This window comes from Aythya marila (genome assembly GCF_965140915.1).
Source record: "Aythya marila genome assembly, chromosome: 9".
In the NCBI taxonomy this organism is placed as follows: domain Eukaryota; kingdom Metazoa; phylum Chordata; class Aves; order Anseriformes; family Anatidae; genus Aythya; species Aythya marila.
In genome coordinates this window covers 5,624,563-5,768,741 of record NC_139050.1, presented here as the reverse complement: position 1 = coordinate 5,768,741, position 144,179 = coordinate 5,624,563, and the positions used below count along the sequence as shown (strand labels likewise).

At 44.0% G+C, this 144,179-nt stretch overlaps 1 protein-coding gene across 1 annotated transcript; it reads right to left on the bottom strand.

The window, feature by feature from the left end:
* Nucleotides 1–34,274: 34,274 nt before the first annotated feature.
* Nucleotides 34,275–129,577, bottom strand: EPHA4 (EPH receptor A4). Its single transcript, XM_082767457.1, has 18 exons — nucleotides 129,463–129,577; nucleotides 129,242–129,309; nucleotides 125,151–125,814; nucleotides 94,258–94,413; nucleotides 80,416–80,754; nucleotides 61,226–61,350; nucleotides 59,863–60,022; nucleotides 58,693–58,804; nucleotides 53,524–53,582; nucleotides 52,607–52,720; nucleotides 52,241–52,426; nucleotides 48,380–48,441; nucleotides 47,628–47,837; nucleotides 44,925–45,074; nucleotides 42,345–42,538; nucleotides 39,749–39,904; nucleotides 38,567–39,461; nucleotides 34,275–36,568 (listed from the first exon to the last, which is right to left on the bottom strand). The coding sequence occupies exons 1-17, from the start codon at nucleotides 129,551–129,553 to the stop codon at nucleotides 39,347–39,349; spliced, it is 2,961 nt and encodes a 986-aa protein (XP_082623583.1). The 5' UTR covers nucleotides 129,554–129,577; the 3' UTR covers nucleotides 34,275–36,568; nucleotides 38,567–39,346.
* Between the last annotated feature and the right edge of the window lie 14,602 nt (nucleotides 129,578–144,179).

Here is a 144,179-nt window from a genome sequence, read left to right as displayed (position 1 = left end):
TTTAATGAGGCTGCTGGATACACGAGGGGTGGGAGTAGATGGAGGTCCCAGGTGAGGCCAGTCGGGACAAGTAAGGTCTATTGGTGCACCTGTGGCCCTGGCATATAAAAAAAAAAAAAAAAGAGAAAGATTGAAAAAATAGTATAAACAACAACAACAATAATAAAAAATTACTTTGAGAGTCTTTCTGAAGAGAGTATTTCAAAATGAGAACCTCTAGTCCAGGGAAGATTTAAAAAAAGACAATGCACAGCAGACGGACACTGGAATTTAGTTTCCTCTTTGAAAAAAAGTGTTCATTTTAAAACAACAGTTGGGTGAGCTGTGCTATAGAAATACAGCCAGCAGAACAACAGGCAGACAAACTGATACAGACAAAAGGATGCACCATTATGCATTTCTGTGCAAAGCTGGGGTTATCATATTTGTAGGTCATGGCAGAACAAAAACTACTTCTAATTCTTCCTGAAGTAGGAGGTGTGTAAAGGCCATACTATCGTGGCCAGTATGTCCAAGAGATCTGTCATATGGAAAAGCTATGTGAAATTCAGTTTGATAACTATGCTTTGAAGGATGGAAGTCATTCTGAAGGACAAGAATTAGTCGTATGAAGAACTGGCATTTGGGATTAGTAAATGAAGAGAGATCATTTGAATAAAATACCAGATGGGAAACACACTTGCTATGAAGGTCCCCTTAATTGGCTCCAGCTTGAGGCTAATCTGAAAAAATGGGTTTGGACACAGCAACAAACTAACCAAAAAGAATCAATAGTGGTGGCTCAAATAAGGGCCCAGGAAACAGCCAAACAAATCTGATGCAAGGATTATGAGGGTGCTTGGTGTCATAAATTTATAATGGAGAAATTATTGACCTTGTATAATTTCTGCCCAAAGTCATGATAAGCTACTAATCATTTACCACAGTCACAGGAGAAAAATTAAAACAGTATGAGAACACAAGCTGCCTGAGAAGCTTGGTAACAGCTATGAAAAGGTGCAGCCTTGATATTAAAGACAGCTTCCATCAGTCACTGTAAAGACTACACAGAATCACGTCCTCCTTTATTGGGGCACTGACTAGGAAGTGACAATGGAAACATTTCTAATTTACTGCTTGTAGAGAAGAAAATAAGAAAATCAGGGGCAATAACCATTAAATATATATATATATATATAAATAAATAACATGGGCAAACAAGAGAAATTGTTTTCAACTGACGTACGCAAATAAACAAACATATTTTTCTTCAAGCTGCCACAACTTACTCTCAAAGGATATGAGACTGATGGACAAACTTCTTACCTACTAGCTGAAATCCTCTTGGGATAACCACTTCTTCAATCCTGGCCTCACAACACTGTGTTTCAAAGAGTATTTTGTTCATAAAGCATGTTATTCCTGCAGCAAAAAGCTCAAGACTCCTAAGCTCTGGCTTGTACCTGAAATTCTCCCAAATACTTGTAGTCCCTCCAATATAATAGGTTTTCTATGTGAGCCACATTATACACAAAAAGCCTGCACTAATTGGTTTTTATTATCTTAATAATCTTAACATTTCCTCATCTAATAATGGTTAATTTAATGTGCTCCCGTAATGTGTTCCTAAATTACTAGTTTATAAAAAAAAAAAACACACAGTGCTGATTTCAGGTTTCCACACATTGCATTAATTATCTGGAAACGTCTCTGAGACTTCCTAGAGCAGATTTTCACAATCTCCTTATTATCCCTGTACAGACGTTCTAAACATACTGTAGCTACTCCAAGTTCATCATCCCTATAATTTACACAAACCTTGTAATTGATACTTGTAAGCACAGAAAATCTGGAAGTGAAGAGAAATATTAGATGTCTGCCTGCTTTTAGCTCACAGATCTTCCACTTGAGCTGATGTACTGAGAAGTGGTGCTATACAGGGACCCAGACCTGCTCTCTACCGAACCCATAGGAGAAGGGAGGGAAGACATGTTATATTCAGGTGCTCGTTTGCTATTTAGAGAGGTTTACTTGTGAGCTCCACATTAAGTAGAAAGAAAAAAAAAATATGGAATAACAAAACAAGGAGAATAAATGCTTTCCTATCAGAATAGAAAAATGATTGTAGTCACCAATAAGAGAATGTGTAAACACCAAGTAAGCTACAAACGGCAAAGTAGACCTAGAGCATTTGAATATTAAACAAGTTTTTTCCTCTCTCTCCCACCTCCACAGTGAGGTGGGAGCCTAAATCTTAAATTTAGTAAATAAAACCACATGTACACACAGAATCTACTCTGCTCATGGAAGTACAGAGAACAGCTTCTGGCCCCACCACCACACGCAAGATAATTAGTGCATGCACCCACCATCACGGTGTAGCCTAGAGCCTGATGGTCTGTTCCACATCCCATGCCCCTGGTGGTAGCAGAGACCAGGCTCACAACTGCTGCTCCTCGAGGCATGCTGTACCACTTCCTTCTGAGCAGGTCACGATAGGTGGGAGGCTCGGCACCCTCTCTCTCTCTTAAGGGAAGAACGAAATTATCCTGATTGAAAGGCTACTTGTATCACACTTCACCAAAGGGGACAAAGCGGATCCAAAACTTACAATGATTCAGAGAGCTAATCATGTGTTACACTGAATGGGTCACACAACCAAAACTTGGTGTGCGCCAGCTGCAGCCCCAAAAAGATGTTGCTGGACATCAGGCACCATTCAGCCACATCCTGACTTAAGTCAGAAATATTATTACACAACCACATAGAACCATTCTTGGTAGAATAAGATTCTTAGGGCCATGATCTTCAAATTTCTTAGGCCTATGCCTAATATTTTTGACACTTGATCCAGCTGCATTAAGAACAAAGAACATGGATCTGAGGACAAAAGTAATAGTTCCTGAAGGAACAAGTTACATACCAGAAGATATGGCCATGCAAAAGCAAAAGTTTTTGTACACATCTCTCTGGCTCTTACAGATACACTTTCCATCACAAAGCATTCTTGTGCCCCAGCAGAAGAAAGCTGTAGGAGTTTTCATCATCACTACTTTTGCAGTCTTTTCTCTGCCTCCAGCTGCCCCATGAGGCTGCTGACAGCCTCTCACTCTGTCTCTAGATGAAAGTACACAGAAGAGGGCAAACAAGACTGCCAGGTACCTCTGGCATTCCTACGGACAAACATAATTCACAGAGCACAGCCATGAGAGAATTAGAGCAGATGCTTTTGTGAATAGTTCCACTGCAGACATGTCTACTCACAAGAGTATAGTTATTTACTCAGCGGCAAGATTTGACAAACACCTCTTAACACTTGGCAGTCAGTAACAGGGCAGCTAGGAGAAAGCTCTGCAATCAATTCATTTTGTATCAGTCCAGAACTTAAGCTAAAGCACTCAGCAGCTGGGGCGTACCAGTGTCAGAAGAAGGGTCTGCCCTGTGGCACCTCTGAGTCAGGTGGGAATGCTCTGACTGTGCTCACACGGGCGCTGAGCAGTGGCAGGCATGGCTAAGGAAAGCTTCTCTTTGTCAGGAGTGGTCCCTTGGACAATGACACCAGAAAAAATCCTGACAAAGCTTAAATTGTACCACTTACAAGGCATAATGCAAGATGCAGCTCCTGGTTTCCCCTGATTTCATTAGCTGGGACAATGGCATATTCTCTTTGTTGATGACCTCCCAGGAGTAGCCTGCTTCAGGGAGCTCTACTGGCCAGTTTGAAAGAAGGAAGATTATATGTCTTCTTTCCTGGAACCCTTGCATGGATCACAGGGAAAAAAAAAAAAAAAGAAAAAGAAAAAAAAAAAAAAAAAAAAAACAATAATTGGAGGCAAACAAGATTCATTTTGAGCAGAACAGATTATGTATATACATAGACTAATGCTATCTGAACAGAAACATTATTGATCGGTAGCATATAAACATTTGGGCAAGATGCTATGTTGATAACAATAAATACTGAAATATATTCTTGGCTCATACCTATGTGGAGTATACTCCAGCTTGCCCTTGTAATCAGCCAAGGTGCTGTTATTGACATTTGAGGCTTTTTCCCTCAAAATCAAGGAAAAGCAAATAAGTTACTGAATCACAGGAGTCTTAGAAACCTTCAACTGCACAGCAGAGTGTTTGTGCTAGCCAAAGCACATAAATCTTAACAATTGTTCCTTCCCCACCCACTGAATGTTTTCCACGTTCTGGGTTTCCGTCTCATTTCCACCCTCCTTAGTATTTCTTTAGCCTATTGGTATTAGTTTCTTAACTGCTGAGGACTTTGTCCAACTTCTTTGAAAAAGCCACCTTCTATATCCCCTCCCTTTGCTTTTGATCTTACTTTAATTGTCAACTCTTCCTACCCTTGTGACTTTCACACACTTGCTTTTTTTTTCTTCCTCTTTTTCAGAAAACTAAACTCTGATTTTTGGTTTGATTTCTTAAGGGTACGGTTCTGTTATTTTGTTTTAAATTGTAGTCTTATATTGACACAATAGCCTATTAAATACTACAGAATGACCTGGAAAGCAAATTAAACATTAGTCGTCTACTAAATTGTAGAAAACAGCTTATATCACCTTCTTCCAAACAGTATCTCTGCAACTTCTAGTCAATAATGAGGATGTATTTCTAGCATGCAGCACGGCACGTATCAAGCAAATACCCCTGTTTTAGAGGTAGATCTATATGCAGAAAAGAGGATGCAGCAGCTGCAAGAAAGGCAGGCTATTTGTCACCCTGGGGTTTGTGGCAATGGACCAGTGACCCTCCTTGCCAGGTCTCCTTTCCTGACAGGACTCTTAAGATACCTGCATTCCTCCTCAGACCATGGGATGGACCACTGGAGAACACGGCACGAGTAATGCCACCATGTAAAGTTGGCTCAATGACCAACCTTTGTCTGGTTCGCTCTGGGAGAAAAGGGCTACAGGAACGTGCTCTCTTCCCTGCTGGCGCTTTCATGAGTTGAAATGTTGAAAGACTGTCATTTTGTTATAGCAGAAAGGTATCTCAAAAAATAAATAAAATAAAAAAGCATTTCCTGCAGATTTCAGTCAGGTTAAGAAGAGGGATGTCACGAGTCCTCCTGAGAAGGGCCACATCGTGATATTTCCTTATTAGACACCAGGGAATGCACAGAAACTTTAAAAATGCCCAGACATGGGGAGAATTCATGCCTCTCAAATATCAAACACTGACATGAAATACCTGTGTGGGAAACCGTAGGATCATACACCATAACGAATGAATGAGACTTTACTAGTGTCAGTGTGCAAAGAAAGGCACGCTTGGTTCCTGAACAAGCAAAGTTTAAAAAAATAGTAATTCAGAATGACTCAAAAGTAAATTTGCAGCTTTAAGGTTTCTCACTGACAAAACAAGAAAATCCATTTAAGACCAAAGCAAAATATTTTCTGTCAAACTGAGAATAAACTTTTTGATTTTGAGATATTTGAGAGGGCAAGCACATTCTGTAACTCACATCTAAGTTCACAACAAACGTGGCATTTTGAAATTGTACTTTTCTTTGTCTGAAACTATTTACCTAACTTGACCCTTACTCAGTAACTATTTCTGTTTTCTTTGAATTCCCTTTTTCATCAAAATCCCACTGGTGTTTATTGTTTTGTACATCTCTATTTCAGTGTTTGAAAAACCTCAATTTAGAAAAAGCACTGTTCTCAGTACTGTCACCAGTGCCCTACAGGCCATTTTATCCAAGAGACTGAGACAAAAATATCCATGGAAAAACTTCTGTGGGTGAAAAAATTGCCAAGCTCAACCTTCACAATTAGCAATCCTTCACAATTAGCAATCAACAGAATGAGATCTCAGGATGAGATTTTCGGTGTGCATTCTTCACCCAGCGCTACCAGTTTTCCTTTAGATCACACAGGGGCAAACAATAAAGCCAGTAAAAATCTTTGGTCTTTATCTCCTGTCTTGTTTTTCTTTCCTCTGTTCACAATAGCAGCCTCCCTGGTGTGGGATAGTTCCCTATAAAGATCTGTCTTGCTCTCTGTGTCCTGTGTTGTTTTTCTCTCTTTTCACACCACAAGCCTCCCTTGAGTGGAATAATGCCCTGTAAAAGCTTAATAGGACATGTGTTACACATTGTCTATGTGTGTTTTAAATGCCTTCCCTAGTGTGGTGTAATACCTAGTAAAAATCTGTCCTGTCTTTATGTTCTGCATTGTTGTTTTCTCTTACCACTGAATTCTGTATCTGAGCAGGGTCTGATCTTTACAAACAGCATTGTCATAGAAACAGGTACTAATGCCATGAAAACAAAGGATACTCTGAAATGTTTGTCCTTAATTTGTAGGGGGGAAAAAAAAGAAAAAAAAAAAAAAAAAAAAAAAGTACCAATAAGAAAATAAGAATAGGTGGTATCCTGCAGAAACCACCACTAGTTGTAAGTACTTGACCTGTAGGAGACCAAGAGATTTCAGCATGCTCTGAATTTTGGGGCAGATATTTAAATAGTGTAGGTATACAAAACTCACACCTATCCTCATCCCAGTTTCTGCAAGTAATAATAAGCAAAAATTAAACACACAGGTGTGCTCACTCCACCCAGAGGGCAAAGAAGAAAAGAAGAGCCTTTGATCTGGGATGGCTTCTCCTATTTGCTATCTTCTGCAGCCTGCTGTTCAGGGAACAGACCAATTTAGTGGCAGGACTGTACACAAAATGCTCTCTGTAATTCAGAGGAGCAAGAAGCCTGGACACGGTAGATAATGGAAAAGCATGAACAATAAAGGTGCTATACTCTGCAGAACACAGTACCGAGACCCCGGACAAGCTCAGGTCCACCAAAGCTGCTCAACTCTTGCTCAGTTAGTCCCCATATCAGGTTCATCCCACCTTACTTTTCCCCCATTCTCAGTATCAGCGCTATTGATGCTAAAAAAACTTCATCAGCCAGAAGTCTTAAAAAAAAAAAAAAAAAAAAAAAAAAAAAGTTCCAGCAATGCTGGAGCTCGATGATCATTTTTAGTTGCATGTTACTGCTTTATATATTTTCTTTGGCATATCAGCATTTATTCTGAAGTAATTTTCCAGTCTAAGCTAATGAGCAATGAGTGTGACAAATACTGCTGTTAGTGATTGTGCATTTTAAGGCAATATTAGAGTGCACGATCTCTGTAGGAACAGCCAAGCACATTTTGCTTCACATATATATAACTTCAAGTTTCAGTGATAAAGTCCCATTAAAGATATCCTACCCTCTTGACTGGGGTTTTTATCTTTGCTAATGTAATGCTAGTGGCTCTGATGTAACATGGATGTCCTCAGACTGATTTAATTGGGCAGAAACCTTTGAAATATGCCACAGGCTAATTCACTTTGAGGGTTCAAACAATGAATCCCTGTAGAAAATAATATATTAGTGGGTAAAAAGATGAATTAATGGCAGTACTCGAATATCATCTCTACAGCAACCAGAACAGCTGAATTAATAACGTAACAGGGTTTTATTATGGCTTGAAAATTACGACTATGATGACACTATGGGTAGCCCAGCCTTCCCCTTTATTAGACCTTTGTAGACACAGTAATCCTTTGGCCCTGGGAGAATTTGTTCTCCTGTGAGGATCAGGCAAGGTTACTCCATTTACAGGATCATCTCCTCCCTTAACCATCGCCGTCTCTCTCTCGCATCTCTCCCCCTCCTCTCTCTTTCTCTCCTTCAAGTTCACACATAGGTCACACACCGAAGTGCCCGTGTTATACCTGGGCTCACACGTATCAGTAGCCTGGAATTTGATTGTCCTAGCTTCAAACTATAGTTTTGAAGGAAATAAACAAACTTTCATTCCTACTATCAAAAAAAAAAAAAAAAAAAAAAAAAAGTTTCATGCAATAAACATATAGGCATAAAATAGCCTAAATAATACCAAGAAAACAGAAGGCAAACTGCTGCCATGTGCCTTGGCAAAAAGCTGGAACAGTTCTCTGTAAAGTCAGACAAAGGATACCAGATTACAGCAGAGTAACAGTGGGCAGGCTGCACTGTCTTATTTTTTTTAATCTAATGACATTGGTCAACAAAGTCAGAGGCCTCCTTGCATACACCTGGCATTGGAATATTTATCTTAACATACCTTTTTTCTGCACCAAGAATTTTAGGGTAAAAATGCTTCAGCTACAGTTAAGTGCTTCCTTGATTGCTAAAAGTGCTGTCTTGTATCACAGAACCTGGGAGAAGTTGTTACCGGTACGTCTACTTTATGCAAGTGCAGGATGAAGCTGCTGACCACCAGAGACATCTGCTAGTGTTAGCCATGATGCTCTGCCACTGTGGTCAAGAGCTTTAGATTGCATTTGCTCTATGAAAAATGGTTCAACTGAAGGGAAAAAAAAATACAGCACAATTATCTTATTAATCTGATCAACTCAAGGGACCAATGAAGAAAAAAAAAAATCAAAATCACCTACCATACTTCTTAAATCTCGCCTGTTCAGCCTGTTTGAGAAAATAAGGCCTCTGAGTGTGACTAAGGGGACTTTCGATTCTTGGCTGGTTTTTGTTTAATTAGAAGAGAAAATTGTTTAATGTATTCAGGAATTTGTGTAAATATCTTTTTTACCAACTCTAATAATGGACAGAGTTGTAGGCAAAATCAACATTCAGCTTCCAAGTCTCTGGAAAAACTTGACAAGGACAGAAGGAAAAAGATCTGTAAAAAGCAGCAAGGGCAATGGTGGAAGGCAATGAAAAGAGGCAAATTATTCAGTGCAGTAGCTTTATCTTTAAAGCTAAAACTACTTTCCACCATGCTCAACCTCTTTTTACTTCACGCACGATGATCACTTCGCTGCATTCTTTGGATATTTCTGTTCTATTTCATACACATTTCCTGTAAATGGGGATTAGGCCATTTCAATCACGACCTGCTCACACAACAATTACTCAGCAAAAGAGCTATTAAAATCAGTGGGAGAGTTTGGCCCGTTTAGACAATGTGGAATAAAATCTATTTACCCCCGGCATTTTCCTAAACCTATGTTGTTACAGGTACTGAAAGGAATCTTTTACTGTGCAAGGTTTCATAGATGCCAATCTCATCTGTAAGAGACTGCTACATTGGGAACAGATCAAAATGATTTGGGGCAAGAGCAATGCCCAGAGCTCTCAAGGTGAGAATGTGGTGTCACACCTGCAGCGTCACTAACCTCCCTGCACCTGGATCCCCACCTGCCCTGGGTCTGCTTACTGAGGCTGGTACTTCTTCAGAGAGGAAACAGTGTTTGTCTACACTACAAACAGGTAAGAGTTTGAAGCATGCATGGGCATAACCAAGTAAAAATTAATTAATTAATTAATTAAAAAAGCAGTGGTAATTTGAGCAGGGGAAAAAAAAAAAAAAAGTGAAATGCAATAGCTAGAAACTAGTAATTCACTTAATTCAGACTACAACTACAATGTGTATTTTAAAATAGAGAAGCTAATTAAGTCATTAGAAGACATTACCAAAGGAATGGTTTAGTCTCAGTCACTTAAGTCTTTGAACTCTTTACATTTGAATACACTTCTAATACATTTCCCTGTGTACAAATCTTTCCAGTTGCAGTATCACTCAAGCAGAGGCGGCAGTCAATGCCAAAACTGCCAGTTCAGGTGCTCTGACTTACATCAGCTTGATGCCAGATGTATGTTCATGAAGGCCTCCTCTTACTTCAGAAATAGGAATTTCCTATTTGACTCCCGAGTGAAGTTCCAGAGATCAAGCAGGAAAATGTTACCTAAAACTTTCTGGTCAACTTTATAGATTGAACACTGCCTCACATTTTGTGTGACTAGCTGATTTCAGGGTGATATATAAGTGATGTATACTCAACATCACTTTAGCAAAACCTCTCCTCAGTAGTCTCCACGCATACGAGGAAATAGCTAGTTTAACTTTAAAAATACATGTACGTGAGGCTGAAAATTCATATTAGAGTTGATAGGAAAAGACCCAACAAAGAGAGAGAGAAAACAAGAGTTGTCACTCATTTGAGACAGAGCAAAAACATCATTCTTTGCTATTGAAAAAACTGCTTGTGTCAAAGCAATGAAATTATATACCTTAAGCAGAGATGTGAATTTTTATGCATCTCCCCCAGGCCAGCATGCTATGAACAGTGCATTGTCAGTTCTGTGAGTGTGGTAGGAGCCGGTAATCTTCAGAGATTACAGGTGAGGGGGCAGGCCTGCCATTTTAAACTAACAAAACGCTCGCTGTCTTTAGTTTACAGTCCCTCACAAACACTACCCTACATTCATTTGGAAGCCACTAGAAATTGAACCCTCAGAATCAGGTTTTCTTTGAGGTTTAAAGGTTGAATTATTGGCACCCCTTGGGGGAACAGGTTACTAAACCTTTGCATCAGAGTAATCTGGAGTGTTTTGCATGCTTTTTTCAGATCAGCTAGTTTGTCTAATGAATGAGATGTGAAATGAGTTCCTAGGGCTCAGGAGAAAGCTGAATGAGGATTTCTCAGTCTCTCTGAAACTTATGGCATTAACCCTGCATACACTATCATATGTCAGAGTATAACAAACACCTAGACAAGCGAATCCATCACCAAACCTTCTGCAAAGCATTAGCAGCCAAAAGCAAGGGAGAAGGCAAGATGGCTGGTTTTTGAATTCCAAGAATTTTTAAAGAAAATATAGGCTGACACATGAACCTTTTGCCAGCATAGCAGTATCTGCTGGGGTTCTCATTTTCTGTGCTGAGACAAGCCCCGTACAAACCCATGGTAAGATATCCCTAGGGCTATAGGTTGTTTCAATCCAAGAACCATACACGAGATAAACTGGCAAATGCGCTTTTCTGCAAGTGTAAAGAAAGTCCAGTCTAAGTCTGTATGCCTGTACAGGCATGTCAGTGTTGCTAAAAACATTGAAGGTGCTTGAAACCATTTTCAAATACCACAGCCTGAACCTTTGCCATGGGTAGATCATTGCAGGAACTGAACATGGGCTCAGATTAAAGGGAAAGAAAAATATTTCCCAGTTGCAAACTGCAAATGCTTTGTCACTTATTTACATACATAAATGTAGAGCAGAGTATGTGGGTGCCACCCTAGTATAAATGTTTTTATAAGCTATAATAATATTATGATTTCCATATATAATGCCCCATATATAAGCACTGAAGAGTTTCCCCACAAATTCCCAGGCCTGCCACTACCAGCCAAGCTGGGCTCTTTCCTTCTCATGCAAATGCTACACGGGAAGGGTGTGAGCAGAGCAGGGAGCCACAGGAGACAGCTTCCGCAGGCCAAACTGGAACTTCACTAACGTGTGTGACAACCCCTGGCTGCAAGCCTGCACCACTCCCCTCATCGCTATTTAGCTGAAGATGCACACTGCGGATGAAAACGCAGGCCTGCTTTTGGTTATCTTTTTCCAGAGCTAATACAGCGGACAAGGCTGAAGAGTTCAGAGAATTCACGGACAATGTAAATGAGGGAAGTCACCCGACGTGGGCAAAGGCTCATTTTTCTAATAGAACAGAAGAACGTTGGCTTTCAAAAACCAGAACAGCATAAGCTTTGGGAGAAAAGGGAGGGAGCCAAAGCTGGCCTTACTGCTGCCTCAGATATAGTGCTCCTCTTTCATTATCAGAGAAAATCTTCCCATTAAATGCCAGCAGTCATACATGTATTTATGCATTGATATTTCTAGATGAGTGAGATGCCCTCCTTTCTGGCAGTGTAAAAATCAGATTGTGTCTTTACAGTAACATAAATGTTTAAGAAGATATTTCCCAAACAGCCCAAAGCAGATGGATGACTAAAACTTGCCCAAACCATTTATTGAAACAAAACTCCATCAGAAGCAGAACACTCAGAGCTCACAGTGGCCAGCACTTTAAAAAAGCATAAGCATTCATAACTGCAGCTGCTCCAAAGTTTCCCAGTATCTCAGATTCACTCAAGGTTTGCATAAGAGACTCTCTCGTGGCTTACAGTTTGAGTATTTAGTGAGCTGCATTCTGATATGGAGCTCAAGAAGAAACAAATCACATCACTCTGTAAGCAGCTCTGAAACCAAATCCTTTGAGCATTGCCCATCATTTGAACTCTCTCACCACATAGTTCTTCTGCAAATAGCCTTTGTTACTAAAGTCACAGTTAAATAGTGATCCTATTTGTCATTTACACTTCATAGATATCAACGGGTATAGCTGAAAATCTGTTAGTACTGTATGGCACCCAACCACTATTCACTGGCAGTAATTAAATCCTGATGTAAATATTTCTCAAAAACAGGAACAGATGTTTTTGGTTTTGCAACCAAGCAATGACGAAAATCTGACAAGTTCCATAAACCATAGAAGTGGGCACTTCAGAGAAAATTTCCTCTATGATTTTGCTACCATGCAGTCTCAATTTACCAGCAATATTACACAGATAAAACACAACCACTTTCTGTTATTACTATTCTTGTCTTCAGTAACACAGTAAGTGTCATGGGAACTGACAAAAGAAAAAGAAAAAAAAAAACAATAATCATAATAATGAGGCATGAGGCTTACAAATCTACATTTCTGTTTTCAAACCATAATAAATTAGCACAATCACTCAGACTTAGTTACAATTCACAAATCATATCCTCGTGTGGCTTTTATAAACTATGATTCTCTAATTAATATTGGTACTTAGAAGCATCTCCTGGTTATTCAGTACAACCATTTATAATTTTTTTAAATTTTTTAGTAGGTATGGAAATTCAGTTACAGCATGGATTGTTTTAAGCAGTTCCCAAGCCGTGATGTAGTTAAATGTACTTGGAGGGGGGGTTACATTTTGCATTTTCCTAGTTTGGGTCTCCTGCAAAGAGAACCTTATTTTTTTTCTTCAAAATATTACTAACTACACTGAAAAATTGCTTTACAATGAAGCAAACCTCCCCATCGGTTCCAGAGTATGTATATTCGCCACAGAGCTGGTCATGATAGCTTGTCAGTAGGATGAGAGCTATTTGGCCCACAGGGGCAAATTGATAGCAGAGATACCATGTTCAATCAAGAGTCACAGTGGCTACTGGAAAGCAAAATTCTCAATCAAGACGGCAGTGAATGCAGTTTTAACACAGAGATTTAACCCGATTTGCAAGAATGGTCAGCACCCCCACCTGAGGTAATATTTTTAAAGAAACAGCCTGGATCTCAGATAGGCACCTGTAAAAACAAAGGTTTCTGCTTGGCATCAAGAATTTATGAAAACTAGGCCACTTGGACTAAATGTCTTAACAGCAGCTGAGCTTCCTAGAAAATCTGACACACAAATTACCCAGGAAATATAGTGCCTACATAGGTTCCTTACTGAAAAGCATGATGACACCAGCTACCACTTATTTAAAACTAGTGCATTTCATTATGTCAGGGCAATTGCTACCCTGGTACATATCTTATTAGTGCTTATTTATTATCAGTGTTAAGGAGGTTAACTGCACTGTTATTTCCTCTGCTACTGGGCTTTATTGCATGTCTGAGACACAGAGTTCTGAGTAAGCTAAAGCAGCAAAGGAAATAACAGAGGCCATGGCTTAATAATAAATATCTTCTAAAGGAATATAGCAATCAGGTAGGCAAAAACAAAGCAAATTTCTTCTGGGGAATATCAAGAGAGGAGAACTACAGCATCCACTCTGATGAGGGCTAGATGAATAACTCAAAGGTCATTTATCTGAGAAATTTAATCTTTTTTTTTTTCTTTTTTTTTTTTTTTCTTTTTTTTTTTCTGTTGCAAAGGATCTGTAGAGTGCATGATCTTCACTTCATTGGCAAATTCCCAGAATTCTTTCATTTAACATTATGGGTTGATTGCTATCAGTCACTATGGAAAGTCATTTCTCATTGTACAAGTAGCACTAATTAGTTGCTGCCTGGTCAGAAAAGTTACTGTGTAGTACTGCTGATCTATCATTGCATGACCTCAAAAGCACTTTCACTACAGATACTCATAGCCAACTGGAGAATTCACATGTTTAAAAGCTTTCCCATCCCACCATCAAACACTTGCCAATGTGATTACAAAGGAAAGTGATATCAGTAAGAGAAAAAAATCTCAGGAAATAGTTGTGAAGGAAAAAATATTGCATTAGTAGTAGCATTTCTATATTGTCCACATATTTATATTATCCACTTACCCAAAGCTCTGGTACAAGAGGACAGTACAATGCTCAAGTTGCCTTCACACTAGGAAAGATGCAATAAATAAAACAGAGAAGATTAAAGATAACTATAATGCTAATCAAAGAATAAACCAACAGTTGCAATTTTCTGTGCATTAAAAAAAAAAAAAAAAAAAAAAAAAAAAAAAAAAAAGCCTTGAACAGATAGGAAAACAGTGTTATCATTTCACAAAATATACCTTTTGTTGTTGTTGTGCAAAATGATGTTTATCTTCTTGTAGTTCCAAGAAATTTCCATGAGCAGGCTCATCTGCATACACAAACAGCAAACCTTTTCCTCAGTAACTGAAGGTTCTGTAATATGCAACACAGGAGCTGGAAGTGGTGTTTCTTAAGGGAAGAATAATCCCATTTCTAAACAGGAAGAAGATTTGCTGCAGGTTATGAGACATACACCTTGCAGCTTTCTGTGTTTGCTGAGACAGAAACTTACATGTGATGCACAACCCTGGGATCAGCTGCAGCGTGTGGCTTCCAGCTACACAGACATTTTCCTTCACAATGACATTGGGAACACTGACTCCTGATGAGCCTATCAACCAGCAGCTGATACAATGACTGCTTCAGCTGTTGATTTTACTTAACATAACATTTGGGAATACATTTGTCGGATTTACTGTTATATACACAGAAAACACCTTTTATCCTCATGCCTCTCAGCATGACTCCCTCAAACACATGCTCACACACACCCATGGATACATTTTGTATATATATCTGCAAACACCTCTTCACTTTCAACACTTCTCTCACCTGACCCTGTCAGGAATTCGTTCCTGTCAGGAATTAGCAGGAGTTAGTCCCTGCAGCCAGGGTAGAGGCACCTACTGCCAGGCAAGGCCTGGCCCTGGAGGGGCAGCAGACCCAGAGGGATGCGGGGGGCCAGTACTCCTCCACAGCAGCCTGTGCACTCACTCAGCAAAAATACCTGAAATCAGGGAAGGGAAGCACCCCGTTTAGCTTGAGATAGTGTCCAACCACTTTGCCAAATGCCACTTGCTCCCATGCAGAAGTTTGTTTTGCTGTAGGGCTATGAGCTTCCCATGAGTCAAGACAGTATTGTGGCATTAACAATGCCATTAACCTCTCAAATAGACATTACTGACTAAAATTAAATGGTTTCCAAATAAATAAGTAAACAATTATGCCAGGGGAGGCAGATGGATGGATGTTTTGTGCAGGTGAAACCACCATTCACCTTTCCTTTCCATCTCATATCTTCTTAGCAACTTGGACCAGGCCTTCTGAATTCATTTTTGAAGAGTGCACCCTCCTGCCTCCAACAGCTTTTTACTGTATGTGCTTACTGTACACATTGACACCAAACCAAAAGGCTTCAGCCACTGGCCATTAAAATACAATTCACAGGGTGCTGTGGGACGCACCGGGCCCTCTCAACGGCCAGGCTGGATGCTGCGCCTCAGGCATGGCCCAGCAGATCTGCCCTGCTCAGGGTCTCCACCATTGCTTTTCTGACTGGAAACTTGCTCCCCACAGCTTTGTTTCATCAGGTTAAAACAAAATTCTCTCAGTTTCGCCAAAGGCTGTGTTCAGTTCTCCTGCTTTTTGCTGTCAAGTTGGTCTGTCTGTCACTGTCCTGTCCTGACTGGAGGAAGCTGCCATGAGGCTGCTGCCTCAGGGCCTGGGGACAAGACAACCTGAAGCCCACCATCTCTGCTCCACTGCACTCTCTTTCCTTGATACAATTCTTAGAAGAGCATTACATTTGTATGTTTTACTCTTCACCCTTCCAGGTGCCTCTTTTCTTTACCCGTTCCCTTCAGCCTTTACAGAGCTGCCTGGCGTGGCGTTTTATCGATGGCCAGGTCATCCTACAGACATTGCTAGGGCTTTTTCTCATCAGTCTCCATAAATCACAGGTGTTATGGCCCAAAACTACTGCATAGATCATTAGGGCAATCCCTCCAGAAGAAACAACATTTCAGCCTATTGCATGTTTATTGGTTCTCTAATTAATACCTATAGGATCAATTTTCAAGAATCCATCACAACCTCAGGATGTTATTTGAAAGCCTAACACCAGTGCCAAGGTTTTTTGCTAATGTTGAAATTAGTTTTTATTTTTTATGTTCATCCTACTGCTCCAAATTATATCACATATTCTATAGAGTAGCTGAATCCTTGTTTACTTTCTATATCCATCAATTACAAATTTTTGCTTTCACACCCTTCTTAGCAGGTACCTCACTAAGCACACAATATTTACCAGAACACTGTATGTTTACCTCTATACCGCAGTCCTTCTAGTCCAATTTATTTTTCTGCTATTATTATTTGTCAGGTCTCTGAGATCTTTACAGTAAATTCTCTATCCCAAACACAAGTACATGAGGATACACGCAGAGATATCAAGAACCCAACATGCTGTTATGATAGACTAAGGGTAGCTGATCTAGCAGAAAACAGGTGGCAGTACTCATCCATAGGCAGGGCTGGAGTGGGGTGGATAATGTAAAAAGGATTCAAGAAATCCCATGGGAAAAATAATCCAAACTTAAACACAAAGATGCTCCAGTCATATTAGCATCTGTGATACCTTTGCTTTCTATAAATACTGTTGAAACTGAGTTTTATATTTTCTCTGAATAATTGGGAAAGAACATCTGAACTTTCTTGTGATCATTCATACAGGTATCTGATTATGTTCATCCAGTTAAGAATTAAATATAATACCATACTCATTGTGGTAATCTGTGCCATAGATCCATGCAGAGCTGTGTGGAAGTCAATTCCCTTGACTACAGGACTGAATACAAAGTGAACAAGCAGTCTGATAGGGACTGCTAAATATGGAAATAGTTAACTTAAGTGCAAGCAAAATTCATGAAACATTTAGTCAAATCATTTTTAAATACGAATGAGCTTTAAAAAAAATCAGACAAAATAAGAAAAAAAGACACTGGAAAGATATTATTACTGGAAATTTGCTTACAATTTACATTTGAGATTAAGTTGGGCTACAGAGTATTACACAACAATCAGGTGAGAAGTCTTATGAGAAGATAAGGTTGAGGGCAAGTATCTTAATTGACTTGATTTGGATGAAGACAGTGAGGAGAAACAGAAGGAGGGAAAATCCTACTAGAAGTCTGGGCAAGCAATCCTGCAAGGTTGTATATCTCCTATATAACCATAGGAGATGCCCAGCCAAGTGCTGTCACGCCTAAAGCACAGCAAGCCTCACTGGCATTGGAGGGATCGTGCAACTCCTTTCCATTGACCTTGCTTCCTGTCCCAGACATAGGAATGAGCATAGTTCCTGCTCTGGATGAAAGCATCTTGAAGTTCTTTGTAGATGGCAGGCCCAGATTTCCCAACGTCTTCTCTTCCGGGTGCCTGTGCTCTGCATACCTCATCAAGCCAGGGGAGTTCATAGCTTACTCACTGCAGACAGCTGCTTCACAGCAGTTGAAATCCTGTTTTAAAGCAACAATTATTTCCTGAAATAACGCAATAGAAAAACAAATTTGGAAGCAAAGTGTTTGTCAGATTCAAGGGTTTTCTTTCAACAGAAGCAGCCCAGCTGTATCCTGAGATGCAGCGTATGGATAGATTGATCGTGTTACCATTGTTCTCCTTCCCTTTTTAAAGTGGACACTGGATATGGCAAATGTATCTGTCAAGCCATTATGGATACTATATACTGTAATGGAATACTATTCCTGTAGCATCTCAAAGGGGTCATGAGATATGACTTTCTTGCCATACCTACATGACCATTGTTAAATAATGTATAGGCAAATAGATGGATTGTGATACAAGAACGGTATTTTTTCTATAACTTCTAGTGTTGCCTCAGAGAAACACTTGAAGAACTTAGCTGTTTTTAGGAAGTGCCTGAACCCCAACTGAGAAAAGAACGAACCAGTGTGCTCTGGAAAAGAAGTTCCTGAGTTAGGGTAATACCAGCTTTAATGGACTTGTGCCTACATTCAAGATGTGTCCTGTGATTTTATGTCTTGCCAGTCAAGTGGGAGTGCTTTGCATTGCCATACAGGTGATTCCAGGTTTGATTTTCATTTCTACTTCCCCACGTCAGATGAAGGTGCCAAATCTGCTTAAAGATAGTAAACGAAACCACATTCTCACCCTCAAACCAAATTCTCAGCTCATTCAGCCTTAAAAGACCAGTATACCCCACTATGAGGTCAAATTGTCATGGGCTTTAGGAAAGGGCCTGGCAGAATGAAATACACTCTCTTCACAACAATCCAGAGCCTGCTGGTTCTAGAAGCAAGAAGAAAAGCCCAGAAAATTGAAGCAGCTCTCAACTCTTCTCAAGACCTACCTTGCTCTTTGCAACGCAATGCTGAGGAAATACTTGCTCGGAAGCCCGGCTGATAGCATATAGATTAATCACAAGGGTGTGCAAGAAAATAAGTAAGTGCATAAATTCTTTAGCTATGCTATGCATTTTCCAGTGCAGACTTCCTTCACTTTCATGCTGACAAGCTGTTGATTTTTTCATTTTTAATTATGAACTGAAATCCCTTTTCCTATCAGTTATAAATATAACAAACAGTCTGCTGTTTAACTTCAGATTTCATATCACTCATGCAAGTTGTAAGTTTAGTCAGCTTAGTATTTCTGAAATAAAATATTTGCCGGCAGGAAAATGAAAGGTTATCTTGTATTAAATAAATACATAGTAATATGACTTCCTAGTGAAAATTCCGGCCAGATGACTACTGTTAATCTTGTAATGCCATTAAACAAACCCACATTCAGAAGGGTTTCTCAGCCTATTTCAAACAGTAAAAATGAAGGAGGAAAGATATCTTTGTGGTTAAGGAACAGGTTTATGATCCTAAAGATGATCTGACTTTTGTTCCTGGCTTTGTGACATAACGTCAGTGTGACCTTTAATAAAAACTACCTCTCAGCGTGCCTCAGCTCCTACTTTGTAAACTGGGGATAATGAAACATTCCCTTTTTATAAATAGGCAAGTATATATTTGGTACAGGAACTGTCACTTATGTGTTTAACACCATAAAGGCAGATCTCCTGACATTATCCTAATATGACTAACCTATAAAAATAGGAAGAAAAGTGTTGTTTTTACCTGAGGGGCAAGGGGTTGCTAACTGTGGAGGCGAGTGAACTGCTAAATGACTTTTTTTGTTTGGTGCATTCCTGAATGTCATCTTCTCAGGCACACTCATCCATTCTGCTGCCGGGGTGTTTGCTTCAGCCCTGTGCCTGGGAGCTGCTCTGAGAAGCAGCCCTCTCCCTTCTTCCTTCCCTGCCCTCCCCTCAGGTCCTTTACCTCTGTCTCCTTCCTACCCTGTCATTCGCTCTATTTTCAAGGCTGTCAAGGCTACAAGAGGTTCACTTTGGCAAACTCCTGATGTTCTCAGAAGTCATAAAAAGAGAACGTCTCCCTTCTGCAGAGAGGCAGATAATCTATCGTTTTTCTTAGGACAGTGGTTTTATAAGAACTTGCTTTAACCTACCTTGTCAGCTACAGGGATCAACAAATCTGTGAAAAGGAAGGGCTGTTACCAAAAATGTCTTTGAAAATCTGACTGGACTCCTATTTTTCTTTTTTTTTTTTTTTTTTTTTTTTCAGAGACACCAAACCCTTTGCTTACTTACTATTTATTGTAGGAAGGAAAAAAAATCTCCAAAAATTGAACCCTGTTGAAAGATCATACAACACCACAACTACAACAAATGGCAATAGTCAGTGTGCAGGAAAACAAGTTTGTCTTGAATTCATGAATTGACAAACTGGTTTCTTACAATAATTATGAATCATCATAAACTTCAAACTTCTAACTCATTATATATTATTAACTGCTAATTCAGCTCTTCTCTTTCTTGTCTTTTGGGAGAAATGGGAAGGCATTTCAGTGCTTCCTTGGAACCCATGCCTTGTGGTTGATTACTTCACTGCTATTCCCAGGAGCATCTAGTTACCATCTCAAACAGTGTTATTACTCCAACTTATAGTAGTATTAACAATTCTGCTAATCTGTCTGTCCTGAACAAAATAAAGTAAAATAAAAAAGTATCCAGATAGTAACTACACGTACTGATAAGGAAGAGTTTATAGCAGAAATATGCTTACACATCTATTATCCCATTCTGAATTTTCAAGGTCAGAGTAAAACTGTGGCTTTGTTACAGCCTTGAAATAGGAAATGAAATATTTACTAAGCAAAGGTAAGTCTTCCAGAGAATATATGTTGTTTATTATCAAACCTTGCCCTGACTCTGGGAAATCAATGTCACAAAGCAGTTGAAGTTCTGTTTCCGTGAAATCAAAGCGTTGTCAGGTCCATGAGTCCTTCTATAACCTCTGCAACATCTACAGTCTGCAGCATTGTCTAAGTAAGTAAAATATACAAACACAAGTAAACAAAAACTATTATTTTACTTAAAGTGAATGCATTTTCTTTTCAGAATTGCCACTTTTAAGCTGAAGGTAGAGTCTGCAGCTTTTGCATTTCAAAATTGCCGTCATGAACGTTACACTCACAAAAGACAATTTTCTGCCACTGAAGAAAAGGAAATAAAGAATATTTTCCAGTAACCTCTGTGAATGGAAAGCAAGACCTAAGACCCAGATCTTACTGCAAATTTAAACATCTAACCCACAAAAAGTTTGAAATTCAGGTCATGTCCCTAAAAAACATGGAGGAACCTTGCCTCAAGTGCTCATAGATATAAAAATACACGTTTCTGATGAGAGAAACCCTCTAGGTTCTTTCACTACCCACATTGCTTTGTAATGCTTTGGTAGCATCAGCTGTTCTTGGTGCAGACCTGGCCAGAGATCCCTCGAAGGAGCATCATGGACTTGATTTCTTTGGGTCACATAAAGCACAAGAATACATCTCTTGCAAACAGCCTATAAAGAAAAAGTTATTAAGCTTTATTACAAGTGCTTGTCCTGTCCTTTAAAAATGGGCTGCAGCATAAAGTACTCAGGCCCCCAATATCAAGCAAAAACAAAACAACAAAAACAAACAAACAAACAAACAAACAAACCTTCGATTACAAAAGGCCCTTTTGCAAAGTAACACATGAAAACACAAACACCTATTTGGAGTAGTGAATATAAGCAGATAAATTTCAACTTGAGCAATGTTCTTTGGGCCAATGGCATGATCGTGGCTATACACCTACAGATTAAGGAATGGAAAACTGTTTTATTTGCTCCTGGACAGGTAATTTCTGCTACATCAAGTCTAAGATAAGTCTTTATCCATCACATGGTATTCATTAGTCTGTTCAGATAATCCGTAATACAGGCCAAACTGCAAAAAGATTAGCTACAAGAAAGCACCACTCATTTTAAAGTGTTAACACAATTAGTTGAACTTCTTCATTTTCAGCCCTGTATGTATTTATCCAAACCCAAATACATCCCTGAAATGAAGAGGCTTGAGAGGCAACAAAGTGCTATGCTTATATTAAAGCTGGGTGAAAACAGAGCAGAAATGAACCTACTTTATCTCATTATGAGCATGTGCTTCAACTGTATCAGGTCGCAGCCTTGCCCACCTGTACCAACAGTTCTGTAATTGATTCCTACAAGCCCTCATACCCTATGGCTTCCAGTTCCATTTAAATGCAGATGTGAACTAATGGAAGGGCTGTGCATTTCTGAGCAGAGACTTGGGGAACATATTGCCTATTCAGTGATCTGAATGCTTTTATTCTTTTCCTTAACAGCCTTTATTTTGTTGTGTCTATTTTTATTTTTTTTGTTTTTAATTTAAACAACATGGGGCTTTTTCCACGCTCTGTTAAAAGAGGAAGGGGGAAAAGAGCTAATTATATCTGAACTGAAGTGTAACCATGGCCCTATTAAATAGGTAGCAGTTATGGGCTATTGATCGCAGTTCACAGGAAAAGCTTGTCATGTAGTGTCAAGAGGTTAATGTAATTACAAGAGCGGGCAGCAGGATCAGCTGTGTCCTCGAATAGGCGAATAACTAAAAGCTGCTTTAGAGACACATAATGTTGTCAAAGCATAAATAATTCATCCCAGCATTCGAGAAGAAATTACTGCTCTGTTCCAGCGTATTATTCAGCCATTAAAATCCTGCCCTTGTAGAGTCTTTTGATGTAGTCATATTTTCAGTTCTAAGAGCAGTTTTGGAGCATTCAGCTTTTATTAAGCCTTATATTGTGCAGTTTTCAAAGTATTAAAAAGGATATGAAATAGACTTGCAATTTGTTTAATAACTGCATTGCAATTCAGATAAGGAGACGACCATGTGGATTTATGGAGTGCCTGTGCAAAGCCATGGTGCGATGTGATGGAATTCTCCAGCTACCCTAAGCAAGCCTGAATTAAGTGGGCTTCAGCTATTTACTAGCACTGATAGCTGCAGCAGCCTTCGCAGCATTTGGTGAGCCATTTCTCAAGATGCAGCTGATAGGAGAGCCATGAGAAGTATCAGCATGCCCAGCTACTCTCCTGTTACAGCCTCCTGACTCTTTGCTAGTCCTTCTGAAAGTCTTTGGCAATTTGATACTGGATGCTTTCCACTCTTCGCATCTGTTGCCTGAACTGTGTCTTGCAAGTTCATCTGATGCACAGATTATCTGTTACACAGCCAAAGCCCCAAAACTGTCCTTAAAGTGGAGTCGGAACATGTCATTTTGGTATCTCTAAAACTTTTTTCTTTTTAAACATCCAAGCAAAAAAATGAACAAACAAACAAAGAAAAACAATTCCTCATTTTAGAGCATATTTAGCCACTTAGAGCTTTAAGGAGAAGGGATGTGGCTTGACAGAGAAAGCAGGCTTTCATTTCAAGTTGACCAAAAGGAAAGCCTACCCCGAACACACAACCCCAACCGAGCACTCCCCACTGTCATTATTCACCCTAATTCCCTGCTAGAGGCTAGCCCCAACCCTTCTCCTGCCCACCAAATGTGGCTGGAGCTGGAAGGCTACAGCTGGAGATGTGAACCTGTGCTAACGCTACTGCAAAAGCACTGTCAATATTATGAAGTCTATAGTGAGCTTGCTCTCAGATCATTGCTGCCAGTGATTGGTGGCAATCTGATAAAGAAAGGAATAAGAATTTAGTTATAAAGCCATTGCATGGAAAAATAAATAAAACAGAAATAAGCATGAAGCTGAGAAGACCATAGTTGCAAAAAGTAGCTTAGGAATGATTTCAGGTGAAAGGTTCACCAGCACAGGACAGAGAAAACACAGAGAAAGAAAATAAATAAATAAATAGCTTTATCAAAGTCTTTAAAACACCACCATTCTGACACAGCAGCTACTCTTCTGGCTTACTGACAAAAACCAAACAGGTGAGATCCTCCCCAAAACTGCTATTCAATTTTTGAACAAGCCATCTCCCAAAGGTAGGCATTTTGACAACAGTGCCTAAAGAGACCCTATTTCTATGGCAAAAGAGCTACTTTTTCCCATATCATCTCTTTTCAATAACAAAAATTGAACAACTGTTTGGGGAGAAAAAAAAATCTGAACAAGCAAACTGGTCCCCGCTGCGGATATCCTTACCTTTGAACCTCACGCGCTGCTCTTCCTTTTCTACTTCCCATGCACCAGTGCACGGATATTTGCTGTGTTGTAAGGGGAGTTTATCTTGGCTTTGTGTGCATCTCTGCAGTGTTGACAGAGGGATTTTTATGTTTCTTACACTATTTCATTCACAGCCCAAAGAAGAAAGTCCAGCTTACTTCTAAGGGAAGTTGAATTTAGTATCTTAAATTCACCACACAAATAAGATCATTAGGAAGGTGCCAATATTCTGTATACACCACTCACAGGTCCATACCGTTAAGTAAAAAAGAAGGCAATGGTTGAAACAACAGAAACAAACCTAAATGCAGCTTTTTGATGGCTCAGCAGTTACAAGCTGTGAAAACAACATAAAGGATGCAAAAATAGGAGCTTTCTCACAGTGTTTTCCTGTTTCTCAGAATTCATACAGCCTGCTCTGTGGTAGCTCTCAGTCAGCTCTGAACTCACACCAGCATTCATAAAGACAGTTGAAGGCCAATTCCACGTTGACTCCATCAGGTGGAGATTTAGTCCAGCTGGGGACTGTACATTTTGTCATTCCTATCAGTAAATCTTATCAGGCCCAAAAGAGGCAGGGGTCTTGGTTGACATCGTGTAGTGTTTGGCTTCCCTGAATCTATCCTGTGATAAGCAAGGATCAACACTTGCATCCTGCACGTGGCATGGAGTAAAAATGAGATCCATGCATGTGTCCCCTTGTTTGCTTAGCAGTAGCTCAGTTGTCTGCCATGATTACTTGAAACCAAATTGTACATTGCCACAAAGTTTTGTTATGAAACAAGCCAAAAACTAAAGTTCTCGCCAGGCCTGGATTTGAAAATTTGAAATTTCAGCAGTTTTGAGTTATATCTGTGAAAAATAAACAAACAAACAAAAAACATAGATTACTAAAATGAGACAAAGGCCTATTCAAAAGGGTTTTGTCCATTTTTTCCTGAAAGCCAGTTCCACACTCCTAGTTGATAAAGCAGTCTGAGCCCATGCCTCCCACAGGGGAGCGGGACTGAGCTGAGCTGCTTTACTGCTAGGAGCTTCACTAGGTGATTGAATAAAATAACACGCAGGTTGAAATCTTTCCTCCTTTGAAGGCAATGATAAAACTCCCAGTGGGGCTGGGATTTAACTCGAGGATTACAGCTGCTGTGGATCAATCCTTTACCAGGTTTAGTGGAGTTAGGCCAATTAACACCAGCCAAGGGCACAGCCCCTTCATTCTACCCAGAAAGCAATAATATCCATTATTGTGTTTCCCAGCCAGCGCTCTGCCATTCTTCTTTGACACAATCTCCCTCTATCTCCCACCTTTTCTAGTTTCCCATTTGTGACCCTTGGCTCACAGAGCCATCTGAAGCCTTAAAAATATTTGTTCTCTAAAATGTAACAGAAAGAAAAATGTTTGGATTTTTGCTTTGTCAGGAATCTGCTTCACTTATGTCCAATTAAAACAAAGATAAAAAGTAATCTCCTCATCTTCAGTGAGGAAAGAGCTGGGGCTTTTCAAATATACAAATCAAATGAAATAACATCGCAGACTGCCAGCTCCAAATCAGATGTGCATGGGGGGACGTATGCAATGCATTACAAACATCTGCCCTGCATCTCAGGCCACATCCAGAGACTTCTTTGGGCCATTGTCCACATTCTGAACTCTTTAACATGCAACAGATTTTGCATTCTTAGATTATTTTTTGCTTCAATAATTAGTAAATAGCAATGTGTGACTTTAATTCATCAGAACAGACTGAACATTGTTAATTTGCGACTTCACTTTTCTTTATGAAAACTATAAAAATGAGCAAATTCTCCTCTCTGAAAGGCACTTTGTGGTATGCTCTTTTCCACAGCTTTGTGTTAAAAATTGTCCCTCTCCTCCTCTTCCCCTCCTCTTTCTCATCTCCCCTTTTGTTTCTCTGCCTGCTGCCTTTTGCTTTCAGGCAAACCCATCACAGCCTGGAGCCCAGAGCAGAGCAAGGACAAGAGCTCAGCTCACTGGATTCACACCTGCTTGCCATGCTGGGTCTGAACCGAAGTGCTGTAAGACAAACCATGCTCACTCTGTGGTATTCAATACCAGGAAAACCCCAGCAGATGTCTTCAGCCATTTAAAGGCTGCTTTGTGCTTACAGAAATCTGGCCTTCAGAATATGAACATTTTGTTTTGTTTTCTTTTCTTTTATATAAGTGGTGGTTTCTTGCTGAGAAAGTTTGATTGACTAAGGCAACCTAAAAAAATCCCATGCAACTCGGTTGCCCAGTCACACACTGGCTGTCAAATAGCGATGAATCAGAGAGGACAGTTCATGAGCTGAATGCTTCACTGCACTCTTCAGCAAATTCATTAAAACAATCCAGTTTGGTTTACAAAATGATACATAAACAAAAAGAGCAGCACCGTATATATCAAATACTGTCTACAAATGAGCACAGCTAAAACTAGGCTGCCTCAACTGGGTTCACCTGAACTGAAGCCCCAGCATGCAACACCGAGGCCAAAGAGAAAAGAAAAAGCCACAAAATGAAACAAATGAAGCAACGCAGCCCAGATCACACCAGCCCAATACTGCCCTAGGTAAATAAGCAACTGCAGCTCATCTACATCTACAGGGCTCACCTCATCTAGAGGGCTAAATGCTCATGCATGAAGTTACATATGGGAGAGGCAGGCTTTTTTGCACAGACTCAGCCTTCAGCATGGACACAATTTGTTCACAAATAGGACCTCCAGTTGCTCAGTTTAAGATTCCATATGCTGTTCCTGCTGATAATGAGATTTTAAAGATTATGAGATAAACTAACTTGTCATTCTGATTCAAAAAGGTAAGCTTATAAGTCCATGGAAATCCCTCCTTAATACAAGCAGGAAAGGCTTAGCGTTAGCATAAGTTTGTTTGGCAGTAAATAAAAATTAGAACAAAAATCTGAACAAAAGATTTATATATTCCAGCAAGGAAATAAGACTGAGTGCTATAAAATCATCTGGTGGCTAGTCCTGTGCTGGGAAGCTGTTTGGGTTACCTGGATGCTTTGCACTGCCTGGGCAGTCCCGTGCCTACGGACACCACCACGTACAGCTCCCCACACACACCTGAGGGGCGGGCTCGTCCTCACAACAAGAAGATAGGAACATGCGTGATGGTCAACAACTGCTCTCATTGTGAACAATGGGAGGAAGCTTTCCAGTACCCAATAGCATGTTGTCTATTTCCTCAATCATTTAAATGGAACTGCTTTTCATTTATTCCTGAAGCATGCTTGTATCTGCAGTCGATAGTGTTGTTAAGCTGTCTGGATGCGTGTCATCATGGCAAGTGTGAGTCTCTCCAGTCCCGTAACGAGCGCACAGCTGCCAGGGAAGTGCAGCACAGGCAGGACTTGGGAAAACAGGAAAATCTCACCAGTGGCAATTCAAGAGTTGGGGATGAGGGAGGTTTAATGATGGAAAAGGATGAAACTGACATAACCAAGAGCTGGAGAATAGGAACTATGAATAATATGGGATGAGCACAGGAAGGAAGCAGTCAAAAATCAACAATAAACCAGGGCATTGTAATACAAACCTTGACCTGAGACTGTCTGCTTCAAGAGCGAGCATGCCGAGGGACCGAAGAGCCAAGCATAGGTGTAGAAACCCAGCACAGGCACTGCTGGTAACTGCATGTGGAGTAGTTACTAGATAATGTACTTTTCCACTTGAAAATATACAGGCTTCTTGGGAAAGAAAGCAAACTCCAGTAAAACCTGCAGAGCGATTCTTCTAACAACCCAAACGAGGTCCTTGCTTTATTTATCGCTTTATCTGGTTGCTTTGGTCAATGCCCTACAAATCTGAGCACAGGGCCCAGAATTGACCATATGTGCTTCTGGAAGACAAAACCATTTTGTTGAGCTTTTCTTCTTCCACTGCAAGGAACAAAAGCTTGTTTCACTTGGCTCAATTCTCGGTAACAATTGACTTTGGGAGGAGGGCACGGAGACTGTGTCATTTTTCAACCCACTGCAGAACTACAAGCTGAAGAAACAATTTGTCCCTGCAGTCAGTTAAAATATATACACAAACTTAGCCTGATTTCACAGGTGTTTCTGCTTTAAACCACAGTTGTTTGTTGTTTGCTGCTCTCACCCAGCCCCAACCCCTTTGGTAAATAAGCAGCAATCCGACGGCTTGCTGCGATACAAAACACACCCGCTGCAGAAGCACCAGATCTGCTCCTCCTTGGCTCTAAGCCCCGAAACACCACCCCTCTGGGTCCCTGAGGTGCTTCCCCAGCTGAGCCTGCCGGGGCTCCCACAGCACAGAAACAGTCAACCCCCAGCCTGAGGAGAAAAGGATCTGAGAGTCCACCAGGAACTCCATCCTCACGGCTTCCTTCTGCCCTCCCAGGCAGCTGCTGGCTAGCCAGGAGCACTGCCGCCATGGCTGGTATCCCAAGCTGGGATACACCTTGGGTAATTTCTGCAGCCAGAATGCAGGTTGGATGCACAGATGCTAGATTTCTGCAGGCTAGATGCACAGGGACCATTGGTGGTCTTATTCAAAGGCAATGCTGAAGGCAACCAGTTGTGTTTACCTAAGATGGAGGCAAAAATAAGGTGGCTGAAGTCAGGGTAGCAGAAAGATGCAATGTCAACAGTGTGTTTGTCTTGTCTCCTTAATCACACTGGCCCAATGAACAAGTAAAAGTGGCCCTGGCTAAATCATGTTACCAAACATATCTGTAATTGTTACGTGTAGCGATTTCATCCATGGCCCAAAATACGTCTATGCTTTAGAAAGGGACTGCAGGCTCACAAGAAGGTTCACTTAAAGATACCCTGAGGGTAGATGACATGAAGGTGCAGCGGCTGAGAAACTGTTTAAAAATAATGATAAAAGTTACAACTAAAAGAACCGTTACCCACCAGTAGGCAAAGCTCATAGCACTGCATGAGACATCCAGCTCCACAGCTGCACAAAGGAGCTTTCATGTCAGGGGATGAATTCCCCCAACAAGCTCATAGATGGGTCTTCAACTTTCTCTTTTTTTTTCCAGGAATGTTAGCTGATAATAGTAGGAATGTAATGTAGGAATGTAGGAGCGTGTAATTTTCTACCCAGCAAAGTATCGAATATCCATGTAGCACCACCAAGCTCTTCTGTGACTGAAGTCACACTCTCACAAGTTGCCCTGGACAAAACAAAGCAGCCAAAGGATTCCTGATGGGCAACTACAGGAAAAGCAATCACACAATACTTTATCAAAAAGATATCCCCTGTGCTTCTGAAGTCAAGCCCTGAACTTTTTGTCTCTGTAGTTCATTACATATATTAGCAGTAGAGCTACATATGTTTGTTTCTCTGGGGCACAGGGAACACAAGTGACTTTTTTCCCCCTTATCATCCTGACACCACAGCTCACAGCTCACACGTGTGATCCTGCAGGCGTCCCCAGGGCCCCCATCTCCATCTCTTCCTTCTCAGCTACCTGGGCACCCTGTTCCTCTCACTCAGTTGTCAGCCCAACCCAAACTGTTCAGTCCAGCTTGTAACTCGGGGACAGATTGGTGTGACTCACATATGTTCTTTTGAAGAGCTAAGGAGTTATCTTAATTAAAAATTTTCCAAGATATTTCTTATTGTTATCAGAGAAGCGAGGCTGAACCAGGAAGAGTGCTTCGCAGGGTAGGCTCCCAGGAGCTCTGACTGCTCATGGCACAACCCTCCACAGGTACAGAACTGTGTCTGAAGATGTTCTCCATTGATCCCCTGAGAGCCCTGGTCCCAGTCCTTCACCAGAGACTTCCAAAAGCTGAGGGTGATGACTGCAGAAGTGGACCTACACCTTCACCTGGATCTGAGCCGCCTTCCAGCAGTTGCTCTGTATCGTACCCCAAATATCCCTGTGCACCATGCACATCCATCCCCAGCTGGAGTCATCTATTGCGTTGAAAACAAACAATGTTGGCATTAATGATTTGCCCTAAAATAATGATTTGCCCATGAAAATGGTACTTCAGCACCTGGCAGGTTCATTTTCAGTTGTGCAGCGTCACACACGGCAGCAGCGGCTGTGGGCAGGGGGAGGCTGAGAGCAGCGGCGCGGGGCGGCCAGCATCAGGCTTGTGCTGTGCACGTGTGTGTGTGCGTGCAGACAGTTCTTACACACGTGGATGGATGCAGATACATTGTGTAGTACCATGCTGGGAGGTATCACAGGAGCTTTGTACTGGGGAAGACTCCTCAAGCTCTTCTGGAGGGTTCCACAGACTTACTCCTCTCATCACCCAACTTGTTACTAACAAGAGAAAACCACCCACTCTAATCCAGCACAGCTCTGGCACACCCACCTGTGTACTTTGCTCAAACACTCAGCACCATTGAAGTCAAACACAGTTTAGTACACAACTTGCAAGTTATTCCCAGGATTGAAACAGTTGTGTGGACTTCCTGAGTGCCAGAATAACTCCTTCACAGAAATCCCACAGTCAGTCAATTAGGAAAGCTTAAAGTAATCAGTCACCCACAGACGATTGGATTTAGCAGTTGGTGAATGTGTTTTGTTCTTGGATCAACTACACCCACTTCCAAAGCTGATTAAAAAATGTTGATGATCTCTTCCACCTGGCTGGGACAATAAAACGGCTGCAAAAAAACAGCTCTGAAACCCTGGGTGAGTGGAAAGCTGCTCTTAGCAGGCTGCAGCCCGGTGCGAACGCAAAAGCAGGTGAAAAGTGAAGCAACATCTGCATAAGGAAAACTTCTGGATGGTTTTTGAAGCCAGTAACACTTGTCTTAGGAATGCCTTAATGTCATGTCTTAATTGTCTTAATGGCATGTGGGGACTGGTTAGTTGCCCATTTCTTTCCTCCATCTGTGCATACCAGAGAGCAGAAGTTGGTGAAGGAGGCGTGGGTGTCCTGAGATGGCCTGTCTCTTCAGAAGCCAGAATTCTGCAAAAATGATGGGAAAGGTCTCTGAGGTTCAATGTTGCATTGCAGTCCTAAGCATTTGGTCAAACCAAACCTATCTGCAGTCATAATATAAACCTGGAAACCAAGCTGACAGAGAGGAGCTGTGGAACTCCACAGAAGCCTTTCTGTCTGTTGTTGGGTACTGTTACCTCGTGTTGTTAAACATATCCTTCAAATATTCGCATGAGTAACAGCCACATAAAAAATAAAGGACAACCTGAATATGCTATCACGACTTAACTCTTTGCCAGAACATGAATATAGTATCTTTTTAGAGGAAAAATAATAATAATAATAATAAAATTACTTTGAAGTTTCACATATACCATATGGCTAAGGGTTAGATCTTTAAGCTGATGCAAATCCAGACAGTTCCAGTGAAATCAGTTCATACCACGTGAGGGACCAGATCGACTCCTTTATCCTCACTTTCTTACTGTTGTTGGTGCCACCTTTTCTAGGCCGTTCACACTACGCTGCTGCAGTCGACTCAACAGCCTCTTTAAGCATGGAGAAATTTTAACCTCCCATCTTTTTTTCCAAAGTTTTTTTTTTTTTTTTTTTTTTTTTTTTTTCCCATAGGAGAATTTTAACCATTTTTTCAAAAAGGTAGAAGTCAATGCTCTATAATGTTTGTCATGTAATACAAATCTTCAGGCTGGAAAGTCATGGGTAAGCTCTCAGACAGATTAACCAGGTGAGCTGCACAATCCCCTGCCTCCCTGGGGATTCTGGTACTGAAATATTGAGTGTTGAGTTTCCAGGTAATCCCAGTGGCACATGGCCATGCTATGACACCCAGAACCAAAGCACTGCTGAAAGTCCCAGTTGAGGACTGAGCTTTTAGGGGACTTGGGGATTTAAAGCCTAGCTCCGATGCTCCCTCACCTCCCAGATGGCTGCATTTTCAAATCATCTATGACTTGGCCAGCCACAGCTGCTGACCACCCTAAATGCTCATGCAGCCCCAGGCCTTTATTGGAGCAAAGCTCAGAGAACATCCCCCAAGACAGGAACTGCCCGTGCCCTCATCTATCCAACAACACCCATCTCTCACTTTATACAGCTTCTCGCTGTGTTGGCCTGCTGCTGAACCAACCCTCCCCAGGTGATTATAATGGAGACATCTGGGGAGCCTCGTCAGCAAGGTGCTGAATGCAAGGCCAAAAATCCAGCTGGGATGTGGGAGCCCGTTCTGTGAGCAGCTCCACGCCGTTGTTTCAAGCTGGGCAGGGGGCGCAGACCCGCGCTTGTAATTGCCGAACAGCCCCCGAGCACCTGGCCCTGGGGCTTCAGTTACTGAGCCCAGGGGAGGCAAGGCACTGTGGCAGAGAGGGGAGGAGAACGGGGCTCCTAATGGTGGCTTTGTTCTTCTGACCATTTAAAACAAAACAAAAACAAACAAAAAAAAAGAAAGAAAAAAAAAGTCTTCCAAAAATGAACACCGAAATGCCTCAGCCCACTTAATTGGTTACAAGGTTTTATAGAGCAGAGTCTGGAGTAAGTTCAAGAGCACCAAAAAACAAGGATTTCATTATCTTTTGTTGGTCTGGATACAGGCTAGTAATCCGCAGCAGATTGCTGGAATTTAACTAGAACATATAAAAAGTAAGTTATGATAGCATGGTCCTGTGGCTACTCTCTCCGTCCGCCCAGGGAGAAAACATTTACTAAGCTGATTGGAAAAGAATACTTCAGGTTTTAATTTTTGTTTTTCAAAGAAAACTTCTATGTATTCATATAACTTCCTCAGAGGCTGCTGTAAACAAAGAATTATGTTCAGGGCCGCTGCCAGAAACGAGGTATGTCCGAGGTCTGTAACCCATTCAGTGGAGAATCATTCTGTGGCCCAAGGGGACTCCTGAACACAGAGAGGGCGAAATAACTGAGGTCAAGGCCTCAAACGCAGCTCTAATTTTAATCGTGTTGATTTAGAGCTTTTTGTAACATGTTTTTTTTTTTTTTTTTTTTCAATTGTCAAAACCCATTTAATTTTTCTTGACATGCTTAGAACAGCCCCAGCGTGGCTGGAGGAGCGGTGCCTGTGTGCTTTGTACCCAATCAGAGTCCCTTGCCTCATGCTAGAGTGCAAGTGCGTGGACAAAATGAGGAGCAGAGAGAGAACAAGTGTGTTGTTGGTAAGGAAATATCTTAATAAAATCCATATATTTCAAGAAAACAAAACCATTGTGGTAAAAACTTTCAGTAGGATGGTTCCTTAGATTTGGGAACTGGAAGGGAAACTGAGCGGGGAATCGGAGAGAGAAAAATGACGGTGCCCAATTCTCGCTGGACATTTGACAGTTGTTTCTTAAAAAGATGTACAGGTTTTGCTTTCATTTCACAATAAGGCTGAACTATTTGTACAAGTTTTTCTTTGTGTGTGCGCAATGGAATCTGTTTTTCCAGCCAAGACACATTCCCTCTTAACACACCGCCTGGCCAAATAAAGACACCAGAGAAACACCCAGTTTGTTGCCTTTGTGTTCTCAAGCACTGAAGGAAACAATGAACCAGCTTTTGAAATATGCTAAGCCAGTGCCATCAGCAGGACTTCCTGGGGACTAAGGCTGCATGTTGCAGCTCCATTGGCTTCACTGGAACCCTTCCCAAGAAGAGCTGGGTTCAAAGTATTTGTCAGGCAGACAAGTCAAAAGCTTAAGCACCATTTCTGGAAGAGCCAGCATCCTTTTTGCCCTACCTTTGAACTGTGTACACCCATAACGAGGTGGGTGCAATGGGAGGAGCTCTGGGCACCCCAGTTAAGCAGGGCCACACAGGAGGGGTGGTTAAGGACATCGCACCCTTGGCACACACCTGCCCAGGCGCTGCCATCACCCAGCAGCACCCTTTACACACAGCACCCACTCCCCCGTTCCCTGCTCCGAGCCCTCGCCATCGCAGCTCCGTTTCCTGCTCCCCCTGACACTCACACCTCTGGTTCCCGTTTCACCCCCCAGCTTCTCCTCCCTCCCAGGCCACGTCTCCTACAGCAGCCCCAGGACACCCAGCATGGCTGGCAGTGCCACGAGTCAGCAGCCAGGCTGCAAAAGGGAGCTGTGAAACCTCCAAGACTGCCTCGGCCAGAAGAGACCATGCCAAGGCCCAGGCAACGGGAGAGATGGGTGCAGAATAACTCAGACTACCCCAGAGGACAAATGAAACAATCTCATGGTCCTGCAATTGGTTTGTCAGGGATAGCACCCAGAGAGGGGACCTAGTCCCCGAGGAAAAATCACTGCGATTGTTCACAAGGCCAGCCTGCCTGCAGCATCCTTCCCACATCACAGCTATGTCTGATGGTTGGACTTGGTGATCTTGCAGGTCTTTTCCACCCCAGATGATTCTCTGATTCTCTAATATTCAGCACACCACACAACCTGGGGCAGTACCAGGAGCATGAGACGTGCTTGAAGATACAGCTGGGAGCTGCGCAGTGTAAGCGAGCTTTGGGAGTGCATTCCTCTGAAATCTCCCAAAGAAAACTGATCCCCTCAAGGCAAACAGCAGGGTTATTACCTCGAGCTTTGTATTCATATTTGTTGTGGATAAGCACTAAGTAATAAAAGAGTAATAAAAAGATGCAATAATTAGAAAGAGTCCATTTCAGGTTTGTACAGCAACTACTTTATTATTTTCAAATGCAAATGTTTGCATTGCTATTTTACAATTTTACAAACTAGGTATAAAAGACCATAAATAAATGACATAAGTTATGTGTACCTAAAATTCATGGAAGGGAAAAACATTACAAATTAAAACAAAATAGAAAATCTATATATCTAACCCAGAGATCGTTCAAATGCACGAACCAAGAAATGCTGTTAGATTTTTTCAGTATGAACTAAATTATAATATGCCTCATACATTCTAATTTTAACCACAGTCCTTGCATATTCCAACATACTTGCAGTGATACAAAAAAATAAATGCACTCTCTTTTTATTTGTCTGATTAGTATTTCAGTTCTTTTTTTTTTTTTTTTCTGGTTATGAAAATGTCACAAAAGAAAAATACTGCTTTTTAAGTCCCCTTTACTGGTTACTTACCAGCCTTTTGTATTTTATACATATATTTTTTAACACATAGATCCATCACAAAATTAGTACAGCAAGAAACCTGGACAAACATCAACCAGTGGGGTGCGAGCAGGACAACTCCTTAACGAGCAGAGGCCTGTGGTGCCGGCCAGACTTCTCGATGACATCCTGGGCAGTGGGGAAGCTGCCCCGGGTCCCCTTCACCCCAGCTGCCTCCGGAGCCATGGCCCCCGGTGCCAGAAGCCTGCAGCCCCTCACTGCCTGCCCCGGCTGCCCCCAGCCCAGCTCCTTCTCCTTCTCCTCCTCCTCCAGCACGGCCACTGGTGGGGACGGTCTTCCAGTGCAGCACACCCGGATCCCCCCGAGGGGAGCGCTCCCCATCCCGTGACATTTGTTGCGCTGCTCTGGGCACGCAGTGGCACCTCGCGCCCTGCTCCCAATGCCCAGCGCCCGCACACTCCCTGGGCTCTAGGTGCACGGCTCCACTCAGAAACTCTGTAAGTTTACTGTAAGTTAGCAGTGAATTCTCTGAAGGCAGAAAGCTGCTGTAGGTAGCACCAGCAGGCCGTAGCACTGCTCCCTGGGCCACGGGAGGCGCCTCCTCCAGCACCTCACCACATGCTGGGAACAGGACACGTTGCAACTCTCCGGCTCTCTACTGTAACCTTAACAGTCTCGTGACTGTGATCCTTAACTGTGCCAGGAGCAAATGAAGTGTTTTGATTATTAAAGTTTTCACAGCTTGCACACAGAGCAAGGTGCTCCTGTGAATGGAAGAATTGCATATATTTGTTTGCATTCAACAAGTCTTTAAAACCCTCCTTTGCAGATAAAAAAGGCTACTTAAGAATGCAGTTTGGGGTTACCAGTGGATGGATGTGCAGGTGCTGCCTCCATCAACTTGCCATTGAGAAACTGGTTGCTTTTTATCATAAACAGGGCATTAGTAAGAATAAACAACACTTAGGAAAACCTTTAGCACCCTTACGGATCCTGTAATCTACAGCTTGAAAACTAACTTGAAATGGTCCCTCTTTTAGGCCGCAAAACTACTCATTACAGGTAGTGTGGCAGTTAAAAATACATCTACAGACACAGAAATTTCAACGTTTTCAAATGTGTGTGTTCTTGCTACCACTGCAGACAGGAGCTGTTGGCCTGTGCTCACGTGGCAGCGGGGCTCCTGCGCTTCCAGGGGTGCTTTCGGCACATTCACAGGCAGCTCTACACGAGGCGACTTGCACGCACACGCACACAAACACACATACGCACCTGTCAGAGGAGATAATAATCCATTATCCATTCAAGGAAAAAAAATATATTTATATCACTGCAATGGCACGTTTCGTGTAAAATGTCACTTCAGCAATGTATATAGGCAGCTCACAGGAACTGGGTTCTTTGCTGCGGCACCTGGCCTGGCGTCCATGGTAAGATGTGTAGTGTTCTGCCACCTGCATCTGTCTGCGATGCAGCAGTGACAGCCAGGGGATAAGAAGAGAAAACAACAAAATATATAAATAAAGTCCAAGGTAGGAAGAGAAAGCAGAAGGGGAGGAAAAAAAATCAAGAAGTCTGCAGGGCTTTGACACAGTACATTCCTCCAGTGACAACTGGGCGCTGAATCTCATCGAGTTAGTCATCTTTCAATGAATCAAAAATGGAGTGGCAAGGAAAAAAATAGAGAAAGTAAAAGTCACGCTCTCTTCAGGTCCCAATGACTGTTCAGTGCGTGGTTTCCAGGATCAGTGCTAGGGAAGACACAACCGTGGATCCAGAAGGCTTCGTGTCTGGTCTGTGTTCCTCCGCGGTCAATATGATCATCAGGACGGGCTATGAGGCCATGAAAGCAAAATCTGATTTCCCTGCACAAAAAGAAAACACAAATATTTCACCAACGTGCAACACAACAGACACCTACCCCTGCCCTAGTATCTCCTCTGAGGTTTCCCTCTAGAAGCTGCTGCAATCCTTCACTCACATCCTCAGAAAAGAGCTGAACTCATTCCTGCCTGGCGAAGCGCTGACATGGGAGCAGGTCAAGCTTCCACGACACACCTTATAACTGGCTATGTAAGGGACTGGAGCTGCCTTCAGAGTTTTCACTTCACATGGACACAATTTTTCATTTTGGGTAGAAAATATTGGAGTGTTCTGAATGACTGTCACTAGGCTGCAAGAAAACATTTTTTCAAATAGGCCAGAAAATTGGGTGTATTTTGTTTTAATGTAAAAGATGATCTCAACAGACTGCAACAGATCTACAGCAAGGGGAAACTTAAATGTATCTCTGCACTTCAGCAAAAGAATTTTTGCTGCTGGAAGTACAAGTGTCAGGTCTTTAAAATGAGTAACCGCTTCTTATGTCGCCTGGCAACGTGACATTAAAACATGCTGGTTTAAATAGTTTCTTAAAAGAAATATTAAAGTTCTTCAAATGGAAAAGCTTTTATAAGTAATGCTGCAGAACAGTTTTTACTAAGCTGTCATGACATGACAGGATCTGAATTTAGCATCCCATAATCTGAACAAGTTGTTTTCTGAGAAAGTTGGGGGTGAGGGAGAGTTAGTGGTTAAAATCAGCAAGTTATTGTTAAAAGTGACAAAAATGATGTGAGCAGCGCTGTGGATGCAGTAAGTGTGACTTGTCCAACTGACTGAGCTGTTTTGGATTTAGAATAAATGCAATCGTTAAAAAGAATCTGACATCTAAAGCTGCTAAATTATTTCTGAATTTGCTGTCAGGTGCAAAGTGGGACCAAAATATTGCAGACCAAAGAACCAGTTTTAGCACCATCAAAATATAAATCTCACCTTCTTGACACTGTGCCTGGCACAGCTGAAATGCAGTGTCTCTTCAGGAGCATGTATCCTAAAAGTCCCCCTCCTCCCCATCACAGCATAAGATCCTGTCACTTTTCTAAGGTCATCTCACCCCTACAGTCCACAAAAGGAGTTTAAAAGGCATCTGATCTGTACAAATCTCTGGTCCCCTTTCACTGATCAAAAAGAGTTACAGAAGCCTCAACATAAATAAAATCCAGGTCTGTTCAGAGCTTTGCTGGATAACGCTTTGTCCGACGTGATCTAATGAGGACAAGCACAATCCTACAGCAGCCACCTCCACCCAGCGAGCTAGGGGATGCTTTCACTCGGCTTCCCATCTGCTCCGAGCAGAGGGAGGCAGCTTTTCCAGTAGTTATGGGCCACCTTCTTGGCCATACTCACAGAAGGGTGCTTAGACCTCGGCCATGCAGCCTACAGCCACTGGTAGAAGAAACTGAGGCTGCACTTGGTGAGAAATATTCCTCTGTTCAAACTTGGCATGTGCCAGGCATTCGGACCCACAGATGCTTTGATAACCCAGGCTATGGGGCTGGCCCTAAAGGGGGCTGTGCATGGAGCCCTTCGCATTTCCTTCTACTCCCACTCAGATAAAACCAGTGACAGCAACTGAGGCTGATCTTCCTGCAGCACACATACTGGTTCTGCCATTATAGGCAGGAAAAGCCCTTGGTCCTCCTTCTGTGAACAGTTATCTGTACATGTACTTTGAAACACTGCTCTTCCTTTTTATGGGATCCACATGTGGGTTTTTCCACCCCCAAAAATAAAGGCATCCCTACTGCTTACACCGAGAAGCGGGATCAGGCTCTGAGCACTGCACGGCCTGAGGCCCACGACACTTTTACTGCACCTGGTCTGCACATCCCAGCCTGCAACAGCTTGTGAGCCAGACTGGGTTCTGGATCCCCAAATAATACACAGAGGTTGGTTGATTTGTGTTTTTACAGTGATGAAATACTAGCACAGGTTAAGAAATAAAGCACCACAAACATGTTGGATGCTGTACTTCCACTGACCTTCTCCACGTGGCAATGGGAATCACTTCTTGAAAGAGCAAAGATGTCCGAAAGCTCCACAGCCACGATTGTCACAGCTGACTACTGGCAAGATGTTCATGAAAAGTCTCTACATGGTAGGATTCAGCACAGCACAACAGCCAGCAATCTCCCCAGAAGTCCAGTTTTGCCCAGTAATCCACAAGGTGGGTCATTTCATGTCTCAAGCCCGTGAGTGGGCAGGTCACGAATCGACAGGCACTGATTAGCCAGATGATATTCTCACTGAGGTTTCTGCAAGGTATTAGTGATGCATCAAGTCTGCAAAAAATATCCTAGGGCAGATTCTTCATTCCAGTGAAAGATGCACAACTGTGGTTTCACCCACAAATAAAACACTATGGTTGTAATCCTACAGGTCACAGGGAGAAGGAAAGTAATTTTTTTTTGTTTTGTTTTGTTTTTTTTTAAAGGACAATATCTGGCAGCAAACATAGCATCAAAACTCGAATGTGACTTTATATTTATATAGATACATGTATTTTACATATCGTTGATCAACAGAGAAGTATGTTCCAAGAAACAATTTGTTCCAGGTCTGGTTTAAAATGACAGCTTGTCATTTCTGGAGGCCCCCCTCCCAACACACACGCTCGGTTTCCACAATCTGTACATCAAGCAATGCTGCAGATCTCTATTTCAACGGGCGAGGAGACGAAGTAAAAAAAGTGCAGTTCTTCAATTAAAGTGCATGGATGAGGTAAACTAATTTCAAGAGTTTTGAGTTTATTCAGTACTGGCTCAGACTGGCACCATCCTGCCGTGCATCTGTTGCATTTGGGTGCGCATGGCTTGAACGCTGCTCAAGATCTTGTTCTGGTGCGCGAGGGCAGTGATCCCGATCCTGGCCAGGTCGCTGCGGGAAGCAAGAGAAGAAGCAGGGGGCTGAGAACTGTGGGTCAGATGCTGATCCAGAGACAAATATTAAGAGTCAGCCACAAGTAACACAGCAAAAGCAAGGCAGATGTACAGAAATGTTTAATTAAATAAGTGAAGGCATTGTGGAGGCATTTTAAAGTTATACTCCGTCCAAATGAAAGGCATTCCATTCCTTTAATGAGTGTAATGATATGCAGCACAAAGCAAAGGAGGCTGATTAAATCCAGATTTACCAGTTTTTTTGTTATAGCGCTGAGTACTTACTCCTGGTTCATATGCACCACAGCCTCTAGGGTGGTATAGCCAGCAGCTGTGAAGTTATCCTTGTATCGCTCCATTTTAATGGCTTGGAGCCAGTCACCGACAGAAACAACCGCCGAGAACTCCGGGGAGCTGGGATCCAGCAGGGCTGTGCTGGGCCTGCATGCCAAACAGCGAAAGGACAGACAGACTGCGTCAGCCGCATCGTGACTTTCAAACCCAGCTTTGGTCTCTGCAATGCTTATTCTAAGTTATTAGGAAAAGCAAGGGCAACAAGTCGTGCCTAGCGAAACCTGTAGCTCTCTGGACAGCCAAGTAGATCACCTGCAAGGAACTTAACCAAGTGCAAGGTAATGGGCCAACTTTTGCCAAGAATGAACTCGACCTTAGGTTTTTATTTCTGCTTTCATACGTAACTTGAACCACCACGCTGCTTAGTTTCCACCTCAGATGCAACAAAGGTCCTAGAAAACGCTTTTGCTGCGGGCACCAGAAAGATGGCATTGCCGTGGCGTGCTCGGCCGACCGGCTCCGCGTCTCAGTGGCAGCAGTGGAAGGCAGAGCCAGCCCCGCGTGTGTCAGCCCCCAGCTCAGCAGCTATGGAAACCCCACCCGAGTGTGCGCAGGGGCAGGGTGAGCTCGCAACACCACAGACGGGTTTGGAGAGCAGAACTCAGGGCGGGTTCTGATAAGCCCTGTTCCTAGCCAGGTTCACAGGCAAGCTGGGTGCATTCAATCAAACTCAGGCCAGCAGGGAGCTAATCCCCTCTTTAATCAGCCCATTCCTGACCAGCACGTGTGCCAGCACTGGCGGACTGACGCGGGCTTTGATCTTTGTTTGCACCATGGAATGTGCTTCTCATTTGGCCTTGCACAGATTTGCAAATAACTATTTTCACAAAATTCGCTCCACTTATTAGTATCTCATTTAATTTTTCATGTATATTGTAAATCACACCGTCTCATTAAGCCATTATTAATTACTCCTGTCTATCTAACCCCAACAATTATCATCTCGCAGTTTATTTGGGAACGCGCATCATCAAAGATGAGGTGTGCAACAGCAGAGCTAAGTGCTGCCTACGGCACTGCGTGCGTGGCGGCAGGGCTTGGTACGGCTCGCTTACACTATCTCACACAAGACCGGTGATGGCAACCTAATTATATACAATTATGCTTCACTTATAAAGTCATATATTATATTAATAAAGTTTTATGCAAATTCAAAATCCGTATTCCAAAGAAAAGAAATAAAAGCATCCAAAAACAGTCGTGCACGTGGAATGGCCTTGAACAGGTCTTGAACTTTTGCAAAATACATGTATTTACAGAAAGCACCTGTGAGCTGGAAGCAAAGCAAAATGGAGAAGGTTGATACGGCAATGCTCAGATTATCATAGCAGATCATATCGTGATTCTCACCATGTCAATTATTTAAGTCTCGAGGGCGGATACATGTTTGCCAGGCTATCACTGCAATTAGGGCTGTTTGGAATGTATCTGGTGACACTGGCCTCATGGGATTAATAATCCCTCTTCAGATAATGCTAATTGTAGGTAAGAGTCCCAAAAGGACCTGGGACTTAAAAAAAATAAAATAGCCTTTTCCAGAATGTTTTCCAGCTTCTGTTGGAGGCTGAATCTGAACCTCTCTGGCCCCTGTTATTCCTTCACTGTATCAAGAAGCTGAATTTTGTATTGCCCAACAGTCTTTTTTGCACCTTCTCTTCTTCTGAAAAATATTCTTCTCTTATCTTCCCTTTGTTTCTTCCCTGCTAAGCTTTTCTCCACAGTTGCTGTAAGCAAATTCACCTTACAAACCAAAGGCATTTAAAAAACAGAGCAAACTTGGTGTAAATTAGTTCGGCTCCTATTACTTCAGCAGTGTTTCATCAGCTCAAACAAACTGCTGATCTGTCCCAACAAAGATTTGTTGTTTCTATAACTCTGGGAGTTTCCTTCCTACTGTGCTTCTTTTGCACGCACCAGGTATACCATGCTCAGCAAACAAAACACAAAAGTAATGTGGGATCAGTGGAGACATGAAACTGGCTTTCCACAAAATTAAATTCAAATTCACATAAAAATTAATCCACACCTTCCCAATGCCCGCAAGGTGTTGGCTGTAATGCCATAATGCTCATTTGCAAATCCTACACAAATCTAGGGTTTATAAAACTTGATGATGTACTTTTCCTGCAGAAAACCACATCACTCTTGTTACCTACATTGCGTTAAGGAAACCCCTTCGAGCCCTTTTACTGGGGTGGGAGAGGGGAAGACGCCGCAAACAGGGCTTGCCCGCATCAGAACTTTTCCAGGATTTACTTTAGACTGTGTTAAAAACCTGGCCAGCGCTGGTGTGATGCAGCTCATTTGACTTTCCTTCTCACAGAGCGAGGAGAGGCTGAGGTGCCCAGCTGGGCTCGGCGGCGTGCCAGGAAGCCCTGTGCTCTCTTGCACAGCGCAGCGCCTGCTGCGCAGCCTGGCTGGGCAGGGCACGCTCTGATCCCGGAGCGGCAGCCGGGGTGACTTGCAGCTCTGCCTGTCACCTCCACTCTGCTGCCCCATACATCACCAACACAAAGGCACAGCTGACCTGGAGCTCTCGCTGCCCGTCCTCTTCAGGCTGTTGGGGTTGCGGATGAGTTTGTCCAGCATGTTGACGATCTGTCCAAATTTAGGCCTGTCGCTGCGCTCCTTCTGCCAGCAGTCTAGCATCAGCTGATGGAGAGCAATGGGGCAGTCCATTGGGGGTGGCAACCGATACCCTTCTTCAATGGCTTTAATAACCTGCAAATGGCACAATTAGGAAGACATTAGAGAACATCAGAGACTACTCACATCTACCAGCTGAGTATCATTTATCCTAGGGCAATCTGAAATATGGAAACAAATCCACGATTAAGTGAAACAATATGGAAGATTGCACTCGGACTCAAGCAGTTGGTGGTCTCAGTACTGCCATTTCTCCTCAACAGTTCAAAACTAAAAGGCTACAACATCGAAAGCAGGCATCAGATACAACACAGCAACGTACCATGAAAGAGCATCATGGGATAAAGGGAAGACAAAATAGAAAAGAAGGCAAAACTGTCCTCAATGCACAGAAAGTCGGCAAAGCAATAGATCTACAATGAATCTTCAGTTTGGGGTACATAGTTATGCTGGTGATGAACATTTTCCCATAATTTTTAGGGGACAGCAGATCATCCCCTCCTTCCTCTTCTCCTGGGCTAGCTCGTCTCTGTCAGTAATACAGGCCTGTGGAGAACTTGTTCGCTCAACACTGTGCATTTCAAAGAAACTCAGAGATAGGAACCTTTTGGTGCAACTTTACAAAGAAAGTTACTGTAGTCCAATGCAGCAGCTCACTTACGCAACTCATACTTAATAGGATCCAGAAAAACTGCAAGCTGCTGGCGTTTTGAACCCTCCAGAGACAGCTCCAGAGCTCAGCACTTTGATGGCGTGTTAGTTCTCTCAGGAGAAAGGGACATGACCAGGGCTCCATTCTGAGATGACAGGGACTTGCTGAGGAGCCTTCAGGCCTTAATCAATATGAGTTTCCTGGCAGGATTCACCAAGAGACTAAAGACCAGGAGTGCACAGGGACTGAATTGCACTAAATTCCCTCCTTCTCGTCTTGTCCAATTAGTGGCTAAAACCCACTGGGAGAACAGAGTGGGGGGAAAATGCTTGCACTATTAGCAGCTAATCAGTGACCGCAAAGTGGTTTTGACAAATTCAGGAAGTAAGAAGATCCTTTTGCCTCCTCTTTATTCAACAGACATGGAGAATAATTTCAAATCCACTTCTGCTTTGTCGTGAAAGCACGGCTTTCACTGCTGTTAAGGAGAAAAAACATGGTATGTCTACGCCAGGTACTAAAAAGGGGATGCAGAGACAGTGTTGTTGGCTTTGACTGTCCTGTTCAGACTGTTTGACATGGTCTAGCACTGCACATTTGCAGTGTGTCTCAGCCTAGTATGTCAGCTCCGTGGTTTTTGCACTGAGCTTCGCTGTGTTGTGTAGACATGCCTGATATAACTCAGACACATCTGGTGTTTTATTTTCTTGCTAAGTCTTGATGACTTCCTCTTAGCAAAGGAAGGCAAGATTGGGTGCCAGAAGAGACATTTCACATCAGAAGGAAATTAAAATTACATCCCCCTGTTTAGATTAAATGCCATCACATCTAGACACTCTTTGAAAATGTTTCGGCTCTACATAAGAAAGCAGATGACTTGTAAAATGACTTAACCACTCCCATGACCATATATATTCAGATTAACATTTTTTTCTTCCTTTGTATGTTTGCAAATTCCATGGGAAAAGTATTATGGATAATCTATGTCTCGTTTCCACTGGATTTTTTTTTTTAATTTAATAAAAAATCTATTAGCAAAAGCTCTTATTAGTATTAATACTAAATATTCTTCTGGAATAGCAGCCGTTGTGTGCGGTCCCTCTTGGAATACACTGAAGTAGTCCAGATGGTACACTTAAACAGGACATACATAATTTAAGAACGGTCATTTAGGAAAGCTGCTCTTTAATGTCCTCAGGGGGCACCTATGCAATTGTCACAAGGATGCTCTGATAATCAGAATTGGATTTTGGATGTTTTGTTTCAGATTTCCTACAAGAAATAAAATTATCTGGAAGAATTACAAGCATTCTGGGGTTTGAAGAATTAACTACTAATAGGAAACCCCATTAAATTCAAGTGTTTTTTCATATAGATTTTCAATAAACTTGAGATTTAAAATCAATATTCAACTTTTCCTTCTCTTTACAGTGTTATGATCTAATAGTTTAAACACATTCGTTTCCCTTTTCTCCACTCTCCTCTGTCCTCTGTTTTCTTTAACTGATTAATAATTTTCCTTAAAAAAAAAGAAAAGAAGAAAGATATGCGCACAAGTTAGATCCTAACTAGAGAATCCCCCATTACCTTACAGGTGACACTTGAAGTATTCAGGGAACTCTTTACTCTGGAGAGGTTCCCTGGGAAAACGAATCCACCACTCATGATAACCTTTTAAAAACCTGGAGTGTTTTATAACAGCACAGCAACAGACACAGAAACACATCAGGGAACATCTACAGAAAAAGATAAAGGTGTGGGGGAAGAAAGGGAGAGAAGAAGAAGACGAAGCCTCAGAGGGAAACTCACATCTTGATTGGACATATCCCAGTAAGGCCTCTCTCCGTAGGACATCACTTCCCACATGACGATGCCGTAGCTCCACACATCGCTCGCCGATGTAAATTTACGGTAGGCAATCGCCTCTGGTGCAGTCCACCTGATAGGGATCTTGCCACCCTGTCACAAATAAAAGAAAACGCAGGCTAGTGAGTCACTGACCCCGTCACGTGCGTGGCTGACACTGTTCCACATTGCCATTCCAAATACAAAATGGTTTCCTGTATGCAATTCCAGATTATTCTTTAAAAGGCCTTCACTTTCCCTTTTCCGTGCCATAAAACTGTCACATCCAACCAGGAGGCAATGGTGCCCATCTGTTTTCTTTAGTCACATGGAGGGGAACCAGGACATTGTTAAGTGTATTTTTATCAGTCCTCTACAAGATCTCTGCTCAGGGCTATGCCGAAGCATGAGAAAAAGCCAGGAGTTGTACGAAGTGTATTTCGGAGATTTGGTTGACAAACCAAGTAAGTATATGCTGTTAATTGCTATTTCCTTGCTCGCCTGTCTGACCTGTTTGGCCTGTTCCAGAAAGAAATGGGATTATAACCGTTTTGCTTTTCAAAAAGGTAAAATAAAGGGAGGATAAACTGCAAAGATTTATGAATACTGGGGTGTTTCCCACGGGCCATGTCCCAGCTCCTACCAGAGATGTGAGAAGGCGAGCAACCCCTGGGCTCTCCCAGTCCCACACCAGAGCAGGTTGCAGAGTTGCTTTTGGTACCGGTTGGAAAGAGCTGCCTCTTGTTACAATACTCCTTTCTACACAAGTAAGGACACTTGGGCACCTGACCCAGGCCACTGTGGTCCTGCACTGCTTTAAAAGGAGCTCTCTCCATCCTGTTTATCTGATTTTGCGTTAGCTGAGTGATCCCAGGCCACAGACTTCTCCTCTTGTTTATGCTAATATGCAAGGTGTTTTTAATTGAGCTTTTGGTTTCCTGCAGTTTCATCCGGGGAATGACTTAAGCCGAACAAAGATTTCATTTATTTTTTTCATTTGCTTTTATGCTTTTTTGATTAAGTTTATTTTGGTAATTTTTTTCCTCAGCAATCCTGTAGATAGTTTTTATCCAAAACTGAGTGTAGCATGTGCATGCTTAATGGCTTATTGTCCTAGTATCTCTCTCAAGTGTTTAACATGGACTCGTTCCAAAGCCAACTGAAATCAAAAGGGGTCCTTCTTCTGGCTCCTTTGGCCTTTGCATCAGACCCTCTGTGAATCAGTTCGCAGCAGTAAGTGCCTCATGGGGCTACAGGATGCTTTCACTTTAATGAGATGTTACTAACGGGGAGCAGAACGCACCATTCTCTTAAGAAAGGACGCTTTAAAAATTGCATTTGACTGCATCATTTCTGGTTATGAAAAAGCTCTACTCCCCCCTTCAGACACAGATGCGTAAACATTGTTTATACATGGTCATCATTCTAAAAATTGTCAATAAGCTCCTTTTATTTAGCTGCTTGAGTACAGTGGAGTTTATCCAAATTTTCCTGATCCTTCATTGCTGATACCAAATGAAGACAATACACTGTGATGCAAATTGCATTGATTCCCTCTAGTTTACTCGAGTACAAACATAATACTGTATCTGCACTCACTACATTCAAAGGGAGGCTTTTCAATCATTTCTTTCTTGTCTTTTTGTTGCCTAAACTTTGATTTCCCTGAATGCAGCTTTCCAGACCTCTGCTTCTGCTTTTTCCACTTGCCATCCTTAAAAGTGAGAAACACGAAGGTTGCCCAGCATTTAATACTATCCAAGTCTATCTTTCCCTGTAATGAATGTGAATCCATTAAAGGATGTGTGCTGGGATTAAACTGCAAAATGTGAGCGCTGCAAACAAACTCTGCGCTAGGGAGAACAGATGGAGAATGGCAGATATTTAAAAATGAAGAAAATAAGCAATTTAAAAAAGAGACTTTATAAACTGAGATTTTTTTCCACGCACATGTTAATTACAGAGGTATTGGTACAAAGGTTGGTAACAGTCGAGATGTTGTTCCGTGGCCACAAGTACTTGCATTAGCACTATTCCACATGCAGCATATTAAAATGGCTGAGCAAAATTAGTGGGATGCAGGGAAATATAGACAAAACAGGAAAGAAACAAATAAATAAACAAACAAAAAGTGAGGCAAGAGCATTTACTACCTCCAAGCTTGGGAAGGCAGGCCCAATGCTATTCCCAGCCCAAATTATTTGGAGACAAAGTTACGAGATGAGCAAAAGTTGATTTATTTACTTATTTATTTTTAACTCTTTTTTTTTGGTAGCATATCTAGACTTGCTGTACGAAACCTCACTGGGACTAGTCAGTTGCAAATAATTATGCTTATGTGTAGATATCAGAAGGAATAGAAGCCCAGGCTCTCATTTCTGGCATCAGATTCTTGTCACGCACTCCTAGCACACTGAGGAAACCAGAGGAGTACATTGGTCACAATCTCAGAGAAGAAATACTGATGTAGCCATTGATGGAGCAATAACACTACATCAATTTATAGCAGTTACGGAGTCTGGGCCAATGTTGATTTTTATGCTGTGATATAGGTTTAACTTTATGACTGAGATTATTTCAAAACAAACCATTGTCACCTCTCACACAGTCACACAAAAACATCAGGTAGGCAAGAAAATCCACTGGACGTTTTCTCTCCCTCCTTACCCGTGTGGTGTAAGCTGCCTCGGGGTCATCTTCCAAGACACGGGACATGCCAAAGTCAGACACTTTGCAGACCAAGTTGCTGTTGACTAGTATGTTTCGAGCAGCTAGATCCCGATGCACATAGCTCATGTCAGACAGGTACTTCATTCCTGAGCCAATGCCTCGAAGCATCCCTACCAACTGGATTACTGTAAATCTGCCATCATTCTTCTGCGGATGGGGAAAGGAAGAAAATCACATAGCATTAAGCTAAAAGCTACATTATTGCCATTGCTGAAATTGGCCAAGAGAATATCGCTGGATCCCCATCTTCTCTCAAATAAAATGCTATGTTATGTCCCCACTCTCCTGACTAGCGTCTATAATTCACCCGTAAAGTACAAACTTAGAGGTTTTGTCACAGCTTCCACTGATGCAGTATCTGGGTTGCTATATATCCAGCTTTAATGAGTCTATAGCATTGCAGTGCTTTCAAAAATGGAGAAAATCAAATCCGTTCCCATTAAACATGGATTATTTAAGACCCTGCTATTTTAAACATCACATTTATTCTGTATTCATCCACATTGCATTTACTCTGTGTTTTTGATAGGAACAACACCAGAAAAGAGACAGAATTTCCCAAGTACAACCATAATTTCTTTTAGAAAGCTGAATTTTCAGTATCCCTTGGCAAACCAGAACCAAAAAAGAAACCATAAGACATTTCCCAATATAAAATCTCTTTAGCTTATTATGAAGAAATCACCTACCCTGAGGAAGGCATCCAAGGAGCCGTTCTCCATGTACTCAGTTATGATCATTACCGGTTTACCTAGAGTTCACAGAAAGAAAAACACAATTTCTTGATGAACGCCAATGTTAATGGGATAAAAATGGGTTGCACATGATTTTACTGCCAAGACACCTGTCTTGCACAATCTCATTTAATTTGAAAAGCACCGAGCTTATGCCTCAGCTGTGGGGAGCAAGGGAAGAAATATTATAGGTTGGGAACATTCAAAGAGCCCCATCTGGAAGGTTAACCCTTCGTCTGACTCATTGACAAGGTCTTTAACTAAAGTGGCTCCTGGTCTCTAAGGAATACATGAATTGATAATAGAGAGCTCAGAAAAAAAGATCCGTTCAAACTTGACAAAAATCTTTACTGTAATTAAATTGCTTACAGACTAGAAAGCTTTCCTTTTCTAAAATGGAATTCATGAACGCTTTCGTCTCCCTCTCTTTCAAAAGATCAACGCTTTAGGCGAGTTAGAAGCTGTCAGCAGCTACAAGGTACTCGAAGACAAGAGTGCAAAATACAAACTGTTCCTCTCAACTTTCTCTGTCTCGAGTCTGAATCCTTTGTCTCTTGTTATTTATAAATGAGCCAAAGCCATTTGCCTCATGAATTCAACTACAGGATAAATGATTCAATGAATTGTGTCACATGAGGTAAGATGCTTCAGCAGCACTCAGCTTTCCCCTCTGCAACACAGAGAACCAAGCCTGAAGAGAAATATGATGCAACTTTGCTGACATGGGGATGCTTTCTAGGCACTCTGCTGCCTATAAATAACAGCAGATATCTAAGTAATGCTTGATGTTGCCTCAAGTGCTTTACAAAGTCATACAAAGCTGAAACTGGAAGCATTTAGGTACATACAAGTAACACTAATTATTTCAAGGGGTTCATTATGCTCCACATTCAGCATCTGGGTATTTGCAGAAAAGGATCCAGTATCACCTCCATTCTAAAAGTGAGCAATGGGAGGAGAGAAGGTCAGAGACAGAATGGCAGGAGCCCAGTGCCAAGATGAGCACTGTTAAGCCCACCTGAAGTCAGGGGATCACCTTATCATCAACACCAGGCTGGCATGGCAACCCAGCTGTTTGTTTTAGCTACTCGAACTAGCAAGTTTCTTCCTATATAAAAGGCACTGACCAAGAGAAATGCTGCTCTTGTACTTCCTGTGTCAGCTCTGAAGACAAAAACATTGTGAAAACAGAAGGGATCGACGGACACATCACAGACTGCACATAGCTCAATTCTGTCTTGGTATCACATTTCAGAACTGCTGAGCAACTGCACCAGCAAGTCTTTGCTCCAGAACAACATGGTTTGAAAACATGCAATATTTTAGCACCGAAAGTTCCCATCCTCATTTATATCTCAGTGAGTTTTTCATCAAGATGATTTTCCCTTTATTTTTCAGGGATTTCCCTTTTTGAAGCAGTCCTTTTATTCTTTTTTGGGGGTTAGAAAACAATGTACTACGAGGACTACTGATTGGTTTTACATCATTTCACTTAGACCAACTTATATGTGAGACACATCACTTATTTCACCTATCATTAATTTAGTTCATCTTTCCAGTTTCAATCTAGCCTTTGCAGGCCACTTACTGTTCCGATTCTCCTTCCCCTTTCCAACCAGTATCAAAAATCTTAGTGTTTTGGTCACAAGCAAACTGGCACGCCTCTGAAATGCCAGCCTGGCAGCTGAACCCTTTCTGATTTGCATGAACAAAGTAGGGGAGAGACAGTATGGCATAAAGCAAACTATTCTGGATGTAGGGCTTAGTGACCTTGGCTGAGTACTCGCATCCTTACGGACAGAGATGTAATAAAATAATATCCTCTCTCTAATTCACCTTTGCCAGCATTCTTTGGTAAAAAGAAAGAAAACTCCAACCAAATCTGCATGTGTCACTGTTTCATTTATCCTTTGCAACTGTGACCGGAATGCTTCCACTGAACAAATAGAGCTAAATGAGTTTTAATTAACCTTCCTCAATCAAAAGACACTATGTCAACGTAGAAAGGAAGAAAGGGAGACTCTTTCAGTGCATTAACACATAATTTCATTACTCAGGCACTTCTTTAGCAGAGAAGAGGGAAAGAGAGAGGAGAAGTTACCATCAGTGAGTCAATTATTAAAGTACTTGACTAGCAGCCAATAATGTATTCATGGTTTTTTGCTGCCTCTCTCCCCTCAACCCCCACCTACTCCACTATTTATCTCACATTTTAATTTTAAGTTTATTAAATGCATTCATTTATCACAGCATTCAGAAAACCTATGGAGAAATTGAGATAAATGTCTTCTTAAGTAGCCCTGTTTACCAAACACGCGAGCTCTGAGGTAAGCAAGCTGGCTTGCTGCAGGAGCAGTGCTCACTGTGAGCCAGGCAATGAAGCGTTCTTGGGTCAGGCTGCTACTTCCTCGGTGAAAATTTCCAATCATTTTAATTCAGTGACAACTGCATTATGCAAATGCAGACAGCCATTTATAACTGCTAAAGCCGTAATAGCTAAGGGGGTTCAAGCCTCAGTAGGTTTTCAACATAAAGATTCTCATGTTGCCTTGCTTTTACCGAGGTGCTTCAAAAATTACTGCCTGCAGCGAGCACTGTGAGCTGACCACAAACACCCCCTCTTTGTTACAGCAACAACAACACAAGAGAGACGAGAATCAGACCTGAAAAATTTAAACAGAGCATTACTTTAAATTTCAGTTTTGAGGGAGGCCTTCAGTAAACGACAGGCAAAAGAAACCCAAGCCCCTGTTTTCCCTAGCAGAATTTATTCTGAAAAGCCAACAGTGACACTCAATACAAGCCCCATCCCACAACTGTTAGAGGGGTGAGATGTCCAGAAACGTTACATGGTAGTATAAGCATACAGCTCCTGCTCTAACAGCAGCTCACAAGCTCACTGTCTGCTTTCATTTTTGCTCTTTCTGCCCTGAGAACGAACCCCTATATCCAAAGGGTCCCTTAGGATTAGCAACCAGTGTCAGGCGTTGCCAACACATCACCTAGTACGGTTGGAGTAGGGACAACAACTACATCATTTCAGTGGTGTTTCATCAAGTCAGACCCAAGTGCATCTGTCTCACAGGTGTATTTTCAGTTCAAGCCTGGAAACAGCATCCGGTAAGCTCTGTCTTTGTCTTTCTAAGGCAGGGTTCATGGCACAGTGAATGCTAACAGACTTAAACAAAAATAAATAAATAAATAAAGCAAAAAATTAATCAAACAAAACCAAAAACCAAACAAAAAAATCAGCCAGGTAATTTCTGCAAAGTGCAATTATCACACCTGTAAATCATTAAAAAAAAAAACAAATAAGAAAGTTTCATACTAAAACAGAATACTTCATTTCAAAGGCTTGCTCCTTACATCTGTGCTTTGTACCTTAAACATATGACTCCATAGTTTTGTTTTGGGATTTTTCTCCCAACTATTTTAAATTCTTTGCTCACCATCTGCTTTTGCCTATCCTGTAACAATCAGCTCAGACTAGCAAAGATGTGAAAGATGCCTGCTTGGCATAGCAAAAAGGAAAAAAACACAGTGAACCCCTGCTGTATTAATTCCCCCTACAAAATCTTGTACAAGCTGCCTACAGATAGAGTATCATTTGAAACCATAAACCCATTTATAGCTGACAACGAGATTAATGACTTGTCCCACACTGATTTCCTCCTATTAGCTATCAGTGGATCTGTTCCATCTGTCATTTCACAGGAAAGAGGGTAAAAAAACAGCAAAATAAAAGAAAAAAACACCCACAGACTTTATTTCTCAGTGACTTTTAAATTGGCCTTGTCATGAAAATGACCTACTTACATTTAGTAACTACTCCTTCTAAGTGGATGATATTGGGGTGGTCAAATTGTCCCATGATGCTGGCCTCGCTCAGGAAGTCTCTCCGTTGTTTATCAGTGTAACCAGCTTTTAGGGTCTTAATAGCAACACAGATCTCTCTTTTTCCTGGTACTTTGAGACGTCCACTGCATACTTCACCAAATTCCCCTTAAGCAAAAAGGCAAAAGAATCCATGATCATGAGCATGGAGCACATGTTTGTACTGTCAAGATGTTAAATCGGTTCATTCTGGGAAACTGTCATACAAAGATCACAGGATCCCACGTTTCCTAAAAACAAATTTTAAACTATATTTACTGCAAAAAATGCAAAAGTTCTGGCACTTACCCACACCAATAACTTTTTCAATCTTTATGCAGGAGGCATCAATTTCTTTGGCAAATTCCCTCACAGCTTGATTTGGATCCTCATATGTAAAAGGATCCACATATGTTCTAACACCTGCAAGGCAGAAATGTTTTATTTGAAGTCACTGATCTACATGCTGCTGAACACATAACATATGAGACTGAAGCCTTAATGATATACAACAGCAAAGAGAGTGCACAATAAAAATGTACTGTAAGCCAGGAATGACTGATGAAAGAAGGAAGGCCTTAATGTATTTTTTCCTCAACGTGATTTTTTTTTTTAACGTAATCCTTTAATATTTCCCAATATTGACGTAAGGAAACAGACTTTTGCCAATAAATGAATTTCAAGAGTCATTGCCATCAATCACTGCCAGGCCAACGGCCTGGCCATAGACCTGTGAGAATAAAAGACATCACATTTCTTTTTTGGGATCCAAGAGCTCAGGTAATCGTTTTAGTAAGTGGATAAGTGGAATGGAAGTAATGGTAGGATTCAGTCCTAGAAACAGGGCAGCAAAGTTCACATTTACTTTCCTGCAGGACTGCCTCAGGTCCATCCAAAAACTGCCTCTGCAGAATATTGTGGTGAAAAGTCATGCCTAGACAGCCTAGATAGCGTGTTTTTCATAGAAATAGAAATCTTTCAGTGGAAAGGAATAATTGAAAAATTTCATGAACCTTTCTCCCAACTCAAAAATTTTACCCAGATGCTTTTATTGCCCCTGTTACTAAAGTGCCTAGTTTGGAAGGAGGATGGTGGGAAGCAAGGAAAACAGAAACATATTCATCTCATGAGGAATGTCATCTCTTATTTGCCAAGCATCTGAACATGGAACATGTTTTGTGAACTGAACCAAAAAAAAAAAAGCACCAAGCACAACTGCCTTTTACCTTGGTTCAAATGTTTCTCCTCATCTGCCTCTTGCTTAGCCTTACTGTATTTACTGCGCCTGTCAGACAAAAAAAAAGAACATTACAGTTCAAAATAAATATCTTACTTTGAGACAAGCTCTGTCTTCTTAACCTGCCGAGACTCGAGCTGTTTGCACCTGCCACGACCTGTGCTTGGCAGCTCCCCTACAACAGCCCGTGACACAACTTACACTTTCCAGAAGGGTAGGAGACTCCTCTCCTCAAACTGCTCTAAGTGTTATTGGCATCAACAAAGCATTAGGGGAAACACAGATCTCCGTATTTGCATCTCGGCATTTAAACAAAGAAAAGAAAGCTTGTGTTCTAGCTACTTTTTCTTCAAATGCACATTTGCAATAGTGTGCAAAAAAAAAAAAAAGGACTAAATTGCTTTTTAGCATGAACTTCTATAGATTTAGATGCTACAACAGAGGTGTTTTGGTAGATTGATTTTCAAACCCAATTAGGCAAATGCCAATACCAACACTCTTCTTCAACTACAAATTTAAAGGTGGAAGCAGTCTATTAATGCATAAATCAGGGTGGTAGCAAAAAAAAGACCTGACCATCAAAAATGCAGATCCTGAGGATTTTGTTTATTCTTTTAATCACTGTACAACTGAGGGGAGTAAAGAACTCCTGATGTCAGAGGTCCTCTACTAAGCCCGAGTTGGACACAATAATACAGTTTAGTATGTTAATTCTACAGATTATTATTTCTACAAGTACACACATGATTTTGTATCCAGTTCCAAATTTAATTAGTCCAGCTTTAAACTTCAATGGACAAGCTGTATTCAGAAAAGTTAATGCAAGAGGTTAATCCAATAGAGAGGATATGTAAATCCCAAATGTGCATTGGGATTTGAAGTTCCCCAAAATCTAACGGTATGTAGATGTAGAGATTTGATTTCGAGTATTCATGGAAAATTCAGAACCAGGCACAAAAGCAGACATTGCCAAAGAGAAGGGCTTGTTGTTGTTTACTCTTCAGCTTCCTTGTCCCTATGGAAGTCAGCAGCAAATCTCCCAACACATCAGACCCCAGTTAGTCACTGTCAAGAGTCTGAATTGGAGTGAGGAAGAGGGAAGGAAGAGAAACCAAGCCCAGAGGAAGGGTGGTGAGACTGGTGGTGCCTGCAACGTGCAAGCCACTGCCTGGAGCGGGGCAGGAGCTGACCAGGCCTACTGGGGCACCAGGCCGAGACTGGGTTAGATCTCTGAAAACAGTGAATAGGCAGAGGAGATAAATGAGAATGGGTGAGAGAAAGACCTACCAGCAGATGCAAGATGAAGAGGTTAAAATTTGGAGAAAACATATGACTTTGAGAGCCTTGGTTTCCCTTCCCTTCTGCCCGGCCTGCAGGGAACAGCAGCTTCCCGTCACTCCCAGCTGAAAGGCCATGTCCTAGCTTTTGTCTTTGCAACCCTTTAGTGTTGGGGATTAAATATACTATTCTAGTAATGAAAGCTATAAATTGCACATGAACAGAAGGAAAAAAATCCAGTTTAACATGTGAAGACTACCTGATCTTTGAACCAAGCCTCGCAGCTCCCAGCATCACCAACAGGACTTGTGTTCAGACACAAGAAGCAGGTACATACCCAACCATAAGTGGCTGGGAGCTTTTTTTCTTGATGAAAGTCAATTAAACACAAATGGCACCAAATCATAACAAGAGCCTTATTAAAAACCACACTGGATCCAAACACCAATTTAAACCATTTTTTTGCCTGAGGACTTATGGCTCTGGTATAAAAGAGCTGAGTGAAACTGAGGGACTACATTCTGCTCCCGGTGCCTGACCTGAATCAGGAGGAGAAATCTCACCCAGTGCCATGCAGGGCTAAGTCAGCTTAGGGGGTTTCAGGTACAACGTAACTTCTCTCAGAGGAAAGAAAAAAAGAAGGAAAAAAAGAAGAAAAAAAGATCCTGCAATTTAAGCAGGACCCCTTCAAATTCATATTATTAGTCTTCAGATACAGATGGGAAAAATGAAACACAAATGGCTTTGCATGAATGCATTTTAAGTACGTAAAAATGCTTTAAATCTTATTTCTAAAAAGTAAAATCACCCTAACAACAGATACAAATAACCTTCCCCCACTAAAACCCAAAGACATGCAAAAAGCAGAGGGAAACAAAGGGATTGCTGTTCAAGCAATATAATTGTAGCTTATTAACGTTAAATAATACCTTCCAAACTAACTACCTGCTTCCACCTCTGCCCCTGTCACCTGCTGACCTTTCCTGCCTGGCTTGGGGCAGGCCACTCCTGCCTGCCATTGTCCCCTGGCTGCTCGGGGCACCTCACCTGAATGGCAGAAGGGAGCCTTTGTCACAGGCTTGAATTCCGTAATTACAGGGATTTGGGCAAGAGTGATTAAATAGCCGTATTCAGGAAAAGAACACAGAAGCTTTCAGAAGCTGCAGGGGTCAGAGACATAGGGAAATCCACAGGTGGGGCCTGGAGATAAGGAGGGGAAGGTCTCTGCCCAGCCGGAGGTAGCAGCAGAGGGTATTAGCACGCACTGAGGTGAAGCAGCATGGAGCCCGCGCCCCCACAGCCCATGCTGCCCCTTTCTCCACCCCAAAGAAGAGGGCTGGGGGTGCTGCAGTGCAGAAGGTAAAGCAATCTATCTGCCAGAAAAATTTCTGATGGTAACTCTTGGATGACCAAAGGAATCTGTAGGGCCAACTTACTGCAGCCAAACCCCTTCAGAAAGCAGCTTACTGCTTTACACTTTCCCAAATCTTTTTAAACTCTGTCACTGTAATTTTACTCTGTGCTCCTACAGGGTAGGGTTTAGAAACGCTCCTGCTACCTCTCCTGCATCCTGCTGTCCTAACCTCAGTAAATTTAAACTAACATTTAGGCAGATTACTTCTCACGTTGACACAAACACCGTGGTCGCAGGACAGACCCAAACAGCTTGAGCTGCCTGAAGGCAAAGTCTGTTGACAAATTCTGTTGAGAAGATGAATTTGGGGATTTGAGTAATGACTTGAAAAAACATAATGCTACATTAGTAATAACAACCTAGAGTTCAAAACTGGGCACCTCCAGCATATGTCCAGTTCCCACACTTGGCTCATGGATGCAGAGAGGCCATGTCCGCAGGCCAAAGCACAGTTTTGATTGTACAAATATGACTTCTAGGTCACAGCTATATTACAAAACCTCCTCGTGGGGACTCTATGGACAAAGAAGCATTTCCTCAGCTGAAGTAATTTTGGAACAAAGTATAATTATTTTGCTATTAACTTCAGCTGGTATAGGAACATCATGAAATATCCCCAAAGCCCACACCTCTAAATGACATTGGTGATGTAGTTAAAATCATTTGTGTAATAGTGAATATTAAAGTCGGTTCTGTTTATTGAGAACTACTTCCAGCTACTGGAGAGCTGTGTATTGAGGAAGGCTGCTAATTAACAAGGCACATGCATTAGTATGCACAGAGCAGTTTCACTGTCCTGGTATTTCATTCATCTTGCTATTATATCTTTCCCCTTCCACAGCTTCCCTAAGACCTACTGGTATGGAACTGCGGGGCATCTCTGAACCCACTGCCACCAAACTACTTCCACCCCCATTCCCACCAGTGCTTGACCAGTGCTTGGACCAACCTCTTGTCTATAAAGCCCACCTGCATTTTTTTTTTTTTTTTTTTTTTTTTTTTTTACTCGGTCCAAGTTAAACACTTGTGGGCAGAGATAACTGAACAGACAACCTGAGCAGGGAGCAGACCTGGCTGAGCAGGCACCCACACCAGCTTGTCTATCAGCTACCTGGCTCCAGGCAGCCTTTCCTTTGACAGCTTTATGGCTGATACTAAAGAGAATCAATATGAGGGCAAGGGGCTGACATTTCATTTTCTAAAAAGTGATCCATTGAGGGCCAATCACCAAGCAATGTTTATCAGCCTTGGGAAGTGACATTTTTTTTATAGGGGGAGGAGGGGAAGGAATCATCTCAAAGCAACTCGACAGGCTCAATTCTCCAAGGTGGCGACTCATAATTAGAAATCCAATGCATCCTGCTATCAATCCTGCCTTAAATAATAAAGTGATCAATAAAAGTGGAGAGGAGATTAAGTCATCAAGCTCAGTGATGCTATTTTCTGTTGCAATGGCTTTTAATAAACCTGTCTCTCCACATTACATTTTCATATGGCCTGTTCTTTCTTATTGCCAGCATGCAGGCTTTGAGGTGAACACCCACAGAAAGCTGTAACAATGCTTGACTACTTTCCAGATATTACAGCTATAGTGACTTAACTGCTCTTTAAGACAATTTGAAGTGAGAAAGTAAATCAAGAAAATTTGTGTGCATTTATGGCTGATGCCATTAAACTGATCAACAGAGGTTGACAAAATTTGCATCCCTCAGATCCCACGCTTCAGATGCAGTAACGATATGTCCAATTTTATCTCTGAATTACATTGAGGCAAAATCATGCTGATCTTTTTAAATGAGACTGAACATAAACTTGGAGACAAACACTCACACTGTGTTTCTGCTACACTGTCCTCCCATTTGCAGGATTGCTCCTGATGCACTGGTTGAACTTGGGAATGAACAAGTACTTGGTAGAAGATTACGGTTCTGCTCTGATCGAATAACCATCAACCCATTCTGCTGTGTTACTGCGTATGATGCTGAATGACTGCAGCTTCTACTTTACAGTCATTTCCACACACAGTGGAAGGACTAACCCAAAGACTAATGGAGACTCATACAGCCTAAGACAAAATCACAAGCACAGCAGTCTGATAGCTTAGTTCATAACAGTGTGGTTGTTTATTCCCTGTGTATCAGGAGTCAGTCCAAGAAAGTCTACTGTACCCATACCCATTAAACTTAACTTCAAATTACACTAACCACAAATCTCTAGTTGGCTTGATTCTCAGTGCCAGTTATTGGAACCAGCTTTGCATTTCAAGGGCAAATAGAGCTGGAACTATTGCCATTACATCACATGCTGCTGTGGTACTAATGTTGAGAAGATCAAAGCTACATGGGAGAAGGCTTGTAATGCAAATGCACTGTTTATGATGCTAATCAAAGAATTTAGCTTTGTTTGGAGGAGACAAAAAGCTCCCTCATGAAAGAGAGAAGGGGGGAGAGAAGCTTAAGTTCTTACCTCCTGCTGATGACAAAGGCTGCAATGAGAATGACCACAAGAACAACACTGCCAGCCACTGAAACAAGCAGCACTGTGGGATTGGTACCATCGCCAATGATGGGGGAAGGAACTGGAAACAGAAAAGAGAGCATTAGCGTCAGACACCCTCAAAATATCAACCTGGGCAGCACTCAATGAGGCTTTCTGGCTTGTGAAGGTAGTTTAGAGTAGGGCTCAAATCTACTTTCAGGCCTTTATTATATAGTCATTTCACACAATTTTCCAAGAGGGCCCTAATTAGCTGAAGACGTGATGTTTGATAATGATTTGGGGAACTTCAGTTCACTGGGAACAAGGACTCCCTCTCCTTCTCCCCTTCAGTGTTCCCCTCAGAGGGTATAATGGCTATTTCTTTCACCTTCCTAATTGCTCTCCACTCTTCTTTCCTCTTTCATTTTCCCTCAGTGGGGCCAGATGATCACTCCCCAACTGACACAAAGAGTAAGTCATTTTAAAATGTCTTCCGTCTTCCTGCTGGATTGATTATTTTCAGCTGTTAACATCCTGAAGGATGTTGCCACTGACTGGCATGACCTTAAATTGATTTAAACAGACTTTTATGTCCAAAATAAAACAGGCTTGGTCACACCACCTTCCTACCACTGAGAAGCAAACATTTTGGGGGGCAAATTTGCATGTTACCCTGAACAAAGGGAGAAGCCGTACTAACAACATAGTTCAAACATTCTGTCTTTATATGACTATGTAAGGGAAAGTGCAAATATCTGAGCTGATATAGGACACCTAAGTGATCTTTGTCAATAGCTTGCAAAGGAGAGCAACAGGGTTCCATTCCCCTGCAAATGACATGCTCCGAAAAACATCTGCATACATTAAACAAAATAGGTGCATGTATCTCTGAAGCATCAGTGGCTTCCAAGCATTTGTAAGCTGTATGTCTCCTTGGGCCATTCTGAAGCGTTTTCATTGTTAGTGTCTAGGATATAACATAGGTGTCTAAGGTCAGATTTATCACACCACTAATAGTCATGCAGCCACGGAGGAACGTTTTCCCAGAATAGATACACCACAGTCCAATTAACCAACAGGAGACTCCCAACACACAGCTCAGTTACATTTTCACTCCTCACTCAAAGAAAAGAAAGATATCAGCGGGCATGTTACTACCTGTGTTAGTTGTGAACTCAAACGGTCCGCTGAAGTCTCCGTATCCTGCTGCTGTCCTGGCCCGCACATGAAACACATATGAAGTCAGAGGGTTCAAACCTTTGATGTCAGTATTCCTGGAGGCTGTCTTCACAATGCGATAGCTGCGCTCGTTTTGGTCCTAACAAGAAAAGAACACTGCAGTGATCAAGTAAAAATGCCTCACTGCACCATGAACCATGGAATCCCACTTCCTTGCCAAAACTGTTATGATGAAAGAAGATGAGTAACACTGATGGAATTCTCAAAATACGTCCCGAGGGCTTCTGCTGTCTGCCTTGCTCAATACCCCTAGCGCTGAGTGCTGCATGGGGCTCTGAACACCCTTATTTGAGCAAGCCAAATAAGGGTGGTGAGACAGTAGGTATGATGCTCATATATCACTGATTACTTAAGAAATCACACAATGAAATCCTTTGGAAAATAGCCAAGCCTTCAAATATGATCCTCCTGATGAACAAACATTTTACTCATACATCCTGGCACTCTTTTTCTTCCTACCAGCCAGAAGCTGTATCAAAAAAAAATGGTAATGTATTTCAAAAAAGAAAATGTTCTGAAAATGTCTTCCACAAATCCGATCTTTAAAATTTTTCTATTTTTGGCTGGAAAATGCATCAGAAAATGCATTAATCAAGTTTCCCTGAAAAATCGGTTGCCTTCTTCTGTATGTGTTGGGGAAGCAAATACACAATTATCTTTATTGAAAAAAAAAAAAGAAAAGTACACATATACATGAGAGAGAGTGCAAGCAAGACCACGTAATTGTCCATTTCTAGAGAGGACCTTCAAGGAAAATAGCTTTCTTCATAGTTTCATAGTTCCATAGTTGAGAAGTTATTTGCAGGAATAACATCTCTGTGTAACTTGGGAAGTATGAAGAATGTAATTTTCTTTCCTTATTCTCTATTAAAAGCCATCCAGCCCACACCATCACTCTAAGCAGAAGCTATTGGCAAACAGATCTGATTACCGTATTATATACTTCATTATTATACTTCTGTCTATGATGTAAAGCTAATGTCTCACTTCTGCCCAACATTATTGATTCTCATTATAAATATGCTTGCTACAAAAGCTCAGTTCCAAGGTAAGAAAAAAATAGCAGAATAAATTCCTACCATGCAGCTGGAACAGCCTATAAGTCTTACTATTTCAAGCAACCGTTCAAGTGCATGAAATCCTTAATTGGATATTATTAACCTGAATCTATTCAGTTTCAAATGATGGAATCCTACCTGGAAATAAACCAAATGGAATGAAGTAAAAAAAACTCTTCCCAAATTCAAACAAAGCTCCTCGCTTGTCTATTTTTGAGCAGTACCTTTTCATAGTATTTGACTTCGTACTCCAGAATGACTCCATTTGGCCTGTCGGGTTCTAGCCAGGCCAAGGCAACGCTGTGCCTCGTTATCTCTTTAGCCTGGATCAATGCAATTGGGGATGGAGCTGCCAGAAAAAAAAAAGAAAAAAAAAAAAAAGATATAAGCAATAATTTAGTTTTAATAAGACAGCATAACATATGCACTTTCAGAAATTGTGTTTTTCTTGTGTGGGGGTTAGAAGTATTAAGTGTTTTTCCTGTTTTCTCTAACAAATTTGCATTTAATTTCTCTGTAATAAAGGTTGTTCTTAGATGCTGGGCCATACTGGACAGGTAAGATTTGGAGTAACACTGCAGTTTCCTAAACACCATAATGTTCTTAATTCGTAGGTACAAACCTTCACAACAAGCTGACAATGAAAGATTCTGCTTTTTTTTTTTAACCTTTGTTAGACACAGCACACAGACTTGTCCCTGTGTTTTGGTCCATAATGATTCTCTTCTTCCATGTCCTAAAATTAACTGGTGTTACTTCATTAGCTATTCACTCTACAGGAACTATGAAATTCCTGACAGACCAATCTGGTTTTCTCTAAAGCTGAGAAAACTTTGCCACTGAATTAAGTAAGAGCAGAATAAAGCTGAATACATATGAACTGGGACCCTCCCATGAAAACCAGAAAACTTGTATTTCAGGAGTCAGAGCCAACCTGTGCTTCCTAGCTTGCCCTGCTTACACCCGCCCATGTCTGTGAGCAGTGCCTGGAGAATGAGGAAGCTCAGCACCCGGGGACCAGATTCGGCCTTTGATAGCTCCTTCCCAGCCAGGAGATAGCAGAGACAACTGGCACAACCAGACCTTGTCCCACGTGGCGCAGAAAAAGCAGGACATCGTGGGTAAGGGCTGCCTGGCTTGGGGAAAAACCCGACCGAGCAACAAGCTGCACGCCAAGACCCTTTAAACTGTATCCGTGTGCAGTAATAAGGGCTGCCATGCAGAAGATAATGGGAAGCATCTCATTGTGCGCCCTGCTCAATAGAGCCCCTGCTAATGCTGAAGTTCAGGTTTTTGCCTGGCCGGAGGACAATGCGTTCTCCCTTTGACTGTGATCGCAGCAGATCCATGGCAGTGCAGGAGGAACGGGGTTTCTGAAGATTTATGAACCCGGCTGCCCCTTTCTTGCCGTTGTGTTGCTGTGTGGTCACGTCTCTAGCCAGCTGTTATCAAGCTCTTTTGATGCTGACAATAGCTGGAATAAATGGTGGAGTCTCCAGGGATAAAAAGGGACATTCATGAAATTTTTAATCTTATCTAACAAAGCTGTCCTGTATAACCAGAGATTAGAGGTCTTCCTAAATTGAATATATTTCTTCTTTTGTCCCCTGAAGCTGTAGACACGTTGCTCTTTTTTGCCTCCTTCCTTTTCTTTTTGCTGCTTTTTTCTACCCTTAACGTTGGGATGACGATCCATGAAAGCGTGAAAGAGAGAAAAAAGTATCCTTGAAACATATCCTTGAAAACTACCAAGAAAGACAAATAAATAAAACAGTCACAATAAATGAAAGGAAAATTGAATGTTGAAAGCCTCAAACCTACTTGACCATATCAGACAGCTCTGATGGAAGTGAAAATAACCAGTAGACGCCACAAAGTCACAAAAGGGTGTCTCCTCTTGATGTGAAACCATCAGGGAGCTGCTTCCTGATTTACTATCTGACAGTTTGGCATCTCTGTTAGAAATGCCTCCAGAACCTCTCTCTTTTTCCCTGTCTGTCTCATGCAAAGGCAAACGCTGGCTGACAGAGGAGACTATAAACACAGCCAACGGGGAGGATCCAGGTGTGCTCCATCAAGTTGTATCTGCGGCACGACTGCAAACCTGCTTAATAACCTCACCGTTCCTCAACAGAGAACAGGACTTTTTTCTCCCCCTCTGCAGTAAGAATGCCACACAGATAATAAATTACAGATCAGATTTGTTACCCTAAAACATACATGACGTTACTGATAAACCAACCAGAGAGAAATCTGCTTAGTTAATCCATGCCTCATGCCAGGCAGACAGGCAATTCATATTACCAAGAATCTTTCACTTATGCTGGTCTGACCTCAAGAATTGCAGAGAGAAAGTTCACTTTCCTTGCTTCATCCTCTTTTTAACCTCCTCAGTTTCCCATTTCATTTCTTCAGGCATTTATATTGGAATTTACTGAGTCCTTCGATGCTGGGCTGGTGAGTGCTGGATGGAAAGGCATTTCTCCTCCATTGTAAAGTGGCTGTTTGCTGCAGCAGAATATGCATTAACTTCCAGCCCTTGTGGAAGATGCTCGGTTTTATACCGTTTCAGAAGTGCTTTCTCAGGTCTCTCAAAAATGGACAGTTGATCTCAGGCAGTGCTCCAAACCAGAATAAACCACCTGCTCCTTGCCTCCAGGACAGGAAAGGACTTGTACATCAATTCCTTCGTTAATTCTTACTATTAGAGTTGTAAGAACAGCCCTAGTTTTACCCCTCCTGTCAAATACTAACTATTATGCAACTCTGTGCTGCTTAACTTTCAATCTATTCATTTGCCTCTCATTGTGTGGACGAAGACGTGCTACCTATTTTTTAGTTTTGGCTGAATATCCTGCCTCTCCACACGCATTACAGAAATCCTCAGAGTGCTGAAGGCCAAGGGCAGGACAAAGTACCAAAAGGACGTGAAGCAGTCTGGGGGCTCCTTAGCATTTCTGCAGCACAAACCTAGAGGGGTCTATGCAACAGGATGATTACCCACACCTCAAGGAACTGGACTGTCAGCCACAGGGAGTACTACAGCTATCCCACTGCGCGGATAAAACCCTCCTTAACCAACTCTGACACCTGCAAATAGCCCTGCAACTCACGTTTGTGTGTGTGTGTGTGTGTGTGTTTTCCAAGATCTACCAGGTGACCAGTAAAAATTACTTCTGAAGGGCGCAGAGCTGCTGGGAGAACATCAGCTCTGGGTCTCCTTGGTTATCCGCACGCAGGAGGACGAAGAAGCCAGGCAGGAGAGTGCTGGACAGACAGGGCAGCACCGTGCGCACAGCATTTACGTTCTTTTTTCTCCTGCCTTTTGCCTTTCTATTGCCTCAGAGATGATGTGAAGATAAACATGTAGCAGACTGTAAAATGACTCTCTGTTCACGAGCAGAACAAAAGGCAGGAACGTCCCTCATACACGCGGGGGCTAGCTGGTTGCTACACACTGCAGGAAACATCCTGAGCATGGCTCGACCCGAAGCAGTGTGCCCAGCTGAGCAGCCCACGTTCTGCCCCACGCACACAGGTCCACGCACCACGTCCCACCAGCACAGCCCATTGCACAGGTGAGAAGGACGAGGCCTCTTGGTGTTGAAAAAGTGGTCCCCTTGAACAAAAGCACCGAGTGTAACTTTCCTTAGTTCAAAGCTCAGCAGTTCCTCTCCCTCAGAAAACTTCACTCCCTACTGATGTGAACGTTGCAATTTTCTTTTATCTACTTCCTCAATAACCCACCATTAAACACCTACTAGTAGTTTTATTACTGCAGTTCTGAGCTTGTGGCGTACAGAGAGAGAAGGAGCACAGATGTACTACAAAAACTTCACCCAAATGCCATAAAGCCATATCCCAAGGCTAATAAGTGCTGAATTATAACAGTTTTGAGGCACTTTAAAGGATGGCAGAGGCAGAGTGTCAGTTTTTCATTACTGGTTCAAATTAAGAAGGGGGGGAGAAGGAAAAAAACAGGAAATAAATAGATGCAATAAAGTCTCTGGCATGTAGGCAGCCATGAGTGAAAACAGCCCTTTATAAAAGCAGGGAACATCAGTGCTCTGGAAGATACACAATGCCCCGTGTTTTAGGGAAGATGCCTTCTTAACCACAGCAAGGTTTACTTTCCACTCCCCATGATTTGAATTTAAATGGATCATGTTTACTCAAGGGGTCTTCCGCTGATTGAAAAATATACCCACAGTTTGTACATTATCTCAGCTAAATTCAAATAACATATTTAAATTTAATTACTTGAAGCTTAGGGGTTTTCATGCTTTTCTTTTTTCCCTCAATTGCACACAACAACACTTATTTGTTCTTATCAATGGCTGTGCGTTTTGTCAAGCATCAAAATTAAATGCTTGAAAGCACTAATGATGTTACTGTGATTAAGGGTTTTTACCTTCCAGGGTAGATACTAAAAGCTTGCTCCATTATTAATTACTTTAAAAAAAAAAAAAAAAAAAGAAAGAAAAAAAAAAAAAGATTTCTGGGAATCTAACACTGAAAAAAAAAGTCCTTTTGGAAATCCAAACAAGAAAATGAAAGATCTTCTATTAACTGGAACAAAACACATTTAGGGAAACCTGGCACATTTCAAGTTTTCTCTTTAAATATTTACCTTGTAATATTGTGGGTTTTTTACGTGGCATTTTGTAAATTATATTATCAAATAATCTCACAGCAGGAAAAGGATATACAACACAGGGAATCAAATATGCTTTTAATAATTTCTAAAGGCAACATTCTCCAGGCCAGATCCTGATAATATTATTCACGCAGGAGAGCAACCTACCCCAGTGAGTGCTGTGCCGAGTTCAAGTGAAGGGCGAAGCACCCAGCCCACGGCGCCACACGGACCAGCCTCGCAGTCCCCGGGGCCGTACACCCACTCCTCTCTCTTGCCCAGGCAGAGTCGAACTGCTCAAGGAGCCCTGTTTTGGGGTACCACCACCCCAAGCCCCAAGTACTCCCAGCAATCCCCTTTGCAAACGAAGAGGGATGCGTTTTGCCATGACCAAATTCCCAAGCGTATGCACAGCATGCGTGTAACCCTACAGGCTCCCAAGGACAAGCACACGGAAGGGTTTGGCGTTTCTGAACCTATCTGCACACAGAGTTGAGGTGCAGACACACATCTGAGGATCGCAGCTAGATCCTGGTGCTCCTGCTCCTCGCCGCCAGCTGCGGCTTTCTCCCAGGGGCCGGCAGGAGCCTGCAGACCGGCCGTGCATTCAGCGAGTAACCGCGCACACACCTCGATTTTTGTCATTAATCCTTGTGAACAAGCGGAGCAAACATTTCTCCCAGTGATAACTGGACCGGGACAGGACTTGGCCAAGGAGGCAGAAGCCTGATTGCTCAGCCGAGCCCCTGGAAGCTTCCCAAGACATTCCCCAGCCCGCTGTCTTCCCACCGTCTGCCTCTCCCTCCCCAGGGAGGGACAACTGGCGAGGAACACCTCCCAGCTTGGAAATGGAGATGCGCCAGGACTCAGGCCAGCGTTTTCAAGCTTTAGCATTTAAAGCACAGACTTTAAGTCTGCACCACTGGAGAAAAACGCCTAAGGTTATTCACCTGCATTGGAAAGTCCTGGCAACGCCACGCGGAGCGGTGTGACAGCCGAGCATGGTCTGCCTCTCCCAGCCCTCCCAGTCAGCCATAACACTTCTCTACTCCACTTGCTTTCCTTTTTACTAGAAATTGGACTGCTGAGGAACAGATCCAGCTCAGCTCAACCACTCTCACACGACATCTCCATCCCCAAACGAACAGCACACATCATCCTTCCTTTCTTTCCAGGCCCACAACCCAGAGCCTAGGAGCTCTAAGAAAAACAAGGGACAAGCTCTCAAATCCAGGGACCAGCCCTCATCAGTTATGTTTATAATGATGTGTTCATAAAGGAAGGGGCTTGAAAATGAGATTTTAAAGACTGTTAACACTGCATTATTATGTTTTAAACATTTCCTCTGTTTTAAAGTTTTCATTTCTTGCCTCTCCCAAAAGAACCTGCACTGCAAATCTTGCCAAACCACAAAAGCTGGCTCTGACTTGCATCAAATCAAAAGCTCGCAGAAAAAAGCAGGCTGTTAGCAGCAACAAATAGTAGTAGTTGAGGATTATTAGAGTACTTTATATTTACCATCTTACTCCAGCTTTAGCTCCTGGAGACATGCAGCAACTGCTGAGGATTCACAAACAGCCAGGGCATCTTCTGGGCTGAGCGTGTCACTGTTAGCACTTCAGCATACCAGAAGTGCCCTCATTTAGACCGAACCCAATCCTGAGGTCTGGGCACAGTTCCCCACAGCTCACATCAGGAACTGCAGTGAGACAGGGGTGACAAAGAAGCTTTTGCACACCCAGGAGATGGCTCACCCTGGCAGTCCATTTCTGGGGACCAGCTCTTGACACCCACCCATGCATCGCTTTCAGGTACCGGCCCTCCGATTGTGGAGGCCACCTCGTGATGTCAGCTAGTGCAATGCAGGTCTGGAGCAGCTCCAGAGATCTGAATCTGCAACCCACAACCCCAAAGATTGCCTTAAAGCAGAAGAATCTACATAGTATTTAGCAAGAGATCCGTATTGCAGCTCAAGCATGGGGTCTGTTTAGTCTGAGAGCTGCTTGTTTTCTTTCTGCTAGCTTGCTAAGAAATCCTGTTGGCATGTTCTGACAAGGATAACTTAATAGTTGCCAACAGAAACATGGCATAATACTGTGTGTGTATTTCCTGTATGTATGAATGCCAGTTTAAAACAAACAGGAAAACAAGGCTTTCAGTTGGAAGGCAATTTATAAAAATCTGTCTGAACATTACAATCACTTACAAATCAGCATAGAAGCATTTCTAAATGCTTAAACCAGAATGATTAACACAAGGAGCGTGAACGTACTTAGTGCCGTAAATTGCCCTAAGAAATTCTACTGCTGTAAGCAATTTGTTAGGATTTGGAATTAGTCAGCAGCGCTCTGACCTGAGCAGGTTGAGAGCCGCTGGCCACAAAGCAGGTCACAGTGCCGTTAGCCTTCCCTGCAGCTGAGGTTAGAGCCTGACCCAGCATAAACAAAAATAAATCCCTTAGCCCAGAGAAGCTAACAGCGATGCTCCGCTGCCTTACGCTGGATGGAGAGCCACGCAGTCCGGTCGGGGCGTGCTGCAGCTCTCAGAGCCCTCCTTTAGGGCCCGGAGCAGTTGCAGCTGGAGGCAGGGTCCCACAACCCAAATTTGGGTTGAGAACTTCTGGGAAGCACATGGTGCCATCACCTGGCTACTTCCCAGAGGCTGATCCCCCCACAAGCACCTCCAGAAGCCTCTGGCAGGGCTACAGCGTGCACGGCCCCGGGGTGCAGCGGCGCTGGGGGAAGCAGGAGGAGGACTGGAGACCACAACCTCCTGTTACTAAAACAGATCGTGCTGTTGGAAGCAGGGCACTCCCCAGCCTCTCAAAGTAAGCGGTCCAGAGCAATCTGACCCACTTACCACCATCTTTACAGGGCAACAGTGCTGCAGAGGAGGGGACTGCTGAGCTGCCTTTGCAGAATAAGATCCTCTCCAGCTCCTTCCACAAGGAAAGCAGAGCTACCCTCGAGGATGCACCGGGTGCCCTGGAATGATGCCTGTGTCCCCAGCCCTTCCCCAGGTCAAGCAAGCACCCGGCTACTCCACTCCCTGCTCTCACCCCAAGCCACCTGAGCAGGAGGTTAGCTCAGCAGTCACGGCATCAAGCTTAATCCACCGAGGGGCAGATGGGGGGTTCGGTACCTAAGGCAACACATCTCCTTCATTCCCACACAGTTCCTTTTTATGTACTGGAAACGTGAAATGTCTAGATATACAGCTGTCAAATAACTTCCTCTGTCACTTCCTCACAGCATTGAGAATATGAGACTGTGTAAAAAGAACTGCTCAAAAGCCTCTTTGAAACCCAGACAAATAAAAGCCTCTGTCCCTACTCACTTACATGCTTTGGAAATATTGAAGTACGTTCTAAACAAAATAAATAAATAAAAGCTATGACTCATTTTCCCAAAGCAGCATTTGCTATTTTAATAAATAGATTTGGCCATGTTGTCTCATCCTGGCTGCTGAAGTGCTTTGGTGATAGCAGAGAGTTCGACTTTGCCATTTGGGTTTCTCAGATCAATCACCCAACATCAGAAATGCCACGGAAGAAAAGATAATAAAATCAGAAACATTTTCCTCCCACGGTGATACACCTCAGTGACAGGCTCTAGTGGCAACTGCAGGCTGGGTTTCAAATGTGCCCTCCTGAGCCTGTGGCACCTGAAAGAGCCAAAACCCAGGGCTCACCTGACAACAAAAACCGTAATTCCCATTTTAATGCTTGAGTATAACTTGTTTTGAACTCACCCAATATAAGGAACTGCACTTTAGGGTCCATCACGCAGAAGAAGCCGGTGCAGAAGCACCAAGCATTTATGCGCTAACGTTTTGCTGGATGACCTTAACACTTTAATTATACCTGACATTCAGGGAGTTCACGGGAACTCCGGTAAAGCACCGTCAGTACAAAAGTTAGATGGATTCAACACGATATAACCTCTGTCTCTGGGCTGCTGACTCTCAAGGTTCAGGTTTTCTGTGCTCACATTGGTAGCACTTTGTGAAGGACACTGCTCTGACAGCACTTGGAGACCCACAGCTCTTCTCCATACAGCAACAAACCCTTCTGTGCCACCAAACAGCCTCTCTTCTCGAGTGGGAAAAAGAAGATCCTTTGTGCTGTTGGAAAACCATCAGAATTAGTGAGCAGCACACCAAGCTCTCCTGGGCATTCCGAACCACAGGTCCTCTCATCAAAAGTGAATTAAGCCCATTTTCCTTCATCTGCGACAGGCAGATTTCTTCAGGAAATTAAAAATCCGAAATAGAGCTGCTGAGAGAGAGAACTACATCCTGCACACGGTGCTGCTGGAAAAGCGGAGCTACCTGAAGGTTGTTGTGCAGGTAAAACAAATAATGTGATGAGGGACAAACTGGGGAAGAGCCTTCAGCTTCCTGAAACACACAAGCCTTGAAATTAAAATCTTAGCTCATGATGTCAGTAACTGATTACATCATAGGTGGCACATAATTAAACTTACATAGGGGTTTCATTATTTTGGGTTTATGCCGGATACTGAAAACTAGTGCATTATTCATTTAGAACTTGTGTCAATTGGAAAAACCCCAAATGGAGTAAGCAATTAAATATTAAAAGTGGCTGCCTCAGTGGAAAATGGTCAGAAAGACGGCTGGTAAAACTTCCTGTGCAATGCAAGTGCCATTACAAAGTCTGAGCAGTTTCAGTCCTGAAAAAAAGGGAATAAAAAAATAATCAACCTCGGGAGGTTATGAAGATTTGGGGCTGCACAAAGAGATCTGCCACACTTATTTCCTAGAGGGGTACTGAGTACGCCAGGCAAATAAAAGCCTGTGAAAACACTAATTTTTAGTGCCAAAGCCGTGGTACAATGGGAGCAGGACCCCAAGAGCCCTGCCCGGCTTCTGGCCAGAAGAGCCCTGGGGTGCTGCTGGGGCAGGCAGGGCCTCGGAGGGTTCTCACAGGGTGCGACTGAGAGGTGGTCGGGATGGGGATTGCAGTGAGAAGTACAATCTTCAGCCCAAATCTTCAATTCAGAAGGAATTTCTTCTGCTGACAGCATGCAAAGCACTTTGCAGCGTTACTTGTGCCCTCCCTGCAAGGCTCATCCTTTTCCTTTCTGGTCTGTTTCGTCATCTACAGGCCCACGAATTTGATTATCTTCGTACTCGATCCAGGTGAAGCCAAGCTGATAACCTCCAGCAAGGCCCATTCTGGCTCTAAATAAGCTGGGCAACTCCTGTGCTGCAGAGCCCCTCTTGCCAGTGACGCTTGCAGCTCCGTGTACAAGAACACCCTCCGCTTAAAGACAAACTGTGCGCGTGCAAGCAGAGCTAACGAAGCCTCCCTCCAAGCCCAGTCCACTCCTTTCAACACCAGTCCTTCCCAGCACGTGCATGGTCGCAGCTTTAACTTCCAGCACCAGCAGCCGTGTAATTAAGAGGCTGAAATGCTCTTGGAAACACACTGCTGGGTCGGCATGCCCTGCCTCAGGTACGACGCAGAGCCCCCAGGTCTCTGCAGCTCCCCAGGCCCGCGCCTGGTCACCTTGCCCCTGAGCTCCAAAACCGTGGGACTGAGCACCCAGCCCCTCACATGCTGCTCTCACCTCCTGCCTTACTGATGTACACGCACGGGAGCCTGATAGAGGAGAGGGGAGGATGCAGCCATTCCATCTGCATTCCCTTTTATGCTAAGAAAGATAAATGGAGGCTGATTCAGAGGACAGATTTAAAGAACGCACTATGTTATCTAGACAAGTGCAATCTTCCCAGGGAGCTGTTGTAGTGGTTGTCTCGAGATCATGCCTTTATTTGTTAGCTAAAATAAATGGACACCGCACAAAATTCAATTCATAGAGGAGGCATCCTTTCCAGCCCACTATTCCTTCCTATTTTACTTAGCCAGAACTGTCTTGTCTTATTATTTATTGATGTGACCATTTAATAGCATATAGAAAATTAAAAATAATAAAAAGCTAATTAAAAACTTCAGTGCTTTCCTTTTAGCCTTCAGAAATCTTCTGAACTGCAAGACATTTATATCCACAGCACATTACAATTTAAGGGGTTTTCTCTCTGTCATAATCCACGGATACTTTCAATGGATTTTAATGTAGAAAAAACCAGAGAGATTTTCATGCACAAGAAAAGCATTTAATAAAAAATCAGAATCAGTCAATCTTCTTTTTAAGACCAGGTGATAGAATTCAATAGCGGTGATAAAAGTCCTAATAAATTCTAGAGGAACAGTTCAGAGAGCTGAGAAAGAGCTTACAATTTCCTTTTAAGTTCATAAGGGACTTTTCTATAAGGGATGGTTTAAAATGTAAATGACCATGGGGATAAAAATACAGATGCTGTAGCTTCCTATGCCTCTCCAGACTGTATTAAAAAAATCTAAAACCGCGTAACTTTTGTTATTAGCAGTTCACAAATTACAGCTTCCATAGACCCTGAACCTGTTTTTCGAGTGCGCTGTAAGACTGCTGGGATCCCGGCTCTTGAATTTAGTAATGAGGGCAGATTACGTTAATCTAAGGAGACGCCATGAAATCCTTCAAGTAGCTGCAGATAGAGCCTAGACATTTGCCTGCTTTGTTTGGGAGGGGAAGCCCAGCGGAGCCTTGCCGCAATAATAAAGTGCTCCCTGCATGCCAGTTCACACGTGGGGCTAAATCTGAAGTGACATTTCCCGATGAAAGGAGCAGTATTCACTCGTGTGCTCAGCATTTTGATGTCCGCCCCAACCTGGCAAACATGATTACAGAGATCCGGCAGCCGTGCCACAGCTCTATTTAGTCCTCACAGCTCAACGCAACGCCACGCAGAAAATAAATAAAAAATCACAGGCTGCCTTGGGATGGCACTCTGGGAATAGGGCTTCATGCATATGGATGGCCTTGACACACTTTTTGCAACTCCTCGAACAAGGACGGAATATCTGAAGCGCCCTGGGCTGCTGTACCACCCTTGCCAGGCCAGCTCAGCGTCCTGCCCTTCAAACCGTGCGCCGGGGCAGAAACTTGGGCGCTCGGGGACGAGCTGTGTTTATTTGTGCTCCTCTGCGTGGCATTTTAATTAGTAACTGTGCGGACTTAAAACCTTTGAATGGACGCACAGGGACAGTTGTGCAGCCTAGCTTTTGTGTTTCCACTCTCTCACAAAAAATCCTGTTTGAGGACATCAGCAGGGGGTTAATGGAAGCTTTGATAAAGTTCTCCGAGGCCTTTTCTTGTTGCTCAACTACAGACTGGACTCTGCTGTCTTTCTGGCTGCTTTCCAACTAATTAATTTAGTCAGCTGCAAAAAGAACGAGAAGAGTTAGAAGCCCAGATAAACATTTGGTAGCCTCGAATACTGCGAGGCGAAGCCTCCTTCCATGTGAAAGTCCTTCCTTGCACACTGCTGACGGGGAGCGCCCAGGCTGCGCGGCAAGCTGGGGGAACGCGGCATGTCAGCGTGCTGCCGGGGGAAGGAAACGAGCAGTTAAATCATCCTCTGCAAATGAACGCTCCAGGACCGTGCCTTGATCTCTGTCAGGTTAGTAACTACTCATCTGTACCTACAGACCCGAGACCAGAATTTGATCAGATTTGATGCCTCTTAAAAGTTAATTCATATAATTACAAGCATGTTCAGTGCTAACCAGTCCTGAAATTAAACACCTTTTTCCTGAGGTAACAAGCCCTATTTTCCACAGCAAACCATGAGATCCTTTTAAAAATGTGACCAACTTTTATTTAAATGCTGCAATTACTTCTTGGCACTATCTGACACGCAACTTGTCTAAGCTGCTCGCTGAACCCTGAAGCTGGTTATTTACTAAGGATCTTTAGAAAGCACTTTTTTTTTTTTTTTTCCTTCCGAGCAAGACTTGTATTCCCCACCTTGAATACAAATTCATGGAAATGGGTGGTGCAGGTGGCTTTGCCAGCAAGCAGGCAGTTGTTATTTTAATTATTATTTCTTTGTGGAAAGCTGCAGTTACCTTAAAATAATAATGTAATCCCTCCCAACAATAGCCTTCCCGGTTTTGTTTTGAAGACAGCAGCACGTATACTTACAGCTAGGCATTTATTACAGGCCATCAGCTAAAGCCTGCCCAAGAACACGGAGTCGTTCATAAGAAACTCCCACTTGCATCTGCCAGCTTGCAGAAGCTCCTTACTCAGAAACATTACCTTACACACAGCATTAAACGTGCAGGAGGACAGATCTGAAATGGCCAGCTCTTGACATCCCCGAGACGCGAAGAAATCTCACGCTAAACACGGAAAACTTCCAACTTGGAAGTGTTCCCGACCGTTCGCTTCCACGCAATTCCCAAGTTTCCTGTGCTGGGATCACTTATCTTCCTTGTGGATCTCCCTCCCACCACGGCTCTGTTTGAAAGGTCTGTGGTTTCCCAAAAGACGTGGTTTGGTTTGCTTCAGAAGCCCTTGCGGTAACTCCCTTGGATGGAGATCTGCAGGGGGCAGGCACAGCTCGGCTCCCCCGGACACGGCTCGTCCTGCACCGTGGCACCTCGCCTCGCTGGCCACGGCAGGCGAGACCCCACCGCAGCTGACAGCTCGCCCCAGCCCTTCTGCTGGAAAAGCAGGGGAGGGGTTGCTAATTCTGCCTAGCAGACCAGCGCAAAGCCTTAGTAGGCACACTGGTTTAGATTCAAACTGAGAAAGTTGCATACCATTAGCCCGGAATTCGGCAAGATGCTGCAAGAAATCACCCGGAGTGTCACGCTCACGTATCACCCCTTTTTTAAGTCTCTGCTTGCGGGTTTTGAATCTCTTTCCCTATTGAATAGATGCTTGACACAGCTCCACTTGAGGAACAAGGTGACTGCTGATCCATCATCCTCAGTACAAACACCTTTAAAGCAAAATAAAAACACCCCTTTGCAACTCCCCTTTTCCATCACCCTGGCGTTTTGCGGGCAAAAAAAAACCACAGCAGCCAGAAGTGCTGAACACATCCAGAGCTCTGGACATCTGGCACAGACGCCGCTGTTTGCCAAGAGATTATTTTAAATCAGGCTTTGGGGGAACGGAGGGAGCCAGGGCACTGCGAGTGTTTGCACACCCACAGACAGCAGCACCAGGAGCCCCCCCAGGGGGTGTGCCCGGGGAGAGGCCTCCTGGAACAGGCTGTTTGTGTCCTCTGGCCGCAGGGAACAAGGAACGGGGAAGGGTGGGACCGTGCTGGATGCAAGTCCTTTGAGGAAAATTACATCAACTCCGGGACCAGCAGTGGGGGCCCTCGGCCACCCGTGGCAGCGCCCAGATTTCTTAGGAAAAAGGGAAAAGGTTTGCGAGGGCTAAGCGTAAAACTGCAGGACTCTGAACAAGCAGAGAGCTTGCTGTTCCTGCAAGCAAAATTAATTTCTTGGACCACCTCCCTGTTGGTAAGATTCTCAAGGTGCACATAGGTATCAATAGCTCGACTCTGCTTCATCTCTGTCCTCCTCTGTAAAAAAGTCAAAAAATGTTATATTCACTCTCCAGGTAAAGAAATTATTTGCTGTTATTTCTACTGAAACCAGGACTGTACTCAAAGAACACGATGGAGCTTCCAGAATCAGATGGACGGATTGATCTTCAGACTATCTGCTAATTTCTCTTTTCTAGTAGCAGTTTTAATGGTATTCATGCAGCCACATAAAGAGAATCCTGCAATTGAAATCTAGTTAACAATGGCTTTTGATGTTTTGCTCTATAGCAGTTCTTCATAGATAAGCTATAAATATCCAGGAAAGTAACACATTTAAAAAAAAAATACTGAAAGCCTGAGGTTTACTGGCTTTGGCATGTTTTGCTTTTGATCTGCCTGAGCAACTATTACTTTGTCGATATACGCAGCGCGCACTGACCAAGGGCAATGTATGGCCATGAATTTTTACTGACTGCAAATCCAGTTCTGCACGGGCTAAACCACGCTGGCAGCATGCAAGACCTTATATGCATTTTCCATGCCGTTCGGCACAACACGTGAGGAATGCTAATCGACATTTGAAAGGGAACGTGGGCTTTCAAAGACCCACCGAAAGGCCAAATGGGAACATATTCCCCCACCACCGGGCCCAGCGGAGCTGGCGGGTCACCTGGAAGCACGCAGCTCCCACTTTTCGCCCCTTCATTTCTAACCTAAAACATGATCTGCACCAACGGGGTTTTGGATTTGTTGTTTTTGCTGGTGGAATTAAAAACATCCACAAACGAGCACGCCTAAAGGCCGAATAAAGCCGAGCAGCAGCTGACATTTCCCTTCCCCGCACTGAATTTCGGGTTCACCGCAGCTCGGTCATCGCAAGCGCCGCCTGTCCCAGAAGAACACAGGATTCACGTGGGTCCTCTCAGCGGGTCCTGCTGGCACCGTGACCCATTTTAGCCCTGCCTGGAAGTGGCAGCTGAACAACTGCAGGGCTCTGAGTGACGGTGAGGGACCAGGGGAGCATACAAAAGAGGGGGAAGGACTGCGGCACCGCCAGCCGCGCCGAGATGAAGCGGCTGGGAGACAGGCGAACAGACAGCTAGACAGGCAAGGTGTGGGGGATCGGAGACAAAGGAGCGGGGAGGGAAGCGAGAAGAGAAGGAGGAAAAAATGGGACGGGGAGCCTGAGATATTCGTAAGGAAGATCCCTTCTTGAACCTGAGCACAGGCAGCGTAGATTTCTAGTTTTATGCAGGGGGAGAAAGAGGAAGTTTCTTTATTTATCCTCTTTTTTTCATCTTAATTGGCACATCCTTCCTCTACTGAGCTGAGATGGTCTCCTTAAAGACGCACCGAGCCCCAGGTACCTAACAAGGCAACAAATCACCAGGCAGCCTGCCTACTCAGAAACATCAAGCGTTTAACTCCCGCACGAAGGGAGCAAGAAGGAAGCCCATCCCTCACAAAACACAAACAAAAACAAGGGAGGAAAGAAAGCTGAAGAATGAGTTGGGATTTTAAATCTTTTTCAGAGCTTGCTTAGGTTTCCCCCCACCATTGCTCCCCTGCCTTATGAGCTCCTTTAGCACCCGTACAAAGACGCGGTCCCAGCTGAGCGGCTCACTGGACAGCGAACCCGTCTAGATACCTAAGAAGTCAGGCTGTAGTCTTTATTAAAATATAAAGTGTGCAGTGACTCTTCAAGAAAAAAAAAAAAAAAGGAGAGAAAAAAAAAAAAAAAAGCTTCCTGCTTGCTGTGAACAAGGTCTCTTTATTGAGAGATTTACTTTTAATTTTGAACAGCTTCGCAGCATTATCCTTACTGGAGGGAAAAAAAAAAGAGCCTGGAGATTTTTGAAGTGTTCAGTCAGCTGCCTGGCAGGGATTCGCACTGAAACCAGCCTCTTCTCAGCACCATATGAGAACTGCTGGTTTGCAGCTCTTCCACAAGTCGTTTCACATTTTTAAGGGATGGGCAAAGTGCTGATTTCATTTGAGCAAAAAGAGCCAGCCACAAAAGCCACCACTGCTAGCAGGGACCCTCAGTATCAGTATTTCCCAGTCCTCGCTGTGATGAGGTGCTGGCTGCAAGTTTCTACAGCTCAGGGCTTCATCCTTTGCTTTTTTAATTTTGTTTTAATCTTATATGGGAAAAGAACGGCAGCTCCCGTCTCAAAAAAATCAAAAAATTATTCTAATAAACATGCATAATAATAGCGAGCTGAATTCACCATTTAAAATTCTTAAAATGTCACAACACTGAAGTGTTTCACTAGGAGATAGAAATTTTTACTTGGTTCAAAGCCTGAAATTTAGATTCTCTCTTAAATATATATACATACACATATATATATACACGTACACATAAAAACCAGGACCTTTTCGAAGCAAGCAGGAAAAATACTTTTTCAAATGCTTTTTGATTCCACTTTGAATGGCAAAAGCTTATTTTCATTTAAACATTTTTCTACAGAATTGGAAACTGAAAAGAGTTTCTAAACAAAGGTGGAAAGTAAACAGCCTCATTTCATTATCTCCAGGAGTAAAGCAGCAAAAGCAAACACAAAAACACCTGTGCTTTTCAACTGCACCTTTTATGTCACTGCAACACATTTCTTCAATTTCGTGCTGAATACACCAGTACCTGGTTTCTCATTGTTTTCTGTCTGCCTCCAAGCGCATGCCTTCTTTAGGGGCTGGCACCAATGCGTGCAAACATACAAAAAATAGGATTTCTGATTCCAACATTAAAAAACTGTGTTCTAAAATGTCCACAGATTTTCTTCAGATTACATGGTTGCATATTTGGGAGGTCAGCTTGAGACTGTACGTAAGATGAAGCATTTTTAGTCCCAATCATCCCTATTGATTTTATCTCTAGAATGCACCTCTTGCAAGCAATTCCCTGGGATATGACCCACAAGCACTGCTCACATCACTAAAGAACCATGCTAACAACATTTCATTTCTATCAAATGTTGGAAAGCACAACCATAGATAGCAAAAACAGTAGAGCAGTTTATAGATTTTCAGTGTTGGTAGACTTGTTTTTATTAGCAAAAGAGGGAAAGAATTTTATTAAAGGAGGAGTTTGGCTCTAATCTTTCTTAAATTAAAAACTGCTGCAATGAAACCAAGGTAGCTTTACATTAGTATGAGAAAGGTGCAAGATCGAAATCATACCTATGGCAGTGCTCTGTCATGACATGATTTCTTTGTAATGAAATATAGTGAAAGAAAATGAGTGGCACTGGAATTCTACTGCACCCCAGACACACATTTACAATGATTAAACAGATCAGTACTTGTAAAACCCAAGGGTCCAACTTTATAAACCTATACTCAAGCCAAGCAGTTCCACTGAAATCAATAGGATTATTTGCATATGTAAGGACTATTTATCTTAGTTGAGATCTATACGTTTAGATCACACATTTCTATTTAGATCTTCTATGCAGCAGAATGCACAAAGATGTATGAAGAACAGGAGAACAGCAGCACCTTGGAGTTAATTTTCATGTGTACTGGTACAGCTCTCTCCAGCCCTCTGAAGCATTTGATAGACTGGGCATGTCTCATAATTGGAAATGCTGGCAAAAATACAAATTTCCTGATGTGAAGAACTGCTACTCATGGATAATAAACAAAATCAATTCTTATTTGCATATTCAATCAGATTTCGGTTTGCATATTAAAGCGTAAGATGGTAGAATTTTCACACGGTAGATGGATCCCACTCACTTATTCATGCATATATGCATCCACTAATCCCTACACATGCCAAAATCAGTCAGAAATACTCTCTTTGCTAGGCATTCGTAGCACAAAAACACTGTCCCTGCTGCTGTTCTCAACCTTTTCTCTTTTCATATAGCATATGACAGCATTCTCCCGGAGCTTTCTCCTACATCTCTGTAATAGCTCCTGTTCTCTATTAATCATCTTTTCACTGGACAAAACAATAGTTTGGATTTTTGAATTGTAATTTAAAAGGGATTCTGTATCACTTTACTGTCATCTTTATGTATAAAGAACAAAAATACAAATGAAAAAAGGACCAGATTTGCAAAGGAGCTTCAGTGTGGACTTGACAATTTTACTTTCAACTGTGACTGCAAAAATAAACACACCTCTCACGGTTAATATTGAAGTGCAGTGGACTAGAGCTAGGATTTGCAAGTTTTGATTACGCGTACCTATTTTTCACATGCTTCTACTAGGAAACAGAACTCACAATATTTATGTAGTCCAGTACTCTCAGAACATACAATATTCACATTGTCCCATACACCAGAACTCCACAGATAAAAGATAACCCCACAAGCTAGGCTTTAAGGTGCTGAATGCCTGCAATGTTTACGGGACTTGAAGGCAATCAGTGCTGCAAGTGATTAGATAACAGGTTTGACAGTCTTGTAGCCAGTCTGACAGTCTGGATATCTAATTTGCATATAGAAGAGTGTCATATTCAAATGTACATAATTTTGTGCATTAAATTAAAAATTGAACTGGAACCCTGTGCTTGAAATCCTACCTATCTGCAAACAATAAAAGTTTTCATGTAATTAAAGAAAAAAAAAAAAAAGAAATTATCATCAGCACTAAACCCCATTCTGCTGCAGCTTTTGCTAGGACAAACACAGGGAACTGAAAAAAATGGAAGCATTTAGGATATCTGAAATAATCAGGTATAGACACAAATAGTGTTTCACTCTCCCAGACGAGCGAAATGTAAAAATCAGGCAGCATGAAGATGAAAGCTCACATGGGATTTCTCAAGTAATGCCAGGTCTGATCAATTGAAATGTTGTTAGCAGCAGGTTAAAGAGGTATTTATTTAACAACAGGACAGAATCTAATTGACTTTGCAAGGAGAAGAGCGCTAGCATGAAGGCAAGCGAGAGCGGACTCATTCTTCTTTCTGAACGGTACAGAGCTCTTTGGGAGCAGGCAGAAGCACAATGCTGCGCTCCCCAGCCACGTATTTGTCCCTCTGCAAACTCCAAGGGCACGTCCACGTCCACGTGCGGTGTCTCCCTGACAAAGGGCAGAGCTGCTGAGTGGCTCTGGCTCTGTCCCCTCCGCGTCGCCCACGGCAGCTGTGCTGTTCTGCTTCTGCAGAATGCCTCCCAGTGTCCTCGCAGTGTGCTGCAGCGCAGCTCTGCAACCAGCTACGCTAGTCAAACCCTCCTCGGTTTTTCTAGCTCTACAGAATTTAAACTATCCATATAAATAACCCAGAAAATAAGGGTTTGAGCCAGTTATGCATCCTTGTGTTCATTTGCTCGTGCTAAATTTAATGGAAACCACAGCTTTCCTAAAAACAGGCAAAATGGACAGGAATAAAGTTTGTATTTAGGCTCCTACCTGCTTGGTTCGTTGTCACAGTGACTGACACAGCTTGGTCCTGGCTGGGATTGTGCTTGGACACTCCATTCACTGCCCAGACTTCAAAGGTGTAGTTTGTGTGCGCCAGGAGGTCGGTGATGGAGACCTTGGTGGTTTTCAAGCCGTTCTGCTGCGGGCTGAAGTGCACACCACTGCCACACGACCGGCAACGGCTGAGGTCACCCGCGCCGCACCTCTTGCACACCACGTTGTAGGAGATGTCCTCCCGACCCCCTTTGTTCTGCGGGGGGCTCCACTCCAAGTTCACCGATGTCTCATTGACGTTGGAAATCAGGTTCTGGGGAGCAGACGGAGGGCCTAGAAAGAAAACATCCACATCATTAGTAACTGGAAAGACTGTGTGTACAATCCCAGTGAAGTCAATGTCAGCGGAGACTATGAAGAATTTTATTTCTGTGTTCTTCATGAAGATGAAAAATTAACTAGCAAGTCAAACTCTAACCTCTTCATGAAGTTACAGTATTTTCCAGCTCAAAATTAACCTGCAAGTCCAGTACTGCAATCAAACAAGAACTGTATTCTTCACTTGCGCTCTTTATACTCCTTAGGAAATCTTAAATACGTATTTGGTCTACTTTACATTCATTTTTCATGATCTCTCAAGCAAAGCATTAAATGCACAAAACTCCTGCTTTATTTGAAATTTTCAGGGTCCTCCATTACATACAGGCATACACCCACTCAAAATCTTGATCTCCCAATATTTTTATTTTCTTAACAATAGAAGTGCAATATTTTCCAGACAAATTGATGTCAGATCACCTTCAGCAAATCGTGAAGCCAATCAAGCAAAGGGCTGGACGTGGCGCTCTGAGAAGATACAACCTGTGGGGCGCAGGAGGAAGACTTGGGCAGAAGGAGAGCTACAGCTCTTGGGCAGAAGGAGGGAGGAGGTTGCGACAGGGCAGCCCCACACTGCCCGTCAGGAACCTGCTGCCACGTTCAGGGTCGGCTCTGCCCGGCCCCGCACACTGCCTCCAGCACCACCCTGCCCACTCCACAGCCAAAGCACAGGCAGAAACCTTATTGACATGCTTCAGTCCCCGCAGGCACCAGCCCAATATGCACATCAAAAATGCAGAAGAGCTAATCCTCTGATCCTTAATCTAATTTCAATACAGTTGAGGTGAGACACACTTTTTCCATCCTTAAATTTAACAGGAATGATTCAGAGCAACCCCATGAAATAGATGAAGGATTTTATACAACACAAAAGCTTCGCTGATCATCAAAATGCAGCCACTTCTGGGGCTGAGCACAATGGCTCTCTGACTACATGCACAATACTGAGGTATGATATTTTACCTTGTGTCCTGCCCCGAACAGAAATGAAGCAGAGTGAGAATGGAGCATGCAAAATGTAATGATCCAAACCAGAATGCAGTGAAAATGGCAGTCCTTAGTAATCACGCATGGTTAGAGCTTTAAATACAGATGTTATTACTGGCAAAACACTGGAAATGATTTTGTAGGAAGCCATAAATTCAATTTTTATTCAAGACACAGGAGAGCTCCTTAAATTTCCCAAAATATATTTGATGGTTGGAATTCAAAAACATTCAACTAGATCTGCAGGCAGAAAGGAAGGGAAGATAATGTTCTTACTACTTTCATTCCAGGTTTTTCGTTCTTGTTATTTGTTAAATGTTGTGAAATTCGAAAACAATTCAGCCAGCACCAATAGTTTCATTAAGCGTATAAATAAATTAATCTTAATCTCTCGTATGCCAAAGGTACAACAGCACCCACCAGGCTAAGCTGGGAACTGAATAAATTGTGGTGAAACTCTGCTGAAACCATGAAGTGATTCAAGTATACCACCAAAGATGTTAAGCCGTCTAAAGGTGACTGTGGTGAAGATGAATTTTGGCTGCCTGGATTCATCAGGGCCTCAACATGGAAGGCTGAGATCCGAGCACGCTGCGGAGGTGGAGGTTTTGAGGGCTGCATCATGTCCTGGGGTCTGTGCTTGAAGCTGCCAGGACGTAACAGACGTTCAGCAGGACACAGGGTATTTGGATTTTTTAAGAAGCAGATACGTAAGGAAAAAGTCTGAAATGACACAGAGGTCAAATGTACCTACTTATCTTCAGCACCTAGATGAAAGGCTTCTGCTGCAAAAGTCGCTGAGCAAGGACTGTGTCTCTGTGCTCAACTTCACAAATACAAAATTAATATATTTATTTTGAGAGGAGGGAAATCCTCCCTTCCTGCCAAACCTTTGAAGCACAGTCTCTGGGCTAAGCAGAGCTGGCAGGCAGAATTAGTGCCACGAGAAGACAGAGCACAGGGAGGCCCTGCCACAGGGACTCCTCCTGCCTGCCACACCACGGGGCTGCAAGCCTGCACTTTGGTTTATGCACTGGCAGCACACGGGACTCCCAGGGACAAAACCCTTTTACCCAAGGGTCAGCTAGTGCACAGCGAGACCCTGAGAGGAAAAAGCAAGCAGCTTTTTCTTGCAGAGTGCTACATGGCTGCATTGCACTGCCCAGGGCTGGGACAGCACGGGGCCAATGCCCCCTGCCAGGGCGGCCCTGGCGTGCCCGTTAGCTCACAGACAGCAGCCGGGTTGGGGTTAATCTCAGACTTGCTCTGACGTCCATTAAGATATTTTCCAAGGCTCTAGGTCCAGTTTCACGTGGGAAAATGTGCCAGAATGAATCAAGCTCCTCAGAAGCAAAAAGTCAGTAATTAGTATGTGGGACAGGGCAGAGCAGTGTCTAAACAGAGACGCACCGAAGCGGAAAACCAGGGAAGCAGATGCTTGCAGGTCACAGAGATGAGCGCACCACCTCCAGCATGAAAAGGAAGATGCGGGGGAGTTTCCAAATGGTGGGCTGACATTGCAGTGAGGGGAAAAGCAATTTCCTTTCTTTCTGGAGCATAGTTGTTAATGGAGCTGTTGGCACCGGGAGTGGGGAATAGTTTCAGATTGATGGGCCTGGTTTCAGATGTTGAAACACGGGGCGTATCTGCTCCTTCAATGGTGATCAGGATTTGCTTTGTTTCTGACAACAGAGCCACTGCTGCTAGAGGAGAGGAAAACCCTTTCATGGCCGTGGGAGGCTGGAAACGCCAGCATGGGGGCACCCAGACAGGGACCTGCGGAGCTGTCCCACTCTGGCACTGGGGGGACCCCAAAGAGGCCCCGGGTTGACCACGGGGCCTGAGAGCAGGATCCCTCGCCCACCTATTCAGCAGCACCACGAGCAGACACGGGGGAACGGAAGTTTTTAATTTTATTCCTTCTTGAGACTCCATAAATCTTGCTTCACAATAAACCCATCGAAATCAACTGAGCCATGAAGCAAATGGAAAGGCCTTGGGTGGAGCAACTTCGCTGTGTGTGTCTGAGCTCAGGGAAACACCGAAGAGTCTGTTTAGCAACAAATAATCTTTGTCAAGCTAATCTTGCTATCTTCCTCAACCCTCCTATTAGATTTACTTAAATGTATTGGGCAATGCAGATTGTGTATGTCTTTCCCTTGCTGCAATAAGCTACAGGCTTTATATCTTTTTATCTCCCTTTCATCCACAGATAGACAGATCTGTCTGTCTTAAGGACACGTACCCCATCTCAAATGAATATTCAGGAAGACTAGAGTCTTTAAGGAGTTAACAGCATCAGCACTGACTTGCACTAAGGATATATTTTCGCAGTCTTACCTGCATTTTAACTTTTCTATCCACCACTATTTCTCTCCCCCCGTTCCTACAAGGTACTCAGGTCCCACTCCCAGGCAGAGGCCTCCTGCAAGCCACTGCAAGGCTGATATGAGGCTGTTGAAATCCATGACAAAGACAGGAATCATCACCTGACCAGCTCCCTCCTACCTTATCCGAGCCATCTCTGAGGATTACAGGTCTCCCTGAGCACACCTGAGGAGCCCCCTCTGCCTTGTGCCAGGGACTGGCAGCTCTGCAGGACTAAGGGAGCCCCTCTGCAGCACGGAAACTGCTGTCAAGTGAAGCAGGGTGCAGACATGAGGCCATCTCATTACGCTGTTTGTTCGCATGAGAATAATGTTCAGCCTTTAAGACAGCTGCCCTATACGTTGCAGGACCACTGGAGGTTGCAGGCTCAAAGTGTGCCCGTTGTTCAGACAGCAGCCTGCCGAGGAAGCCATCCCTAAGTCCCTTTCTTCCTGCCACCAAACAGCCACGGGAGGTTCAACCCAGTGGAGGTAGCAGGAAGAAGAAAGCCCATCCTCAATGCAGCGAACAATTTCAAGAGGCAAACAGCACAAACAAGATTAGCAGCAACCAAGTGAAAGCTCCTCCTGCCCTCGGGGATCCGTCTCGCCCAGACCTCCAAGCGTGCCAAAGGGAACACCAGGACCCTCAGTGTGCCCCAGGACACAGCAGCCACAGGCACCCCAGCACTCACTAAATCTTGGTGAGCATTGAGCCCGAAGGAGAAAACCTTCCCCTGAGCAGATTGGGTGTACCACAGAGCTGTGGGGAAGGGGGTGCTGGAGCTGGGCCCCCAGCCAGGCACAACCTGCCCCTCCTGCAGCTGCAAACATGGGCAGCTGGCAAATACCTGTGGAAAGAACTGCCCTGGCATCTGAGGGCAGACCTGTAAATGTGCTGTGTGACTGCATTTAAATGGCTGGAACAAAGGTTTTAATATCACTGGTTTTGCATCTTGCTTTTTTATTTTTTTCTTACTGATCTGCCCAGCACTGTGCTTCTCTGAAAGCCTCTGTGGGTGTATGCAGTAAATTCAATTACAGTTTTCTACAACCAGACCAGACAGACTTGTTTGACACAGAGAATACTGTCTTCACTAAACCAGTTCATTTAGTTCAGCAGCAGTGTATGGTTAGAAGGCGTGGATTAAAGGGCAGCAAGAGGAGACGAGAAATAAATGATTCCAGGCAAAACACCTCCCAAGTGACTTCGCTGTCCCACAAAACGACAAGGCATGAGGAAGAACTTGCAGCTGGGCCCTGTGCTGGCCCAGGCTGACACAAGTCTGAACCCCAACGCTGACAACCAGCAGCCCCAGATTTTGGTCAGGCCTTTAGAGCAGCCAGAGCAGATTTCATCCCCTGTGAAGTGCAATGGTGACAAACAACTTTTGTTCACCAAAGCTGTATGTGACTAAAAAAAAAGTTTGTTTTTCTTTTTTCTTTTCCCAGAGGTCCCATAGACAAAGCACTGAAGACAACAAAGCTGCAGGGCTTTGGCCTAGCCAATTTTAATGGACCTGAGTAACCTTACAAGCTATTTTCTCAGGTTGAAAACCAGAAACATCACAAAACAAACAAAAAAGCATTTCAGCAGAAGGTTCTGTCACTTTCTGACTTAAAGTGAATTCAGAACTTTGAGAAACCCACTGTGTTGGCACTGAAAGTAAGGCTCTCTCCAGCTACCCACAGCTGTCCCGGCCCGGCCCCTGGCAGAGGGGACTCCTTTCTTTGTGCTGACTGCGTCCTCAACCACTGATGGTGGTGGTGGATTACTTTGGCAGCAACATTATCCATTAAGGACTACGTAGATATTATCAGTATTTGGACTGTAACCACATCTGTTTACTATTAACCTGTGTTACGGTTAATATTTATTACCTTGAAAGATAGATCTGTGGGAGGACATCTATTAAAAACACATGCTGAAACCCACACTCTCCACGGAAGTGCTAATGGAGATATTTCAAATATATACCCTCAAGAAGCCAAGACTTCGTTACGAGCATCCTGTCAGTCACCAGATCAGTGCATTTAAAGTGCAGTCTCTTTTAAAAAAAGGAAGATGCTTTCAAAACCTACGTATGCAGCTGAGTAACAAGCAAGATGAGGTTTTTCAGCCCTGGAAGGAGAAAATGATTAAAAAAAATAATTTAGTCTGTATGTGCATATGTGTAAAAGCACATTTCTCTATCAGGTAACGGATGCCTCTGCAGCCAGGGCAATGGATAATTATTTTCAAGTGGGTTGTCACCCTGCATTCAGCCTGCGTTTGCCTGACAGTGTGAAATCGGAAGGAAGCTTCATTGGCAATTCCCACCAGACATCAGAAAACCTCAAGCATGTAGAAAAGACTTTAATCTTCTTTAACCATTCCCGCACTCTCCTTGAGGAAAATATCAGCTCTTTTTTGAGGCAGAAAAAGCAGACCTTAGCTTGATAAGGATTAAAAATTACTCTAAAACTAAAATAATACGATAGCCTGCTGCAGTTGGAAGCTTTTTAACTTCACCCTCAAACAGAGAAAACTCTATAAATGTACTGTTAAGTGCAGCAGAGTGCCAATTATACGTTTGTTAATCAATCAGACGGACAAGTAAGCTTCAATGGGCCTCAGACCAGGACTGACAAAAGGATCCTCTTTACAAGCCTGCAGCAGAGAGAAGCTGACCCTCTTCATCTGCAACAATTTCAAAGGGAACTCAGGGTATTCAGAAATCTTGAGCTAATTTGCTATATAATAAACAAGATTCGTACAACAGGGAAGACTGCTATGACTCACTGTACTGAAGAAGCAGCCTAGTATGAACAGGACTGATTTGAATCAGCAACTTTGGCTCTGGCTATACTACAGACATGCAGTCAAAAGTTAAGTCTTCGATAAGTTACAGGAACAGCAGTAACCTGGAAGTAAGCTTCCAACTGCCTAATAGCAGGAAAACCTAACTGGTAAATGCAGGATCAGAAACAGTGAGAAGTTCAGCCCATCTTCTGCTATACAAGATCTGAAAGCCAGCAGCTGTGTACAACACAGCAAGAACAAGGAGAGCAGATACAAAAGTGTGCAGCAAGAACAAGGAGAGCAGATACAGAGGTGTGCAGCAGAAAGGACCCATACAGCAAACAACTCCAAAGATCTCTGGAGCATATCTACAGAGAGCAATGAAATGTGACGTGAAGTACATCACGGCCCTTTGCAGGGGTGAGCTGGGGCTCCAAGAGACAACAGGGCTGCACGAGGGCTTTCTGCTGTCCTGTCAGCCTCGTCAGTGTGACCACACTGCGGCTCTCTCCATGGAGCTCACCATGCCGTCACTGCAGGGCGAGCCTTGAACAATTCCAATCAATACCGTAACTCAATCATGAGCCGAACATTTGTCTCCCCGGAGGCAAGGCTCAGTGTGAAATAAAGAGTTTACTATTTTTGGAGTGGACGCAAAGAAAGTAATTATTAAATAATCAATTAAACTCTTTAAGTTGCCTTACTGAAATGTCTGGCAAAGCGGTGCCAGGCACAGCCTTTAAGAAAAAGCACCTCAGCCTCCTCTTTCCATTTCATAAAGCTTCATTAAACACGGACAACTGTGGTGCTGTCAATAAAGCTTCAGCAGGTGAGACGTGAAGCCCTTCGGATAAACCTTTCTTATTGATCTCTACCCATCTGAAAGACAAGTTATAAAGCAGAGCAAACTCCCGGGCTGTGCAGTTTGGGCTCAGAAGTAAAGCCCACGCTCTCCCGTGACAGTTGTGTATCTCGTGGCCACTAATTGCTTCTTTCAGCAGTTGTGGACAGTTCTCCTGTTGCTGTGGGCTGGTTTACACAAGTGCTGACAGTTGGGGAAACCCTCGCTTCTCGTCTGGCTGGCTACCCCTGACCATTTATCATTACAGATCATGTGTTTTTACAACTGGTGAGACTAAAGTCAACAGCCTGCAAGGCGCAGCAGCCACTTGAAATATCAGTCATCTGCTTCCCCCTCCCTCCTTTCTGTGCATGGTTAGCATTGCAATGGGGTTTTAATAAGGCATCTGATTTGGTAAACAATTCTTAATTTATTTACTCGGGCAAGACTCCTTTGACTTCAGCAGGAGTTCTGCCAAGCTAGGGATCTTGGGCCGATGCCAATGATAAAATGCCCATTTCACTGGCATGTACGATTTCCTATTTAGTTGCCAAAGAACCCTGGTTACCAGCTTCACAATGGGCTTTGTTTCCTTTACATGGAGAACAATGCAATTGATATTTCCTCTTCTCTCCAGGCAAAGGGAGTTAAGCAGAGAGGTCCAGTTACTGCTGGCAGAGGCATGGGAAAACTGATGCTTGCAGGTGCTGCTCCGTGGGCTCTGTGTTTCTCTCCCCAGAACTGCCAAAAAGGAACACTTTGCATTGCCCCATATGCTAAGACACGTCACATCTTCTCTAATATGCTGTGCTGTGTCCACTCATTCTTGCAAGATAAAAAGAAAAATTCCACTGTGAATACCAGAAGGTTATCTGACAGCTTGACAAGAACGAAATCCAACCAGAGAAACATGTCATTCTGTCACTGGCCCGACTGCTGGATTTCTTATTGTTAGTCCTCTAATTTATTCCAGTGACTCTGCAGAACTAGGGCCTGACTAACCAAATCAAAGCCCCCACTTAATTGAGTAAATGTCTCAGTTAATTTAAGGCTCTGAACAGAGAAAATCAGAAGACAGCTAATAAACAGTTGCTGTATTTAAAGGAATGACGATTTTAAATCTACTGATTATAAACACGCATGGTCAAATTACGCCCGTCTCCTCTCTTAAAGCCATAACCACTCCCCTTCTTATTCAGTGCTTCCTCAGCTCCTTCAGTCTGTCTCCACAGACGACGGGACAGAGCCTTCTCCTCTGAGATCCCCGTCAGTCACAGTCCCAGCCCTTCCCCTGGGTCTGGCAGCGATGGAGGATTTATTTTCCCAACCTGCCTGGAAGAATTGTTCTTTCTATACCGCTCACCCACTGCTCTCTCACGTTGCAACTGCCATACTGCACCTGACGAGGCACTCGGACACACTGTTTACACAATGAACAACCTTCCAGGACGTTTTAAGAACAAAATCATTTACTGGAGGCATGAACATACAGAAAGGTGCAGAAGAATTATGACGCAGTACATTTCACTTCTGAAGATGAGGGGCTGTGCTGGCAGATACAGCGGGCTCCTACAGAACCAGGGCCAGAGCAAGCGTGCAAAGCTCTGTGAAGGAAGCAAGGCAAAGCCAGTGCAAAGCTACCTACAACCTACCAACCATTATATGACCTTGTGCTGTATCCTACTTTCTTACTCTTCTAAAAGGCACAGCACTGATAATCAGCGTCTGTCTGGAAATTCAGAAGAGGCACAAGTTAAGTTGAAGGAAAAAGAGCACACTTGTTTATTTAGAAGTCTAAGCAATCATAATAAACATATGCTCAAATAATCAGCTCCCGTGTAATTACTCATTTGCAGGCATAGTTATTAGGTAGGTAAATTCAGTCTTTTTTGGAAATGCAGGTCAAATATTTATCTCTGAGATACATTAAATTCAACACAAGATTGAGCTAAGGGCATATATTAGAGTGCAATATTTACCAAATTGAAGTGTTTAGACCTTTCAGACCTCTTTTAAAACCTTGACCTTGGAAACAAATAAGGACAGTGTTATTTTAATGTGCATTCAAATTTTAACAACACAGTCACACAGCTCTAGTGGAATCCACATCGAGTTTCCACTGTAGATTGCTCATCATTTCATTATGGTTCATTATGCTGATAACTGTCAGAAAGCATTAGAAGCAGGGGCCTTGAGTAATAGCACTGAAATGGTAATTTAAAAACAATATACTTTCTGGAGGAAATACAGCAGTGCACTAAATTCAATTAGAAGAGGCGAATGTAAAGACAACTAAGTGACGTTTGCTGTTTCAAGTCAGGCTCTTCGATTTCTTGATAACCTAAACTGGAGAAAGACCTTTCAAAGCAGGCACTTTTCTCTTGCATCTCACTGAATTTGCCCTCATTATCTCTAAGCTTCTCTGGTATAAACTGTCTTAAATGCAACCGTTTCAGAAATATTTCAGGCCACGCCAAAATACCAATCAACCAGTCACTGTTTGGGTGGCAACAACGGACTAAATTTTTCAGGGTCATTTACTGAGACAAATTTCAAGCTGGACAGCCTGTGCTGGTAATCTCTCTTTTGTAAAGGGCTTCCAATTAAAAATCATTAATAATCGGAACCAAACGGACAATATAAACAATACAAAACCATCCCGTACTTGCTCATAATGTGAGCATTGTTTGGTAAGACACAGTCTGAGAACCCGACTCATTAATGGTGGGGACGTGGGACCAACGCCCATTAGCTTGGGCAGGAGCTGCACCTGCCTGCACCAGGCTGCAATTCGGTCTCCTACCCACATCCTTACGGAGAAGGAAACTTGGGAACGAGGCTCATGATTGAGACTGATTGTTCGTCAGTCTTGAGGATGTGTGTGCTGGTAAGGCAATTTATTCCCCATTAGATTGCTAACCCTATGAAAAGCCCATCCCCTCAGCAAACACTGAAGCGTAATGATGGTCTGAGTATTTGTCTTAATGCAACTTTTGCAGTGCTTCCAGAAGGGAAAAACGTCTGTGTTTTCCTAAGTTTATGCTCGAGTGTACCACAGGTCAATCATACCACCTCCATGCCCAAGCACACAGCTGACAAGCCCACTGTGCCTCAAAACTCAGTCTAAATTCCCGAGTTAGGTCAAGGAGGCAGACCCAGGGCGGCTCTGCTCCTCGGTGGTGACAGACACAATGATGAATATCCCCATGAGGCAAGAGTGAGGGAAAAGAGGCATCGGTAAATGTGTATGTCAGGGTTTCTATGCCCGGCCTTCCGACACAGCCCACTGTCTCCTATGCTCACATCCAGCCATCTTCTGCCCTTTCTCATAGGAGATTTAAGGCAAACATAACCACTCACTTCAGCAGAGATAAATAGAGCAGAATGCTAAAAACGGAGCACAAGTTATTTGTTGAGGTTGTATGCCTGGCTTAACTGAAGGTTAGGCACAGTTATTACAACTCAGCAAGGGACAGAGATGTCAGATCGTGGTGTTAAGGAGCAGGAAAACGCTGGAGCACCTCTTCTGACCAGCGCATCAGGATGTGGGTATTGCTCAGTACTTACCATGGGATTTGTGAGAAGGGAAAGGAAGGGGAATTCTCCAATTCCCCTTCATCCACCAGCACAGTCAGGCTAATGGAAAGCCCTAACAATCCTCCTCCCTCAACCCACAAGGCTAGATAAGTGACGAGGCCAGCCAGTCTATTACTAAAGGAAATCAATAGCCAAGGGTCAAAGCTCTACAAAAACACATCCTAAGAAGCCTGAAGTTCTTCATCTCAAAAATTGTTTAGAAATAATAAAGAAAGTATCAATCCTCAGTCTATTCCAGGTGTTCTCTCCAAATTACCTGATGTTACTTATATTCACCTGGTCTAATAGTTCTCCAAGTGAACAGAAACCTGATTTTACAGGCCAGTGGAGCAGAGTCTATCTTTTTGCTAGAAGAATGGATCTCAGATACTGCGTTTTATTTCTTCATTAGTGTGCCGTCACACTGAGTGATTACTAAATGCTGGGCTGAATGAGAATACCAGGGTTAAAGAGACCATAATGAACAAAGAAGGTGCCTGATTATTATGGCTGTCAGCACAAGGGAATTGGGTTTGTCACCTGGTTTAACCAACTGGTAAGAACTGATTAGAGTCTGAATCCGTCTGAACGAACCTTTGATGTTTATGCTCCCTTCCGTCTCCGCATCTTGTCAGGAAGGGCGGACAAACAGGGAGTTTCTTCCGGAGGGGCTTCCTTCAGCAGGAGCCCTTTAAACGGCTTCTGTCACTTGCCTCAAACACAAGGGAGATGGCCACTTGGTCCGGGAGCACGGCAAGCAGCGGCCCCACCATCCCCGTGCGCCATGGGCCTGCACCATACAGGCTGTGTCATGCCCATGCAGGTAGCACCACCACAGCCATGTTCAAGCTCTGCTGAGGCAACCTCAAAGAGAAGGTGGCAGCGAGCAAAGCTGCCCCAAGAGCCAGCTCAGAAATAACTTCTGGGTCTTCCTTCACCTTGGATCACAGCAAAAACAGCTTTTAAGCTGCTGGTGAATTCGAAGCTCTGAAATGGGATCTCCAGAGACAGGCCTGTTTCCCAGGGCCAGACGGTCGTGGGATCGTGCTGTCGGCCTGCCTCTGCGTGCCAAGTCCTCCTAGATGCTGCAGAGATGAAGACTGAGAGCAGCACCGTGGCCCTTGCCCTCTCTTTTTCACTCTTCATATTTGCAGTGTAAAAGACCGAGATCGGGGACTTCAACTTTGACTGACCTCCAAAGACCAGAGTGGGGAAGGCTGCCAGCAGCAGGCCCAAGACTTGACAAAAAAGGGCTAAGCTTGCAGGAGAGCATGCTGCAAGCAAACATACATATCATTTGTTCACAATTCCCCCATCTGGAAGTGTTTTGCTCTCCCTTCAGACTTCGGTCCCTGCACATGCCTAGTTAAATTCAACCAGCTGATTACTAATTTGATTTCGGTTTGGTCAGGATATCACTCACTGCAACCAGGGCTTTATGAGAAACTTTTGCTGCTATAATGTTATTTAGGATGTATCTTGTGACAACAGTTTTATTGTTGCAAAAAGACATTTTCCCTAACAAAATTGTCAGGCTTTACATCTTCCACTGTAAATTGTGTTATAAAAAGCATGATCTTACCCACTTCAGCGAGGTTTCACAACACAGCTAGACCTCCATCCCCAGTCAATGTTTGGCAAGGGTCACAGGGACCTCTCTGCTTTCTTGCTAAGCAAAAGCAGCTGCTCCCGCCTATGCCCAGACCTGCTTAACCACCACCCAGCAGAGCTTACAGCTGAAAGGAAGGAGATTGCTGAGGAAGAGCTCAAATCAAGGGGGTGTGGGGAAAGGATGAGTGCTGCTGAGTTATGGACATGCTTTGTTTCTGCCTTGTAAGGGAGAAATTAAGATTTAAACAAATGTGAGTCATCTCTCTAAAATGAATTTGGAATATATTAAAACGTTACAAAAGAAATATCTCAGCCTTCCCTCACAGACACACACACACTACATAAATATACAGCTGAGCTCCAAAAATCTGGAAGCATTTCCAATGGCTTTCAGGGAAAGCCACACATGGATATCCCCTAGCAAAACACAACCCTTTCACTTATTGTTTCAAACTGCTCTGCTCCTATAGAAACGAAAACCAAAGCTCTAGATGATCACGATTTAACACCAGGGCATGTCTAGAATCCCAGGTCTTTGGCTGCCTAAACCATTAGCTGACACAGAGGAGAAGGAGCTGTTCCAGTAACTCTGCGGGTGCGCTCAGCGCGCTACGCCTCTTATTCCCCATGCTGAAAACGTTCTGGTGGAACTAAAGCATAATTCCATTTGCTGTGCATGATGTATTTATATACAAAGGATAAAATAAACCCTATTTTGTTGGGTTTGTTTCATTACGGTTTCAGATTTATTATTACCATTCTTTTCAGAGGAACGTTTTTATGCTCCTAAGGATCACCAGCAACATTTTGAGCAAACTTAATATTTATAATTCCATTAAATACTATGTATTTACCCTATGTAACATAATTATAAGAAAACCTGAAACAATTTCTAGAAATATCAACATTTAAGACCATGAAAGGTGATGTGATCTATGGGACAGGTGCTCAGACTGGAAATTAGACCCGTAATTAGACCCAACTCTGTTATAGACGTCTGCAAGTCACTCCTCTTGCAGCTCCTCATTTATTTAGACTGTAAGCTCTCAAGGGTCAGCGCAATTGTGTCACTGTTAGGAATTCTGGGCTGAAAACTAAACGTTTTCTCTCCCAGAAGATGATCCAAAATGTAGACTGCAACTGCAAAGGACTGCAGGAGCTACCAACCGCTGCTGTCAGAAGTTGGACACTTCCTGGACACAGCTCTCCAGGCAACATGCCACCCATGCACATTTGGAGAAAGACAGAGGAAATAGATGCTGAAAGGGAAAGAGACTGTTTAAAGACCAACTTACGAGTGCAGGGCATGGATGCTGCATCATTTTCAGCTCGGAAAAAGCCCCGGTCGCAGGTGCAGGAGGTAGAGCCTTCCCAGATGGAGTAGCTGTGAGGCGGGCATTTGGCACACGCAGCATCTGTCGAGAGCGCCTTGTAGTATCCGATTTTGCAAGCTACATGGAGGAACAGGAAGGGAGAGTGTTACTTGCCCAGGATGCGATCATAAATTGCTGGCTTACTTATTCAAAATTGAGGAAGGAGACATTTCAAAAAGATCTAATGATGTCCTCTTAGCCCCAGGTGAAGAATTAACAATCATCACACTCTTAATGAGTACTCCTATGTCAGGATATACTGATTTCTAATTCCAACAAGAGCCATTCTAAAAGCTGGCTTGGAGATGGTAAAAAAAAAAAAAAAAAAATTATGGTCTTGTGTTGACACTGCCAGAAAATCAGCTGCCTCTTTGTGCTTACCACGGAGTTAACACATCGCTTAACCCATGTCCACCTGCATTCACACACACACACGGAGCACAACAAAAGGGGTGCGATTGGTTTATTCTGTGACCACTTAAGGAATGGCAGCTGACAGCCAGACACTGCCAATTTTGAAGAGGGAGTGGGAGAGGAACCCACTGCAACTGGCAGCGAGGCCCTCAGCCTGCCATGCCCGGAAACAGCTCATCTCCCTCCTGGCAAGGCAGGATTCGTTTGGCTCCTTCCCCCCCCGGGGAGGAAATCAGTGATGCTCTCCCTCCCCGAAGCCAGGGCCCATCAGTGACTGCACCGCTGGCACGAGGACCCATGTGCGGCTTGGCAAGCTTTCCGTGACATCATCTTCACAAATGCAATGCTTACACGGGTGGCTGCTTCTACATCACTTGGAAAAAAACTCATTAGTATCACTAATAACACATTTTTAATAGCGGCTAACAGGTATGGCATCCCAGAAACAACTCCCTTGGCTACAGATAAAAGCCCACCGTCACCACTGGCGTTCAGCGCTATGGAGACGAGGGAAGACGTGAGCACGCAATCGTGCAAAAAGGAAAGGTGGTCCCAGCACTTGCTGCGTGACTCACTCTTGCCACTTATCACCTACAATACCTTTAGGGCTCACCAGATGCAGCTCCCACCTGCCCCAAGCCCACCCTGGGCCACCTCTCCTGCTTTGCCTTCCATCAGCCCCTCTCCTTCTTCCCTCTTTCTTTTAAGAAGCTGTCCAAATTGGGAACGGGAAGGGATTTGAGGAACACATTTATGAAGAGGCAAGTTCCTTCGCACGCTAACCAAAGCCATTTCTGGCACTTCCTTACCGAGCCCTGATTTTAGGACGTGCTGTGTGCCACCCGTGAAAGCGCTGGGACATCAACCCGCTTTGGCTGCCCCTGGACCAGAGGATCGTACCAAAACACATCGCCCGAACGACTAGGACATGCTCCCAGAGTTTATATACATCCCACAAGCAGATCAGGTTCAACATGCAAGGTGCTTTTTGGCCACGCTTCCAATGGCCTTGGGGATCCCATGAAAAAAGCAAGGGGAGCTCTGGAGGGAGGATTCGCAGGGAGGACAATTACCTTTCCTTTCATCCTACGACTGCAATATGTGGAGAAGGAGCTGTGCTACCGCTGCATGGCCCAGCCGAGTGGCAGGATCTGATCTGAGATCTCACTCCCAGGTTTTGTGGTTGCAGCTCAGATCAGAAACATGGCCAGGCCCGTGCACAGCCAGAGCAGGTACCCACGGATGGGACCCTACGGCCACACATAAAGAGAAGGGATGGGGAAAAAAAAAACAGTACAAGAGGAGAGCAAGCTAACTGCTCCCATCCATTATTCAAGGTTTTTAAAATAAAACATGCAAACTAACATTACTTTGAACATGAGCATGACAGTTCACAGAAATTATTAAATGATGAGCTGCCTTTTGCTTTTTCACAGTATTCGAGTACTCAGAGACAAACAACCCTGCACCAGCTGTAATGTGTTATTGGAAAGGTAGAGAAATGTCACAGGTTTTTGGGACCATTCCTCTCCCTCTTCTTTACAGGGACCAAACGGATACAGTGGGTACTGCAAGGTCAACAGACTCTAATCCAAGGATTTTTTCCCCTTTGTTTCATGCGCTGTATTTTGTTTTCTACTATATTAAGCCAAGATCATTAATATTTCAGGACCTGAAGAAAGCTCTCTGAAGGCAGGGGCTGCTCCTAAAGCGCACACAGCCATTTTGCTTCAGCTGCACAAAATCAGCGGCTGCCCTCTTCATTTTAGTGTGCCCATGGCAGCACGTGGCACAAAACAGGATTGGAAAACACTGCGCTAAACCAAGACATCTCCGTGGTACCGTCACCTAAAAACTTGAAACTAATCCTGGAGGAGCAGCTCCTCGCATGAAGAGCTTCGCTCTGCTCAGGCTGCGGCCGGGCGTTTGGGTAGGTTACTGGCTCAGCAGGCAAACAAGCAGCCTGGACACAACCTGTCCCTGAAATTCCTTACGGCTCGCTCAGGACAAATCTCCATTCTGCTGCTTTTCTGGGAAGGATTTGCCGGGTGAGACAGGGCATGAATGGCGTCCTTACACAGCTTTCGAAAGATACCATTGTAAAAAGATTAGTTCACATGTGCAATGCAAACTTTGAGTTCAATTCCTTAGCTTTGCCTTAATTAGTTCTTTCTGTTAGCTTAAAAAAAAAAAAAAAAAAAAAAAAAAAAACACGGAGAAATCTTTTCTCACATTCAGATCACCCACAACCATAACAAGGTTACAACCATCTGCACTATTTCCAAGGAAAATTGTCAAACAAAAATATTTTCAATATGAGAAAGCTCTCGGCTTTTTCTCAGAACAAATCACATTGATTCTAAATGGACACCAGCATGAAGTAATTACGCTGATATCTTTGAGTTCCAACGTATAAATCTATTTAATTTATATTTCTCTGAAAGTGAGACAGGATTTACCAAACATTGCTGGGTGATTTTTTATTTATTTTTTTAATTTACCAGTGATACATGTTAAAATTGCAAAAACTGTTCCAAAGAATCATGGAGCTTCAGTCAAATCTCTATGCAAATTTTTCTCAAGCTGTTTTTCAAACCCCGTTTTCTCATTAAAAGCTGATTTTCTGACTCCTATGGTTTTCTTTAAAAAAGAAGAAAAAAAAAAAAAAGAATGCATGTGTGGGCTGGAAAGTCTGCTTGCTTGCTCTCGCCAAATGCTGAATTTTCCATTAGAAAATTTCAGCCAGCAATTTCAGAATTTAAAAACCTATCTCCTAATGGATGTGGTCCCAGTAATATCTTTTTAGTCACAGCTACAATAAAATCTAAGTATTCAATAAATCGTAAACCCTTTTTTAAATAGGCTTTGATTTTTCTCTGATTTGGGGGAATAAAAAAATCTTTAAAAAGCATTCTTCTTGCATATTTAAAATTGTTCAAAAAAAATAAATTGGGCACAGGAAACCCGGGCTGCAGAGCCGCCCCCTTGTAAATCACGGTGCCGAATCTGCGACCTCCAAGCGCGTTCTCTGCAAGGGGGGCGCCCGCAGCCTGGACGGAGCCCAGGGTGGGAGCAGAGCTGAATGAGAAATGGGCTCCCGCCGCGCCCCCCTGCCCAGAAGGCACCGGCGCACCACCAGCAACATTTATTATGGCAGGCAAGTGAGTAACACAGCTAACAATCCAGGGGGTTAAAGTCAACGAGGGTAGCCGACTTTGATGAAAAATCCTGGAATAATATTCTTGGTTAACTGAAGGACAGCGCAAATAACGTAAGAACAGATACGTCAGTGTCGAGCTCCTAAATTTCATCGAGAAAAGAAATTTGTGCATCAAATGCTTTGATAGCACATTACATGTTTTTCATCAGTGGTTACTTTTTCTACAGCTCCTGCCCGTGTGAAAGTATTTTAAGCTCTTGCTTTAATTGCGCCCTTAGGAATAAAAAGTTAGTTTTATTTTCCCCCTCTAATGTTCTTCCTATTCTTTAAAAGGATGGATTTTCTCTCTCAGATTGTAACAAAACCACATCTGCCACATAAGTAGGCAGCATCTTCTCAGCTCTCTTTTACTGTTATTACCATTTCTGAGCAGATTTTTGTGTGTTAATTATAGAACTCAATTGTTTGGATAGCCTCTTTTGATGAGCTTTCTGCCCCGAACCATGAACCCCTCTGTTATTGTACAGCTGTTTTAGTTCCAAATGCTCATCAGGGTTTTCTAATTGTCAAGCTGTCCCAGTGACTAGTTCTTTTGACCTAAAAGTCAAAGAAAGGGAGTCACCCTTGTCTCCCCGACATGAATACCATGGGAGTCCCAGTGGCCCCCCTCATGCCTGCGAGACAATGCCTTTCCAGATCATTGCCACTACAAGCATAATTGGTTTTTGGGTGAAATGAGAAGATTTTAAATAGGATGAATTAATGAGTTTCTTGTAAAATTAAGTCGTTCTCCTGGTCCAATCTAATTACTCACTGTAATGCCCCTGAGGGTGATAAATAAAGATCCTTAGAAGCCAGCGGGTGAAAAGGAAAAAAAAAGAAAAAAAAAGTGGCTTCTATTTCTTAAAAGTCAGGTTGCAGAATTAGATGCGAGGCACCAAACGCTGTTCCCAAGTAAAGTCAGATTCCTTTGATGTTCATACTGAAAGATCTTTACCTCCTATTTTGCCTCCTATTAATAATGACTGTATGATCTCCACAAATTAAAATGAGCTCCATGGCTTTAACTCCTGTCTATCTCCAAGGGGAAAAGCTGAGCCCGTATCCCTGTGGCACTGCCATGCAGGAATGAGGAAGAAGGCAGTGTCCCGAGCACAGAAGGTGCAGTGGCTGTAGGGTCACAGCAGCACGTGGAAGCCTCCAGCAGATCAAAGGATGAGGTGCTGGCTGCTAACTGCAAGCCACTGACTGCCACGGCCTTCCAAAGCCCTGCACTGACACCAGCCAAACCCCTCAGCACCCTCAGGTCCCACAGACCTGCCCACGTCCCGCTAACTTCCGCGGGTGCCCCCCCGCTCAGCCTCCTGTAGCACCCCGCTCGCAGACCCTGCTGCACCCAGAGGGCCGCGCAGCCAACACAAGGGGTAAAACCAAGGCCAAACAAAGCATCCAGCGAACCTCAGTTAGCTTTTATTCTAAAAACTATTAAGAATTATTCTTAAGCTTGCCATGCAGTTGATAGATCAACTGCGAAAAAAACTCTCCAAAAATACACACACCGAAAATATCATATTTCTATGAATTAGCAAAAACAGCCTACATATGCAATGCCCATCTTTGCTCTTGCTGTATGCTACTCGCTCTGCTTTGTCAGTTGGATGTTTTCCACACCATGATCGCTGCCGATCTCTGATGCTGCCCTGATCTTCCATCAGCACCGCCAACACCGCCCACACGAGCTGCTCCCAGCCCCACGCTGGGAGGCTCGGCTCCAGCATCAAGACATTGCAAAAGGAAAAGCAGCCCCTGGACTTAATATCTGCCACATTTTATTTTTTTTTTTTGTCTGAAATTAAAACAAAAAGGCAGAAGGACACCCCAGCCACCCGCAGGTGCCCTGTGCGGCTCGGCAGAGGCCGTGCAGCACGCACAACTTCAGCGCCTTCACACAGCTCAGCGAATAGGGACGCGCTGCTGAACCGGGCGCTCACCACCTCCACGGTGTTGGCAAGAATTAATACTCTCATTCATTCATTAATCCGACAAAAACAGAGTTCAGGCATTGCTTAAAAGTGTATTCAAGCAATAAGCCCTGGTGAGGTGAGTCCCCTCGCCCCAGAAGGTGGCATCGGGCTGCTGGTCCTCGCTGCGAGCAGTGCTGGGAGGCTGCCGAGCCCAGCCCTCGGACGCTCTGCGCCTCTGCTCGAGCTGTCGCTGTGCTCTGGCGCAGACTTCATCCAACTTTGAAAGTTTAATCACCTTTCTCCAAGCTGTGAGGTTTAGGGGATGAGTCAACTAATCAGTTTCAAATAATTACTCAATTAGAAAAACAATTTGACAGTTTCCCCCGAACAGAAGCAGCAAGAGGAGAATTTCTAACAGATTTTTAAGCCAATCTAAGATCTATTTTTTTTAAGAAACAGAAAAATAATGGGTTTCTTGTTCTGTTAAGAAACTAAATTTTACAGAAAAAATCACATTATTACTAAGGTTTTACAATCTGCTCTAGTGAAAGCTGATTAATTGTCCTAAATCTCCACATTAACAAACCCTAATCCCCTTGTCAGGAGACCTGCTTACAAGCGCCTCTCCCCAGCCCTGCCAGCACTGAAGGGAGCAGAGATCTGTATCTCAGAGCACTGTCCGGCCAGCCTGGGATTACCTCTCATCTCCTGAATTTTAACAGCTCTGTAAAAAGGCAATTAAATTTCCTAAATTAGATAAAGCCTGCGACACAGCATAGTAGCAGCTTGAAATGGAAAGACCTAACACTATTAACACAGAGCCCCAGCATTACTGTTTCATGCATCTGTTTGCTCCCAACCCGGGCATCAGCTGTCATCAGCTGAAGCCTTGTGCTAAAAAAGAACGAGTGCTGCCAAGGTGCTAACGCGCATCCAACGTGTTATTTTCGGTTATTTTAAAGGTGCCTTTACTTTATATATGCTAATGAGGAATTGCAATTTGCCGCGAGTAATTATTACATTAATCCCCTCTAAGGAATTGTCTATTGACAAGAATTTGTGGATTCATCCTGCCTATAAATCCTTTAATGCTGTTTCCTTTGTGCGGGAGGAATGCCGCTCACTGCAGCAGAGCTGGGATGTTTTCGGCTACTGTTTGAACTTGTACCACCACTGCCACGGAGCCAGGTCCTGCCAGCAAACCAGAAACCAGCTGCTTCTGCAAGTGCACACGCACACATCCACATACACACGCGGCTTCTTCCTTTTCATACTTGGGTTAACTGGGGACCATCCGGAACAAAGTTCGAGCCGATCCCTCTGCAGCTCCAGCAAGATGCCTTAATATGGTGTAATCGTCACATCCTCTCTCCATGGCTGTGCCACACGACTTAAAAAAGAACGAAAAGCTATTTTTATCTCCCCAGAGAACTGCTTGACACAAAGGTTTTGGAAGATGCCTAAATATAGACAGTTCTGGTGAGATCAGGGTGTATGCAACCAGATAACAACTGCACTATTTTTGACTGTCTCACACGGACCCTGGATGCGTGGCTCTGCCCCGCTTCAGAGAAAATAGGCAGAGGTACTTCTGGGAGCCTCCCATCAACATCACTGTAAAAAACTATCAATCCTCTCCTAAGTAGTACATCAATCAAAATGGTGGCGTGCAAATCATGATCCATTAAGTACTTCACACTTGATTACCCCTGACATTTTAGAGAGGGTCATACACTGATGAGTTGCTTCTCTCTTCTTTGCCCTTTGCTATTTGGAGTGCACGACCACTTTTAGTTCATTACTGATGCAAAGATCATCACGGAGCTTAATTTCAACAAGCGAGGAAAACAGCAGCTCGATTGTTTGTCCTTTTCTCCTTCTACATCCCAAGCTGTACGTTTCTTTATCCTATGCAGATCGCACCTTTCCGAGGAGGTGCCCGACACGGTGCCGTGCAGATTTGTTCAGATTTGGCATTCTCCACCAAAGATGTTCTGAACGCGGAGGCGAGTGACTCAAACCGCCCACTGCTTCTCTTTTTTCCACAACTCTAGCCTAGATGTGACAGCGAGGCTGGGGATTTGCTCCACACTGGTCCAATTCACAAAAATACTCAGGGAGGCATCTGGAAGCCGTCCTTCTGCGCTTGCTCTCACTGCAGCCTGGTGCCTCTCAGTGAGGTAAGATCTTCTCTTTCCAGCTGGTCTGGCCTCAGCCTCTGCTCAGTAACCTCCAGGCCATCTCCCTGAGGGTGTCGGTGAGGACAACTCCTTCTCACCAGAGTTAGGGACAGGAGAGCAGCAGAGAGCAGGGAAGGGAAAGCAGGGCTGTTCCTCGGGGCCCCTTATTTGAAGGGAGCAACTGCACTGACACCCAGAGCGTAAACTTCAGCATCCCTGCCTCAGTTTATCCACTTACAAAGTGGCAATAAAATTCACAATAGATGCGTTGAAAAGCTGTTGTGAGGTTTAATTAAGCAATAAGTGCGTACAGAGCACTCGGAGATCTCCAGATAACGAGGCGCCCGCACGAGAGAGGAGGTGATTACTTCTGATGAAACAAAATCTCATGGCAACAGCCTGGCAGCCTCAGCGGGGAATATCCAGGGCTGTCTCAGCTCCCCTCTTCCAGCCTCGGCAGAGGAGCCTCACGGAGGTTGTTTACCTGCTCTTTTGCATCACTGGCTTTGGCAGGATGGTCGGAGGGAAAGCAGAGAAATGCCAGCATGGGCTGGATGCTCCAAGCTGTGAAACACTGTCCCTATTTAAAAATCAAAAGAGCCGGGAATCTGGTCCTGTCAACAAGCCTTTCAACAGAGAGTGCATAATTTAGCGGGAATAGATGAAATCTCCCACCTTAGGGTGATCTGGGTGGCTGCGAGGGGAAACGCATCTTGGCAGTTCCCACATTCTTTTGTCAAACATCTCTTGTCTGGGAAAGAGCGGAGCGCCAAAAGCCCTTGCAGGTGAATACCTTGGCTGTTTCAAGCTGACTTGATTTAGAGCGATAGCACGTTTATCTGGGCGTTTGGAAAGTTATTAATGAGATCAGCAAATCCTTTCCATGTATAAATTATAAATCACCTTCAGCAATGCCATGTAAATTATCAAGTCAAGTGAGAACATGCTTATTTATCTGTGACAGTCTTTTATCACCAATAAATAAAAGCAAGAGAGGGAATTATCTGCGGAGAAAGACATCCCTCGGAGCATAGGTGCCCAGGGTTAGGTGCCGGCTGGCAGCACAGGGCTGCCTATCGCGACGCCCCGAGGGATCAGCGAGGAAGAGCGATGGAGCGATGGGCAGGCGCTGCAGGACAGCCCCCAGCTCGCCACCACTGAGATGGGTGCTGCACGTCTCGGGCTGGCCTGCAGGACCTGCTTAAGTAGCCCCAGCAGAAATGAAGTTCAGAAAGAGAATAACCAACCAGGCTTACTCTGGTTTCATGGGTGGCTGCCAGGAGTTTTGGATAGGGGAAATTACAGCATGAGCCGAACTGAGCTTTTAAATCCTCTCCTATCATGAACTCCTGAGACACACCAGGCGCTAACTCATTTTAGCTGATGTACGGCATCTTCATATCGCGACGCAGCCCGTCCATCTTCGGGGTCCAGATAACCCACAGACTTACAGCACAGCTGCTGCTCTAAGAGCACGGGATTTGGCCCAGGTGTTCAGCAGGCATATTGCTTGGTAATATCTGAAAGTTCGTTTGTTTGTTTGTTGAGATGGAGGCAGCCATTTGATGAACGTTTTAAGCCAAGCTTTTCTTCAAGAGTTCTGGGATGAGAGAAGCTTCGTTTTGCATAAGAAGGCATATAAATAAATGAAATTAAACAAAATCTCAGGGAAGCAAGCTGCAGAAGCTGATGTTTGACATGAACAATGATTGCTGCGATTGGCCCTGGGTGAGCAGTCCTCTACCTGGCAGTGGGGTAAGAGGAAAGCTTCCTTTCCCATTCCTGCATGATGTCATGTGGCTGCTGGTTAGGAGAAAGTGGCAAAACAAACATCATTTTGCTTGTAATCTGGAAAAGCATCTCCTATGAAACTATTGGCAAATAAACCTGACAATAACATCACATTTTTGGCTCAGAAGCCCTCGTAGCTGACATGACGGATCTATTTATTCAAATATCCACACGATACATAAATTAGCGCAAGATAATAAACAAAGAAATTCATTGTGGTAAGCAACAGCTAGTTAGAAATGGCCAAAAGCACCACTGACTTCAATCCAGGCCACAAAAATTCACCCTAGGAAAGGAATTTGGCCCCGAGTCTCTGCGAGGCCTGGCGCGTGACTCACATCCTCGCCCATCGCCCGCGCTCCTCCCGCTGCGATAAGCGCTATCAGCGCGCGGCTCTTCTGAGCACGACTTATCTCACGCACCACACCATATCGAGGCTTAATTGTGCCTCGGCACTTAACACAGGGTGCTACCGGCGGTGTCCCAGCTGCATTTGGGATAGTCTAAGAGAGCGAGGTTTTAAAAGTACGGTCAGTAAGGGGACCACACACCTGCCACCTCTTTTCAGCGCACACATCTCACTTTCCTTTGAGGTCCCAAAATCACACCGAGTAACTTCTGCTTCCAAACCCCAGCTGAGCAGAAACATTCCCCTTTTTCCCTCTCCCTCTGTCAGCTATTAGTCAGCACATCTCAAACGAGAGAACCCCGTGCAAAGCTTCACTGCCTTCCCAGTATGCCTGTGCCTGTCGGGCTTCATGCGTGCACCTTCCATGAACAACCCTCGAGAAGAGCCCCATGGCTACCGATGGCCACCAGGGACTTCTCCCCCCTGCCCACCCCACAACAGCACGACCTGCACTTTGCCTCTGACCCCAACAGCTAATCACTGCCAAATCTGTCAGGCTTCCCCAGGCAGAACTCCTTTGAGGACTGCCCTTTGCTTGAATTTTCAAACACAGCATCATGAGATTACCAAAATCTGCCTTAGCCTATCAGGAAAACACAGGAGAATCTGTACTTTTGGATGCTAGTGCTCAGACCAGTGTATTGATTTTCCTTGTTCATTATATGCAATTACTTCAAACTTTTTCTTGCCTGCATTCTTTTGTTAAGAGATATGCACTCAAACACACAAACCCGGGGTTTGCTAACAGAACCAAACGGAGAAATTTGTTCATAATGAAAAATTGGGGCAGTTGAGCAGCGCAGAGTGAAGAAAAGCAGGGGCTGCAATGCATTGGTTATGGCGTGTCTGATGTGTCAGGTTTATTCCCTAGATGTATTTTTCCTTTGTGAAGGTGCAGTCAAACAGCAGCCACTAATGGGCCAGTAAATTTGCACGGTGCCAGGCAGAGCTCCGGCTGCATGAGATCAGCCACTAGCTGGGGGAGGGGGGAGATGGATATTCCCCCATATTTTATTTTTATGCATTTGCTTACATTTTGTAGATGTGCCACTTAAAGAGAGCTATTTTTTAAGTTGTGCCCAACTCATCATGGTACATAAACAATCTTTTGAAAGACCCATATGAATCACCTTTGTCAACAGTAAGTGGGTTTTGACATTGCGAATGCTTGGTGACATTACTCAGAAACACACAAACATGCCTTTTCCCCGGCGCAGTCATTTTAGGGCTTCAGAAGGGCATGACGTTTGAACATATAACTGAAGGAGAGGAAATGACACACCTAAACTAGAAGTCCCCTACCCCAGATTGCCTTCAAGCAACAGGGAAAGTTGCTCCCATGTGGGAGCAGTCACGCTGGGCTCATCCCTGGCCTTAAAAACCAGCTCATGATGTCCCCGTCCCATGGGCAAGGGTGACCCAGGGCAGTTTCTACCCCTGTAACGCACAGGACACCCAGACAGCGACCAAAGACACTGAGTGCACAGGGCAGAAGAGCTGCCTGCTGCACCAAGAGCCTTCCCAGAACTGCTGCGAAGGAGCAGCCTCAGCATCCACCGATAGTTACCGAGCACTGGCGGAGCTGACACTGACTCAGGACCCAGCTGCGCTCCGCGTTCTGCAATCGGGGATTAGGAGCGCTGCCTCCGAGCTCGTCCCCCTCCTTACACGTGAAGCCGACGACAGAAAGCATCTGCAAGTCAAAGCACTCACAGGCTCAAGGTCAGGGTTTTCCAGTCTCAAGAATTCTTCATACGTGCAGAGTCTAAAGCACCAATCCCAACAGATTGATGACTTATTATTTTTTTTTTTTTTTTTTTTTTTTACCATCTCTCTCAGGAAAGCAGCTATGAAGGCGAGCATTATTTCAGCTTCTTGAGGGGGACTTCCCTGTCAGTGTGTGTTAGCGACTTGTTAAACAAAATGTTTTGCAGTAAATCACATGGAAATGTGAACTCAGCAAATGCCAGAGGCAATGACAGGCGGATACAAATGACAATTATAAAGGTGTGTCCGGATGCTTGAGGTATGAGCAATGATAAAGTGCTTGTGAAATTTCACCTGCCTGGATTGGGACAGAGGTTGTGGCCTTGGAAAAAAAAATCAGATGTGCTAATTAAAAAGAAAAATATATGTCTGAGCAGACATCCAAATATTCCAGCCTCAGCAGGGAATAAAACCTACAGATTGTGGGAATTAGTCTGAATCAGACCTCATTAAATGGTCACAGCAAGGTTGGAGAAAGAGAGTACAAGCCAGTGGTTACTGCAGGCATCTCCTTCCTTAGCTGGTGAAAAGACTGAATTCTTTTCACATAATCATTCATTTGCACTCACAGTTTCTCAAATGGATTTAGCAGATCTCTTGTCACCTTCTCTGAGCTGACTTTTTAGAAAATATATGGAACTGATAACAATCCTCTCAAATTCTGAGAAAGAAAAGCAAGACATCCTTTAGCTGATTAAATGTTTAACATTAACAACATCCATTGCCATCACCAGCAGCCAGCGATGACTAACAAAGAAGAACATGAAATCACATTACCGCATTCAGCAAACCTTTAGAATATGCCACTTTTCACAGTCAAAAATAGCATACCTTACCAGCCCAGCCTTCGTCAGCCCATTCTGTCAGCAGTAAAAGCTGTTTTCTAGGCCACAGCGCTTTCCATTAGTGCAATGCGATTTGCCACAGCATTTTTAGAAAGCTGAGGTGAACGTGTGATACAGAGGGGGCAATGAGTAATCCAGAAATGAAAGTCTTCAACTTCTCATGTAGGGCAAGGTCACAGAACAGCTGCCTATGGAAAACCCCATGCAGAGTCACTTGCATGCCACGCCGTGGCTGCGTATTCCCAGGAGCTTTACGCTAAGGATATTTTAAACAAACTTTAAAACCCCTCTCAACAAATGATTTTAAAAGGTGGCCATAATGACTTCTCATATGGCTTTATATGCTTGTGCTTATAAATTCGTCACCTGGGTAGTTTTATCTCCCACATTAGCTGATGTTTGAGAAGTTTTGATCATTACTCACATTGTTTGAGCATTATATCTGTTCCTAGTAACAAGGAGAAGAAAACAAACCAAAACAAACCTGACGGTATTTTTGAAGCTACAATATCTAGTTATCTAGAATAAAATCCTTCCTGAATATTTGCAAGATGTCGCACCATGCAGAAGCAGTGATGAAAGAACTGGCAGCTTTTTTTGATAGAGAAGATAATCATTTATAAGCTACTAACAAACTAAACAAAAATTAACAAGCTCCATAAACCAATTAAAATTCAAAATGTAAAATGGATGTAATGACTCAACAGCCTGATCACTACTCTCATAAAACCAGCTTAATAACATACGGTCTGAGTCTCTCCACATCGACACCAACATAAATTTTAGTAGCAAATTGAAATTCTCGTAATTAATGGAGTTTCACTGATGTAAAAGCTGTAAGACAGGAGAATCAGACTCAAGGGCTGTGCACAGAGAAGACTGACATGAAATCAGATTTGTGCAAGGCGCTATATCGGAGAACGGCTGTGCTACATGGCACCGCATGGGTATGGGGCCAGCTATCAGGAGCCTGCTGCAAGGTCTGTGCAGCAGGTGCTGCATTATCGAAATCTGTCTGAAGGCAATTAAGTGGGCACTGTCACTCTCATTTAAGAGCCCATGCACATCCTCCCTGGCAGTGAGGAAAAAAAAAAAGCCTGGAATGACGGCCTAAATATTCTCCAGGGGGGTTAAAAATAAAAAACAACAGGAAGATACAAGGCCAGGAGGGACAGAACAGCATGTAAACTTCCTATTTTTGTACTTTAGATCTGTCTCATTACTAGGGAGGAGAGCCCTCCCCTGCTCTGCCCCCTTTCAGCATTTGGCAAGTGACATTGCTTAAACCTTGCTATATGCAACTCAGACTTGAAAAATAATTCTACTTCTAGACTTAAAGATTCAAAGATGTTGCAAGTCTGAACACAATACATCTGTCCTCGTCTCCCAGATAACAAAAGCAAGGCTTTTTTCAGGTGTTTCAAATAATCAATAAACATTCTATGCATATTTAAGCACATCTATATAATGCTTCTTTATGAAGACAACCTTGGCCCTCACAAGAGAGGCTCTTCATGATCTTAGATAAGACAGGGTATATTAATTGGGGACAGGGTATATTAATTGGGCAATGCCTCGCAATTATGTGGGTTTTGGTTTGTTTTTAATTTGGAAAGGCCCTGCCTCTCACTGCACTGACCAGCCATTTGCTAACTCTCAGTGAAGGAGGAACATAATGAGGCGTTTGCAGGGTGAATTTCAAGCACGCTTAGTTGCCACAGCATGGTTTGAGCAGCGCTCCTGAACCATAAAGCAAGCTGTTGGGTTGAGATTTAACAATCTAGTTTACCTGCTGGATGTCACTGACCGCCTGAGATCAGCTTTTAACTTTGGATGGAGGAAGAGAGTTCAAAAATTAACTAAATGCTCCGTCAATACCTGTCACCAAAGCCTCTGCCAGGAATGAAGCAGCTATTATTCATCACTTACACAGCCCATATCAAAGTTAGCCCTCAAACTCATGCTATTAAAGAGTCTATGCTACGCAGTAATTTGGGGCACCGCTTGCCTTCAGAGAAGGCAGGCAGGATGTTTAAGCAAATGTTGCAGCCCGTGAATCAGAAAGCCTCCAGAGCTGGGGTTTGAGGCGAGCAGCTCCAACCTGCCCTCCCCGAGGCTGCGCCCCGAGCCGAGGAAGCAGAGTTGAGCCAAGCAGGAGGGAGCACGGTACCTCTGAAGTCAGGGGCTGCTCAAGGAGCCCCAGGCTCCAGGCATTAAAGGAAGCGGCCTCAGGCTCCTCCTGGTCTCTGCTCATCTGCACTGGCTTCTCAGACCAGAAAACCTGCTGAGGGCAGTGGCAGCCTGCGAGCCTTGGGGCTGCAGGTGCTGGCCCTGCGGCGCTCGGGGCTGCGTGTGGGGGACAGCCCTGTGGTAGACACACAGTCTTACAGTGCTGCCAGACCTAGTGTTTATCAAAATCTGGTCCTTAGCCCTACTCCCTCCATCCCTCCCTTTCAGGATTTTTGGACCAAACCAGTATTAGCCAAATACCTTTGCTATCTATAATGATTTGCTCAGCTGGTGCTGCCCCAGCACAGCCAGCAGCTACATGCAGGGCTTGCAACCTTACCCCTCGTGTGTTCACAGCCAGACCTCGTCCTCCCTCCTCAACAAGAAATTTTTAGTCACTGCAAAATAAACGCAAAGAACCAGAAAGACATTTCTTTCCTTTACAGACTTTCTGCTTATGCCCGCCTCACGGCCAAGGCCCAGGCCCGGCACCACCATGCCAGGCCCAGCACTGCCATGCCAGGCCCTCTGTGCTGCTGCAGGTGCTAACCCCAGCCCTCGATTCCTGCTACTGCCTCCTTGTAGGAATAAGATTCCCAGCAAGAGCTCCCAAGAACAGCCTCGGGTACAGAACAGTGACTAATTCTTGACGTTTCATGTTGTACACGGAGATCCCCTAACACGCAACAGCGCTTGCAATCCCTTCCCGCAATACTCTGCATTGCTGCATCGCTGACGTTTTTCTCTGGAAGGTGTTTCTAGCAGTGTCTTTGGGCAATTAGAAACCTAAGTTGCTTTCCCCTTTCCCCTCCTGCAGCCCCAGGCTGGCTGGGGCAGCCACAGATGTGAGGGGCTGAGGGACACCTTAGGAGTCCCCAGAGAAAGTGGGGAAAAAGCCTGCAGGATCTGCTGGCATTAACCAGCACGTGGGAGCTGGGGCAGGAGGGCTAGTTGAAGGAGGAGGGCTTATGCAAGGAAGAACATTGCAGCAGGCAGGACAGGAGAAAGCTTGAGAGGTCCACATGCTGTCCCCCAGTGTCTGGGGGTTTTCAGGCAGCACTAATGGGAGAGGTACTCAGCACACAGCACCTTCAGCCCTTCACATTTACACAGAACAGTGAGGTTTTACTGTCAGGCAAACAGGGTCACTGCAAATGTGTCATCTATCATTGCTCTGGTATTGCAAAATAACACATTGAGCCTGTTCAGAACTCTAGAATAGTCTTTAAGAGTTAAGAAACTTTAAAATGTTCATAGTAAAATCAGTATGATCTGCCGGCTGCAAAATACACTGCCAGCACATTTAAAACTAAAGCCCTATCATTTGCTAGAACTCACTTAATTCAAAAGAATAATCTTTCTCTGGCACTTCACTAAGCTCATGAGTTTATGCTACCAAACCAAATGAGTGCTGTAGAATGAAGTTACTCTTTGATCTGCAAAATAAATCCATAGTGAATTCAGGTTCAATTATAGCGTTTAAACGTATGACAGACACAGTACTGCAACAAGTTAGCAACAAATGCCACTTTCATAGAGAAAACATGCATTAACATGCACAAGCTACAAGGAAAGTCAACTGGTTCTATGCAGGTTTATCAAAAAGTACTTTGGCACTTTTATGCAGTCTTTTATATGTATTTGTCAACACATTATAGTGCAGTTCTAGTTACTATGTACAATCCACTACTACAAAGAAATTTCTAGTTTGGTGTGCTGAAAAGTAAAATCTGCTTTACTGATACTTGTGTGCGCGTGCTTACATGCATATTCACAAATGCAGTTGTTGCTACTGCTGAAATTTCATTTGCATGCAAAATACCTCTGGTGCAAATTACCAATAACATAAGGGAGTCCATGAAATGTTAAAGACTTCAAAGGATGAGAGAAAAACTATTTGCATTTTGGGATTGATCCAAAGCACATTAAAGTCAAGGGGAGTCTTTCCATTGGCCGCAACAGATGTTCTGACTCGAGGAAGTTTTGATGCAAGTTATTGACATAACAGTAGACCAGCAAGACCACAAAATCCATTTTCTGAAGAAACTCAACATTAACATCGATAAATGCTGATTTACTGGTTTTTGTCATGGCAGTTGTCTCCCAGCTTCATCTGGGACAATCCTTGCTGCATCTCCTGCTGCCTGCAATGCTTCTTTCTATCTGGATACCCCACATTCATTCCGGTTTTTACACCTACACACTTTTCTCTGTTGTTAATGGCTTTTACATTCTTTCTCCCTCTACATATACCTAACTTTCTAATAGCGTTATCTAATTCCACAAAAGTGACTTATGAGACAAGTACCTATAAAGGACAACATTAAAACTGCCAAAATATGTTTTGATAGATCACTAACTATAGAGCATACAGATATCAACTGCTTTCCATCTTTGAAAAACTACTAGTGGCTTACCTGACAAAAATAGACAAGAACAGCTAGCAGTTTATTTGAGAATAATCAGCTTAATATTGCTTCTGTGATCTATGTCCCATTCGATCGATGTTTTAGTGCATCTTCTCATTTGGCTTAAACATAACAATGCCCTCTACAACAGGGCAGAAATACTGTTCAAGTGAAGGATGGGAAGCAGAATGTGGTAAAATAAAACAAGGGACTGAGCTTGCACAAATGCAGGTACCAGGAAGATAAATAATGCCATGTTTATTTAAATAAGCTTGAATAATTTATTCATGTTAGAAAGGAACATTTTTCCTGGCATGACCCAAAATGAAATGAACTAGTAAGAGGAGCATTTCTCTAGCAAAAATGCTATTAACGAATACCATATCTATCCTATACATGTCACCTGTAAAAAAAATCAACCCCATCACAAGAGAACAAAAAATGCACTAGAATGTAGTGTGCATTTTTCTTCTTCTCTATACTTCAAAGTCATAAGCACTCCTCATATTTCATGGTAAGAGGTTTTATTTCTTGGTTCCCACAGCTCAGGTAATGATATCGTAATTCAAAGGTGGTGTAAAGCTCGCTATAGCTCTGACCTCGTAAACAATTTTAACGCCCTTCTCCATACCCCAACAGATACAGGGCTGCACCTGAGCAGCCAGTATCTCCTTAGGAGGTACCTGTTTACTCAGCTTGTACGTGAGCACGTGCTGCCCATTAAAACCAACCTGGATGCAAAGAAAAGGTCGCCATTTGCGCGCAGGAGGCCATCTTTCAACAAGCTGAGAGGAATTTGCCAAATACCTGAGCTGCGTGGGAGGGAATGGGAAATGAAGCCAAAGCTTCATGTGCCCAGCCTCACACAGCAAGGCACACGGCCCCACCTCTGAATAACCTGAGGGAGACATGGGCACTGCCAGGTGCCTGACGAGGCCCTGGTTAGCTGGAACCACCACGTTGGCAAACTTGGAAACTGAAGTGTGGGGACTGAGCTCTCTGAGCCCAGAGACCTCATCAGACTGAAACAGCTTCTCTTGGAGGGAAGAAGCCGCGAGAGAGTGAGACCAGGTCTCTATTTCCAGGTCAAAGCTTGGGGGCTACATGCCAGCTACAAGAAGATGGTGATCCCACAGCAACCCTCCAAGAGCATTTACTGCAGAAGTCGGGTGAGCCCCCCAGTTAGTCTGTTCTCCTGCCCCACAGGAGGATAACATGTATCTAAACCATGCCACCAGATTTCCACTGTCTTGTTCTGAAAATTCTCCAGTGCAGATATCCCTCCATGTCCCAGGGCAACCTGTGTTGGCAATACGATCTTCTACAATTGTGATTTTTTTTTCCCCTCAGGTCTAGCTTAACCTGCCCTTTTTGCAATTTAAGCCCATTATTTCCTGCCCTATTACCAGCTCTCTTCACAGCCAATTCATACACACCTCTGCTTAAAGGAAAGAGGCATTTCAAGATCTCTTCAGCTCTAAGCAAGTATGAACTTCCAACTCCTTGAAGAGATCTGAACAGTAAGTGCTAACATAGCCTTCATGGCCCTTCTGCCCGTGTATCCAGGAATCAAGGTCTGAACTAACTAAAAAGACACCGCCTAGTATTTAAAGTATTTCCTCCTGGAATAAAGCCAAAAACATTCTAGGTGATGTGAATAAGAAAATCAGAATTCACGACCTTCAGAAAAAAAACTTCTTGAGTAGCAAAAAGGATAGTGTTCCTTAAAGAAAATTAGGTTCCCCGTATCAAGTGTATTTGTCTGTTATCAAAGGTCTACTTGCAAGACCCATGACTGATGAATTCATGGCATTAAACAGTTTCTTTTGAGAAATCACATACAGGCTGAAAGAAGGATACAGGAATTAACAGCTAACACAGAAAGAAAAGGCAGGTCACAGCAACACTGGACAATCTTGGCAGTAGGTCTACAGAGTGTCAGTAGTGCATACACACCAGAATTAATTTTATACCAAGCTTGTGTTTCTTCAAAGGATCTTGACTAAAAACCTTGTAAAAGGATAGAGGATATTCTCCAAACATGGTTGTGATGTGTGATTTGAGCGCTTGCTTCATGCAGCTCATCCATATCCCCACCGCTGCAGCTGACAACTTCCCTGTACAGAATCCATCAAGGTGCTAGCACCAGCCAGCTCCAAGTCTACAGACTGCAGAACAACTGGGAAATATTTAGCTTTCTTCTCCCCAATAGCTGCTAATGCTCCAACGTTGTGGCAGGGGAGCACAGCAAGATTTTGCCTCTTTTATCGTAAGGAGCGTTAGGGTATTATATTCACGTGTTTGCTTCAGATTGTGTTATAATGGGCAAACTCTGCCCGCCCTCCATTGCACTTTGATGACCCCCAATGACTCCGTCCAAGAGATGAAGGTATAGTATTTGACCCAATTGCATTTTAAAGCCCAAATAAGGCTCTCACACTCTACGCTGAGACAGGCAAGTTTCTTCTTTGCCCTACCCACAAGTTACTGTGACACAATACTTAAGACATATTGCAAATTTCTGAAGAGTTGTTCCTTCCAAACACCTATCTTCCTTGTTATTCAGCTGGCTGAAGGGCAGTTTGCTGTCATTTGTGACGGATGCACAGAGACAACTGAATAGCAATTACTCAGCATTTGTTAAAAAGAAGGCCTCACCTTTAATAATTGCACAGTCACATTTCTTTGTGCAGGGTCAACCAGAAGTCCGGAAGGGAGACTTGCTGATTGACACAAATATGTATTTCAAAGGGCGAACTACAAAGTCAAATAAAAGGCAGTGTTTGCCCAAGAGTTAACTTAGCCATTTGGCATTCGCAAAGAGCTCAACAATCCCACGGAAAAACGTCTCTTCTTTGCTCTGCTACAGTGCATTTTTAACTCAAACAACTTTAATACAGGTATACAGAGAGGTCACATTACCATGATCCCTGCAGAAGGTTAGCTAAATGCACAACCACAAGAAAGGAGTTAATAGTGACCTTTGAAGAAGCAAAGCAACATGGTGGGCAGAGCTCCACCTCCTGAACATACCCATAGTGAGCAGGCAGCAGCTAAAAAACTCGGTGCAAGTTAGGGCTACAGAGCTCCTCTGACTGCTTGGAAGAACAAACCAAACTCCAACGAAACAGGCAAGATGGAGAGGGGACCTTTCTTCACACTTCCATACACCAATTACAGCTCATCCTGAACCCACAAGACCAGCTCTGCACAGTCACTGATCTAGTGCAGCCTTGCAGGAAGGAGACATGATGCTTAGTAAGGCCACATACTGCTTCTGGGACTGCACCAGTCATGTTAAAACAAGAGCAGGTCCCCACGGTTGTGGCCCTGCAGTGCTGGATCAGACCTGCCGTGCACCTGCTTCAGCCTCCGTTGGGAGCCAGCACTGCTCTCTGCTCCCAACCCTCAGTGCCTCTTGCTTGCTCAACGCTCCTGTCCCTTCTGCTGTTGCTCCAAGCTCCGCTGCAGGTGACATTCAGGATTTTGTTCTCCTTTCTCTCATAAATCAAAGTTCTTTATCCACCCTAAAGCTATGAATGGGTGCTTTCATAGTGCCCAAATCCCTTTGAGCTCAATTTCCCAAGCTATTAGGTGCACTGAATTCAAGGTCACTGTGTACATTAATTCTGGGTACATTAAAACCAGGTACCAAGCGCTCATCTTCAAAGAGGCACTGAGAACTTTAAGGTGAATCACCTAGATGGATAAAGCATCTGCACACAGGCAGATTCAGCCAGAAGAATGGAAATACTCTCACGGGTGATTAATGACGCTCCTGAAGTTATCCATGCTGCCTTCACATCTTTGTTGATTCCTTTCAGCTTTTCCCCTACCTAGACAGGCCTTTGAACCTCAAAGTGTTACTGCACAATGTACTTTATCAGCCATGTCTATGTGTATGCACATTCACCCAGCACTCACAAAAACGTTGTGTCCAGCCTTCAGTACTGGAACCAACAGTTAGGCATGCATTTTCAGATGTCATCTAAACTTGAGTCAGTGTGACAGAAGCGGGTATCTGGGATCAGTGCAGGAGATGGTTTCTAGCGTGCCATGGGAATGACTTCAGTAGCAAACTGCAAAAAAATAAGTTACTTTGCATTAAATGTAACTATTGCTACTCTGAGATTAAATATTACCTGGAAAGTACTCATTAACTGCAGAATCCTTGATTAACGAGCAGGTGGAGCGTGTACAGGGACCTTGTCCTGATTTCAACTGTCTTGTTAGCTCTACCCTGGACACTTCTGATCACCACAAAAATAAACGAGGAAATCCAAGAACTAATTACGAGTGGACAAAATGTGTCAACCTAATAACTGTGTTATGGTACTTCAGAGATTAAGAGGAGGTTGGCAGGTGTGCAAAATGCAAATACCAAAGCCACTAAAAAGAAACAGCAACAGAGTTTAGCTAATCTCCTAGCATCTCTGCTGCACAAGACCACAGGAAGCCTCCCAAGAAATTGTCTCCTCTTCAGAATAGCTCAGGTGCAATTTGGGGGCACTGCAATTGTTTGTTCATTGCTTGAACAACTGTTGGATACAGGAGGAGTCTTGGACTCTCACCACAGCTCCCAAGGAGGGGCTGTCTCTACCAGCAGGAGGGCACTTAGGTCACAGTCTTGGGGCAATGCCCAAAGGCTTTGGAAGGGCTTTTGTCAGCACACAGAAGTTTGGGGAGCAGAAAGCCAAGGGCAGGGGTAGAGGAGCTGACCGGCAGGTACCAGCATGGGTTTTAAGGCACACACACACCAGGCTGGGGAAGCCAGAACCATCTTCTTCAGCTTGTCAGCAAACACGGTGCATCTAAGCACCTCCTGCTGTAATTATCCAGCAGCCGCTGCCCCCAAGCATCTCTCTGAAACAGTAGGGACTACCCACACACCTTCTTAATTTCTGTTTACTTGTCTCTTGAGAAAGCCCAAAAGATATCTTCTACATGCTCTGGCTAAGTACAACAAAACGCAGTACTCCAACATCTGAAGAGGAGTTCAGGCAACTTGTGCCCTCCTATTGATCTCCTAGCCCTCCATTCCTCCTCTAATCCTCTCCATAATTACATGAGCAGTGAAAGAAAAAAAAAAGTAAAAAAAATAAAAATAAAAATTGATTTTTCCGAAGCTGTCAGTTCCTCAGATCCATTTTCCAATGGCCACCCTCAAAAGAGCCCAGGCACTGGCTCACGCTGTCCCAGCTGGGTGTCCCTGTGACGGATGGTGGCCCAAAACAGGCTGGGGTTGGGGCCCAGAGCCACCAGCGCGGCCCAGCCCAGGAGCTGGAGAGGAAGGTATTGATCCAGTCCTTTCAACACACAACCCTGCCTACCGGCTGCTCCAGGTGCTGCCAGGCCAGGAGCTTCAAAAGCAAACTGTTTTCAAAGCAGCGATGTCTTTTTCAACTACAGAAAACACTTAAACCCAAAAACAAATGAATTCAAGCATCAAGTTCACAGAAGCCTTGGTTGACAGTGCTCCTCTGCTCCCCAGACAGAGATGTTTTATGTACGGAAAGACAGACTCGTTAATTAACGCTATTACAATGTGGCCTGGCAAGAGGCCTCTGGGACTTAAAATAAAGAAATCCACACCCTTTAAGTAAACACTTTATTATAAAGATAGCCTGCATTAGTATCAAAAAAAAAAACAACCAAAACCTCTTCAAGTACTCCACTGATTTCCCCCCCACATGCTCACTTCTCAGAATAAAAATGAAGGCTACTGAAAAATTAAGTTTCTGTAATTCAATTCCTCCAGCATCAGTGCTGAAGAACATTTTGGCCTCTCTTAATGTTGATAATGAAGAAAATAAAGCTGATTGTTGAAGCCATTTGGAGCAACGAGGAGGCACAGCGGAGGCCAGACAAAGCCCTCTGCGTGACAGGGGCATTCGTGAAATCTGAAGGGAAATATTCAGAAAAGCAGCAGCTGTATTGACCGAGGCCTCTGCTACCATCACACAGGCTTCGATCACTAGCTACGTGTAGTGCCAGGTGTGGATACAACAGGATTTAATCAGCAGTCTGTGGATACACCAAGCCAGACATGTTCCACCCACAAGACTTACAGACAAGTATTCAAGTACTCAAGTATTTTCTGTCAGCATTTGCAGCCCGCATTACTCTCCAAGTAAAACTGGAGACGAGCCGTGACAGCTAGGAGAGCCCTCCAAGTTGGAGGCAAGAGGCTGTAGCTCTACCCATGGCACACGATCCTGCCCCCAAAGCTCAAAAAGCTCCAGCTTGATGTCAGGTCGCCGGGATGCCGGGCCTTGGCCCATGGGGCCCGCATGCAGCAGCAGGAGGCCGGCCCGTGCTGGCACAGACAGTTACTCACAGGAACGCGGCGCGGAGAGATAACGCCATAAAATATGAACAAAATGGAACTTGTTTCCTTGCCACTAAATTGTTAGCTTTATGGGACTTCATGCTGAACGGTATGAAAAAAAAATCCAATTTGCTTTGAAGCGCATTAGTCTAACATCCTAATTATTGTTTACATTGCCATTTGCCTTCTATTAAGAATTGAATAATTACCCAGCGCTTCATAGTTTAAAAATACAAGCAAACAGGATTATCTGGGTAATTAAGACACTGTACTGCAGCTTTGAACTGTGGCTGTACAAAGTATCCACATATACAAGGAAAAATGATAGTTATCGATTGCCTTATTTAAACAGCACTTTAAGGAGTTCCAGCATGCAAGACTGGCAACTTATGAGGAGAAGGTGACCAAATCCTTTTGATGAGTGAGGGGGGGGGAAAGAAAATAATAATAAAAAAAAAAGCTTTCTTGTGTATAGGCAGAACCAGATAACCTTCCCTTTGGCCTTGTCTCAGCCACAGCCACCCTGTGTGCCTCTGGGGAAGGCACCTCACCTTCCTCCCTCCATCCTCCAGCAGGAGACCTCCATCCAGCAGGAGACTATCAGTCATCCTCTTCCTCCTCCTCCCCAGGAGTGCCACCCCTGCCCAGCCTGCTGAAAGCACAACCTCTGCAACATGCCCTCCTGCAGCAGGCCCCCAGTAAATACACCCCCTCCGCTACACTCTGAGAGATTAAGTTGGTCTACATACACAAACTGAGATCTAAACCCACCCCCAAAAACACAAAAGCAAAAACAGACCAGAGAGCTGGGCTTTCTCTAGGCACCCACGACTAATGGAACTAAAGCAAATAACAACTGTACAGTCTGGTTTTTTTTTTTTGTTTTTTTTTTTGTTTTTTTTTTAAACCTTAATAGCCCATCCATATTGTACTTTAAACAGCATGGTCTCCCCTTCTGGGTGACTATTAGGGCAAAACCAAAGTTTTTGCACGTTCCTTTGTTGTTTTAAAGAGCCTTTCCTCCATTTAATTATGCCACCAGGTTTCACACTGCGCACTTTACTACCCCTGTGAAATTACCTTCAAGTTAAACACTAATGGGGCATCAAAAAAAAGGAAAGAAAGAACACCACCACCCCCCAAACCTTCTTTTTCCCTTTGGTTTGTTATAGGATGTAGCCCCAACACAATCAGGGTCCTAATTTCATACCACTGATTTATAAAGACACAAAATGAGAACTAGTCCTTTAAAGAAATACAGTACATTCATGCAGCATGTGTTCTAGCTTATATCAATAAACCTTTCAACAAATCTGTTCTGAACAAGCCTGTGTTTTGGGAGCATTTAATGAGCCTCAGCTTTATTTCAAGCCAAAGGCAATTTTCAGTAAAGTTGAAATAAAGAAAAGTTAAAAAGAACAGAAAGCCACTAAAACCAAAAATAAAACAAAACATGGGTTCTTGTGTAATCGTGAGGCTTAGGAAAGCAGAACTTTTCTCACAGATTATTTTTGTGCGATAAATAAAGACAGCAGCTCCCTTTGTGCATGTTTACCCGAGTGCTACCAGCCGCCTCGTCCCCTCTGCACCACCAAAGGCCGAGCCCACTCCTGTAGCCAGGCCGGCCACGAGAACGGCACCACACCAGGGCTGAGCCCAGCCTCGACCCACGGCACAGAAAAGGCCATGAAGCATGTTTTTGGGACATACATGTGTGTGTGTGCACGCTGCTGGGGCAGGGGGGATGCCGCTGCCTGATGCAGGTCATTCCCCAGGCTGAGGCTGTAGCTACAAAAGGGTCCTGTGGCTCCTGGCAAGTAGCTAGAGGGGATCACAGCCAGGAGCCCGTGGCCCCACCAGCCACGACAGACAGTGCTGCCAGCACCTCCAGCAAGCGTTTCCCAAACAAGCCCAGGGCACTGGAGCACAGCACTTTCCCACAGGCTGGCTGGAAGTGGGCTGCAGAGACTGGGGGAAGAGCCACAATCAGTCCTCGTCAGGAGGAGACCGGGACACAAGGAGCACGCTGTGCAAATATTACACTATCTCTTAAACAAAGAATTTAAATCAAAACGGGATGCGTTTGCATAAAATCCAGATCTCAGAGCTTTGCATAAACAGAAGGAGATTTTGGCTGGCGTTTCCAAAGGAAGCTCTTATCTCCTTTGTGAAATGGGGAAATGGGTGTGCTACTTTGCATGAGGGTGTATACAAAAGATGTAAATGAGGAGTTTGCTTGCATGCAAAAGACGAAGTGGCCTGACAGCTGCCAATCCCCCTTCACAGGGAGAGCTTCCTCAGTCTCCAGCCAGAGGAAAGAGAAGGGAACCCAAGTGTTTGCTTCCCAGGGAGGTGAAACAGGCCCTGAATATTCATGAAGTGTCCATTTAGTCGTGGGAGTGGTAATTGTCTCTGATTCACAAAACTGGGTGACCTCACCTGCTCCCCAAAACATATCAAAAGGATGTGGCATAATGGAATGAAACCTGATAAGACACCCATCTCACGAGTTTGGGGGGCTTTTTGATGCAGCCTCCAAAGACTGAAGTGTACTGCTGAGCATTTCTTTAATCATTTCTCACTAATGCAATAAAGACCAAGCTCAGTGGAGCATGTTATTAGACAGATAATCACCCTTACGCAGCCAAGATCTAAATCCTGAAGTCATCACACACAAGACAAGTTGTCTGGAAAGTTTGTTTTGTTTTTAAATCCAACACCAACCAAAAGGAACCTTGTCACATGCCCCATCAAGGACTACCCAGAGCTACCATGAAATTCATAGTACAACAGCTCACCTGCCTTCCACAGTGAGGACTGAGCTGCCTCTTCACCAAAAATGTGCAGAATAATGAGCAGGTGTTGCTCTCCTACGTAGCAGCAGCAATTTTGTCAGCAATTCAGAGCTAAGAAGCATGAGCTTTTCTCCAAGGAATATCTAAAGGAACAATTGCTTGACAACAGCAGTGGCTTGACTTCTGAAGGGGCCAGCGAGGAAGAAAAGCATTACAGAACCTGCATAACATTTAAATGAAGGATCTTAAAACACCCTAGTTGGTAACAAAAAAATAAAAAATAAATCACAGAGAGCAACCCTTGGAAGATCTGTTGAGCTCCACCAGAACATAATATAACCAAATCACTTCTTGAGGAGATAAGCACCAGCTAAATTTGTTTCAGACAGACTGTGTTTCAGTATTGCTCTCATGCCCCTCCTGGTAGCTTCCTTCTTCTCAGCTCCTTTTAAAGCTTCAGATGTTGAGTCTGTGCATTTTTTTTCCCCCTGCCAAAAAAAAAAATCAACCAAAAAAAAAAAAAAAAAAAAAAAAAAAACAACAATCTTTCTGGAATCTCAAATCTGTGCAGTTTTAGTCACCCTTCTGATTACCCTTTTGTGCAGCCAGACTGTTCATCAGTGTTATTCTGACAAAAAAAGTTGTCTATGACTAAAATGGGAAAGCACACACAAATTGCTTCACTTCCCCACCCTGACAAAACCCACCATCCAAAAATCTTATCACAGAAAAGAATATAATTAGACCGGAGTCTTCTGATATAAACTGAACTGCTGCTCTCAATGATCACAGTCACTCTTCAAAGCCTCTGAGATAAAAAGCATCTTATCATTCAAATTATTACTTCTTAGGGATGCTTTTATCGAAGTTAGAAGGAAAATTCTAAAAACAGCAGCGATATGAGAACGGGATTGAGCCATATTTTAAATGACACTGGATTTTCTGCCAATTGGCCAATTCACAACTCAAAAAAGCAAGTGTAGATGAAGACAAAGCTGTTGGCTCTCATAACCTTTACAATATCACAGTAAAAATCTCAACTGTCTCACATATTTATACTAAATGGCAGCTCTAAAATTGAGATTTGTAATTTCACAGCATCAAAATCATCACAGATGGCTACAGTCTATTGCTTCTTTAATCTGTCTTTTCTCCCTTCCTGCTTGTTTCCCCCTTCACTGTTTGAGATAAAAAGATACGCAGTTTATCATGAGGAAATCATAACTAAATGCAAACCACAATATATTAACGTGTAACAAAATGATCTGCATAACAATGATACATACAAGCAAATTTTAGAATAACTTCATGTCTCAACTTTACCCTAAAGCACTAATTGCCTTAGCCTGGAGATGTGTCACTAGTCAGGATAGTTTCTCATTCCATCAACGCTATCCCACATTTATGCTCTCCTGAATGGACAGCCATGAGCACGAGAACTTTGGGGAAAAAAAATACAGAAAAAAGAGAACAATAGGAAGTTCTCTAGTTCTCTTTTTGCACTGAGTTCACAGCTACAAATGCAGCTGTAAGAAAAGAATCAGTGCTCGTTTAGCATTTTTACTGATCGAGACAATGTTACAGAACCATCCCTGTTACTCCTGTGAAGTTTCTCAGATAAACATGAATTAAATACTTTGCTTCCTTCCCTTCCTGCTCTGCTTTTCTGCACACATACATATATGCGCATGCATATAGATGTAGATACATGGATGTTCAGTAAGATGATCAAAGTCTGATGGAAAAAAAAACAGCAGCTGTTTGAATGAAGGACAGGCTGTGGGTAATCAAACACCTCCATACCACGCAATTATTTTTTTTATTTTAAATAAATCCTCGCCAAGGTCAGAGAGTCATTAATGCCCACTACAGGAGCCACTTCAGAAGTGAAGTGCTTCCCATTATTTTTCTCCCACACGCAGCAGAAATTAAGCAACAGCAGCTCCAGGGGCAGCGCCTGACGCAGCACTTGGGGGGTGGAAGGAGCCCACCGGGGCCTGCGGGGCTGGAGGCTGCTCCCAGGGGAGCCGCGGGTGCACAGTCCCTGCTCCCTCGGCCCCTGCCACTCCTGCCCACCAAGCTCTTGTCAAACTTTTAAGATCTTAATAAATCCTAACTCCCACCCGGGGATCACAGGGGAAGATGGATGAGGGAACGGACAACCTCTGACCTTCCCTTGTGTTCATCCCGCCGCAGTCAGCCTATTGAAAAACAATTGGGGTGGAACCTGCCCACCAGCCCCGGGTCTCAGCCCGGCACCCTTCTACAGCCTTTCACAGGCTCGGCCCCTTTCCTCCACCCCGTCCGTGCTCCAAACCCACAGGAATCCTCCTTGCTTCACTCCAGCGGCCCGCCGTGACAGGGGGCAGGGCGTGGGGAGGCTCACCCCACGGTGTTGGAGGCCGCCCCGCCATCACCTCCGTGCTGGAGGCCCGAGCGAGCCTGCTTGGCTTGAGGAGCTCAAGGAGCTTCCTGGGGAGCCGTCCTGGCTGGAGAACGGCAGATGTTAGGGAAAGGAAACCACAAGTAACCGCTGATGAAATGGGCTTAGCGCTTCGCAATTACTTGCTGGCTCGAATCCTCTGAGCAGAGCTGGCACAGGCCGGCTCCGCTCCGGAGAATGGATCCAAGAGACAAAGTTTCTTCCCCTGCTCCAGGAGCCACGCCACCTGATCTGCCTCCAGCCTGGGAACCCAACCGCCGGGCTGCAGCTACGGGCCAGCAGGTAACCTGACCTGACACGCTCACTTCTCAGTCCAACAACAGAAAAGGATGAGTGAAAAAGCAGCCCGCTAGCACCTCTGCCCACCAGCAAACCCCGTGTGCGCCATCAGCTCATCACGTTCAGGCCACTGACGAGGAGAAGTGTTAGATCTGTGTCAGCCAGTGTGCCCGGGGCTGACCCAGCAGGCCTTCAGGAGAAGGCAGGACAATTTCCGAGCAATAAACCAAAGCACATCCCCCCATTCACTTCCTCCTCTCACTTCCCAGGCTGTAAATGTGTGGGGAAGCTTTGCTGGAAGTTACGGATCTATTTGAAGCTAGCAACACCTCCTCAGCCACCCGTGGCTCTCCTAAGCAGCACCCATTCAGTACCACGTCCGTGGATTTGCATCTTTCATCGTACACAGCTTTTCTTTCCAGGCTTCTGTCTCGCGGGACTCCATGGGTAATGATTTAAGCCAAACAGGGTGCCCCCTCATCGCGCTGCTCATTTTTCAGCTCTCCCTGCAGCCCATGGCAATCCTGCTCAAACGGAGGCTGAGGTTTATCCTTGGTGCTTTTTTCCTGCCAAAGCTTAGTTTCAAGGCGTAATAGGGAACTTCATATTGACTGTAAATTATCATTTAAAAGAAACCAAGCAGAACATTCAAAAGGCTCTGTTCTCTTGGGAGTCTAGCACAAAGGCGGTCAGTTGCTTGCTCTGCTACCTTGTTCTCTGACTCATTGACCTGTGAAAAATGCACCAAGAGGATGCGAAGCCAATACATTTGGAACACTAGGATCCAAAACACCTTTACCAAAAAACAAACAAACAAAAAAACAAGCAACAACAACAAAAAACAGGCTCCAACCCATTAAGGAGCTGAGTACCTCCAATTTGGTACCCAGGAAAGTTAAAGGCCACTGAACTGTGCAAGAAGCCATCCCAGTTTGATATTAATTTATGCTTACACAAGCAAGAGTTCAGTCACTGAGGACAAAGATATTTTATTTATAAACTCTTCTCTCCTACCTTAACCGTCTACTATTTATTTTTCCAGGAAGGGGAAGTGAATAGAACACAGGTTTTAAGGTGTTGTTCTGCCTCCCCTTCTTTTTTTTAGGATAATCTGTGTTTTCTACAAACTTTAATCCCCAATTCAGCAGGACACAGGATAGGGGGAGGGAGGGCGGCTTTTAGCATTTCTAAGAGTATCCTAGCACCTCCATTATTAAGCTAACAATGGAGACCCTCTGAGAAATTAAAATATTTAACAAAGGCAGCGGTGTCAAATATCAAAAGGTTATTTAGCACTCAAAAAATTTGCAACAAGTAAAACACCAAAGACTTCCCCTTCCTAAAGGGGGAAAGTAATCCAGCTAAAACTCCCTGTTCTACTCCCCCATCCCGACTCTGTTCTCACCCCACTGCATTATCCAAGGGAAACTTTGTCAGAATTTCCTGTGCTTAACAAAGCTCACTCCAGATAAAACTTAAGAGTTCTCTCTTTAAAGGACGGCAGCTCAGCTGAGCTGTTTCTGCAGTCATTCACATTTTGGTGACCGCTGTGAGCCAATTCAAATTGAGGTGCCTGCTAGAAAGAGCATTTTGCCTTCTGCCTATCAGCAGTATCATTTGCTTTGCATTGTATGATTCTTAGCCTTGCCACCTGGAGCTACTGGACTTCTTCATTAAACCCCTCTGTCCCACTGCATCCCATAGGGGCTGCTAATTACTGGCTTGATTCCATTTACTCTCATCTCCGATTCAATTATGCATTCTCCTAAGCCCTAATGAAAAGTACAATATGGCTCATCTTACCTTGGCACTCGCCGTTACGCTCTTCATAGCCAGCGTTGCACAGACAGTTGCCAATGGGCACCAGCCATTCACCATCTGCCCCGCAGTACATTTTTGGCACATCCTTCTCTTCCGAGTTGTTGACACAGGAGCCGCGAACCTCCACCAGAGAGGATGTATCAGCCCCAGTAATGGTGTCTGGAAACTGTGCCAGGTTTCGAACTGTCAGCGGGCACTTCTTATAGAAAACACGGACGGACACCAAAGCAATGCAGGCTCCGACGTCCTGAAAAGCCAAGTAAAACCCTTTCTTGCTGAGAGGTCCCACGTCCCGTATCTCTGTGTTCAGCTTCATGATCCTGTCGCCAATGTCCACCTGGGTGAAGCTCTCATCAGCGGCGATGGTGTCGATCTTGGCAAACTGGCTCTCTCGAATAAAACGCTCCTTATCGTTGTTTGATTCATAGTAATAGAGGTTGAAAGTCTCTTTGCAAGTTCCCATGACACCTGGCAGGCTGTTGCAGTCTCTCAGTGTGAACTTGATTTCGATATATACCCTCTGAGCCCCCTCACGGGGAATCCAATCAGTTCGTAACCAATTATTCTGACTGGGCTCCATCACATTGCAGACTTGATAGGTGCGGATTGGAGTGTTTTTCTCATCCATAATGCTCACTTCCTCCCACTGCCAAGAGGGAAAGGAGAAGAAAAACACATCAGGATTAAATGGAGTAGCAGAACTTCGCAGCAAAATTAATGTCCACATTTCTGGTGTCACTACCACGGACCTTAAGCTGCTAAGCCACCCCTTATTAGTTCTGAAAGCTTCCAAAGCTGGGCTAGCAACGTCCCAGGCACGCAGATGGAGCAGCCTCTGCTGTGGAGCTGGGCAGAGCAGCTCTCTGCAGAACCGGGTCCTTGGCCTGGGTGGCACTTGTGGGTGGAAGGACAGGCAAGGAGACCACACCACTGCTCTACCAGCATGCTGCCACAGCACTGCCACCCAAACAAAGCTGCAAGGTGGGAAGAGAAGGTGTACTATACACCTTTGTCCTCCAGAAGTCTCAGGAAGTACCATTAAATTTAGATGCTTGAAATAAACCAGAAGGTTCAAAGACAGCAGCACGCTTTCAAACTCTTGCACCCCTCGATCAAGTTCAGGCACCTTCTTCAGAAGCGTGAAACTAACAGGAAATTCACAACAAAAATACAGCAATCCAGGGAAGATATGCAAAGAAGATATCTGGCCCTAAATCAGCATTTCAAGATGATGAACTTATAAAGGGAAAGAAAACAAAAACAAAAGCTTTGATTCTTTTAATTATTTTTATTTGTATTTAGTATTATCAAGCAAAGTTTACTACAGTGCTTTCCTGGAGTGGGAAGAAAGGAGGCAGTGGGGGCATTAGCAAGAGAGACAGAGCTTTCCAGCAAAACCCCCACAGTGCTTTGGTATTAAAAAAACAAAAACATTTATTAATTAAAAAAAAAAAAAAGTGTATTAGAGAATGTCTACATACTGCCTAGGTTTGCAAGCTATACAATAAAGCATATAAAAATTATCCTTGAAAAAAACAGCAGTAACTTCAGAGTCTTCCCAGAAGTGCTTTTCAAAGCTACTGAAGCCGTGGCTTTGATAAACAGAAACCTTCTTAACATTAAGGGGCTTCTTGTATAATATCCTGCATTCTTCTCGCAAGGACTGCTCTTATGCAAGTGATTTTTACTTAAAAAGATTCCAGCTTAGCTGAATCCATTTATAGGGTGACAGTAGTTAGCACCATGAGTCACTGGGAGCAGAAAGAACAATATTTTATTTACTGCCTTGAGATAACTGCAAATTAAAGCAAGAGCAGGGGGGGCTCAATACTCAGCGTGTCACTCCTTTTCACAGAAAAAGGGGAAAAAACAAACCTTAAAAAGCCATCTATCAATGTAAAGCGCAGCACACTGTGGTAAGAGGACGGCGCTGTTTAATTTGCAGCTGCCGCAGCGGAGCTCCCTGTTACGGCGCTGTCCTGACGGGCCATCACCTCCCATCCCGCTACCCTCGGGCTGCCCACGCTACCTGTGCTGTGTGCTGTACAAGGGAAAGGAAGAAGCAGAGGGAAACAATACTTGTTGATGGGATTTCCTTTGCCCCGCTCAGACAATGGAGGATGCCGCTCTAGGATTCAATAGAGACCGCTGAGGTCAACGGGCAGGCTACGACTGAATTCAGCAAGTCTGGGATCGGGTTCTCAACACGCCCGGCTCCCAGCAGAAGTGTTTCTCATTTCAGCAGCACACATCCACAAACCAAACCCGAGCGCATCGTACAGCCAGAGCTGAAAGTGACCACAGCCCCAAAATTTCCAGCCACTGCTAATGATTTGTAACTAAGTATGTGGTCAGAGCTGTAATTTCAGCTTGAAAGAAAAAGTTAACTTTTATAATTCAACTCTTCCCACGGTTTAATGATGCAGAGTGAAACATTCTGGGCACAAAACCTGCTTTTCAACTATGAAATGCAGGAGTAAATCATTAATTATATTTATAATGCAATTCACAAATTCCTCCAGGGCTCCTATATATTTGATTACAGTTAGTCACTGCTAAATGACTACGTTTATCTGTAGCCCTTCTCATTCACACAAGCCTCGCACCGCAGGAACAACCTGGTATATATAGATCTAGAAAAATATCTTTTGTAGGAGACAAAAAGGTGCACACAGCTCAAGAAAAACTGGCTCCGAAGGACAGAGCCTTCCTAGGAAGATGAAGAAAAGAGTTCACTGCTGCTGCTTGAAATAAATCTGCAGCATATGAAGTCAAAGCAAATGCTTTCCAAGCACTGCATCTCAGAGACAGACCATGTACTCTTAAATTTTTCACTACGGGCTTAAAAATAGAACACACGTATATAGGTTTAGTGAAACGAGTCACGTCCACAAGAAGAGCACACATTTCCTTCTCCAGCTTGCATGGAGCTTCCAGAGGAAACATTGGGGGGGGGGGAAGAGGGAGAAACCAAGAGCTATTAATAAAATACAGCTGTCCCCGGTCATCTATTCGCTACTGACTTAATAAAACTTATACGCCGGGTCCTGTGTTGACGTACAGGACAGGCATCCCTTGGAGAGCCGCACGGCAGAGCCCGTCCTCATGCCTGCCCTTTGGGGGGCAGAGGATTAAGGATGCTCTCCTTAGGGCAGGGCTGCACCTTCCCACCCCGTCCGAGGAGGAGGACAAGCGCCTGCCGCCAGCAGCAGCCCTGCCAAGCGCCGAGGTTTGGGGACAGGGCTGCCGAGCCAGGGCTGTATCAAGTTCATGCAGAGCGACAATGGGGGCGCAGAACAATCCCCCTTTCTCCCGTGTTATGGCTATTCACAGCTTATGCATAATGCATCGCCAGCCAACGCAGCCTCGGGTTCCTTCCACCCGCTGCTGTTTCCTTCACTCCCCGTCTGATTGCAAGTGGGACACACAGACAGACAGACAGACAGACAGACACAGAACTCAGTGTGCACACACACACACACCTCAGTGTGCAGGTTTCCCCAAGAACCCAGGGCTTTGCTGTGCACGGGTCCTGATCTCTCAGCACTTATTTTCCAATCAGCTTCACTTCGTTACTTTTCCCCTGAGCATACCAAGCTGCTCTACTCATCTCACATTAAAAGGATTTGAGTTTTTTGTTTTTTTGTTTGTTTGTTTTTGAGTTTTTGGCTGGGTGGGTTTTTTTTGTTTGTTGTTTTTTTTTTTTTGTTTTGTTTTTTGTTTGTTTGTTTGTTTTTAAATTGCCGTTTAGGGTGCTTCGCTGGCATTTTCCTTAAATCATTCACTTTGAGGAAGCTTCCTAATTGCCTATTAGGAAGCCCCAGGAGAGCCCATGCAGCAGGGGCTCCCCCAGGCCCCCCAGCCCCTTCCGAGCCCGGCGGCGCCCCGGGACGGGGCAGGGGCAGCGAGCAGCGACCCGCACCGGCACCAGGTCCCGGCAGCCTCCTACAGACCCTACGCGACGGGAGCGAGCCCGGGGGGTCCCGAGCGGCTCCTACAGCCGTGCCTGACCCCAAACCCCTTCTCCGCCCCTCCGCGGAGCTGGCACCCCAAACCCCCCGCACGGCACTTACCCCTCCTTCCAGCGGGCTCGCTATCCAGCCCAGCTCGCCCTGCACCGAGCGGGAGTCCAGCAGGGTCACTGCGGGGAGGAGAGGCACAAACACAGCACGGTCAGTCCCGGACCCCAAAACACCGCCCGGAGACCCCAAAACAGCACCCGGAGACCCCAAAACACCGCCCGGAGACCCCAAAGCAGCGCCCCCAACTCCCCGCCGGGTCCCCGCCGCCTCACCTTCGTTGGCGGGGTACACCCGGGAGCCGGTGACGGCGCCGCAGACGCCGACGAGCAGCGGGAGCAGGGCGCAGCCCCGCAGCCCCGCCATGCCGCTGCCGCTGCCGCCGCCCGCTCCCTCCCAGCGGAATCGCCGCCCGCGGGCCGCGCGCCGGGCATAGGCACGGCATGGCCCGGGGGGGCGGGGCCACGCCCGCCCGTCACGCCCCGCCGCCAATCGCCGCCCGCCCCGCGCCGGGAACCACGCCTCTCGCCATGCCCCGCGCCACGCCCCGCCCCGCCCGGCCCCACCGCTTGGCAGCAGCGCCACCTGCCGGGCCGCCCGCCCCACCGCCATCTTGCGAGGGCCTCCCCCCCCCGCCGAGTGGCAGCCCTGGGGCCGGGTTGACCTGGCCGCCGAGCCGGGGGAGTCCCCCGCCGGGAGACTCGAGGTGCTCGGCACTTTGTGCGACATCGCTGGTGTGTCTTTAACCTTAACTGGTTAGAAGAATTCACGTCAAACAAACGCAAAGTAAATCACAACTCTCAGAAACGAAACGCTCGCAGTTCTACCAAACCCACTTTTACCCACAGTTCTACCCCCACTGCGTTCTGGCTCTACAAAAAGGGTCTTTCAGGCGCCCTGCCAAAACAAGCACAGTTTCCATACTCCCCGTCACTCCAGCGGATCGTAAAAGCGCAGCTTGGTTTCGACAGATGCCATCAGCCTAAACTCAGCCCCACCGAGCAACCCCGCTGCGGCATCGAAATTCCTCCTCGAATCGCTCCTTCAGCCGCCGCACCCCTCACACTCGGTTAGCGGCCCCGAAGGGCAGAGAGAGCTGCCGTGGGGAGAGAAATTCATTTCTTTGCCACCCCGGAGCCTGCGTGCACCTATCTGCACCTGCAGCTCGCGCCAGGTCCTGCTGGATCCCTGAGCACCCAGGGACCAGAGGAGCGCACCAAAAGTTGGCCGCTGGCACGCACGATTTGTCCCAAGCACATCCCCACAGCATTTCTAGCAGTGCTTTCTGCCAGACAGATGATTCGCACACACGTCGTGTATCATTAGCTGGTTCACATTGGGCCCAGTGGCCGACCCAGCACGCAGACCACGACGCCTCGCTGCCCAGAGGGGCCGGGGTCCTGCCGGACACCGCTCCTTTCTCTCCTTTCTTTCTGCATTTTCCTAATGTCCACCCACTCGTGCTCGTCCATCTCCCCAGAAGCTTTCTGCTGTCAGTCAAGTGACAACCTCAGTAGGAAGCTCTGTGTGCTCGTGGGCCTCCTGGGGCCCAGCACTACATTGAGATGGGGGAAAAAAAAGGAGGACAAAGAAGCAGCGGGGGGAGGCAGCGCACAATCTTCCTTTAGCATGCAACTCCACAGCCTGTGGGGAAAAATTCACCTGGCTTCTCTGAAAAGTGTTTTCCCACGAAAAAATGCGAGCCCACTGACTCTGCTCCCACACGGCTCTGTGGACAAGAGGGTGAGCAGGGTGGGCAGTGAGGCGCTCGGCCTGGGCACCCAAGGGCACCGCACCCCCTGGGCACCGCGAGCAGCGGCCGCGGCTGGGCCCTGCAGGTGGGGCAGCCTTTCCCTGCCCGGAGCTAGCGATTCTTAGCGCCTGTGAGGGTAAAATATCTGCAGATAAATTGCTTAGCAAAATTCAGAGCTAACAGCTGGTTACCCGACGTGAGCGAGGGTTGGTTCCTCACTCAGGTGATGTTTGCGTTAGCTGGAGCCGCGGTCTGTAATGCAAAAAGCCGCAGCAGGAGACAGCTCGAGGAAGGCAGCACGCCTTTCTACACGCGTCGGGCTGGCCGAACGATTTTGTTTCGGGTGGGATTACCAGGAGTTCTGCAGCTGACCCCAGTAAGGAAAGGATCAGGTTTGTAGTTCATTTGCAAATCCACTCTGCAAAAAGTGAGCTTTAGGCACTGCAAATTACGTACACTTCCTTTCATTAACCACGATCATCATCACAATAGTTTGCTATTTATTACTGCCTTTATGCTGATTACAGGGACTGTGACAGCGTATTTATTCTGACAAGGCACCGTGTGACGACCTGACAATATCAAGACAGACAGACACATAGATTTTTTGCCTTTTCTAACCAGCACTGCCAAGGAAAGCCAGATAAACATAAGTGAAAGGATTTTAATGACAATTGAAGTAGGAGCTGCTGTTACACTGCTCCTTACAACAAAACAAAAAAGTCTCCCGGTTAGTCTAAAATTTACACTATGCCATTATGGGTCCCTGAAAGGAAATCCCGTCACCAAAAATATTTACAAAACAGGAGTGTTTATGATGCAGTTCATGCTTCTGAACATAAACAAGCACTAAAGGGCACTGGCAAAACGTAAAACCTGAAAAGGAGCAGAGACCTAACAAAGAAAAGAAAAAAAAAAAAAAAGAAAAGAAAAAAAAAAAAAGAGAGAGAGAAAAGAAATGCCCCAGAATGTCAAAGTAGGTATTCCAGCTTTTCACCTAATAAGCAGAACAAACACCATAAATACAAGTGCTCAGCTCTGCAAGGTAAGGCTTGGCTTGGCTCCTTGCGGCTGCCAGCCTCACTAAGACCAGGAGGCAGGCAGCACTCTGCAGTTTTTTCATGGAAAAGTGTCACCAATAAAGCCGTGCAAATAACTGCACAGCCCTGCCGGTTGTTTGCTGTGCTGGCACAGATGCTCGGCAACCCGGAGAGGAATGCGCGCACGCACGTTTCATTGGAAGGTTATTGAAAGCTGTGGCGGTTTGCAGATACCTTAATTGTTACAAAATGCTTTCGAATATCCCCAGCTTTGTGCTGCCAGCCCCCGGCAGCTGTGCTCCGTACTCATCTTCACCCATCTGGGCGCAGCACCAACAGCGGGATGAAGGCGCAGGGCTGGTGGCAGCAGGGTGGGCTGCTCGCACGGCGCCGTGGGGCGGCTGAAAGAGCTGCTCGGGGCGTGCAGAACAAGGCTGAGCCCAACAGCCCGGGCCAAGCAGCACAGGGCATCTGTCTGCAGCCATTTCAGAGGAGCCTGGGTTGCACGTGAAGGGTAAAGCTGGAGGCTAAGCACAGGGAATTGCAAACTACATCCAGAGCTGTTTAAAAGCTCGCACCCATTTTTTGCAGCGGGAAGAGGACTGAGTCAGACAGACATAGTCTTCCTCTGACAAGAACAAGGTCACTGTTTAAGATTTCTGAACTGGATTCTGGCCTGTTCTAAGGTGAAGTCAAATTTTTGTAGTAGTTTGGATATGAAACTTTCATAGGTAGGGAGAATTGGGCCCTTTGTGTGGAACATAATAAATCTAAAATTAATATTAATGAAAAACAACTATGTTCTGGATTTGTTATCATACTGAGATCTCTTTTATTTTTTTTAAACAATTTTTACTGCAGGCATTATTAAAAAAAGAAAAAAAAAAGTACAGGGTAACTTCTATTGTACCAATAAACATTCCGTACACATGCCTTCAGATGTAAAGATAGTTTTAGTGCAAAGTCTCTGAATCATCTTTTTGGTAAAATATTCTAAAGAACAGCATGTCAGAGCTCTAATTCATGGTTATTCCGTGTGTTTGTAGACAGCAATCTTTTCAGAGCTTATTTATGCAATAATGGTACCAATCAAGTTGTACCAGAGACAGGTTCCCTACAGAGCCCTGAAGATTTCTGGCACTTCTAAGAGAGTGTAAATCCTAATTAACTCAAAGTAAACCACGCTCTCTCAAAAAGTCCACCCATTATGAGGAACAAATTTTTTTTTGCAACCATATAGAAGAAAACTTTTTCTGTGTGTAAAGTAAGAAATAAAAACAACTGCTGTTTTTTTGATTGTTTATTTACTGTGTTCTTCTTTAGTAGTAGAGCAAAGTCTTTGTCTTGCTGTAGAACAAAATATAAACACCTTGATTTTTGTTCTAAAAAGTGGAAAGCATGTGTGCATTTCTGCCATGAATGCAGGAGTGACTGATACATTCCCAGGACAGGGGTAGATAAAGGTTGGGAGTTTGCACCCAGGAGGAGGGCTGCACTCTGACTTTTGCACACATTCCCTGAGAGATCGTAAGCAGCCATTACAGCAAAACCTTGGAGGCTGGATGGAGATGATCACCTCAAATGCCTGCCTTAAAACAGAGATGCTAAATAAGTATCAGGTCAGAGAGATCTGCAGGCATCACTCCACTCTTGTGAAGAAGATGGAGAAGCACAGCTTCATTCAGTAATGTCTATAAGGCACTACGGGACCTTATACCCGTGGTCTGTAGGCTGGCCAACCTGAAAGCAATAATGCTGAGCTCAGCTCAGTCTGACCCATGGCTTGCATTTCTCTGTCCTGGTTATGGAGAAGCTGCAGGTACCAAAGAGTGGTCATTTATTAGCTAAGAAGTGATTTGTTGTATTCCAGGGGAACCACTAGCTGGGGAAAGTGAGTACGTGCATACGCATGTGTTCTAGCTCAGTATTTACACTGATTTTATGGCAGAATATTGCAAATTCTAAATTAACTTCATATGAAGCAAGATATAGAAATGAAAACCTGTGAGAAGGACAATAAAAAGGAAAAACAAATTGATTTTACATTTAAAAAATGGCAACCATTATTTTCCTCAGACTTTGGAAGTGCTCAGAGAACAAGTTTGCCGTGCTTGCAGCACAGCCACTACATTTCCTTGTTTTCTTTTTATTTATACCTATCTGCTGGCTCTTGTCATATACGGAGCTACTCTTGTACAGCTTCTAGCACAACCACATCCCAAGCCTGCTCCTGGGGAGCTGAGCATCCCTGTAGCACCAGAACACAGACACGCTCAGGTTTGTACCTGCATCCTGCGTTATGCGGGCATGAACCTCATTTGAGGAATTTTTCTAATTTATGACACACAAATCAGTCCCTCTGACTTCCTATGCCACTGGCACCATCCAACAATTTCTCTTTGGTTGCAACACTGTTTGCCAAGCCCCATTCTGCCCCGAGCTTTCCTTAGCAGCAAGCACCTCATTCCGTCAGTGGAAGCCAGCCCCAGACCCGAGCTGATTCTCCTGCGCACAGGTCCACATCGGCAGCAGGGTGCAGGAGCACGTCTCTGGACTCACCCCGAGGCTGGGTTTCCATCAGAAATCACTCACGGGTGTTGCTTTACTGAGTCACTCTGCTGTCACACTTTCCTAATACATATGTAGCTGCTATTTCCAACAACTTTTTTTTTTTTTTTTCCAAAATATTTTCTCGCGCGGTACCCTGAGGAAAACAGCAAAAACATCACCTCTGGGGAGAAATGTGCAACTGCTGTGGCTGGTAGGCACAAAGCTGCCACCCTTCCCCTCAGCAGCCTCCCGTGCCCACCACCACCACCGATCCTCACTCGCATTGCCACACTGGCCACAATTTCCTCACGTTGGCTAAGATCAGCAGCGGAAAACTCGCCCAGCCTGCAGGAACAACGGGCTCGGTTCTAAGGAGGAGTGTGACTAACTGCTTGCCCTGACCCGTTGCGATCCCTTGTCCCCCATTTCAGGGGCTTGCCCAGGACCAGGAAAAGAGCCGTTTGCAGCGTGTTGGAAACAAAAGCCAAGGGCCCTTGGTAAATTTTTTTGTCTGTTCCTTATAGAAGCAGAAAACAATGCTTCTGCACGGAAGGAGCATGCGTGGTGAAATGTATGTTTTTTCTTTTCTTGATTTCTATCAGAAACTTTCATTGTAATATATCTGTGGGACAGATCAAAGCACAAGACAATGCAGGCTTGTTTGAGCTTCACCCACTGTTCAAAAATATCCCAAAATGCCAGCAAGCCACTCCAATAAAGAGCTGTAAAAGTAAAACAGATTCCCAGTGGTGACATCTGTTAGTGTAAGGATTATTCAAACATCTCTAGAGTTTTCCTTTACAAAAAAAAAAAAAAAAAAAAAAAAAAAAAAAAAAAAAAAAAAAAAAGCCAGAATGGCTTCCTACCAAAAGCCAGCTCAGTCTAATATCCTTCCCTGGCTAAATCTACATACAAACCGTATTTCTGTATTTTGTTGGCACTAAGAAACCCACATGCTTGTCTGGACATGGAAATAAAAAGAGATTGCCAGGGAATTTAAAAATGTATATGCTGGGGAACCAGTTTAAACTGACCTTGGGCTTAGAGAAGTACATTTTTGTGAAGCTGCGCGCGATTGTCAATGCATGGTACAATACAAAATACATTTCTGCTGAAAGCAGCTTCATTGCTTGATGCAAGATGGTTTCAATTTGAGGGGATACCAGTGTGACCAGGTGGTCTGTAAAGGATTACCGCATGTCGCTTCTGGACTTGCTCTACCTATGAACGTGAACACACATGCAAACATGTACAAAACCCAAATAAACGTGTAGCCAGGCACATGGACAGAAGAAAAACTGAGAAGGACCCATCTGAAACTGTGCTGTAAGCAGAGGGAGAGGCTGTAAAGCTACTCCAGCATTGTTCCCGGCCACGTCATTCTCCGTTTTCCTCCTACCTCTCAGGTGGCCGATGCAGACCACCTACAAATTCAGCTTCACTGCACCGTCATATACAAAATGTGGGCATTATTCCATTTATGTTAAGGAAGCCAGCTCATGCCAGTGGAATTGCAGCAGTAATGATGTGAGATTTAATACCAGCAGCTCTACACCCCACGTGCAAATCCCATGATGGTTTCATTACACTGGGAACTTCCCAGCGCCCGTAAACAGATGAGCAAACTTTACTTACCTGAGGATTGCAGCGATATTCGTAGCACTGAGAACGAGTCCATCAGAACTGAGCAGAGTTACTAAGAAACTTAGGTTGGTAGAGATTTACCAATACACCAATGAAATCAAATATACGAAGATGGCATTTACCCTGATTCCAACCCATGATGCTTGTGAGCACTAATGATTTTCTCCTTTAATTAAAATTTACTTTAAAGTGTTCTCTAAATAAAAAATTGCTGATATTCTGAAGAGTATCACTTGCGCAAAGCCTTCAGAACCCAGCACTGCACTTTAGAAGGCATTATAGGATATTTAGTCTGGAGCTATCTCACAACATGTTAGCTGGCTGCTTTGTTATTTCAGCTTTAAATGTTAAACACGTGGAAGGATCATAAAAGGAGCTTCCCTGTAAAGCCTATTTTCTAAAATCTATCTGTTATTTAGAACCCCATAAAGATCTATGTGTATCTACCCATCTGCAACCGCATTTATTTTTACATGTTTTTGAGCGCATATCTCTCAGTGTCATAAGGTCTTCATAAATAAATCAACCTACTTAGATCCGCATGCTTTGAATAACAAGTCAGCCACCAAACCAGCAGATGGATACATTTTTAATTAGGTAAGCAGTCAATGCCTTTTGGTTTGAAAACTCTCTTGTTTCTCTTAAAAAGACGGAAAGTAACCAAATTAAATCCAAAATTACAGTGGGATGGCATAGTGGTTTTATTCTGCATGTAGTTGCAAATCAGCTTAGAGCCCAGCCTGTGTGACAAACTTGAAGAAATGCAATATTTTATATCAAGCAAACCTCAAAGTGAAATATTTAAGGATCTTGTAAGACTACGTTGTAAACAATATGCATTTTTCAATAACACATGTGGTTGCTTACGCGATCTTCTCACTTGAGCAAGACTCTCTGATCTTAATTCATTTACTGTGTTGCCTTTGCAATCTCTCAAGCAAAATATTTTTAAGCAGCAACTTTTAATTTACATAATCAGACATACTTTCCTGAATAACATGGAAGAAACTCAGAATTGACAACATCTTGTACTGCTTAAATAACCCATGAAAAGAAACTTCAGCAGTTCCAGTTAACTTCTTCCCACAGAAAGGTTTTCAGTTTTGGACTGGGAACAAGGTCTGGCATGACGGATACACGTCTCACTCGTACTGAGCCTCCCACACTCCTCCAAATTGCCCAGGCTCTGAAAGGTCCAGGTAAATTCTCCAGAGCACACCAGGCCTGCAGGAGGGCTCACCCGCATCAGGGTGCCCCTAAGGGACACCTCAATGCCCCAAGGACCTCCAGGGCACCTCACTGGGGCCCGCAGGGAATGAAGCAGCTTGGAAGCACCTCTCCCACTGTGCCCATCTTGCCTCTGCTTGACATGTTTCCTCTCTTAGCTCCTGTTAACCCGAACAAGGCCCTTAGTTCTTTTTCCCATAAATTTGGGAAGTCTTCCTGTGGCTGAAGCAGCCTTCTATTGCTCACCTGAGCTGGAGAACAGGTTGCCATAGCTGGCAGGGAGCGCACTGCCTCGCCTTCGCTCGAGGAACAAGTTACACGGCCTCTTGGCCATTCCCAACAGACAATTATGATCACCCCAGTGTGACCCAGCACACCAGATGACTTTCCTTTGACTGGCAAGCCTTCTCTGATGGTCAGCAAGCCATGGGTTGTCCGTGGGCAAACGAGAGCCTTCTGCTTGGCTAAAACTGCCGACGTACCACGGCTGGTGTGCTCCGTGACCCGACCCCCGCTGCCATTTTTCCATGCTCAAGGGCCAAAACCTTCAACAGAATGTCAGTGCCCACTGCCAGGATCTTACGCTGGTACCGAGGCAACAGAATAAGGTTTTCTGGATCCTCATTCAGTTTTATGTTTACCAAAAGAAAAAAGGTATTTTGAAATTCACGTTAAACCCCAGACATAAAATCTGATACTTAAAGAACATAGCTTAAAAATAAATGGACCAGATTTAATCTTTGATGTCACTTCCTTGGATTTCATGACACAACACCTGAGAGGAATTTTTTCCATTTTACTTCAGCTCTTTTTCCTGCATATGCTCATGGTAAAAAAATAACCAAGTTTCCCATATGTTAAATAATAAAATTTAGTTCTATCATTTCTTTCTATCCCGTTACAGTTCTTTTCATTTGACTAAATGGAAAATACTATATCTTTAGAGCTGACTGGAAAAGAAATAAAGGCCTGACTCTCATCCCACTTTTATGGGGCTTGTGCTGATGTAATCGTACTGATTTCAAGGAAATTGCTTCAGATTTGTGCCATTACTTAGATCAGAATCTAGAAGTCCATGCACCCTGAAAATACCTAGCTCTGCTAAAAGGTTCAGGATTACTCGCAGAGTTTTACGTCCTGGAGTATAATTGCGCTGTGTAAAATAACATTTGTTAAAGATCAGATATGAAGCATAAAGATGGCAATTATTTGAAACTTTAGGATATAATATTTGCCCACTGGTCTACATTGGCCATTATGCTTAAAAACTGTAGCAGTGCAGGAAATAAAATTTCTCTTATATGTGGTAGGACTATATATTCTTATTTGAAATGAAAATAATGTAAAACGGAGAATACAAGAAGGGTGTGCTGAAGCCAAATTGTATTGTTTATAAATTCTTTTTAGCTGATAGTTACTGTCCTGTGCTTCAGTTTTCCTTGTGCCTAGTTTGAGATGTGTTATAGGTCACAACCAAGAGGGAAGGAAAATGCTGCAATTTCACAGTCACGTATGTGTTTTTTTCTTTTAAAAAAGTCAAAATTTACAGCAGCCTATGCAGTGGTCAGGGCCCCCTGAACTTCTGGTCCCACACATCATCCTGCGCCCATGTACACCACCAGTGCTCAGGACTCGTCTGCAGGATCTGGAAACTGGGAGGCTGGTGAATAGGGCACCAGGCCCACCAACAATTCTGGGGGTGGGAGAGCTGGAAAAAATGGGACAAAAACGTCCTCGTTATATTTCAGCATCAGCTTAGCAAACTGCAGCTCAGCTTCACAAGGTGGAGAATAACTGAGCTTGAGCTCTTTGCATTCAGATGCGTTTGCGCTGGGGTTTGGAGCCCTGTGCTCCGAATGCCCTGCAGACCTGTGATATGGCACTGCTCAGCCCCGGGGAAGAAACCCCATTAAACAGCTGCCACACTCCTTGCTTTAATACTCCACAGAGCTTCTTGGTAGGATGTATGCAGTGGATAGGTCACATTTCTTTTTATAGGCAAGAGCAGAAAGATGGAGCCTTTCTGTCAAGATGAAGGGACTTATGATTTATACCGACCTGATGATCAATATTGGAATAAGTTAAAGAAGAGCTGTGCTTACTCCATTTAGCAGAACTTGTGACCAGCGTTTTTAACCACAAGGAGAATCAGAGTAAATTTCAAAACAATGCTTTTTGTGCTTATCCTCCAACCCTGTTCTGATCTCCCCTACCAAATCCTCTTTTAAGTTAAAGTGTGTAGGAGCCTGAAGAACACAATAACATTGCTTAATTTTGTCTGCCTTTCATTAACATTTATATGAGTTTATGCCATGGCTTTTACTGTTTTCCAGCTGATAAATGTTTTTTTAATATTGTGCACAGATCATTTTGCTTATAATCAAGGAAGGAAAATTAAGTTTAACATCTGAGAGCTTTAGGCAAAAATGTCAGGCGTGGACCAGATGACCACATGAGAGTTGCAGACTCGCTTTGTGCCCCAGATTGGCTGGTATTGTTTTGATGCTGTTGCGCTGGAGCAATAGCACTAACGTAATTATGAGATCAAGCAACATCTGGTGGATTTGGCACCCAGCTCACAATCGATTGTTAGTTCGGGTCAAAGGATGAATGCGCCTTAAGTGCACGTTAGGGTGCGCAATCATAAAGCTCACATTAGAGGGGAAGGAGGAACAGCGGCATTCTTGCATTTCACCGCCCAGCAAAATTGATGGCCCACAAAAGAGCAGTGGCACAACACACAAAAGTGATGATGCCAGAGAGACTGAAGCGCTGCGGGCGGTAGTTGACATCTTCTGGCTGTGGGCTGTTGTGTGTTGTGATTTATGTCACCGTAATGATTGATTACTTTCAGATCATTCCCATTCTACCATATCTCTGAGAATTTCCTTCTTCTTCAAACATCTTTTTGTTCCACAAGCCCTAGGCTGCAGATGGCATCAACCCACGCATCTCCATTGTTTGAAGCCTACAAGAACTCCGCCATTCTTTGGAGGAATGCTCACAGTGGAGGAGTTAGTGTCCAATTAAGTCCTGAAACTCTGGCTGCGGGTGCTTTAGCCTTTTTATCTCCTTCCTCTTTTAGGCATGTTGTTGTGTGCAACAGTTACAATTCAAAGATACCTAAAGAGTCATCAAGAAAGAAAATCAGGAGATGTATTTTTCAGGTTACCGTAAAGTACTTCAAGTGATGGCTACAGCTGCATCTGTCGTGCCTCCATAAAGATTCTTCTGATCATGTTTCACAAAATGAATTATCATCCCTGGCATGCAGTATTACAGCAGACTCAGGGTAAAGGCAACAGGCTAGATCTTTTGCATGCTGGAAAGCCAAAAATGCCTTCAGGATCCTTATGCAAATCATCAGCTCCTCTGCTATCTCAGCCATTCTGCGTACCATGTAAAATATCAATGACTCAGTATCGGTGTGATGGGAACAACAAGAATTCAGGGCTTGTATCAAGATAAAACTGAATTTTAAAATATATTTTTTATTTTGGCAGATCTAACATGGAAGGGTGTCAGGGGAATTAGTACGGTGGAGAGTGAACATCTTCTAACCACAACAAGCAACTGCAGCAGACTTTATTAGTTTCTATTTTCTTCTTCCTTAGGAAGCAACAACACTAAGCATATTTGCTGCTAGTTTAGGCACTAACAAAATACCCAAAAGGACTCACATTTTGCCACATTTCACCAGACCTAGCCGGCAGACTCTCCAAGTTTCCACAAAAGGCTCTTTTTCTGTCATATAGGGCCTCACTGTGCACATGCAATACCACAGCCCAGCACTCCCTGAAGCTCTGTCACTCTCCCTTTCCTTTCTGGAAGTCTTGGGAGATGCAGATGGATATACCACAAGCCCCCAGAAATCCTGCCAGGTGTGTGTTCCTCAGAGTCAAACACCACCGCTCAGAAACAATACGAAGAAGTATGAGAAAAAGCTTTTTCTGTCCTCAAACCACACACTGATTTGGTTCTTGGGCAGGATGCGACAAGGTCCAACAGGCTGCATTTACCAACAATATCTGTTCAGAGGCAGTAAGGCAGAGGGCTCAGCTCCTAAGTCAACCTAGTGAGGGCTGAAGATGCAGGCGGGCTGTGGCACAGCAGTGCTCCTCGCCTGCCACACAAAGAGATCTCAGAGGCTCTGGGGCTCCTGGCTGATGGGACTCCAGTAAGCGTCGCCTGCACCAGGTGTGTGCCATGGCGATGTCTGTGCCATGGGCATCAAAAGCACTGCTTCCCGCTGGACTCCTGCAGGCCTGGTAATACCAACAAAACACCCGGAGTGCTCACATTGTGCCCAGAAATAAGAAAAAATTGGCTGGAGAACGACAGCTTGAGAGCAATAGGTCAGCTTGCACTGACTGAAGCTACAGCTCATTGACCTAGTTCTTCAAACCAAAAGGATCTTAAAATAGACTGTGTCATATTTACATGGACAGAGTTAATTTCTCGTTTCCAGTGCTGCTCATTGCTGCTTTGTTTATTTTTTGCAAGGGTAGCTATGGATGCAAGATATTTATCAATGGCTTCAAGCCTGGCTCTGTTCTCAGAGTGAAGATGAGAGGCTCTGATCAGGCGTTTTCTTTTCTTCTTTCTCTTTTCTTTAAATATGTCGGAGGAGTTCCTGTGGAAGCAGTTTATGTAAGTGGGTCACAAAGAATGAAAGCTGTCCTTGGGCAGTCTTTGAACAGACACAGATATGTTTTCCTCCTTATTTCTTTTTCAGAGGAATGGAAAATAGAAGTCCCTTTTTTAAAGCAGTATTTTATTCCTGTCAGGCTCTATGATTCTGCAGAAACCATGAGCTTTGCCGAATGTAATTCAAATAGCCCTCGATACACACGCTCTGGGCCCGGTTCCCACTTAAACTAAGGTTTGCGTGGTCTCTACACCCACCTTAAAACTCTTTCACTGCTGGAATCGCATTGAAAGCTTCAGACTTAGGGAGGAGGCAGGCCAAAATATTGTTTAAATTCCATGGATGCGTAAAGCTTCTCAGATGCAAGTAAGGGAAAAGTTTTTTCTGAAAGAAAGCCTGAGAGCCCATGTGCCTGCTGTGGGGAGCGGCTGCATGCCCGAGTGCCCCTCTGCAGGGCAGGAACGGCCCCACCAGACAGCTCTGTCTTACCTCGTTGATAAATTCAATATAACCTGGCTTAAATAAGTCAGGAAAGAAGGAGACAAATGTAGAGAATACACCTATAGCTTTCTCTTACCTTGCTGCCCTTGGCTGCCTCCTGACACCCTAACTCAGGTACTCACAATGTGCTGGAACCAAGCGCTTGCTCGCCGGGTGAGCCGACGGGGCCGAGGACCTCTCCGCAGTTGCTGGCAGCCCAGAAATAGGCCTGGCAGCTCTCCCTCACCAGCAAACAGGCCAAATAACCACAGAAGACAAAGTTTGCCCAATATCCAGCTCACTTCACTGCCCAGCAGTTGTGCACTGACCTGTCAGAGGCAAGGCTGTGTCTTTCAGCAGTGCTCACGGCTAAGTGTCAGATTTTCAAAACTATGTAAAAGGTAGAGATTTGCACACAATTAATGCCCCTTGCTCTGCTGCACAAACTATGTGCACTTCTCAGTACTGTTTTAATGAAAAACAAGAGTATGGCTCTTATTCAGCCAAGCACTTACGCTCAAGTATTCACTGTAAAAGCACCTCTCTTGACTTCCTCGGGATTATTCGTGTGCCTGCCTTTGGCATTTATGTACTCAGTTGAACCAGAGCCCATAGCATTATCTAATGAAAATAACTAAATATGTTAGACACACACAAAATTTGTGATCACCATTCCTGTCGAGCCCATTTATAGAACAAAATGGGACAGAGTTTTCTATTGTAATATCATCTGAATCAAGATGAAGAGCCGGAGAGCTTCCAAATACAGGACCGCAGAAGGGCTGAGGTTGGAAGGGACCTCTGGAGGTCATCCTGCCCAATGTCCCTGATCGAGCAGCGTCACCTAAAGCAGGCTGCCCAGGCCCACAGGCATGTTTGTCATTTCAAAAGGATGTGTGAATACTGTTAAGAAGTGCCAAACTAAAAAAAAAAAAAAAAAAAAAAAAAAAAAAAAAGATATTCATTTTTTGAGGAGGTTTAGTGAACCCTGATAGCATGGAAGTCCAAGCAAAGGCTCGCAGGAGAACAGAAACAGTGGTGAGCCCCGCAGAATAAACTGTACCCTGTCTTTGATCTGGCAGTACCTGATGCCCTTGAGTTGATAAATCATAAATCATGTTGGCCTAAAGACCTGACAGTGCTCTTGCTGTGAAGTAATATCTCCTGCAAAAGGACAAAGTCTGCTCTCAGTTGAATCTGTATTCTGCTTTGGAAAGACCTCGGGGACACAATGGAAGATGGAACTGGGCCGAGTGTGCTGATGAGAACAGAAGAAGCCATGCAACTTCTTGTGTAAGTTAGTTATTTTTTTGCCTGCTGAAAATTATCAATTTTTAAATTTACTGTTACACCATGAAAATTCTATAGTACCTGCAAAATGCTTATATGCAGCTCCAATCAGTCTCCACCTTTATCACGGAAGCAGAAAATGTTCTTTTAATAGGGATTTTGCAACGGAGACTGTCTATTGTCATGCAAAGCAGGATTGCCTCTGCGGATTCTACAGCTCGCAGATCAATACGAGACCTGACACAGGCAGCGCTTGTGCTTTCAGTGTTGGACTCAAAGTCACGGTCAGCAGAAGGCACCAGCAGGGTGGGACCTTACAGAAAATGAAGCAGTCAGAAGAATAAAAGGAGCAGAAATACT

Excerpts from the sequence above, each read along its gene's own strand:
- EPHA4 (XM_082767457.1), bottom strand. The coding sequence starts at position 129,553 with ATGGCGGGGCTGCGGGGCTGCGCCCTGCTCCCGCTGCTCGTCGGCGTC. Across the intron at positions 61,351-80,415 it reads TGTGACAACGAACCAAGCAG|CTCCATCCCCAATTGCATTG; the intron begins GTAGGAGCCTAA and ends TTTTTCTGGCAG. Across the intron at positions 48,442-52,240 it reads AGAAGGAGTAGTTACTAAAT|GTAAACCGGTAATGATCATA; the intron begins GTAAGTAGGTCA and ends TGTGAACTCTAG.